The following is a 144,179-nucleotide window of genomic DNA, read 5'->3' as shown; positions in this document are numbered from 1 at the left end:
AAGATCCCTGTGGGCCGGGTACCTGGACGTCTTCCCACATGCTCACTGAGGCAGCGGGAAACTTTTAAAACAATTTGACAGTCTGACAAGCCACACATAAAAGACATCTTTTTCTATGTTCTCTTCTCTCTCTCTCTTTAAATCATTATATGGTGTTAAACAGTTTGCCACACTTATATTGCTTATATTGTATTCTATTTCTTTGGGGGCTCTTTTTTTGGGGGGGGGGGCTTCTCATTCCATGCCTGTTTTTCTGTTGGAAATTTCAAAATTTCTACTGGAGTACTAATGCTTTGTAAGAGCTCTGGATGCCATAAGATTTTATTCTTCTGTTTGGCCTCCACGTGGCCAACGTTTTTCTTGGTTTATCACGCACCAGTGGCGGTGTGTCTGTTCACAGGACAATCCCAGTGACTCTGTGCTTTGGCCTTGGTGAGGGCAGAAGTGGTCCCTCCATGGCCCAACCCCTGTGTATGGAGTCGGTGGGAGGCAGCACCCTCCCTCCTCACTCAGGGGCTGGTTCCCTGGCTGCCCAAGAAGAATGACCCCCTCCTCTCCAACCCCCAGGAGGACCCTGTCCCTCCTCTACCCTGTGCTCCCCACTAGGGCTTTTCCAGCTTTAGGAAGTAGAAACACTCTATTCTACTTCCACATTCAGGCTCCTGCCTCCTTTGAATCTTTGTTTCTCCTCTGGAGGAGACTGGGGAAAAAACATCTCTGGGCAACAGTGAGAGAATTCGGGGGAAAGGAAATATCCAGGCAAAGGACCCAGCGGAACCCTGGAGAGCACCCCGCATGATGGCTTGTCTTCACCCCACATGATGGCACCCTGCCTGATGGCTCCCAGAAAGACTTCTCAATACCCTGCGGCCAGTCAGCGAATGGAAGAGTGGGGCCTCCTTTCAGCTCTTGCCCACCAGCAAAGCAGTGTTTAAGGGTGAGATCTGGGGGGCGTCAGCTGCAGAGAAGGTGGGGGAGCCTTGGAAATAGCCAAGGCTGCAGGTGACACTGGGCTCTACAGAGCCATACCTGGCCCTGGAGCTGGAGTCCTGGGAGGAAGGGAGGTCCCACCCCCACCCCCACAGCATTTCCAGGTGCAGCCAGATGCTGGTCCTGGGCACACAAAAACTTGAAAGGGCACAGTGGCAAGTCTGGCCCCTGTGGTCAGGGGATTATCTGAAGACAGTGGGTATTGTGCATGCTGTCATCTAACCAGTCAATAATGTGGACCAGGCCAGAGGGGCCTAGACATACCCAGAGCAGGACACCTATGGGATCAAATAGCAGCAGGCTCTGGAGGTCTGTGAAGGAATCTGTGCCTGTTGTCCCTGCAGACGGCCAGTGCTCCCATAGACTCCTGCCTGTGCAGGATAATGAAGTTTCTGTCTGGGGTGCAGGCTAGGGGATGCTGGTGGTTGAGAGCTGGGGGACCCATGGGCCACGGCCTCTGACAGCAAGCTGCTCTGCAGGCCCCAGACTCACAGAAGGTGGGACAAGAGGGTAAAACCACAGAACTGTGAAGAGACTGAACTGGGGCAGGGCAAGGCACCACCAGTAGCCCCCAACCCCATCACAGCAGACTGGTGGGCAAAACCCAGCTCTGCGGCTCAGGAACTGTGCCCTGTCTCCAGCGGGCCCAGCAGGCAGGGCTGCGTTGGGGGGCAGGGGAGGGGGTGATTGAAGAGAGGGGAGAGATCGAGCCCAGGGCGTCTGAGGAAGACTGAGCACTTTTTCCACAGCACCTGCTCCCCTCTTACCTTTGAGAGCTCCCAGCATCCTTCTAGACCTGTGGTTCTCAACGGGGGAAATTTTATCCCCAGGGAACATTTGGAAACCTCTGGAGATGCTTCTGGTTGTCACAACCTGTTGGGGTAAGGGTTGCTACTGGCACCTAGTGGGAGAGGCCAAAGATACTGTTGAACTCCCTGCAATGCAGAGGAGTCCCGTGCTCACAACAAAGAATCGTCTATCAGGCCCCAAACGTCAACAGCACGGAAATCCAGAAACCCTATTCTAGACTCAGCTCGCCCATCCGTCCATTCATTCATCCAACATGTATGCACTGAGGGCCAAGTGTGTGCCAGGCTTAATGGCCCCTCTGCTGACATGCCTTCCTTACCCCAGGCACGTGTAGGCCCCGTGTCTTTCTCCTCTTCATCCCATGTCTTCATTAAGTAGTAGACAAGTCCCACACACCAGCTCTGTGCCACACTTTGCCCTGCAGAAGAGGGGCCCGTGAAATCTTCTCTAGATGCTCCTGGCCTGGCCCCACACCATCTTCTCTGCCACCATTTCTGTGAAGTAGTATTTGTTTCATCTCCCTCACCAGAGTGTCCCTTTACTCTTATTTTCTTACTGTGCGTCTGCCCCTCTGCTGACACTTTGAGAGATGTGCCATTTCCCTCTCTCTACAGATAAGGAGGCTGCCATTCAGAAAACCTGGGGCACTCTCTTAAAGTCACACAGCTAGCTGGCCAGGGGCAGAGCTGGGTTCAGACACAGGACTCTGACCACATTCTCAGTGTGCAAAGGGCTATAAGCCAACAGCCCTCATTTTTAGGTCTGCAGGACACCGAGAAAAAAAAATCCTTGAACGGGATCTTAGGTTGATCTGGGAAACCCAAGTTGTGCAAAGCCTCAAGGTCACCAGATCCTCATTTGTACCGGGCAGGAGCCCACCGCAGGCTTGTAGGCAAGGCCTGTGTCCCTGGCCCTCCCTGCTTCCTCCTGCAGAGACACACATCTCCCTTGGTCAGTGTTCCATGCTGCCCAAATCGGAGAGTACATCTGTTTTGTTTTAAAAATGGTTGTTTTTTTCTTGTTAATATCTTTATTGTAGAAAAGGTGGGAAACATAGTTAAGTAAGAAGAAAACAAAAAGCACACAAGATCTCAATAACCAACTTTTGTAACCAGTTTGTAACCTTTTTTTTTTTTCATCCAATGATGCTGTGAACATCTTGCTATGAACATCATCTTCTATTTCTTCTCCATAACTTGGATGGGAGAGTGGATGAATGGGTGGTAGATGAGTGGATAGGTAGATGATGGGTGGATGGATGGATGCCGGACGGATGGGTGGATGATGGAAGGAAGGAAGGAAGGAAGGAAGGAGGAAGGAAGGAAGGTCACTCATTCACCAGTTAGTGCCCTAGAAATGGACATTTAGTTCACACCTATTCTTAAATGTTCCAAATGGTTTCTCCTTGATAACATACTAAAGAATTTTCTGGCGGGAGTTTTTTCTTTCTTGTTTGCTTCATTTCATCTAAGCAACACCACGCACCTACAATGGACCATAGAGGAAGACTTACTTCTCTTTCCACTACATGGTTGACAGTGGTAGCTTACAGGAAAGGCAAAGTTCTTGTTCTGATTTCATTAGACCTCTGGTGATCTCATCTGGGATCCAGCTGAGTTTGTCAAGGAGAAGAGTGAGGATCAAAGACACCTTTTGCTTTACTGCTCTCTCAGCTGCACAGGGACACAGGTGCCCCTGGCCCCTTGGCTTTGCAAGGTCTCATCTGTGCCAGTGACCTACTTCCCTAAGCTTCATAAACACCATTGGTGATCCACCTTCTAAGATGGACAGCCCCCACCATCCATTGTCCAGCCAGCTGGGAGAGGGAAAGACCCCAAGCTAGGACTCAGACCCAAGCAGTGGAGGAGATGGAAGAAGGCAGGGAAGACATGAAACCCTTCCTCCTGCTTCCTCCAGACATGGCCTGGTAAGAATGACTACAGAAGCCTCCAGTTCATTTATTATTGATTCAGTACTATCAAGGACTGACTCTGTGCCCAGCCTATGTGGTCCACAGGGACCCAGCAGTGAACGACCCTGCAGGAGAGGATGACACAAGCAATAACAGCCCCTCCCAGAATGGAACCAGCCACCCTTTCCTACCCAAGCCAGTACCATTCCCAAGTCCTTGTCTCATCCTGTGAGGTCAATCAAAATTCAGATTCACTTTGCAGATGGATAAAGCAAGGCTTAGGGAGAGTCTATGCCTTGCCTGTCACACAAGGAGTTCAATGCATCCTTAGGCAAGATCTGGTGCTCTGGGCTTCCAAGTGGATCTTTTTCTTCCCATGCCTGATTTCTGCTCCCCCTACTCAAGGGAGTCAAGTTTTTATGCCAGGGTGAGGCCCCAGGAAGAACTGCCACCCATCCCTGCCTCACTGGCAACCACAATTCTCCACCAACATGCCTGCACACCACCATGGTGAGGTGTCTTCTGCTCATTGCAGTAGAGGGAGCTGACAGCATTGAGCTTATTGGAGACACAGGAAGGCCTGGAGATGGCGGGGTTCACCTTACAGTGGGAAAGGAAGGACGTGAAGGAGGTGTGATTAGAAGTACTGATCCTATGGCCCAGTGGATGGACATGCTGTCCCGTGCAGTAGTTGACCTGGGGTGGGCAAGATGACCCAGCCTCCACTAGCTGATATCCTGGAGGTCCACGTAGAAGAGGTGCTTCCGGCTAGCCATAGGGCCCTTTGAGCTGCCTCTGGCACTCCACAGTCCCCTCACCCTGGGTGGCCAGTGGTGATGTAAGAAGGAGCTATAGAGGATGTGCACCTAGCCTTGGCCGGTGCCTCACCTCCCTGCCCTTGTCCCAGCCCCCACCCTCCACCTCTGTTCTCCAGAGGGCAGTAGGTACAGGTAGGGCTTTACCTGTGACCAAGCCCTCTTGTTGCCTCTCAGATGCAGGTCCACTTCTTCCCTGCCGGGTGGCTGTGAGCAACACCAATCAAGCGTCAGACATGGTTCATGCGTTTTATCCACGTGCTGGGGTCCAAATGGGTAGGAGTTAAACAGGATGGCCCTGCAGCCACACCACCTGGATTCAAACTCTGCCTCTGGCCTTCTCGTGCCTCAGTTTCCCTCCCCTGTACAATAGTAATAACAATGACATAAACCTCAAAGGCCTGCTGAGAACATTAAAGTCATTTGACTTGGTGTGGATGAGCTTAATTCGATAACTCATTCAACCCCACAAGATCCCAAGCTGACCCCAGTTTTTGCAAAAAGAAATGAAGGTTAGAGTGGGTGAGTAGATTCACCAAGTCATCAGGCGGTAAATGGCAGAGCTAGAATTTGAACCCAGGCAGTGAAGCTTCAGAGCCCATGTTCTTAACCACTACCTCATACAGGTGGCCTCTTGGTGCCTCAGTGTCAGATGTGTAAAATGCAGAAAATGCAGACAGCACCACCTCTTGGCAGAGTTTTCCTGCTGGTACGTATGATCAAAGAGGGGGATATTGAAGGGCTTCATAAATGCACAGGCTGCCCATGGACTATGGCCGGGCCGCATCACAGGGCTGCCTGCTGATGTCAGGGCTCTGTGTCGCCCTCTGGCCGGGCCTCCCTCCTGGCCCACCAAGCCACCTTCATGTCTGATGCTTCCCCTGCCTGTCGGATGGTCCCGTGACACCCAGCACACTGTCAACAGAGCTCTCGCTCACTCAGGCTGAGCGTGGTTCATCCTCACCAGCCGGCAGGGCTGGGCAGTCCCCCCAAGGGGCTTCTTGCCCCTGTTGTTGGTGTAGGCAACCTACAAAAGGTTCCCATTCCCTTTCCTGCCCCACTCCTGGTCACTTCTTGGGCTTGCCCACATCCTTTGTGGTCAGAACCAGAAAGCTCCTGGCCAAGGCTTTTGTCTGCATCCAGGTAGTCACTGGGGGACAGCATCCAAGTGCGAGGGGCCAAACAGGTAGGGGTTCAACAGGATGGTCCTTCAGCCACACTGCCTGGGTCCAAACTCTGACTCTGGCTCTTATTAGCAGAGTAGTTTTCTTTTAATATTTAGTATTTACTGGGCACTTACTATGTGCCAGACACTTGATAGTTTATGTGCATTATCTGAAACCAATCCTCACAATAGCCTCATGAAATAGGAACCATATTTATCCCCATTTTATATATAAAGAATCTGAGACTTGTGAGACATGTAGAGACAGGTAAAAAGTCCTTAATATGTACCACTTCCCCTTAAGACAAACTGAGCGAGTAAGTCACAATTTTCTGCTTAAACAGACCCAAGTCAATGTATGTTTTGAATGGAAAGACAACTCCAATGAACATTTTATCTTTGAATATTAGCAATATAAGAGACTTGAAATTTCACGCAGCCCCACATCTGACACCCCAGATTAGGAAAGCAGAGATCAGCATCCCTGGTCACCATCATGGACTTGAATTACTGCAGCACCAAGGAGCCCTGCCTCACTGAGTAGCCTTTTGTGCTGCAGTTTCCCCATCTATATGATAGCAGTAAGAATGGTATAAGCCTCACAGTCCTGCTGAGAGCATTAACTCCTATGACGTGGTACAAATGAGCTATTTTTCTTAGCCTAAGCCAACTTTGCCATGAGCTGGGCATTCTCAGCATTCAGTGTTTTATGGGGGGAGGGGAGGAGTACTCCAAAGTGCCCCTTGATGTTCAAAACCAAGTCCATGGCAATATGATCTGGGGCTCTCCTGACTTCACTGATTCATATCCCACCTGTATGATGTGATACAAATCCAGGGCTTACTATCGACTTCAGTTTTTTCTATAAATTGCCTCATCTAGGTAACCCAAAATTTATTTTAAATGAACACTTTAAAGCACTATCATAAAGCCATTATCTTTCAATTCATGAGGACAGACTGAATACAGAATACAAACAATATTCTAGTAGCAATGAGCACATACTACTTGGTTTCTAAATAGCATTCCCCACTAAAACAGAGCCAGACTTATGAACGCTATGTAAATTTGAAATTATTTCAGAAAAAATAAAAGGTAAAAAATAGAGGGAAAGAGAGAGAGGAACAGAATTCCTCAGAGAAATGGCTATTCCAACTGAGGCAAGGAAAGTACACTATGAGCCTGAACGAGCTTCTTGTGCCAGGAGGTAAGGAAGTGGCCAAAAATGATAGGAACATGTCAAAAGGCCACAAGAGCTCACTTAAAGCAGCTCCTGGCCAAGACTGGGAATATCTGAGCATCAAAATAAATGAGGATACTAATGGATTATAATTTACTGAACAAAATAAAATTCTATGAGTTCGTTCTGCTGTAAATAAATACATAAGCAGTGACAGCTCTTCCTTCCAGTAAATGCCAATAATAAATATAGAGGGAATGGCGGAGTTAGAACATTTCTGGCAACCATTGTAGTAATCACGGACTCAGGCGAAACATTTCAATGAAGGTTGAAAATACTGGGCAAGTTTGACGAGAAACAGCCACAGAATCTCATATAATTTCTTCACAAATTACTTACTGAGCTCAAAGGGGGAACGAAAGAGTAGTGCAGAGTGGAGGAGCCCACCATCCCCAGTGGTCAAGTTGGCATGACCTACATGGGACCAGAGGCTCCTCGCACCTGCCCATGCCATGCCCTGAGGGGACACCACACCACCTCGGCTAACAATGCTTCACCTAGCCCTTACCATGAGGACCCACAGGCCCCAATGGAGAGACACCCTGCCAAGTTCAGGCTGGGACTATCATGAAGGCAGAGGAAAGACAGAACTGTAAAAATTGAAGGAAATTAAAAGGCTGGAGGACACAAGGCAGTGTGTGGTCCTAGACAGGTAGGCAGGGGGAGCTTCTGGGGACAGTGTGGGACAGCTGGCAAAATTTGAAGATAGGCTTTGTATCAGGTGACAGTATTATATCAATATGAAATTTTTGACTTTGGTAAGTGTACTGTGGATAACGGAGATATTTTCCTTTTTCTTGGGAAAAACACACTGAAATATTTAGGGGTAAAGGGGCATGATGTCTGCAATTTACTCTCAAATGTTCAGGAGCAATAGTTGTGTGTGTGTGTGTGTGTGTGTGTGTGTGTGTGTAGAGAGAGAGAGTGCACATAAGCAAATGGGGCAAAAATGTAAACCGTTGGTGAATCTGGGTCAAGGGCACATGGAAGTTTTCTGCCATTCTCATAACTTTTCAGTTAGTTGGAAGTTATTTCAAAATAGAAATATTTTAAAATTAAAGGTGTTTGTGTGCTGACCCTGATTCTCTGCTTTGGGCATCCTTGAAAGAGTGGAAATGGGGTGCGGCCAGTGGGCACCCTGCGGCCCAGCACCCATGTTCAGTCTCCAGAGACCTCCAAGCCTGACGGCACCACCTGGGACCTGGAACCATAGAAGTCTGGGCTTCAGGCTGGAGAAGGCTAGAGGAGACGCACCTGAGACAGTGCATACGGTAGCAGTGGGAGCAGTGCTTGGCACACCATTGGTACCCAGCAATGCTGCCTCCTTGCCCCCAAGCTCTTCCAACCCAGGGAGTTGAGACCCTGCCCCCTTACCATCCAGGTGCCATCAAGCACCAGCCAGTGTTAGAGGCAGATCCCCGGCTGAGGGGAGACTCCCTCGCTCCAGCTCTGGGGTCAATCTCAGGATCTCATGGCCTTATACATGAGGACATGCCAACCTGCCACAAGCTGTGCTCATACTCCCAAAAGAGGAGAGAGGCTGCCCTTGGCACCATTAAGAAATAAAACCCAGATGCCAAGAAATGCCATAGCTCTGACAACTAGGAAGCTGGCCTCCTCCTTTCTGGAGAAGTTGAAGGGCCACTGACCTGGGAATCCTTCCAAGAAACAAATCCAGAGTGAGAGGGGAGATAAAGCCTTCGTGCCTGGAAATGTCCATCAGTATTATCTGTAACAGGAGGAAATGGGAAACTGATGTTAACTATGACACATCTACATGATACACTATTATGTGACCAAAAGAATTTTTAACATGGGAAAATAATATAGTGAAAACATCAAATGAAAAACATATTTGTAAAATATAATCTGCTATAAAAGAAGAGTCACGAGAAAGAAAAAGATTGGACATGAATACATCTAGAAGTTGTTAAAGTTGCCCATGAGAAGTATGATTATGGATATTCTTACTGGTTCTTCTTTATACTTTATATAACTTCCAGAGTTCCTCCAGCGAGCATAGTTCTCCTTGTTACCTATGGAATAAAGTCCAGTCTGTTCTCATTCCAGGCCTTCTACAATTACTTCCAACCCACCACCCCACTCATGTTCCTACACAGTTTTCCCTGTCCCCTTCCTAGAATACCTTCCCTTTTCTGCATAGTAGCATCTATGCATATCTCAGGGCCAGCCCAGATGGCAGGAACTTATCCAGGGATGCTGCCTGATAGAGGACTGTGGAATGAATGAGTACAATGGCGTCTCCCACACCAGCTCCCTCAGAATCCGTGTTGCAATCCATCTGCCGCCTTTCTCTTGAGTCTCACCAGGGCGTTGGTACAGCCTGCCTCTTGATGGTTCATTGAGAGCCTGTCTCCCCTAGGATTAGGGTCTCTGAGAACAGAGTCTTTACCCTCTTTTCCCCTGAGGATGGATTAATGGCACATACAGTTGGGGCACCTGGATGACTCAGTCGCCTAAGCATCGGACCCTTGGTTTCAGCTCAGATCATGATCTCATGGTTTCTTGAGTTGGAGCCCCACATCAAGGTCTGTGCTGGTGATGCGGAGCCTGCTTGAGATCTACTCTCTCTGCCTCTCTCTCTCTTCCCTTCCCCCACTCACTCTTTCAAAATAAATAAACTTTTTTTAAAAATGGTACATACAGTCAGCACTCAATAAACATGACCAAATGAAAGAGAGGAAGTGGGGGGGTGGATAAGGAAGGAAAGGTGCATTTGGGGACTTGCTAAATTGACCCCAGAAACACAGAGCACCCACCCTGCACCTCCTGGATTCCTGCTGCTGAAGATGCCTATCTATCCTGTCTCCTTCAGTAGGAAACCGTCCATGGCTTATCTCCCCACAGGCCTCCTAGTCAACCCAAGAGTGAGAGCATTCCCTCAGAAATGGTTTCCCACCAGAAACCAGTGGGAACCCACCTGCCTCTGGGCCGACAATCTGTGAGCAACCTGAGAGCCCCAGGGAAATGTATTTGGACAGGCCGAGGCTGGTTGTCCGCTTCCAGACACACTCCCTCCAGCTCAACTGAGACCGGTACAGAGAAGCAAGCAGCCTCCCCGCCTATCACTGGTGGGCGACACCCCCCCCCCCAAAGGCCCTGCTCACACTGTGATAACTGCCGTATTGGCTTGCTCCTCTCACAGCTGTTTCTAGACCACACTCTTCTGTAAGGAAACCCTCACTGATCCCCCTCACCCAGCCATAGTGTGCTGTACAACAGGGACACCAGAAATCAGCCTGGGCCCCTTCCTCTCCATCTTATCCCTCACCCAACTACCTCACTTCAAGCTCCTGAGGAAGGGAAACACACTCAGCCTCTCAGCTCTCCCAGAGAGCCCAGCGAGGCCCTATTCACTGCAGGCAGAAAGGGCCTGTTAATGAGAAAACCAAGCGACCATAGGGATACCTTCAGTTCAGTCTTGGGGGTTCTCTTGGCTTCTCCATGCACAGTCAGCCCTCATTTATATAACCAAATCAACAAGCCCCTGGGCCCTGGGTTTCCCCCACAGCCTTCACCACTAGCCCAGACAAGGTCATGAGACCCAGCCTGGGTGTCGCAGGAGGTGGGGCTGCAGACACCACGTCCCTTCTCCATCCTCCATGCACACCCAGCTCACTTTGATGGGGTCCCATGGGTGTATGACATGGATGCTGAAGCTGTATCGGGACCACTCACTCGAGGGAGTCCATGTGTGGTTGGAGATGAAAGAACCCCTCAGAGAAATGGGGCTCTTTTGTCTTTCTTTAACTTTTCTTTTTTAACAAAGCAATATATGTATATGTTTTAAAAGTCAAACGTGACTCTAAAGCTGGTAATTAAACAAAAGCATTGTATGCCTTCATCGGGGTGGGAGTACACAGGTATACACGCTGTCCTCAACTGTTGGATCTTTACTTGCCTGTTCTTACTGCAGCAGAAAGAGGTATCAAAAGTGGAAGCTCCCTGTGCAAGGACAGAGCTGGCTGGGTGATGGTCTTCCAGGAGGGGCCCCACTATTTGCAGCCCCTCCATCCTGAAGGACATGAAGAGTGAGGTCTTTTATCTTGGTCATTCAGCTTTTCCAGAGGATTCTGCCAATTTCTTGTCTAGGGGATGAATTCTGGCCACTGGGACTCTGGGCCCAGGTTGGAGAAAGTGGCTTGGCTCTCTCCAGTTCCACAGACGTCCACCTGATTTCTATCTTGCTGACATCTCTGTACCCCCAGTCTCTGCTATGCTTGATGCCCAAAGCCCACAGGTCCTCCAGTTCATTTCTGCAGAAGGTCAATGTTCCTGCACTGCTTGGGTAGTAGAAGGGATCTGGCATTTCCTGATTTGGAGGAGATTCTTCTGCATTCAGTCTCCAGCAGGCCCTTGTGTTTCTAATTCTGAGCCTTTCTGGCCATCCTCAGCATACTGTCTTCCTCCCCCTTCAACTTTATTCTGCCGAATTACTTACCCTCCCTCATCTGTGTCGCCTTTTAAAAACAGTTTTGGGGGTGCCTGGGTGGCTTAGTTGGTTAAGCATCCAACTTCAGCTCAGATCGTGACCTCGTGGTTTGTGAGGTCAAGCCCTGCACTGGGCTTTGTGCTGACAGCTCAGAACCTGGAGCCTGCTTCAGATTCTGTGTGTGTGTGTGTGTGTGTGTGTGTGTGTGTGTGTGTGTGTCGGCCCCTCCCCTGCTCGTGCTCTGTCTCTCTCAAAAATAAACATTAAAAAAGAAGAAGAAAATACTTTTGGTATTTCTCATCTACTCTTTCCTCTTCTGTTCTCATGCCCTTGTGGGTCTACACCATGGCTTCAGGAAGGAGGGGAGAGAGCTGTGACCTCAATCACACTTTCTAACTGGATGTCTCTGGTTCATTTTCTAAGTTGTTACATTGCTTTGAAGAATGTTTCTTGACTTCTCTGGGCATGAGTAAACACCTTTGAAAGCCAAGAATGCAGACTTCCAGTCATCTTTAAGATCTCAAAGTGTTTGATGACCCAAGTGCCTGGGTGTGTTGTGTACCCAGGATTCAGCTCTGTCTTTGGAACAGCAACCTCTCCATCATCACTGAACAAGGCACTGGAAATGACAGCATGGGGAGAAGTTGCTGCACCCATTTTCAATGGTGCTGCTGAAAGAAGGCTCTAAAAAGAGGGAAAGAAACACACCCACTCTGCCCCAACACTGGGTGAATCGCTCACCTCCTGTAGCCTCAGCTTCTTCATCCTTATGTTGAGAAGAAAATCTACATACAGGCTGTAAGGACTGAGAGTGAAGGGACATTAATGAGATCGAGGTGGATGGCGGATGGTGAATGGAGGTGGACAGTGAGAGAAAATGGATGGTGGATGGTGAGTAGAGGGGGATGGTGAGTAGAGGGGGATGGTGGGTGGTGAATAGTGGTGAATGGTGGTGGTGAATGGTGGTGAATGGAGGCTCGGAAGCTCTTTCCCATCTCTGAGAGAAGGAAAAATTTTTTCACATTCCTGTAACTTTCATATCCACCTTCAAAGTATTTTTTTGCTCCAATCCATTTGAAAGAGTAGGGATTTGGGGATGGCTCTCAGAGGGAGGGCCTGGTATGAAGGAGAGGAAAGAAGACAATATCCCACTCTTGGAACAACTAATCCCCAGAACTTTGCTCTAACCTAAGTTCCAGGGATATATCTGGCTATTATCTTCCAGAATATATATAGAATAGGTGGCTCTCAAAGTGAGGTCCTCAGGCAGAAGCCTTAGCACAACCTAGGATCTGATTAGAAATGCAGATTCTGGGCCCAGCCTAAACCTACCAAATCAGGAACTCTGGTGGTGGGGCCCAGCACTCTGATTTAAGGAGCCCTCCAGGACATAGTGATACCCACTCAAGTTTCAGAACCACTGATCTGTAACATGCACACAAATCACAGAGATCTTGTTAAAATACAGGTTCTTAGGCCTGAGGTCCTGCACTTCTAACAAGCTCCCAGGTGATGCTGATGCTGTTGGCCCAAGGACTTCACTTTGACTAGTAAGGTTCTCGAAAATATCATCTGAGCCACAGATTAAATTAGACATTTTCTAGTAGCCACAGTTTTAAAATGTAAAAGGAGGCTAACTTAGTTAAATGATGTTTTCTTTACACGAATCCACAAAAACATTATTATTTCAACACATAATCCATATAAAAAGGTACTGAAATATTTTATATTATTCTTACATTATTTCCATATTTACATTCATTCTTACACTAAGTCTTTGAAATCTTTTAAGTTTGAAGCACATCTCAGCTGACACCGGCCACATCTGCCTGGTGGTTACATTTTGTAAAGTGCAGCTATAGATGGTCTCCCCACGATCCCACCCACACACCCCTCTTCCTCCTCCAAGGACGCATCCTAGGATGAAGACATGTGCCCACAACTCTATGGGTGACCTTCCTGTGGGACTGTCCCCTCATTAGAGTGTACATTTCATTTCACCAGTGATTTAATATTTAAAAAGATTCCTACCTGTATTTGGTACATTTCTATTGCTTACCAGAGATAATTACCCCTATGCTTTAACATCCCACAAAGAGACAGTAGAAAACTCATTGTGCCCACTCAAGCCAGAAAGCTGGAACTAAAACCACGCACAAAGCTGGGATTCGCAGCAGTGGGGGCGCTACAGTCAAAGGGGAACAAATAAAATCCCGCCCAGCAGCATAAAAGAGGTCAGAGTAGCTGGTAACATGCACAGGGCTCTGAAGTCAGGGGAAGACAGAGGAGTCTCCCAAGGCAAAGTGAAAACCTAAGCTTACATCACGCATGGGCTTGCAGTCCCCATGTACACAGTCAGGGAAACGTAGAAATTCCTAAACCGAAAAATGAACATGAGAATTGGTCATGACTGGGTGAGACCTCAGGCATGCTAGAGAAAACAAAGGCAAAACCAGTCCTTAGGAATAATTTCCCAGCCCAAAGATTCCTACATTCAAAACAAACAAATGAAATCCCTGCTTTGTAGAAGGTGTCAATTTAAAAATTCCAAAATACACAGGGAAATGAGACACGATGAGTAAAAATTAGCAGGGATATCAAAAAAAATGATTAGCCTCCCCTCCCCCACCAATTTTGAGTGAGGACAACATGAAAAGGTTTCTAAAGAGAGACTATTTTCTTTCTTTTTCTTTCTTTTTTTAAATTCACATCCAAGTTAGTTAGCATATAGTGCAATAACGATTTCAGGAGTAGATTCCAGTGATTCATCCCCCAGGTATAACACCCAGTGCTCATCCCAACAAGTGTTTTTCTTAATGCTCCTTACCCATTTAGCCCATCTCCCCACACACAACCCCTCCAGCAACTCTCAGTTTGCTCTCTGTATTTAAGAGTCTCATGTTTGTCCCCCTTCCTTGTTTTTATATTATTTTTGCTTCCTTTCCCTTATGTCCATCTGTTTTGTATCTTAAATTCTTCATATGAGTGAAGTAATATATTTGGCTTTCTTTGACTAACTTCACTTAGCATAATACACTCTAGTTCCATCCACATCGTTGCAAATAGCAAGATTTCATTCTTTTTGATTGCCAAGTAATACTCCATTGTACATACATACCACATCTTCTTTATCCATTCATCTGCCAACGGAAATTTGGACTCTTTCTATGCTTTGGCTATTTCCAATAGCACTGCTATAAACACTGGGGTGCATGTCTCCCTTTGAAACAGCATACCTGTATCCCTTGGATAAATACCTAGTGGTGCAATTACTGCGTTGTAGGGTAGTTCTATTTTTAATTTTTTGAGGAACCTCCATACTCTTCTCCAGAATGGCCACACCAGTTTGCATTCTCACCAACAGTGCAAAAGAGATCCTCTTTCTCCACATCCTTGCCAACATCTCTTCTTGCCTGAGTTGTTAATGTTAGCCATTCTGACTGGTGTGAGTTGGTATCTCATTGTGGTTTTGATTTGTATTTCCCTGATGATGACATCTGGACGTCTTCTTTGGAAAAGTGTCCATTCATGTCTTTTGCCCACTTATTCACCAGTTATTTGTTTTTTGGGTGTTGAGTTTGATAAGTTCTTTATAGATTTTGGATAATAACTCTATATCTGATATGTCATTTGCAAATATCTTCTCCCATTCATTCCGTCGGTTGCCTTTTAGTTTTGATGACTGTTTCCTTCACTGTGCAGAAGCTTTTTATCTTGATGAAGTAAGTCCCAATAGTTCATTTTTCCTTTTGTTTCCCTTGCCTCTGGAGACATGTTGGTAAGAAGTTGCTGCAGCAGAGGTCAAAGAGGTTGTTGCTTTATTTCTCCTCTAGGATTTTGATGGCTTCCTATCTTACATTTAGGTGTTTCATCTATTTTGAGTTTATTTTTGTGTATGGTGTAAGAAAGTGGTCCAGGTTCATTCTTCTGCATGTTGCTGTCCACTTTTCCCAGCACCATTTGTTGAAGAGACTGTCTTTATTCCACTGGATATTCTTTCCTGCTTTGTTAAAAATTAGTTGGCCATATGTTTGTGGGTCCATTTCTGGGTTCTCTATTCTGTTCCAGTGATCTGAGTGCCTGTTTTCGTGCCAGTACCATACTGTCTTGATGATTACAGGTTTGTAATACATCTTGAAGTCAGGATTGTGATGCCTTCCGCTTTGGTTTTCTTTTTCAAGATTGCTTTGGCTATTCAGGGTCTTTTCTGGTTCCATACAAATTTTAGGATTATTTGTTCTAGCTCTGTGAAGAATGCTGGTGTTATTTTGATAGGAATTGAATTGAATATATAGATTGCTTTGGGTAGTATTGACATTTTAACAATATTAGTTCTTCCAATCCATGAGCATGAAATATTTTTCCTTTTTTGTGTGTTGTCATCAATTTCTTTCATAAGCTTTGTATAGTTTACAGCGTATAGATTTGTCACTTCTTTGGTTAGGTTTATTCCTAGGTATTTTATGGTTTTTGGTATACAATTGTAAATGGGATCAATTCCTTGATTTCTCTTTCTGTCACTTCATTGTTGGGTGTATAGGAATGCATCCAATTTCTGCACATTGATTTTATATCCTGCGACTTTGCAGAATTCATGGATCAGTTCTAGCAGTTTTTGGTGGAATCTTTTGGGTTTTCCATATAGAGTATTATGTCATCTGCGAAGAGTGAAAGTTTGACCTCCTCCTTGCTGATTTGGATGCTTTTTACTCCTTTGTGTTGTCTTATTGCTGAGGCTAAGACTTCCAATACTATATTGAATAACAGTGGTGAGAGTGGACATCCCTGTCTGGTTCTTGACCTTAGGGGGAAAGCTCTCGGTTTTTCCCCATTGAGGATGATATTAGTGGTGGGTCTTTCATATATGGCTTTTATGATCTTGAGATATGATTCTTCTATCCCTACTTTCCTGATGGTTTTTATCAAGAAAGGAAGCTGTATTTTGTCAAATGCTTTCTCTGCATCTATTGAGAGGATCATGTGATTCTTGTCCTTTCTTTTATTGATGTGATGTATCACATGATTGTTTTGCAGATATTGAACATGCCCTGCATCCCAGGTATAAATTCCACTTGGTTGTGGTGAATAATTCTTTTAATGTATTGTTGGATCTGGTTTGCTATTATCTTGTTGAGGATTGTTGCATCCATGTTCATCAGAGAAACTGGTCTGTAGTTCTCCTTTTTAGTGGGCCTTTGTCTGGTTTTGGAATCAAGGTAATGCTGGCTTCATAGCAAGAATTTGGAAGTTTTCCTTCCATTTCTATTTTTTTGGAACAGCTTCAAAAGAATAGGTGTTAACTCTTCTTTAAATGTTTGGTAGAATTCCCCTGGAAAGCCATCTGGCCCTGGACTCTTGTTTGGGGGAGATTTTTGATTACTAATTCGATTTCTTTACTGGTTATGGGTCTGTTCAAATTTTCCACTTCTTAAGTTTCAGTTTTGATAGTTTACATGTCTTTAGGAATTTGTCCATTTCTTCCAGATTGCCCAACTTATTGGAGTATAATTGCTCATAATATTCTCTTATCATTGTTGGTATTTCTACAGTGTTGGTTGTGATCTCTCCTCTTTCATTCTTGATTTCATTTATTTGGGTCCTTTCCTTTTTCTTTTTGATCAAACTGGCTAGGGGTTTAGCAATTTTTTTTAATTCTTTCAGAGAACCAGCTCCTGGTTTTATTTATCTGTTCTGTTCTTTTGTTTGTTTGTTTCAATAGCACTGGTTTCTGCTCCAATCTTTATTTTCCATCATCTGCTCATTTAGGGTTTTATTTGCTGTTCCTTTTCCAGGTTAAAGAGAGACTGTTTTAAATGATTAAAGAAATTAGAGGGGCACCCGGGTGGCTCAGTCAGTTAAGCGTCCGACTTCGGCTCAGGTCATGATCTCATGATTTGTGGGTTTGAGCCCCACATCAACCTCTGCTAACAGCTCAGAGCCTGGAGCCTGCTTCAGATGCTGTGTCTTCCTCTCTCTCTGCCCCTCCCCCACTCACGTTCTGTCTGTCTGTCTCTCTCTCAAAAATGGATAAAAATTTAAAAAATTAAAAAAAAAGAAATTAGAAGTCCTGTAAGAACAAGAAACTTTGAAATATTAGCTAACAAAAAGGAAATGAAATAAAATATTTAAAGATGTAAATCACAGAAATTCAAAATGCAATAGGTTTAAGAGTGAGTTAAATGCCTGTGGGGGGAGAATGAGTGAGAGGGGCAGCTCTGAGGAAATCACCCAGCATGCATCACAATAAAAGAAAAGATGGAACTCTTTGAGGAGTTCAAGAACTATAGACTAGGATGAGTAGAACTGACACATATCAATAGGCATTCAGGAAGGAAGGCATGTGGGGAAGGGAGGAGAAGTGATCTTTGAGAGGTTGGTCACTTTAAGAAATTATTAAAAAAAAAAAAAAGTGAATCCTCAGACTGAGGAAGCAGAAACAGTCATGAGCAGGAAAAATGAAAAATGAACCCATGGCTATACCTCACTAAGAATCATTTAAAAGGCAAAAACAAAAAGAAAGTCTACAGAGCACCCAGAGAGGAAAGACCAATGACCTTGCAAGGCAATGACCATCTATCTGACTGACAGCAGGTGTCGAAAGAGCAATAGAAGAAGCCATAAGACAAGAGAAGGAAATCTTCAGCACACCGGAAGCACATACCTATTAACCTAGCATTCCATACCCTGGTGTAGAATAATAGTTCCAGAATGAGGGGAAATAAAGTAATTTTTCATTCAAGTAGAACATGCCATTACAGTCACTCATTTACTCACTCACTGTGATAACTATTTAGAAATGTACTTCTGAAGAAAAACACTGGACCTAGAAGTAAGGAGTGAGATGCTCACAGCAATAATGAACAAAGAATTGAGTGATCTGTAGGTACATCTAAGTGAGCTTAAGCTGTACAAAGTAACACTATGATCAGTGGGCATCACTGGAAACAAGACAGACCTAAAAGCAAGACAATGAGCATGCAAGTTAGGGGGAGAGATACAAAAACAGTTCAAGGTCCTGTGGCTCTTTTATTTTTCAGAAAAATTATAAAAATGCTGATTTTTTAAAAAGCATATTCAACTTTTAAAGAATAGGGATAAACTATATAACAAGTAAATAAAAGTTAAAGGGAATAACAAAAATTCGGTTAATTCATAGAGGACAGGACACAAAAAATGAAGTTGAGGATTGAAACTAAGCATGATAATAATAAATACAAAAAAAGAAGTAAATACAGATTTATTAGTAACCTCAGTTATAAACTGACTATATTTTCCCATTAAAATACAACAATTTCAGATGGGATTTTTTTTAACCCAGCTATATGCTATTTTGTAAGAGATGCAGCTAAACACTATGACACACACGAAAACAGATGAATGTAAAAAGGTGAGAAAATATAGGAGGAAAATATTATTCAAAAGAGAGCAACTGTAGCCATACTTATATTGGACAAATAGACATGACAAAAAGCATTATTAGAGTAAAAAAATCATACATGATGATAATGAGAACAATTCAGCATAAAGATATAAAAAATCCAAATTTGTACATTTCTAACAACATAGTTATAAAACAAAGAAAAAAATCAATACATTTATAAAAAGAAATTGAAAACTCCACATCATAATAGAATTTTATAACCCCCCACTCTGTAATTGATAAAGTAGAGGGAAAAAAATATTAGTAAGGACACAGAACATTTAAACAACACAGTTTACAGGTTTTATCTGACAAACATTTACAGTATACCCAACAATCAGCATCTACACAACAAAACTGACCTCAGCAAATACAAAAAAAATCAATACCATGCAGATCATGGTCTCCAACCACAGTAAAATAACATTAGAGATCAATAACAGGGGTGCCTGGGTGGCTCAGTTGGTTGAGCATCTGACTTCAGCTCAGGTCATGGTCTCATAGTTTGTGGGTTTGGGCCCTACTATTCGTGCAGAGCCTGCTTGGGATTCTTCTCTCCCTCTCTCTGCCTCTCCTCCACTCACGCTTTCCCTCTCTCTCTCTCAAAATAAATAAATCTTAAAAAAAAATCAATGACAGTCAACCTTGCAAATGTATTTGAAAATTCAACACTTTAAATAGCTTATGAGGTGAAGAAGAAATAATACTGGAAATAAGAAATTAGAACCAAACAATGATGACTATATAAGCTTAGAAACTTTAGGATCCACCTAAAGTAGCACTTAGAGGGAAATTTATAGCTTCAACTGCATGCACTAAAATACAAGGAAGATTGAAGACTCATGAAGCAAGAATCCAACTCAAAGTGTTATTAAAAGAATTAAAGCTAAAACTCCAAAAGCATAGAAAGAAGAAAATGGTTTTTAAAAACAAGTTCATTTGGGGAAATAAATGAAATTGGACCTCTACTTCACACCATGCATAAAAATTAATTCCTAGGTGCATTAAGTACTTAAATGGCAAACTAAATTTTTTTGTAAAAAATGTAAGTAAACATCTTTCTGAATTTACTGTAGGAAAAGATCTTTTAAACAGGAGATAGCAGGTACCAGCATTAAAATAAAAGTTTGATAAATTTGACTGTATCCAACTAAGAATTTATGTTTATCAATAAACACCTTAAAAAAACAGCAAAGACAAGCTAACTGGGAGAGAATATTTGTAACATGCACAGCCTACACTAGATTAGTATTAAGAATATGAAGAACTCCTACAAATCAATGAGAAGGACAAACAACCCAATAAAAATGAACAGGAGAAAGAAATGAAGAAGAAAGAAAACACATATTAGGAAATGTTCCCTATCATTTGTGAGTCAACGATCAAGGGAAATCAAATTAAGATTAGGAGATTTTATACTCATTTGATCCACAAAATCTAAGACGTCAATAGCATCAACTATTGGAAAGGATATGAGTTAATAGGATTTCTTATACTTTGCTTGAAGGGATGATTTTTGGAGCAATTCATACAATTGTATTCCTGGCTATTGTCCAGTAAAATATGTCCAAGAGACAGCCCTACTCATGTAATACCAGGAAGCATATATCAGAATATTGATAGGTACTGTATTTATAATTTTAAAAACCTGGAAATAACTGAATGCCTTTCAATAAGTGAATAAATTATTCACCAAATGGCATGTCATACAATGGTGAAAATTGAAGAAGTACAGCTACATGCAGCAACAATGGATGAGACACAGTAGTATAATATTGATAATATTGACTTTAAAAAAACAAGTCCCGGGGCACCTGGGCAGCTCAGTGGGTTAAGCGTCAGACTTTGGCTCAGGTCATGATCTTGTGGTTCGTGGGATCGAGCCCCATGTTGGGCTATCTGCTGTCAGTGACGAGCCCACTTTGGATCCTCTGTCCCTGTCTCTTTCTGCCCCTCTCCTGCTCACACTTTCTTTCTCTCAAAAATAAAAAATAAACATTAAAAAAAAAGTCCCAGAGGGGTGCCTGGGTGGCTCAGTCAGTTGAGCGTCCAACTCTTGATATTGGCTCAGGTCATGGTCTTGTGGTGCTAGGATCAAGTCCCACATCAGGCTCCCCACTGAGCGTGCAGCCTGCTTGGGATTCTCTCTCTCTCTCTCTCTCTCTCTCTGCCCTTCCCCATGTTCTCTCTCTCTCTCTCTCTCTCTCAAAATAAATAAATAAACATAAAAAATAAATCCCAGAATATCATGTACCGCAATATTCCCTTTTTATTACATTAAGAGCACCCCAAAATAAACAATGTTCTTTTAGAAATATACACAAATACGGAAGCAAGAAAATGAAAAGCACATGGTCCAGAATAGTAGTACTCAGTTGGAGGAGAAACCTGAGGGAAGGGGGGAGGAATAAATGGGTAGATGTGAACTACTGGGGTTGTCCTCTCTCTAATGTTGAGCAGTGGGCTCCAGCCTGATTTTTATTACATGCATAAACACAATAAAACAGGCCATGGCAGGATAATGATGAGCATCCTGAGCCAAGAATTCTCGCTTATCCAATTCTGAGCACCTGAGGTCCATTAGAAAGTTAATAACATAGTAATCGAAGAAATAATAGAGAGAATGACAAAACCTAAAAGCTGGTTCTTTGAAGAGACTAATAAAAGAGACAAACCTCTAGCACAATAGCGAGATTAAGGAAGGAGAAACACAAAAACAATCTCAGAAACACAAAGGACCATAATTACAGGTACAGTCAAAATTGAAATAACCATTTGAAAATCAGATGAGTTAAGTTTATGCCAATAAATTTGAAAACCTGGATAAAATGATATATTTTCTACAGAACTATAACAATAAAGTAACACAAAAGGAATGAAAATGCAGAATAGATTCGTACCTATTTAAGTAGAATCAATAGTTGAAACTCTTCACACAAATACGGACATATACAGTAAAACAGGTGGGTTCTTTCAAAATTTCTAGGAACAGATAATCTTACACATATTACTCCAAAGAGTTGAAAAAGCAAGAAAACTATCCTAACCAACATGTATTCTAAACAAGAATAGTACACAAAAGGAGAGTCATACTCTGGATTCGTTTATGAACACACATGCAACTACCCTACATAAAATAGTGGCAAATGGTACCTAACAGTATATTCAAACATAGTAGCAAAGCGGGATTTATCACAGGAATATAGTGATGGTTTCACCTTAGACACCAGAGCAGTGTGCTTCATCACATGAAAAGATCAAAGCAAGAAATAAAACCACAATCACCTCAACAGATGTAGAAAGAGGATTTGGTAATATTCAAAAACCCTTTTGTGATTACCATTCTTAGTAAAATCAGAGAAGGAAATTTCCTTAGTCTGATAAAGGCCAGCTACCAGAACCTAAAGCAAATATCATACATAATAGTGAAACCTTGAAATCATTACCTTTAAAACAAGGAATAAGAATTTTCTGCAGAGGAAAAAGCAAGAGACCCTACAGATAAAACTAATAGACCTAATCAGAGGATTCAATCACCAGCTGATAAATACATCAACAAATAATGAGAAAATGTACATTTCTAAAAGGTATTAATCCCAATAAGCAATAAAATCTATAGATACGTTTGACTAAATCTAACAAAATATGTGTATGAACTTTTATTGTTAAAAGTATAAAACTTTACAGTAGGCTATAAAAGACCTACATAAATGGAGAGCATACCATGATTAATGGACTATTCAAATCATAAATACAGCAATTCTCACTAAAATAATCTATAAATTCCATGCAATTCTAACTTAAATCCAAACAGGATTTTTCATAGAACCCAAAGAGCTGATCTTAAAATTCCAATGGGAGGAAAAAAACCAACAACATGAAAAGCCAAGTCTGTTCTAAAGATAGAGATAATAGACTTTCTACCTCACATATCAAGTCTTACCACAATGCTACAGAAATTGAAACCATGAGATGTTATATATATATATATATATATATATATATATATACACACATAATTTATATATATATATTTATATATATAATTTATATATATATATAATTTATATATATATTTATATATATAATTTATATATATATTACATATATTTATATATATTTATATATATTACATATATGTATAAATATATATATAAAATCATGTACACATATATTGTATGTGTGTGTATGTAAAACCTGTTATCTGACAGAGGTAAAATTATCAGAGGAGAAGAAATAAATAAATTATGCTGGGTCAATCAGCTATCCATATGGAAAAAGAATCAGGCTCCTGTCTCACATCATCCACAAAAACAAATTCCACACAGATTGAATACCTAAATACAAAAAAACTTTAAAACTTTAAATGAAAATACAGATGATCTGGGGCATCTGGGTTGCTCAGTCGATTAAGCATCCAACTTCTTTGGCTCAGGTCATGATCTCACAGTTCGCGAGTTTGAGCCCCACGTTAGGCTCTGCACCGGTGGTGTGGAGCCTGCTTGGGATTCTCTTTCTCTCTCCCTCTCTCTGTCTCTGCCCCTTCTCCACTTGCTCTCTCTCTCTCAAAATAAGTGAATAAACTTTAAAAAATTAAAAAAAAGAAAATACGGGGGGGGGGGGCACCTAGGTGGCTCAGTCAGTTAAGTGTCCAACTTTGGTTCAGGTCATCATCTCACACCTGGTGAGTTTGAGCCCCGTGTCGGGCTCTGTGCTGACAGCTCAGAGCCTGGAGCCTGCTTCAGATTCTGTGTCTCCCTCTCTCTCTGCTCCTCCCCGACTCACGCTTTCTCTCTTTCTCTCTCTCTCAAAAATAAGTAAACATTAAAAAAATGTAAAAATAAAATAAAATAAAATAAAATAAAATACAGATGATCTTTATGACATTGGGGAGAGGGAATGATTTAATAAACATAGGCTCAAACCCTAAATAAAAAGACTAACAGCTGAAAACTTCTCTGATAAGAGATACCTTGTACAAAGTAAAAACACAATCTACTCAGAAGCAGCTTTTGCAACATACAGATAGAAAGACTGGTGTCTAGACTATGTAAGTCAGTCCTAAAATCAGTAAGAAAAGAGTAATATAAATAAGCAAATGATATAAACAGCCAATTCACAGAAAAGGAACATGAACAGTCTCTTGAGCAAATAAAAAGATGCTCAACGTTCCTAGTAATCAGAGAAATGAAAATAAAACAATGAGATACAATTTCACTATCTATCCATTTAAAATATATTTTAGGGGCTCCTGGGTGGCTCAGTCAGTCAAGCATCAGACTCTTGTTTTTGCCTCAGGTCATGATCTCACGGTTTGTGGGATTGAACCTCACCTTAGGCTCCGTGCTGACAGCACAGAGCCTGTTTAGGATTCTCTCTCCCTTCCTTGGCTCATGCGCTCTCTCTCGCTCTCTCTCAAAAGTAAGTAAAAAATTTTTTAAAAATCACTCAGAGGGTGCCTGGGTGGCTCAGTGGGTCAAGCATCTGACTTCGGCTCAAGTCATGATCTCAGTTTCGTGGGTTAGAGCCCTGCACTGGGCTCTGTGCTGACAGCACCAGGGCCTGCTTGGGATTCTTTCTCCCTCTCTCTCTGCCCCTCTCTTACTCACATTCTCCCTCCTTCTTAAAAGAAATAACAACAAAAAAAAAAAATGAACAAAAAAATTCCATTTAGTGTATGGCTAGGCATATAGTCAATAAATAAAAATATGCCTGGAAGAACACAGGTCGATTTTAGAGGGTTAACATATGCCAACATTAGGAATCTAGTTACCTCGGAGAGAGGACGTGAAAAGGAATTGAGATGGTGGATCCCTTTGTCACATTTAGTCTAAGAAACAGATCTGAAACAAATTTTGCACAATCTTCACATTTGCAAAAGCTCGGCAAAATATTCTGCCTTCATGAAAGAACATAACTTAAAAGGTACTTCATTGAAAACTAGTAAGAATCTACTTAGAAAAAGGGGAAATGCAGGGGGTAGGGAAAGCACCATACAAATGAAGATTTATCCCCAGGAGTGAGAAGCTTGAGAGTCGGGGCTGAAATCTCTGAAGAACAGGTGAGCAGTAAGGCAGAGAGTTACCTGGGTGGAGGCAGAGAGAAGCAGCTGGAAACACTATTAAGATATCACCTTCCTGGGGCACCTGGGTGGCTCGGTCAATTAAGCCTCCAACTTCGGCTCAGGTCATGATCTTATGGTCCATCGTCCATAGGTTCGAACTCCATACTGGGCTCTATGCTGACAGCTTGGGAGCCTGCTTTGGATTCTGTGTCTCCCCTTCTCTCTGCTCCTCCTCCGCTCACGCTCTGTTTCTCTCTCTCAAAATAATAAACATTAAAATTATATATATCACATTCTTGCCTTGATATCTCAGAATGTTTGAGGTTCCAAAGTGTGGTTATTAAATGGAGGGAGACTCCTTTTTAATGCAAATCAAAATTATTCTAAAATGTGACCTATTATAATAGTTCGACAAATGAAAAAGAACTTTAAACCCACTTTGTCCTCTTAAAGGCAGAACAGCTGTTTACATCTTTCCCTGTTCCTCTGCCTTTTACCCGGATACAAACTCATCTTATATGGTGCACAATTCTGCATCCTGATTTCTTAACAGTGAAATGTGTGGTCCCACAGTTCCCAGGGTCTCTGCGGCCACTCTCCCAGGGGGACATTCTGTGCACCCCAGGTGTCACCCAGGGCACAGATTTTCCAACCCTGAGCGCCCTCGGGGCTGAGTTCCATCCACAGCACCAGCAGCCTGTACCGACTACAGCACAGCTTTACAAAGCCATTTTCCTGATATCATGGGTTTAAAAATGGAGCTTTGGTTATTGCGATTACTGGTTATGACCCACTAAAAACCAAATGGAGAGGAGGCAGAAATGTGAAAGAATGAGGAAGAAACAAATGAAAGCGGGGAGAGATGGTGTTTCAAATTTAAAGTAAAACTTTACCTTGTGAGATAAGCCAGGACGGTCTCCTGGGAGCAAGGGAAACCTGAGGCACCTCTGTCCCTTGCTGACCATCTTCTCCCACCCCTAATGTTTGTATCCAAACAAGACCCCTGCCCTGGAGGTGTCGGCCTCTCCCAAAAACTAAAGTGGACAGCCACAGTTGCAAAGGTCTAACTCCCACCCCCCCACAGCCCCGACCCCCCGCCAAGGCTGGAGAGTTAAACGCCTAGTTTTCAGAAGCCGTATCACTGTTTTCCAAATTACAGTTAGAGCCCTAAGGTCAAGGTTACCAGAGAATGTGAACCACCCTCCTCTCTGGGCCTCCTCCCTGAGGGTCCCCATGTTGAGTGGGAGTGGTCTGGTCTACCCTGTCGTGAAAAACAAAAAATGTTTGTAGATTTCTTTGTACAGTGCCTACAAGGTTGAAAGCACCAAATTCATTGCGGAAAAGAAAATGATAAATGGAGGTGGCCAATATTCAGATACACAGTTTCTCAAACCAAGATTCAAGCTAAGGTGCTGTCCTATCTTCTCCTCCAAAGAAGCAGCGTGTTCTAACAAGCAGCTTAGAAGAAGTTATTGACAGTGACAATACTAATGAGATGCATCAGTCAGATGTAAAGATGTGTTTGTCTTAAATTCAGACTCTATCCAAAGCCATAATCTAAATTGAAGCTGGTTTTCGACTTTTTTCAAATCTGAAATCCACAAAACAGGTAAAGGAAATAGGCAGAACAAAGGTTTTTAGATCTGAAATCTACAATACACAGATGCAATACATAGGTTTGGGGGCACAGGTCTCCCACACTCTTGCTGGGTTGGTCTTACCAGGGGGCAGGTGGTCGTAGAACTGCAAAGAGCCTCTTCTGTGGGGATGAACTGATTATGGTCCTGTTAGATTCTTCACCTCCCAAATTTCATTCCTATAGTTAGTGAAAAGTATTTTCCATTTACTCTCAGGTTACTTGCTTAGCAAAATGAAATTTTTATATTCCAGGGAAAACAATTTCAAAATTACATTCCAGGCATTAATTTGAGGATTAAAACATGTCCAACAGACTAAAAATGTTAGTTGTCATTCTTCTCCTGTAGATAGTTACTTAGTTTGCATTCACTTCAGACACTTGTGCCAATGGAGGTATAAAATGTCCCCTTGGTGTGACTGGATCATCAGGAGGTTACCTTCCCTTCCCTCACTGCATAAATGAAGCTCCCAGAGATTTAACAACAGAGGACACTGAATGGGAAAGTGAAATTCAACTTCTGAAAGAACCATTCCCACTTGGGCAGTAAATTAAGATTCAGATAAAAAATATGTTCTAAAATTACTCCCATGAATTAAATGTTAATACATTTAGGTTAAAGAAGTTAAATCGGAGTCATTACATGGAGACTGAATGAAATGGTAGACTGAGCATAAATATTTGACACCCCTTCCAGACAAAATATATATACACATATAAAAATAGTTATATATAGTTGTATGAGATATATAGATATATCAATAAGTGTTGGAAGATGAATAAAGGAGGGCCCACTGTGAATCAGAAATTATGAAGCATCCCTGAAGGGCAGACACAATGGGATGAGAGCAGGTGGCGGCTGCCAGTGTGGGAGTGGCTGGGTGCTGAGCCCACAGTCAGCGGTTCTGCAGGCAGCAGCAGGTCATTTTGTTAGGATGAGGCAGAGGTTGGGCTCTCTCCCCCCGACCTTCGCCCACCCCTACTGTGGCCTTGCAGGCAGGTACTTGAACAGAGGGGCTTTGCCATGCCCTCTGCTGGAAGCAGTCAGGAGAAAGGGGGCCCGCACGCACCTGAGACTTGCTTTGGAACTCCCTCCCTAGCAGCAGAGCCCGGTTCCCTCCACAGTGCTCAAGACAGGTTAGGATAAACATGAGCATCTGTAGACAGACCGACAGAGGAGCTCAGAGATATCGATGCAAACATTAACTAAGAATCAATCATCAAAGAGGAAAACCAGCACCATAAAAATTAGTACCAAAACAATGAACTGCAGCACTGGAGTTCAAGGAAAGGAACTGACTAGAGGCAATGAAAGGAGATATTAAAGATAATTAACACACTGGAGGGATAAAAGAGCCTAATGCATCCATGACAAAGGAATAGGATATTAGGAAAGAAGGACCAATGACAAATCTCAGAAATGAGCAGTATTTTGTGAAATTAGAAGACACACAGCAGGGCATAGACAGACTAACAGAATTAACATTGCTAAAGATCAATTTAATGAATGGAAGGATCAAGCAGAAACATTCACCCAAAAGGACCAAACCCAAAGAGTTTTACAAGCATTCCATCAAATGTTCATATAAATTCCCATGTTGTATGAAATCTTCTTAGAACAAGGTGAGAAGTGCCCCGATTCATTTTCCAAGAGTAATATAACCTTCATACACACACATGTGCACACACACACACATGTACACACACACAGAGCACATCAAAAAATGAGAAAAAAACCTGTAGAGCAAATTCCCTTATGAACTAAAGGGTTAAAAATCAAATGAAGTATTAGCCAACTGAAACCAGCAATATATTTAAAAGCAAACTATTATCATGACCCGATAGGGAACCCCCACCTCCAACCCAGTATTGAGAACATCCCAGGATTGATTGAATGAATTGATTCAACAAAAACTAGATCGACTATACTAATTTCTGTAGCAAATTAAGGAAAAGTCTTGTCATCACAGTAAATGCAGAAAATGCAAATGAAAAATTAAACATTCATTCTTAATAAAAATAATTTGTAAGCTAGGAATAGGAATAAAAGTTTTTAACGCATTAAAAAGTATCAACCAGAGGGGCACCTGGGTGGCTCAGTCAGTTAAGTATCCAATTCTTGATTTTGGTTCAGGTCATGATCTCACGGTTCATGGGATCAAGGCCTGTGTTGGGTTCCACGTAGCACAGAGCCTGCTTGGGATTCTCTCTTCCCCGCTCTCTCCCTCCCTCACTCGTGCTCTTTCTCAAAATAAATAAAAATAAACATTAAAAAAAAAGAAGTATCAACCAGAAACAGCACAAATACTCTTAAAATATGGGAAGTGGCCACCGTTATCACCAATCCTGGCTATCACTGGGCTTGAGAAACTAAGTAAGAAAAAAATAAGACGTAATAGTATTGAAAAGCAAGAGAAAATCCTGTCATTATTTATAGATGATATTTGAAAGACCTAGAATATATAAGAGAATCAGCTGTCAAAATCTTAGAACTATAAAGATAATTCAACAGTAACAACAACAACAACAAAATAATAACAGCTAAGCTCTTATTTTTTGTGCCAAGCACTATTGTAAACCCTTTTTACCAACATGACTAATCAGAAAATACCATAGTTTCAGCAATATAACACATAGGATCATCTAAAGGTCTTTGTAAATAAGAAACATTCTATAATGTAAAAGCTGAGCTCTTCACAAAGTAAACTGTCAGAGCCTACAAATGAAAAAGAACCTGAAGAATATAGAGTAGTGTATGCACAGTGTAAAGTGCTATTTCTGGGGGCACCTGGGGGGCCCAGTCCGTTGAGCGCCCACCTCTTGTTTCGGCTCAGGTCACAATTTCATGGTTTGAGCCCTGCGTTGGGCTCCACGCTGTCAGTGTCACTGACAGCGTGGAGCCTGCTTAGGATTCTCTCTCATTCCCTCTTTCTCTGTCTCTCCTTCACTAGCGCACTCTTAGTGAATAAATAAACTTAAAAAAAAAAAAAAAGTCCTGTTCCTGAAATCTAGAAATTTAGATTTACTACCAAAACATGGATAAGAGACAAGGGAGTCAGAGCAGGACCCCCACTTATAGCCACAATCCTCAGAAAAACAATGGGCTCTTCCTGGAACAAAGAAGCGTTTCTCTTTGAGCCTGAATTCTTACTGGGGGTTTTCCTCTCCTCATACCTCACCCCTACACCCACTCTCTGAGAATTTATAACTATAGGCTCACATGGGTTAGAGTTCAAATTTACACACTACCATGTGATCCAGGAAGCCTCAAGCCAAGAAATAAACACAAAAATTGGTCTCAGGCTGATAATATCATGGGACATCAACAAATGCAAAACCACATTGGAGAGGCATGGTTTACACCCACAGATAACCATCCCTCTGAAGAGAATTCACATCCAACGTTAGAAACCACACAAAACAATCCACTGTGGGGAAGAGCCAACAGACACAACACAGAACAGGACAAATACCAAAAACTTCAGCCCTTGCGGTAATTGGATGCAGTCTTTAAAACAACTGCATAAAATTATAACCATAAAAGAAAAATTCAAAGAGAAAGATAGTGTGAAACAAACTCAGGAAGGTTTGGGGTGGGGAGCAGCTTTAGAAATAAAAATTTTAGTTTTAAAACTACAAATGGAGTTACAAAATAAAAAACTAAAAATGCAATGGATGGCTTAAATAGAAAACTAGAAAGAAAGGGTTCCACAAGGATGGGAATAGAGAAAACTGGGAGATGCATATTCAAAGAAATAATGCCTACAGTTTTCCAGAATTATTGAAAGACACAAATCTTCAAATTCAGGAAGCACAAAATCCATATATGATCAAAATAAATCCACACAAACTAGAATGAAATGCAGAACACCAATGACAAAGAGATGATACCCACAAAGGAACAGCTTTGAAAACTTAGATAAAATGCACGATTTTGCAGAAAAAAATGTAACTTACCATATTGACTGAAAGCAATATTGAACACCTGGAAATATTTTAAGGGCTTTCACTTAAAATTCAGTGGCCTTTAGTACATTCACAATGTTGTGCAGCCACCAACTCTGTTTAGTTCCAAAACATCCTACTCACCTCCCAAAGAATACTGCGTACGTATTAAGCAGTCATTCCACATCCACTCCCCTACTCCCAGCCTCTGGTAACTTCCAGTCTACATCTAGCTCTATGGATTTGTCTATTCTGGACATTTCATATAAACAGAATCATACAGTATATAGTCTTTTCTGTCTGGCTTCTGTCACTTAGCGTAATATATTTGAGGTTCATCCATGTGGTAATATGTATCGGGCCTTCATTCTTTTTCATGGCAGAGTAATATTCCACGGCATGGGCATGCTATATTTTGTTTATCCATTCATCTGTCCTCCTTTACTCTTTTCTTTTGCATTGAATTCTTTTGTAATGTAGTATTTTAATTTCATTAATGATTTTTCACTATTTTTTTAGTTATTTTCTTAGCAGTTGCTCTAGGGTTTACCATATACCAGTTAACAGAATCTGTTAAAGATTGTTTTTCTAGTTTAATTCCAATGATGTATAGAAACATTATCCCTCTATAGCTCTATTGCCTTTTCCTCTTTTTTGCATTAGTTATACAGATTTATTAATGTTACAAACCCAACAGTACACTGTTATAATTATTATTTTGTCACCTGTCGCCATTTCATCAGCCCATTACAGCTCTGCTCCCACCCACCTCCTTTGTGTTGTTATTGGCAAAGGGTTGCACCTATACTACATTTCTGCATGTTATAGGCTCAACAATACAGTACACACATACTATTTTATACAATTGCTTTTTGAATCAGTTTAGGAAAGAAAGGAGAAAAAATATGCATTTATAGTGTCTTTTATAATGACACGATTACTTTTACTGGGGCTGTTTATGTGGACTTGCATTTCTATCTGAAATCACTTGCTTTCAGTTGGAAGAACTTCCTTTAGTATTTCTTGCTAGGCAGGACTGCTAGCAACAAACTTCCTGTTTTTATTTGGAAAAGTATGCATGCCATTTTTGAATAATATTTTTGCTGGATCTAGGATTCCTGATTGATAGTTTTATTTCTTTGAGCACTTTGAGTGTTGTCCCTGCTTTTTGACCTCTATTGTTTCTTCTGAGAAATTGGTCATCTTACTGAAGTTCCCGTGTAAATAATGCGGCATCTTTCACTTGCTACTTCTAAGATGTTCTTTGATTTCAGCATGTTTACTATGATGTGCCTGTAGGTCCCTTTGTGCTTATCCTGCTTGGAGTTCCTTGAGCTTCACGGATGTTTTTCAATAAACTTGGGAAGTTTTCAGCCATATTTCTTTGAATATTTTTTCTTTTTCTCTTCTCCTTCTGGTACTACCATTATGCACACATTGGTGTACCTAATGATATATTACATTTTCCTGAGGCTTTGTACATTTTTCATCATTCTTATTCTTCTCTGCTCTTTGGATAGCATCATCTCTATCAATCTATCTGTAAGTTGGTTGGCCCTTCTTCCCTTTCAAATCTGCTGAGCCCATCTAAATTTTTAAATGTTATTATACTTTCCAAATTTTTTTTACAATTTATTTATTTTTGAGAGACAGAGCACCAGCTGGGTAGGGGCAGAGAGAGGGAGAGACAGAATCTGAAGCAGGCTCCTGGCTCTGAGCTGTCAGCACAGAGCCCAATGCAGGGCTTGAACCATGAACTGTGAGATCATGACCTGAGCCAAAGTCGGATGCTTAACTGACTGAGCCACCCAGGCACTCCTGTTATTGTACTTTTTAACTCCATGAACTTAATCCCTGCAACTTGGAGCTGGAGGGAATGAGAAATGCTGGTCACATACTCCTCCCAGTGAGATACTGTACCCTTTGGGAACAGACGAAGGGAGCCCTGTCTTCGTGGCTAAATCCACCTGGATTACAGCATCTGTCATCACAGTGAGGTGGGAAAAGGCAGGGAAGAAATGGGTTGTGGCTCAAGAGTCACAGACTCTTGCTGTTCTTACCAAGATTTAGTTGATTTTCTTGACTGTGTCTTCATTTGCAGTATGTCCTTAGGACTATTTCCAGAAACATTAATCGATCTGGCAGGGGAGGGGGGCTCTCTTGATATTTTGTCCAGTTATAGTTGCTTTCTGGATAGCAGGTCCATGGACTCCCTAACACTGTCATTCTGGAAGTCTAAGAGATATTTTAATGCTGGAAAACTTGACTGTACTTTATGACACTAAGAGAGATATTTAAAGGAGAAAAACAGATCAGTAGATGCAGAAAAAGCATTTAATAAAATTCAGCACTGGATTTAGGACTGGAAAGGGCATTTTCTTAACCTGATAAAGACCATGTGCTAGAAAATAACAGCAACTGCATATTTAATGGTAAACTTTAGAAGTTTGTCTTTGATGTCAGGAATAAGACAAAGATGCCAATGGTTGTCACCTACATTATCAGGTTACCATATTGGAAGTATTTAAAGTATATAAGAATTGGAATGGAAGAATCACAATTGTCATTATTTGCAGTTGACACAATTGTTACACACACGACAATTTAGAGACTAATTAGTAAAATAGTTTAGCAGGGTTGCTACATACACACCACTATATGAAATCAACAGTATTCTTATCAACTAGAAAATGTCTTTCTAATGTTATTTACTGTAGCAACCAAAACTACAGGATAATTAGAAATAAATGTAAGATGTATATGATCTTATTGTAAGTGAAAGACCCGGTGGAATTAGGTCTTCATAATAAATATGTATTAAAAATGCCCTATTTAAAATATGGAACTAGGAACTAAGGCATTTTTGGAAGATGAGGGAAACCATTCTATCATATACAATAACCAATTATAAAGCTACAATGATTAAAACAGTGGGTTATTGGCAAAGTTAGATAGGTGGACCAATTTAACAGAAGCCCAGAAATATTCCCATAGTTACATGAAAATTGGATATAATCATAGCGACAGCCTCACAAATCAGGAAAGGATGAGCTATTTTTTTTAAACGTGCTAGAAAAATAACTATCCATATGGAATTTACAAGACAATTTATGAGAATGCAATAATGACATCAGGTTAGGAAAGGGATCCTCAAATAAGGAAAAATATGTAAAGACTGAATTTGACTACACTTAAATTTAAAACTTCTGTATGATAAATGGTATCATAAGGAAAGTAGATACATGAATGTTCTGATTCTCCAAATTTTTATGTAAGAAAGATCTCCAACGAAAACTAAAAATCTATATAATACCTAGGAATAAGCCTAATATGAAAAGTGGCAAGATCTTTATGAAGAAAGTTATTAAAATTTTATCCAAGAATATAAAAAACTTAATAATTAACAAAATGAGACCTATCATGATCCTAATGGGAAAATTTGTATTAATTTGAAGAAGTCTATTATCCTCAAGTCAATAAACTAATGCAATCCCAATCAAAAGAACAATACAATCTCAGTGACATTATAAACTGATTCTAAGACTCACCTGGAACAGGAAATATACAAGATGACAATGGGAGCAGAGGCAGGGAGGACTAGGAACTTGCCTATAGAAAGCAAAACATAGTACAAAATCAAATGATAGTGAAGAGTGTGGTTGGTAGAATAGACATCTAGATCCATTCTCCTTGAAAAGACAACTTAGCATATGATACACCTGGCATTTCAAATGGGTGGAGAAAAGAATGAACGGAGAAAAGAATGAACAGAGAAAAGAATGAAGAATGAAAAAGTTCAATAATAGTTGGGGCAATTGCCTCTTCATTTTTCTTTGGGGGGAGGGACCCTGAAAGATTAGTAACCAATTGTAAAACTAGACCAACATATGAACAAGCAACACTCAAGAGAATCTACAAATGGCCAAAAAACATGGAAATCTTTGGTTTTCAGGGAAATTCAAGCTCAAACAAGGTGTTTTCAAACACAAGACTTGTTAAAAACAAAACAAACATCCCAAGATTGATGCTACCTACTGTTGGCAAGGGTGTGGAGAATGGGGTCCTTTCATGGATGGAGTATAAACGGAAGGAAGCAGTTTCACTATATCCATTAAAATTAAAATCTATGTAACTTTTAAAAAAATTTTGAGAGAGAGTGTAGGTCAGGGAGAGGGGCAGAGGTAGAGAGTGAGAATCTTTTTTTTTTTTTAATATTTATTTCTTTTTCGGAGATAGAGCACAAGCAGGGGAGGGGCAGAGAGAGAGGGAGACACAGAATCTGAAGCAGGCTTCAGGCTCTGAGCTGTCAGCACAGAGCCCAATGCGGAGCTTGAACTCACGAACTGCGAGATCATGACCCAGGCCGAAGTCAGACGCCTAACTGACTGAGCCACCCAGGCGCCCCGAATCTTAAGCAGGCTCCATGCTCAGTGCAGAACCCAATCCAGAACTCAATCCCACGACCTTGGGATCACCCGACTGACTGAGCCACCCAGGCACCCTGAAAAAAATCTAAGTTTTAAACCAGCAGTTCCATGAAGGTAAAGCCATAATTGTAGGGATGAAAAGATATCTTGCATATAATGTTCAATGAAAAGCTAGCTGCAAAAAGGATGACATAATCCCATCTACATAGATCACATACCTAAAACAAAACTGGAGGCTGTAATAAACAGACTATAAAAGGCAGCGGTTAAATCAGGAATTTATTTTATTCTTAAGGAACAGGTAAAAAGAAAGCAGTTCAAGGCTGGCAGGCCAGCTTTTCCAGCCTCAACACACGACCTATGTCGATCCCATGTCACTGCTTAAGGTCCCCCGGACGTCTCGGCAAGAAGAGTGTACACCAGTCCCTTATTTAAGGGCCCGATCTGGAAGTTCTGCTCATATCCCATTGCCCAGTCACAGGGCCACACTTAACTATAAGGGAGGCCGGGAAGTCAAGTCTGCAGCTGAGTAGTCACGTACCCAGGTAAAACTCAGGAAATCTTGTCAGTAAAGGAAAAGGGGAAAACGCACATGAGAGCAGCAGTCTCTGCCATGGGTATTTATAAATGCCTGGGACACAGCCTGGAAGAATACACACGACATACAGTACTTATCTCTGGGACAGGAGCAAGAACAGCGAGGAGACAAAGTATTGCCTGAAATTTTTTACACAGTGATAGTATATTCATGTATAAATTAAGGAAGTTTTAAAATTACAGAAAATTTTATAGCTTGATACCAATATAACATGTTAAATACATTAAACCTATCTACATTGTACAAAGCCTTTAAAGTTCCAAAAAGTAGATTTTATCTAAATGAATAAGTTACTATTATTAAAATCATGACCCTTAGAGCATCGTCCTCTAAGCCTGTCCACCTGGGAGGCATGGTGACAGTGTTCACAGATGTCACACTGAGACACAGGCAGAGCAGCGACCTGCCCGAGGTCCCAGCATGCCAGTGGTAGTGCTGAGACAAGAACTGGAGTGAGGACCACCCTGCTTTGACTGCATCATCCCTTTTGATAGCATTTTCTACTTGACAAGAAGGCTGCAACTTCTCTTGCTCAGCAGAGTTCAGATCTCAGACAAGAAAGATAGAGTGAACTAAATTCAATCAAAGAACAAGGGGGAAGTAGTTTTCTTATAGGCTGATTATTACAAAATTAAATAAAAAAAAGAACTTCCCAGTTCTTCCCAGAACTTCCCAGGGAGTTTTAACTCCCTTCTGAGCCAAATTCTCAAGTTCAAGATTTATTGAGCTGTTTAAAAATCCCATCTATGACTTCTAGATAAAGACAGCAGACTAAAGAAAATAATAGCATCTTCTTCCTCTAACATATAAATCACTCTAAAAACAGAATAAGATGAATAAGACAGATTTTTTTTTAAAAAAAAGCAGAAAATCCTAGTGGGAATGACTCTCTGCCATCTCCTGTCTACGGGTAGGGATGCCTGGGCCCAGGCTATCAAACAGAACCTCAGACCAGAGAGGTAAAATGCAAATCCTCCAATCAGGGCTGTGTGGTGCCCAGCAGAGGCTCTCCCGGACCCCCAACCCAAGTCCTTTCCCTTCCCTCTGCGTCACAGGGAAGAACATACAGATATGGGCAGAGCGGCTCTCTTGCAGCAGAAGCAAGATGTAAAGAAATGGCATAGGAGGAAGGCAAGCCTGATACAGAAAAGGCAGACAGGAAATATAGCAGGCCAGAGAAAACAAATCCAAGAAACAAACTGCACTGTGACCGCTCTAGAAGAAATGCAAGCAATACAACGAACTTAAGAAAACAAGATTTCAGAGCTGAGATGATAAAACAAAGGGCAGGAAACGAGAAAATCAAGGCTAAGAAAACAGAGGATCAGAACAACACCATCACAACGGCCAGGAAACAGCTACAAAGCAAACCTCTGGAGCAGGAGAGTCACAGCAAATGCAAAGCACAAAGACAGATGAAAACCGCTGGACAGAAGATAACACACAAGGGGAACGACGGTGCCTAACACAAAGTAATCAGCATCCTCAGAAAGCAAACAACAAATAAAATAAAAAATGCTCCAAGTTACCGCTCGGCATGTGAACAGAGGGAGCAGTCCGCCAGGGTGGTCACTACACAGTAATCATGGTATATCGGCTGTGGTCTGGAATGACATTTGCGTGCACGTGTATGTTGGTGGTTTCATTTGTACTTACTTTTGGTTCTGCTTAAAGTTTTGTGTATTTTTTTAAGATAACACATTTTATATTCCTAAAAGACAGTCCCCATAGGGGGGAAGAAGATGCACTTGGCTTAAAGTAAAGCCAACATAAGCTTAGTAACACTACAACCTTCTGCAAGTATAGGTCTTATTTATTACCAAGCTATTTCATGCTTTACTAATGAAAATGCCTGCTGATTTAACAGTACCTTAAAAGGAAGACTATGAGACAGATATATTCATAAGACACCAAATCTCATTTTTTATGGGTAACAAATAAGTTTAAATGTTTAAAACCTATGCCCCCAAAATAAGTATCTGTTACCAGATATTGATGAACTAATTTATTGAACAGGTCTGAATGAATATAAGACATGTTTTTAGCACCAATAAAAGAATTCTTGAGATTTCTGGTCTACAAACATCTAAACGAGCAGTAATGTGCTCCCCGACAGCATCTTTTGGGTAGAGGAACAAATGCGATCCAAAGATTAACTATCAGGTCCCTGATTTTATAACATAATTCATAGTGCCAAAATGAAAATATCAACCCAAGTATTTTTAAAACTTTTAAGTTTTGGAGATGAATGTCTTCTTCCTTGAAATTTTAAATTATGAGGTAGATATCATTCAAAGTAAACATCAAATGCAGCCAACTTCTGTTGACAAACATGATTATTAGTTATAGGATTAATAACCAGAAATTTCCATTAGGAAAAGTCAACTGAAAGTTTAGAAAGTAATGTCAGCAGTATTCTGGCTTGAGTTTCCAAATTCCTTCACCACTAGAAGTCCTATGAAAAGTGCACAGATTTCTCAATAGTTCTCGAAAGACACAAGACTGTGAGGCTGATAACTTGCACTCGAACTCCTGCAGGATCTCCCGAGTGCTGGCCTGGCCATCAACACGGGCCTGAAAAGCAATGAAGTTTCTCATTTCCACCAGCAGATCATCGTGTTCCGTGGTGGCAGATGGCGGAGCAGATGCCTCTTGGTGCGCACTGTCACTTTCCAGTCGCTCTGGCAGAATCAGGTGGTTCCTAGCTCTCATTTTAGCCAACAGTGAAGACGAAGGGAGGGCCCCGGGTGAAGACTCTGCATCTTCCACTTTTCCACTGAAGTGCTCACAAGCATTATCCTTTCCATCCTTTCTCGTGACGCCGTCCTGGAGAAAGAAGACCACTGCAGTGATATGCCAGCTTCTAATTCACGTTCCTACTACTTCCCCCAAAACACTGAGGAGCCATAAGCAAATACTAGAGCCCAGGGTAGTGAGGCTGACAGGAAAGAATGAGATGGCATCGAACAAAAAGGGGCAGGGGGCATGTCAAGCACTGAAACCCACCCACCATTATATACCATTTTTCTAAAAACCCAATTCCCCCAAACTACACTCTTCACTCCATCCCTGTGTGGTGAGAGGACGGGGATGGGCAGGGGGCAGGGGTTGCAGCCTCCCTTCGGTGGGAAAGCCGGCTCTAGGAGGTGCGGGTTGTGCAGACTTTTCCTGTCCTTCCTCGCAAGCCCACCCTGATCCAGGCACCGTGGGCTAAGAACAATCGTAGAGCTGCACTTCCTTCTCTTCACTTTTAAATCTTTTGACTCTTTCCTACTTTACACCTCATGTGAGTTTCCCTAGAGCAACAACACAAATCTAACCTTTTTCACATCCCTATTGCTAAAAGAACAGAACATGGAAAGTCAAAGAAACGTTCTCTGTTCTACACGTGTTCATATTAATCGAAAATAGGAGTCTGAGGGGTGCCTGGGTGGCTCAGTCGGTTGAGCATCAACCCAACTTCAGTTTCAGGTCATGATCTCACAGTTTGTGAGTTCGAGCCCCGCGTCGGGCTTGGTGGTGACAGCTCAGAGCCTTGAGCCTACTTCGGATCCTGTGTCTCCCTCTCTCTCTGTGCCTCCCCCACTCATGCTGTATCTCTCTCTCAAAAATAAACATTAAAAAAAATTTTTTTTTTTTTTTTAAGTTTGAAACAGGAGTCTGAACTTGGGGAGTTTTCAACTTTTATCAGTAACATAACCCTTAACTAGCAAAGACCAAAGAGAGCACTGAATGATAGAGTCTGGTCCAGTCTTTACTCAGTGAAGCACTCAGGGCATCCGGGGGTTACAGGACAGGGAGAGATGGGCACAAGGTTCTAGTGGCTAGTAAATTACAAACAACATCCCAGGCAGTTTTCTCAACATTCACGTTAGAGGGTAGGGCTCTCCAGAACTGGTACGTCACCACCGAACGGAGCAGGCTGCAGGGGCAGCAACTCCCACATCCTCTATCCCTGTGTTAACTTTCTGAGGGCAAAACAGAGATTCTGCTGTAGATTTGGGTTAAAGACTGTCTTTTACAAAGTTGGCTGGTCCTTTCAGTTTCACATGAAAGTGCTTCATTAATCAGAGCATACAACACAGATACTGGGGGCCATTATGCCAGCGATTTTCTTCACATCTGAATCAGGTTAAATTTTCACAGCAGTTCTATTAAGACTCACACACGAAAAGCAGACAGGCTATCATATTACCTGGCATTTCTCCTTTGAAGATGTTGAAGAAGGATGCTGCAGAGAGAAGTTGGAATTCCTTTTCTGACCAAATCTACTCCTAAATAAGGAAAAGAGCCACAGTAGATGAAATGTTTGCTCCTGTGGTCTTAGAGATGAAAATGCCCTTTCAAAACTTAATCTTTTGCTGGAAAATTTTCTTCTTCATGGTTACTCTTTCATAACCATGATGCTCATCCCCTTCAGTCTTTCTACGTTGCTCTCCTGGGAAGTCACAGCTGCATCTCAAGTAAGAACCACTCAGTATCTTGTTCAACAAGTGATGGCAACTACCCACAAATTCCAGGTAGAAAGATTATTCTGAACAAATGAACCGAATAGCATAGTAGTTACTGATTGCTGAACACTGGCTAATCATCTTAAGTTTAGTTATTATTCTGTATCTCTTATTTTTAACATCTCTTGAGCAAAACAGATCATGCCGCCTTCCCTGAAAACTCAGCTTTGGAAGGCAGGAGACAGTGTGAGGAAGAACGTAAGACTATAAATGTTTTTCCCCAAGTCATGCAAATCTGATTGACCCAACCCCTCCCTGCAAGACTTTCTACCACGCCTGCCCTGGCTTTATTCCTGGCCTAGGCGGTTTGGCCACCTCACATGCATGGGAGAGCAGCAATCTCTTACTTTATTCCTGCTGGTGCACCAGAAACCCCCCGATGGCCTGTCCAGGTGGGAACACCAGACACTGCTCCCAGACACCGTTGACGAGAGAGCCTCAGCGCTTTCAGGGCATCCTGGGCCACTCGGTTGGCCTCTGCCTCCACCAGCACATAATCTGGATTGGCCCCATCTATGATGGCATCGTGTTTCATGACACTGTGCACACCAACTAACAAGAACAAAGGAAACAGTAATATGTTATTCCGGTTTGTACACAATATGTTTTCTTCTATATTGGCTAGTCTTGTTGTGGGTGGAGGAAAAACAATGAACATTTTTAGCTGCCATTTGCCAAGTTGACTATCATGACCCAGGAACTTTATAAATGCTGTTGCTAGTCACCTTCATCACCACCCTACAAGGTATGTGGGGATTACTAATGACCCTCAACATATCTGCTACCTGGAAATTTTTAAAACCGTCTATTAATTCTTTACTGAAGGGAAAGATGTAAAAATATAAGCCAGAATTATAGAGTTTCTAAAAACTAATGATCATGAAAATGCCACTTATCAGCAGAATTTAATGAAGTTTTCAGTGGTAAATTCATAGCCTTAAATATTTATGTATCAATAAAAATGAAAGAATAAAAATGAATTAATTTCTTTTTTTATTTTAAAAAAGCATTTTTCTCTTTTTGAGTTAGAGAGAGAGTACCCTTGGGCTTGTCCCCTACATGCACAGACGAGGTGGGGAGGGGCAGAGGGACAGGGAGAGAGAAAATCTTAAGCAGGCTCTAAGCCCATCACAGAGCCTGACTCAGGGCTTGATCTCACAATTGTGAGATCATGACCTGAGCCAAAATCAAGAGTCACGCACTTAACTGACTGAGCCACCCAGGCGCCCCAAATGAATTAACAAATTTCTAAGTCAGTCTTATAAAAATTAAGCCAAAAAAACTCACCAAAACGCAAAAAAAAAAAAAAAAAAAAAAGGAAGCACGGGGAAGAAAATAATAAAGATAAAAGCAAAAATTAATGAGGTAGAGAACGATAGACCTAATTAATAAATCAAAATGCTGATTTAAAAAAAAAAAATCACAAACAAACCACTAGCTTAACCTGACCGAAAAAAAAGTGTGGCAGAAATCTACAAAATTAGAAATGACAAGGGAGCAACTGTCTTGAAACAGAAGCAAGTTTCTAAAAAATTACAATAACATTTTCAATGCCTCTATGCAAATAAACTTGAAAACTAAACAAAAGAGATCATTTCCTAGGAAAACAGACCAGTAAATGGAAAAGAAATAGAAGGTAGGAGGCCCAGAGGGTTTCCTTCTGAAATGCCATACAGAAACCTGCCCTCCCGAATTGAGACCCACAAACGGTGATCTCTGGTCACTCGGGCCATCACACTGTGAACACGATGACTGCAGAGGCCTGAACAAGACAACATTCCCAGGGATGACTACGCTGTGCAGGACTGCCTGTCCTCCCTGGTCCTGAGCAACTGTGGAATCTGCTTTCCTGATTGTTCTCCCTCGATATTAGTGATCAGCTTTCCCACTTCCAGAGTGCCTGCCCATGGCCACGTCCCTGCCTCTCCCCTATGACGGTTACTTTAATCTCCTGTGCTGGAAAATGACATAAATATAGCATGTCCAGGAACTTCCTATTAGTGTTCAGGTCACACAAATCTACTTAAAGCACTGCACCCCTCCTGTATGTGGTTGTAAGTCAAGTACTGTTGTTCCCCAAAGGTTCAATTTCTTTGAGGTCTTCAGAAAAGAGAGGTGAATAAGATTTTCAAAATGTCACTATATTCCAAATCTGAATTTTAGAAGAAAAACTACTTCCAGCTGAGAGCCCATTTGGCCCTGTGAGTAAAGGCTGCTACTGCTACAAAGAGCCTACCCATCTTCTGTTCCTAGCACACCTGTGGCATATTCAGCAAAAAGATTACCTGACTTTTTGAAAAGCTTTTCCAAGACATAATCGTCATTGCTCTGCGGGCTGGCCTCATTCTCATTTTCACTGTCTTGCTTCTGGTACCGCCTTTTCTTCACTAGGTGTGGAATTCGAGTTCCTTCAAACTTGGCATCTCTGCGATGCTTAGAGTTCTTAGGCTTTTGCTTCAGCCTGCGATGGTGTGGGGTCTCTTCTTCTGGTGCACTATGTTTTGTTTTAGACTTGTGCTTATAAAAATTATTTTCCGTTTGCTTATTCTCCCGAAGAGGGTCTGTTGGAGCCTGGCAGCTTTCTCTTTTGTCAGAAAGACCTTGTTTTTCATGGATGCTTTCTTCACTAGACAGTCCATCCATTTTGCTGATTCCTGGAGAATCTGAACATTCCCCATGTCCACTAATCACTGATGACTCCTCTGGTCTAGACACTGCACTCGTCTCTTCTCCAGGCCCATCACCACCAGTCAGATCTCTAGGCGTTCGAGGGGCATCTTTCAAAGGATCAGATGTTACTTGATCAGATGTTACTGCATTTACTTCAGCTCCTGTCGCTGTAGACTTTTCTTCAGATGATGTGGCATCATTTGCAGATGCATTAGAATCAGGGCACTTTTTGCACATTGAAACATTAGGGTCTGTTCCAAAGGCTGGCAGAAGTTTTCTTTTTAAAAGGCGTTTGGGAGTCTGAACATCTGAACCAGTTCCTATAAAGGGGAAAAGCACACTCAAGTTACACTACATAATTCTGCCGTGATTTACTACTCTAAGTTAAGTTACTTTATGTAATACCTGCAAAAATAGCACTTGTTTCAGTGCTCTGGGATGCATCGGGGCTTGTCAGAGTGAACAGCTCATAAAGATCGTTGGACTTGAAAAATCGCCTTTGCTTCGGATCTTTCAGCACTCTATTTGTCAAAAACTGCTTGAAAATTTGTCTAAAAAGATAAAAATTAAACTCGTATGAAACAATGCTTAGCCGTGCCTCAAAATCCTAATTATAAAACTATGACTGATATGATAACTGCAGCTGAACAAATGTCTAAATAATACCCAAACTTCTTGCCTTGGAAAATTACAATTCAGAAAGTACATGAAACATTGGATGGTCTCCATGTTTTATAGAATCTGAAATACAAAGAATATCATATTATTTATACCCAGTGAGCTTTTTCAACCTCCAAGATTCATCACATGTCAGACAACACTTTTCTATATGTAATCATGTGATTCACAGCCTTTCTGAGCTGGAAGGAGTCAGCTTCCTGGCAGGTCCCCTGCCCTGCCCTCTTCAGGACCCTTCCATGATGGCATTCGGGAAACTCTCTTAACTGAGCTTTGTACTTGAAGCCGTCTCACCCACTTCCGCGTGCTGATTCACACTCTATGCTGAAGCTCCACACCATCATCACCCCTGCCCAGACGTCCCCACAAAGCAGTCCTGCCCCTATCACCCAGGCTACAACATGTCTCTCTAAAAGGAAGCTCTCCCTCACAGGACTCAGCTCATCTCCAGCCCTCTCAGAATAAGGACTTGAGGGGGCACCTGGGTAGCTCAGTCAGTTAAGCGTCCAACTTCAGTTCAGGTCATGATCTCACGGTTCATGAGTTCGAGCCCCACGCTGGGCTCTGTGCTGACAGCTCGGAGCCTGGAGCCTGGAGCCTGCTTCAGATTCTGTGTCTCCCTCTCTCTCTGCCCTTCCCCCAGTCACACTCTGTCTCTCTCTCTCTCTCAAAAATAAACATTAAAGGGGCGCCTGGGTGGCGCAGTCGGTTAAGCGTCCGACTTCAGCCAGGTCACGATCTCGCGGTCCGTGAGTTCGAGCCCCGCGTCGGGCTCTGGGCTGATGGCTCGGAGCCTGGAGCCTGTTTCCGATTCTGTGTCTCCCTCTCTCTCTGCCCCTCCCCCGTTCATGCTCTGTCTCTCTCTGTCCCAAAAATAAATAAAAAACGTTGAAAAAAAAAAAATAAACATTAAAAAAATTACAAAAAAAAAGAATAAGAACTTGAAGAACACACACCTATCTGGCAGTAACCCAGTGCAGGGTAGAAAGCAGGAAGCCTTGCTTTAAGAGCTGGGGTACAGTTTGAGAATAAAGTCTTCAGCAGAGGAGGGGGGAGAAGGTGGCAGTATCTCCACCCCACTGTTAAAGTGACCTTTGCCCAAACCCCTACTCGTTGTAGAGAGAGATGGAAAAAGAAACAGGTATCCTGGTCAACCTGTCTCTCAGGGGCATCTGAACCAGGCTACCCCACACTGATCACACCTGCATGTTATGTGAAAATTTCAGTATATATTTCAACTCTGTCACTTCTTAAAATTTTTGAAAAAAGATGGTACACTATAGTAGATAGGTACGTTTCTCTTAAATAAGTTAACATGAAGTTTACACATAAGCAGTCCTTGATGTTTAATAAGGTACGAAGACATTCAGGTTCAAAGACTTTTACTTTTTTTTTTTTTTAATATTAAGTAAACTCCATCCCCAATGTGGGGCTTGAACCCATGAACCCGAGATCAAGAGTCACATGCTCTACTGACAGCCACCCAGGCACCCCAAAGACATTTTCTAAAAACTCAAAATAAGCCATCTGAACTTACTTTAATAAGAAAAAATACAAAACCAAAACAACAACCAAAAAAAAACCCCCCAAACCCTCACATATCCTTTAAGTTACAGCAACTATTGCTCTAAGATGAAAAGACTTTTAAAGCAATACATGAAAAAAATTCCCAGCTCCAAGCCCTGGAGGCATACTTCTAGATCTACATCCTGCACACGCCGCAGCGGGGAGAGCAGTCTCCAGTCAAGGAGCGAGCAGCCATCTGTACTGACCGGTGGTAAATCTTTTCTTCGATGGTGCCTGCAGTCAGCAGCCTGTACACCGTCACTTGCTTCTTCTGGCCGATCCTCCAGGCTCGCTCCCGGGCCTGCAGCAGAGAGATGCATGGTAACAAGCACCCTTCCCAATGACAAGCACTTACCAAAAGAAAAGAGAGACAGCCGGTTGCTTCCTTCCCCTGCCAAAGCTAAAATTTTGGCTACTGATGCTAAAATACATATAAGGCCTATTAAGGAAGATAAATAGGCAGGTGACAAAGGCAGACGGAGCCATCTCCACCTGAAAAACAATGTGTGTAACTTTGCACTCTCTCTCTGTACCCCAGGTGTAGCGATGAATGTTACAGATAAACTGCTGGAGACTCTTCCTGTCTGTGAGGCCAGACGGTATCTTCCTCCACGCTGAAGACTGGGCAACAACCAAGATGTCAGCTCCATGCAGAAGCTGACAGGGGCGCCGAAGGACACTCCCAAGTGCTGGCCACTCACCTGTATGCCACTAATACACTCCCTTACCTGTGTGTCTGTACTTGGGTTCCAGTCGGGATCATAGATGATGACTCTGTTTGCCCCCGTCAGGTTGACTCCTATGCCACCCACCCGAGTGGTCAGAAGAAACACAAATATAGATGTGTCCTAGAGGTAAGATGTGCAACTTTTAGCATGCTCATTTAAGACTAGTTACAGCTCTTCACCTCTGTCTTTACATACTCTACACATGGAAACCTCTTCCCAATACAAAAAATGGGTTATGTCCTGGAGACCGTGGGTCAGTCAAGATCTCATCTCACAACTCCTACTTTTAGTATCAATTATATTAGAAATATCTCAGAGTTGGCTTTTCAAGAAGGAATACACATTCTTTGTTTAGACACACAAACATACACAAAATACAGAAATGCACAGAGTTTAAAGCAGTAAGTCTCTCCCTACCCACTGCCTATTCCCCATGTACGCATGGCTCAGGTGAGTGAAGCTATTCTCCTTCCTTCCTCTGCACAGAGTAGCACTACTTGGTTTTACTGTTATATACACTGGTTACCTCGTTGTATCTTGTAATCAGTGGTTGTCTTGAAGCTATTGCAGTGGTACCATCCATCTTGAGGTAAGAATACTTTTGGGCTCTAAGGAATACTTCAAGTATGTCCAACATCTGTTTGGGAGAGGGGGGAGGGGAAAAGAGTTTAAAAATCAAAAATACACTTGCAGTGAGTACTCTCACATTTCTCTAAACAGTCAAACCTTCCCCAACAGGCTTAAATTAAAAGGGGCTTCTTGCTCTGAGGCAGATAAATATAATACTTACTACAAGAGTATTTTTGGTATTTCTCTACTATTAATTCTTCTCAGTTTTGTAAAGAGCAGGACATCTATTTGAGTTCAGACCCAAACCTACCCACACCCTAGAATCACATGGTAAACCTTTTTTTTTTTTTTTTTTAATGTTTATTTTTGACAGAGAGAGACAGAGCATGAGTGGGGGAGGGGCAGAGAGAGAGGGGGAGACAGAATCTGAAGCAGGCTCCAGGCTCGGAGCTGTCAGCACAGAGCCCGACGCGGGGCTTGAACTCACGGATCGCGAGATCATGACCTGAGCCGAAGTCAGACACTCAATTGACTGAGCCACCCAGGCGCCCCTTTGGTAAACCTTTTTAAAAAGCTAACTTCTAGGCACCAATTCTAGAGAAAGATCCAAGCTCCCAAAGAGATCTGTAGGCTTTCCACCTTAGTATCAGGGGGTGAATTTGCTTTTAAAATCATTATTTTAAATTACATCTCATTTTTAAAATTACTGGTTGTTAAGTCTTAAAGAATTGTTGTTTCTTGTATGAGGTCTGTATACTCACTTGTCTTGACTGCGAAAATAGCAATACTCGTTGACCTTGTTTGTGCCATATTTTCAACAAGGACTCAACTACTATCATTTTCCCAGAACGTTTCCAGTATCCAAACTGATCTTCTTCTAGTTCATCATCTGGAATACCTCTGAGATTCTTGGGGCCTCCAGAAAAGAGATCAGGGTGGTTGCAGATTTTTCTTAGGGCTACAAGTCCAGAGAAAATCTATGGTATAAAAGAATTACGTGCATTTGATTATCCCACTTAAATAACATTCGCTTGGAAAGGGAGGGAAGGATGATATTCAGTATGTAACACAGATTAAAAAGGAATTCTTCACCAGTTTCTTAGCTTCCTCCACATCCACAGCATATTAGGAGCTGGAAGAAATCAACCTTCATTCATCTTCTATCTTGCTAAGGTAAGTAAGTTCTCTAGAAACAAAAACATCCTATTGGACTGAACATCTACTGGTCATATTTAATTTACTGATGATTTATTTTCTCTCACTAGAAAAAAAGGTATGCAGTTCACAGCATATAAAAACTGACTCATCTTTTATGTGAATAAAAACATGCCCATCTAAATGTGGAGAAATTGGGCAGGTAACTGAACAAATGCATTTAAATATTACTAAGTACACCTCACTGAAAGTTCTGCAGTTGAACATGAGTCAGAGGTTGAAGTTCCATTTACTTTTAACTTTTTTTTTTTTAATGTTTATTTAGTTTTGAGAGAGAGACACACAGAGTACGAACAGGGGAGGGGCAGAGAGAGAAGGAAACACAGAATCTGAAGCGGGGTCCAGGCTCTGAACTGTCAGCACAGAGCCTGACACAGGGCTCAAACCCACAAACCATGAGCTCATGACCTGAGCCAAAGTTTAGACGCTTAACCGACTGAGCCACCCAGGCGCCCCAAGTTCCATTTACTTTTATATTAGAATATCAGAAAACGTGTCTGCCTGGAAAATATGCAAATGGGAAAGACATGAGGGTGGTTCATTCAGCAGAAGGGCGTAAGAAGAGACCAGGAGTGCCTGCCCTCCAGGCTCCCAGCAGAAGGGCATCCTTCACAGCTTTCTCAAATCAAGCTCAGGACTCAAATCAAGCTCAGGAGTATAAAAGCTCAAGTAGAAAAAGATGAACCATAAGTGAAGTCAACAATGGTAGTTTTAACTAGCAAACAACAGTTAAACAAAATAAACAATAAAAAAATCTGAACAAATCAGGAACATTGTCAAAATTCCTCCAGTCATCTGTAACTCTCCGTCTGCCTCTAGATCTGTGCTTCCAATACAGTGGTCACAAGCCACAGAGGGCTACTATGCACACACAGTGTGGCTAGTGCAGGGGCACCTGGGTGGCTCAGTGGGTTGAGCATTCAACTCTTGGTTTCAGCTCAGGTCATGATCTTGTGGTTTCATGGGTTCAAGTCCCACATCGGGCTCTGAGCTGGCAGTGCAGAGCCTGCTTGGGATCCTCTCTCTCTTTCTGCCCCTTCCTGATTCGCACTCTCTCTCTCAAAAATAAATTAATTAAAAAAATAATAAAGCATGGTAGTCCAAATTGAGATGTGCTGCAAATGTAAAATATCCAATTTTAAAGATGTAGTTTTAAAAAAGGTAAAATATTTCATTAATAATTTAAAATGTTTGATTATGTATTAAAATGACATTTTAGATACATACATCAGGTTAAATAAAATTCATTATCAAAATTGATTTCACTTCCTTTTACCTTTTTTAATGTGACTAGGACAATTTAAAATCCCATATGCAGCTGGCATTGTGTATCTACGGGTTGGTGCTAATCTAGACCACCTACGGCTTCCCAATTCAGAGGCACACGAAGCTAAGTTAAGGGACGATTTTGGAGAGATGAATAAATGTGAATGATTGAAGAACCTCCCATAGATGCCAAAGACAGATGAAGTAAGAAACTGTGCGCTGAAAGAACTGAAATGACTTCATCTGGAAGAAACAGCACGCAGACAGTACAGGACACGGGCAGCCCGTCACCCATTCTCATCTCTTTGTCAACCTCTGTGTATAAGCAGGGAAGTGTGTTTTGGAGAGTAAGGTGCTTGCCACTCAGCTGTACCTCCCAGGAGGACAGACCAAAGACTAAGGAAGTTTTATGTGTCAAATAAACAAAACACAATTCACACTTTAGGACACTGAAGCACAATGAAATTGAACAGTTTATACGGAGCTTCAAACTAAATGCTGATTATAAGGCGACTATGCTTATTGAATAGACCTTTACCCCCATCTACTGCTGAGTACTGCCAGTAACTAAAATGTTATCACTCACACAAACATTTATAATCCTAATTCTTCCTTCATGCACCTGCTAACCCCAGCAGTCCAGGGCCACTTCCCTGCTTTCTGCAAAGGACGAGACATCCCTGCAGGACTCACCGCTACAGACCCTGTGTCTGGCACTACTCTTCTGGACCACGAGACGTGGGGCTCAAGTGTAACCGTGCTGCAATACAGGCAAAAGGAAGCATGCTCAAATGGAACTGTATGTTCTCTTACTTCTGGAAGGGCTTTGAATTAAGTGACGGTGCACACCCGAATGTTTCTAAGAGGTAACCATGAATCCTTGACTAGTCCTAGGTTCCTTTCCTCCCCTGCTTCCCTGCTCCACAATTCATTTCTCTACTTTCCATTATTTAGCTGACCTGCATATCTCCATTAAGAATTCTGTAAACTTCTTTGGAATCAATAAAATTTTGGTAGACTTTAAGTTGTTCCTCTGTAAGACGGCAAAATAGGACCTATAGGGGAGGAAAAAAAGAGAATTTTTTTTTAAAAACTGTGAAAATAATTAAAATATCAACAAAATTTTCCAATTAAAAAAGCACAACAAATACAATTTTAACAATGTACTTCTTATTTTAAAAAGCCAAAATTGTGCCACATCTCAAGGTGAACAAAAACATAAGTCACCCCTTTACATCAGCCCCTCCATTTCTGTCATCCATCCACCTCCAGATTCCCACCCACTCTCCCAACAGTCCCTGAAGACTGGCTTCCTCTCCACAACAAAGTTCAGGGACAGGTGCACAGAGCCTCCTGCATCCTAGCCTCCAAGAGTTCAGACCATGTCACCACCTGTGCCCCGCTCCCACCTTCACTTCCGTAGACCTGACCAGGGACCCTACCCTCGCCTGACTTGTTCCCTTTCCTGGAGATGGAAGCACAGGTCCGTAAGTTTACCAGACTCGCCCACCCTCCCAACCCAACTGTGCCTGTTACTCCATGCCAGAACATTCCTTGATTTTCTGCCTCTCAATCCTCCTTTTTCCACGTCCACTGCCGCCACCTCATGGCTTGACACTATTCCTTAGTCATTAAAACAAGACATTCTCCTTCAGCTACCCCTTTGCCACCCGCTATGTCTGCATTGTAAACTTTCAAATGAAGACTGACTCAACCACCTGCCTTCTCTAATCCTTTCTGGTAAAGTACTGAGCACTGCTGAAGAACACTACCCATCGGGGCAGTGTCCTGCCACTCCTGCTCCTGGTCTCCAGGGGAAGTCTCTATGCACTCCCCACTCAGCACCTTCTATAAACCTAGAACAACTGTGACAACACTCCTCATTCTCCCCAAGCCTCCCACCTACCCACCACCTTTGTTACCCACCTTTGTCTCAACCTCTACTTAAAAGCAATCAAACGGACAAAACATCAAAAATAGAAACTGAAGCTATCAGTCATGATTCCCTGACTTTCACTTCCTAAAATTCATCTACTTTATCCACCTCACCTGGTTTTCCTTTATCCTCAGAACAGCTTCCTATTTGCAATCGGGGCAACCCTTTGACCTTCACACTGGATCTGAAAACCCTCTCCTCTTCCTTACACCTAAGTGCTCCACCACCTTACACTTTCCAAAATCTGAGGGGGAAAACTGCCTGAATGGATTATGTACAATCACCATCCCCACATCCTCTCCTGGACCCAGCACAAGCCTGGAGCACATCCACCAGGAAACTGCCGTGGATGAGGTCACTAATAACTTCCTGGCAGCCGGCCACACAGGGACCCTAGACCTCATGATCCATTTCCCCTACCCTACCTCCTGCCTTTCTACGTAGGCCTCCTATCCTCCTGGCTAGTCCCTCCTGATACCCTCTCCACAACACTGCAGCTTTTCTCTTCTCGTTCCGTGCATGGGCCTCAGGCAAACTCATCCCTGCCTGTAACTTTCACCCCTTCCCTGCTCAGAGGTCACAACTACATCCCAGCCTAGAACTCTCCTCAGAACCCAAGACTCATTTATAATTGCCTTTTAAGCAGGCAGATATTTCGTGGGTGCTTCAAACGACCCGAATTAAACTCGTCAGCTGTCTCCTCCATGTTCTGTCCTTTGAAGCCTCTGGCAGCAGATCCATCCCATCAACTACACAGGAAACCCCTCCTTGGTTCAGACTCATCTTTCCCCTCAGACTCTATAAGGACCGGCTAACTCATCCCTGTGCCTCCATTTTCCTTCTCCTCCAATGCGTTCATATGCTGCCTGAGTAATCTTTCTAAAATATGAACCTGAGTATATGTAATTCCTGATTTCTTAAACTCATATTTCAGTCCTTTGAATACAAAGGCAACAGGGAAAAGCATTTCCTGTTAATTACAAAGTTAACTGAACAAATTATTCACCAGATGCTTCATGTACGCAAATCACTGTTTTAGGTGTTACGTGGCATTTTAAGATGGGTGAGACAAAGTCCCAACCTCAAGGAATTCTAGTCAAGAGCCTCGTGGGATCTTAAAACTCCTGTGTGTAGGTTTGCTGGAGTGTGGGATGGGTGGATGCAGTGGGGTGGAAAACCTCCAGGAAGAGGGAACGTCCAAGCACATGGAAAGACAAGTGGCTCATGTTTGGAAAACAAGAAGTGATTTGCTTTGGCTACTACATGGAATATAAAAAAGACACATTCTGGGACTCCACAGCGAAAATAAATTAGTGCAAATAAGCTAAATCAGGTATTCTTGATGGGAAGAGGGACATTGAAGATAACTGGCAGGAAGATGAGCCTTGGAAAAACTAATCCAGCAACACTATGCAATAATGAGGAGAGTGCCAATCAATGGTGGAAAACGAGACAGACACTGGCTGCATTAATTTAGGAGGATGTAGAGCAAAGAAGTGAAAGCATGAAAAAGGACAAATAAAACAGCACAGCAACTGGTGGATTTGGAATTAGACAAAGAACAGAGCACTGTGGCCTGAGACACTGGTGGGAAAGAGAGACCTGCAAGGGGAATGCTAAGATCAAGGGCTGAGTTTGGAAATAAGTCTGGGGGAAGGGAAGAGGCAGGGATAGAAAAGCCTTGGTGACAGATCTCCAAGATCTTTTATATTTTCAACACTGAGAAATCTACAATGTACTTACTTTCAAAAGAAGGTGTAGTCATTGGTGGAGATAACAGACCACCAGGATGGCCTTTAAAAGGATGCCCCTTTTACAACCTAAGTCAGATGACATCATTCCTTGGCTCAGTATCTCCCTGTGAACCACCTCCTCCCTCACAGTAAAATCCAGTCTTCAGCGTGACCAGCAGGCCCTGTTGATCTGGCCAGCCATCTGACTTCTCCCTCTGACCACTGTCATCCTTCTTCCTGCCCTCAGGCCACAATGCCTTCCTTGAAGGTACCAACGCCCTTCCACTTCCATCTACCTAAAATGCTCTTCTTCCAAAAACTCCATGATTCACTCCTTCACCTTCTTTAGGCCTCTGTTAAATGTCCGTTTACCAGAGAAGAGACCGCTAGCCATCCCTTACAAGAAGCCCCCTTCCCCAAATCCTCGCCCTTACTCACCCCATCCCCCTTACCCTGCTCATTTTTTCCTCCACACTACTGCTGCCTGCCATGTGACATATTTACCTATGACTATCTCCCCTCCTCAAGAATGAACGTGAGTTCCATGAGAGTGAGCGTTTGCTCTGTTCATTGCTATCTCCCAGGAATGTGACTGGCACCTACTATGATTTGTGGCAAGAATGAGTTGGGGCTTGAGGAAAATAGAGAAGTTTACAAGTGCAGCTGCAGGAATATGTGTGTTAATAAGCAAAAGAGCAAAGCCTGTGGACAGAGGAAGAGTCCTGCCGAGGGCAGATGACACAGCAGGCTCACCTGTCACATACAGATGTATACAAACGTAAAGCAGCAGCCCGGCAGCACCAGCGACCACACCTGTTAGCCTCGCCAACTTTGTGCATGAAAAGTAAACAGAGAGGTACACCCACGCTTCAGAAATGTTTTGGTAACTCCTCGATTTACAGACCTGTTCATTTTTATCTGGCAAAGAAAGGCTCATTTTGACATCTGACTTCATTCTCCGCAGTAGGTATGGATTTATGGTATCTCGTAAGACACATGCACATTTATAAGCAGTTTTAACCTTCAATAAGAGAAAAAGGTTAACAATTACTTATGTTTAAGAAATACATTTGTTCTTACCTCTCAACTGATTCCCATGTTTAAAACAAAATTTTTTAATGACCTCTGGTTGTACAAAAGTGGCTGGAAATGGCTGGAAAACGGTTTGGAAAAATTAGGATAAGCTCCATATATTCCATTAGGTGACAGATTTCATAAGATCTCATCAGTAAAAAAAAACTGACTAATCAAATTTACAAAAAAGAACTGGTAATTCTGTGCCCTATTTCTCCTCCATACTTTGCTTTAATTATTATTATATAGTTAGACCTTAAAGTAGAGATTGGTTTCGTTCTCGACTACCCTCTAGGGAAAAAACAGCTTTCAAATGAATCTCTGTTTATAATCTTGCATTCTCCAAAAGCAACAAAGAAACTGCTGCCCTGCAAGACTGAAGATCAAAAGCTAACTCTGGGGGAAAGCTGCAGCAATGGGAGCAACCAGATAATAAGCTGAGATTACTGCCCACTGGGGACTTAGGAGAGTAAGTTCAAGAAAAGCCCTATGATCCCAGAAATAAAAGGTCACTCTAGCCTAAGACAGAGCATATGGTTCTGTAATGGAGCATAGCCACATGAGATGGGTATTAACTGTATGTAGAAAAACAAAGACCCACAGCTCGGGAAACACTCCCTCTGCAATTCACTTAAAGGCAAACAACGAATTCAATAAATTATTGATACCTGGAAAAATCTAAATAGGCTTAACAACCTAGTAGGGAGGACTATTTAATGAAACAAGAAAAATTCCAAACAAAGTTTAAATTTAACAGAGTTAGCTGCAAAATGAAGGGCAATAAAAAGAGTATGACTGTGTAATACATACAGAAAAACTCATGTTAAAAAGTAACATGTAAAAAACATTTTAAAAGACCCTAAGAACACCTTACTCAAGTCTGTAGACATGTTACGTGCATGTATGTGTGCGTATCTTGTGTGTATGGGCATATATAAATATAAAAACAGGATTTACTTGGAATAGTAGACAATAAACAAACAAGTTCAATAAACAACTTTTAATTACAGGTAACCTCATAAATGTATCATTCAGACACTGATAAAAATTACCCTGAAGATGATGATCAGGAACATATTATTGTTTGTAATACAGAGATGATAAATTTCAAAATTTAACATGACATTATAGTCCCACCAAGGAAGCAAGTGCACGGTTTAAATTCTTCCTAAAAACATATACATTATGTTAAGGAAACTGTCCCCACATCCCCACCTCTACCCACATTTCTGATCTCCAGAAGCATGGGTGAGTAGATGATGATTCAGGAAAACCAGGGCTGGGCTGGTGGATCGCCTGGCTACTCATTCCCACTCTTTCTTCTGTCTGTCCACCCCTCTGGAGAGTTCTCCTTCCCCCACCCCTCCCTGCTCCTGGCCTACTGTGGTGAACTCACAGGGGTCAGACCTCAGAGTGGCTGGGGATGGGTCTGTTTTTCATACCCAACTCTCTTCAAAGAAAGATCTAAAGCTCTGGAATGGGGTGGAGATAGGAGAGCAAGGAACACCAAGAAACCCAATTTTAGCCTGGATGTCAAGCCATGTTCTCAGTGCAACTTTCCTAGGCTATCCTGTGCTTCATGCAATAAAGCTGATTCTATATTTACTCCCCCTCTGCCTCTCTGTCTCTCTGTGAATAAACATACATGGTGGGGATCCAACTGTATTTCTCTTAACTATCCCTCCCAGCTCTCTAGTACCATGGAAAATGGAGACCTAGCTGAGCACGCCCGTGCTTCCTTCCTACTCCTGTCAAGGTGGAGTGATCATCACTCCCCAGTTCTGCCTGTTCCAGAGCTGAGTGACCTTAGGCCAGTCACCAAACCACCGAGTCTCAATAACCTTGAGCAAGAAATGAGGAGGTTCTTTTCAGTTCTAAAATCCCTGCACAAGCTTATTAACATGCAAATCCAAGAAGCAGTCCATATTCTTGGCAGTTAATGTTCTTCTCCCTCACCTTCCTCAGCCTAGCATAATCCTCTCTCTCCCAGGGAGCCTTTCTTGACTCCCACAAGCTCTGATATTGCATTATCTCCCCTGATCACAGTCCTCATTACCCTGTACTACGATCATCTGTTTATCACGTTCCCACTGTGCACCCACCACTGGAGTGGATACTATTCAAGGTAAGGTTCTGGTTGCCAGCCACTTCTCATCATTTTAGCCCCAGCCTGACACAATAAATTATCTGCTGACAGACTATCTTCTTGGGATTCAGTAATTGATGGCAACCATGGACGTATAAAAGCAAATGTAAAAACAACACCTCTGCTCCCAAGGACCTCATAACCAAAAAAGAGAAAAAAAGAGAAGTACACAAACTTCTGAAACAAGGCCTTCAAAGAAGAAACAAGACCATGTTTACAGGTCTCAAAGTCTCTCCCCATAAGTGATTTATTAATTCCGAAGGAAGTGGTTAACTTCAAAGAGTTTAGAGATCTGGTAAATACCACCTTACCCAAGTAATCAGACCACCACCACCAACTACAACCACCACCAATGAAGGAACAGACCAACAGCATGAGCCTCCAGATGTGAAGAACTGAGAAACGCAAGTCACAGAGAATGTGAGACAAACCCAAAGTGAGGCACTTTCTACAAAACAACAGGCCTATAGTCTTTAAAATTATCAAAGTCATGAAAGGCACAACAAAAACAGAGGAACTGTTGCAGATTAAAGGAGGACTAAGCAGGGAAAGTACTGGAACAACTGGCAACATGTGAATGACTACACCTCAGAATTATACCAGTGTTGAATTTCCTTCTGATTTTGAAGTTTTTACTGTGGCTATGTTCTTAGGAAATACACCCTGAAGGATCTGGAGGAAAAGGGCATAATGTCTGCAACTTGCTCTCAGATGATTCACACAAATCAGTATAAATTTGCATGCACATGTACAGAGATGGGGAAGAGAGAGAGAAGGAAAGACCTAACAAAGGTGGCAAAATGTCAGCAAATGCTAACAAGTGGTGAATCTAGTGAAGAGTATAACAGTTCTTTTTACAATTCTTGCAACTTTCTGTTAAGTTTGAAATTATGTCAAAGTAAAAATTTGTTAAGAGAATGGTATAAATGATGGACAACAAGAACTCAGTGGAGGAAGAAGGCTCTTATAAAAGTTAGTTATAAGTCATTCCATCTCAAAATGTAAAAGGTATTAAAATGGTTTTAACAATCCTCTAATTTTAAAGGGCTAAAATTCTTTCTCTAAATATTTTAAAACACGTAAATGTCTCTTTTGGTGGATGGCTTTATTTCTGGGTCAGTCATGACCTGGCAGGTACAAGTCCCGCAGGAGGTCTGTGCAGAGACCCTCCTCCTCACCGAGGCCGAAGCCTGCCTCCAAGTGCCACAAACTGCCCTCAGGTCAGCCTCCTGACATTCCTCTCGGAGCAACTCCCTTTTCCCAGTCACCCAGACCTAAAACCTCAGGGTCTGCTGCAGCAAGCTCACCACGTCCGCTCCATTTCCTTTATCTTGTCGGCCCCCACATCTTGTTTCTTCTGCCTACAAAGATGCCACTTAGAGCTTTTGCTCTTCACCTTCCTCCTAAGAACCACCGCCCAAGTCCAGACCCAGGTCCTCATCACCCTCACTCCTAACGATTCCTGAGGGTCCCTCAAAGCCAGCCTCCCTCCCACAACCATCTGCAGCCTGGGTGACTCTCCGAGAGCAACCTCCTTTCAGCCTCCTACTTGGATACCTTCTGTGGCTCTTTGCTGCCTGAGCACCTCTGCCTGCATCCCTTTCAAGGCCCCCATTTCTGGCATCCACACCTTCCCTGTGATATATCTCACAAGCATCTCCAGTGCAATCAGGCATGTCTCTTCACTGCCCGTGGCCATATAACGTGGCTGCATTCATATTGCTGCCCTAATCTAGAATGCCCTCGCTCTTCTTAGAGGGAGGCAAACCATACGAAACTCTTAAATACAGAGAACAAACTGAGGGTTGATTGGCAGCGGGGGGAGCAGGGGAGAGGGGAAAATGGGTGATGGGCACTGACGAGGGCACTTATTGGGATGAGCACTGGTTGTTGTATGTAAGTGATAAACACAGGAATCTACCCCCAAAACCAAGAGCACACTGTATACACTCTATGTTAGCCAACTTGACAATAAGTTATATTAAATAAATAAATAAATAAATAAATAAATAAATAAATAAATAGAATGCCCTTAAGTAAATAAATAAATAAATAAATAAATAAATAAATAAATAAATAAATAGAATGCCCTCACTTTTCTTAGGCTGTTTTCCCAGAATCAGGTTAAGGGTCACTTGAGTGTTGCATTAAGTCCTCTCTGAACAACTCAATCCTCCCTGGCTTCCCCTTTTCTAAGCTTTTACACTACCTTGTAAATATACTAAATTATATACTGTCCAGAACTGATTCATCCTTGTTTCATAATTCTGACTGCTCCTGAAAACTTTACATGAGTTTTTAAAACTCATCTGGAAAAATATATGCTATCAAGCACAAATGATTTTGTGATTTTTGGCAGATACTGGTTTATAAGCTTGGCCATTTCCCTTATATTATGAATGACTTGGCTACAAAGTATAGTACTTAGTAGGCACATTTAAATATTAAAATGCCTGAAGTGTTACCTGCCCAATACATTACCTGTACTGGGGAGGCATTTGAATATCCCCCCATGGTGATAGGAACCGAGAACTGCTCCATGAACACAGGCAACGTGCCTAACTTTCCTGGGAAGATGAAGTCAAAGAGCGACCACAGCTCCCGGAGGTTATTTTGCATCGGTGAGCCAGACAAGATGATGCGATGAGGGGTGCGGAACTATTTCGGGAAAGAAAACACTTTTTTATTAAATTCACTTTCCAAGGGATGACTACCATCCCAACCCCAAAATACTCCCATGCAATCCTGTTAAATTTTAACACTTTTACATATCATTTTAGTCATCTCCAAAACATGGACACTTTATGCAATTTTAATTCTTCAATTACATGTAAATAAATAGGGAAGAATTTTTCTTATTGTTCAAGCTGAATACTACAGATCAGAGTCAGGTTTGGTTACATCTTAACAAATGACCCCTACAAGAGACATTTAGTAATGCGAACAATTAGAATTTTTAAAAACATGATAATGGGCAAGAATAAAGAATTTTCTGCATTAAAGCAAAATGTGTATTTCAAATCCCTTATGCAAAGCCCCTAAGTGTGTTACTCTCAATTAAACACTATTTTTCACCTGGAAATCCCCCAGTTATAAAAGGTCATACCTGTTTGCAAGCAAGGGTGACAGCAGCATTTGGATTTCGAATTTTGTGCCCCTCATCCAATATCACATAGTGCCAGTCATGCCTGCTAATGTCATCTTGCATCAGCCGAATGTAGGAGTAAGAAGTGATCAAAATGCCATGACAATGAGCAATATCTCGAATTAGTTTCTCCTAAAATATAAAATGGAAAAGCCAGTTTTAAATAAGCTCATTTAAATAAGCTAAATGAGTGTTACTCTTTGAGTGGCAACCTTTCAATCATGATATAATCTAATGCACTTTTAAAATATGTATACAAACATAATATACACAATTATGCATTATTAGCACTGGAAGTTTACTTTATGTTTCATTAATCTGTAAGTGGTAAACACAGACTGCCATATCTACTATTAAGCAGGGGAGCCTCAAAAGAAGACTAGAAAAAGTTATAATATGTAAACACTTACCCAATTTTTATTTTTCTAAAATATCCTTCCGTGTCAATCCTTGTTAAATTTAAATCAACAAGGAGGATGGGAAGTGATTATTTTAAAACCAGAAAAAGAAAATGAGAGAAAAACCAAGGAGACAAGACAAATCCAGGAGCTCTACCAGTATAAAACATGAAATCCGAGAGAAGAGAGTAGAAAAGGACATAAAAGCAATGATTTTTTTTTTTTTTAAGGTAGCAAAGGGACAATCTTTCCATAATTGTAGGGGGAAGGCTTTGACCCTGGAATTCTGCATTGATCCAGACTAGCAGTCATGCCTGAGAGAAACAATAAATTCACCTTCAGACAGGCAAAAACAGAAAACAAACTAGAGACAGATTAGGTAGGGTATGTTATATATCCAGCCAGTGAGAGGTGACTGCACCAAAGAACATGGTACCTTTCCAAGGGCAGAAGAAACACACAGCACTCTGCAGAGTGGCGACAGCAGAGCCTAGAACACACAGCACTCTGCAGAACGGCGACAGCAGAGCTCCCTGAACCGAAATGCTCATCACACACAGAGCACTTGCAGCAACTCTATGAAAAAGGACAGAGGTCCTATTACTAACCCGTTTTACAGATTTTGAGGAAACCAGTAACAGACCAGGTCACACAGGTGGTAAGTGGAGGAGTCACGATTTGAAAGTATAAAGGCAGCCAACTCCAAAGCTAGTATTAACTAAATATTAGGCAATGCTGCCTCATACTTAACTGTAAAAGAAAAAAAAATTTAAGGGAAAATTACATGTAATATATATATACCAGTTCTCAATATAAATAACAGGTATCCTCTGCTTCAAACTAGCCACTTCACTTTTAGGAAAGACCTATATTAGTATCTGTTTTTGCCAACCAAAAGAAATCCAAAGAGGATTTCGCTTTTATGAAAACAGGTGAAAAGCAAAATTAGTGTTCAGTGTTTGTTTAGCAGGGAGCCATTCTAGAAGCATTATGCACCCCAGCAACTAGAGTGGCGCCACCAGGCTCCTTCTCCAGGAACTACACTCAGCATCTTGGCAGTAAGCTGCCGTGCGCGGAAGCGGGTCCATATGCGTTTGGTGACTTGTTTCGTGCATGTTAGCAAGATGTGTCGTAAAGTATCAGAAAAGCCTTAGAGAGGTTATTTTTGCGGTCTGGGGATGCTCAAGAGTTTTTCCATATAAATTAATGGCAAGGGCTTCTTCACTTCATGCCACTTCAGTGTATGAAAGGTTTTATGGGAACGCTCTACTTTTGCGTAGTGGGGAAACCTATATTAAAACAGTAGGTGAATATGAAAGCATTGTTTTAAATGCTAATGAAACTGTTCAGAATAAATCTAAAACACAAAAAGGGATATATTTTTAAGCGTCACTGTAATTCCTGTTTGGTTTAACAAAACCTAGAGTGTGTACCGGAGAAAATAAAAGTGTACTAAAAGTGCCACCCTAAGGACAGAAAGGGGCACAGGTGACACACACTGTGTGGTTCTTAATTGTGAAAGAAAAATAGGTTGGATTTACATTTGTAAAAAACAAGCCCACCTACTGATCCACAGTTGCTACTTCAACTGTGTACAAATACAAGAAAAGAAACAGACTGCAGAATTATCAAGGGGGAAAAGTAAGAGAATATAGGGGAAAAAAGTCAGGAAAATAGAACACAAAAAATACAATAGCTGGTTTCAGACTAAATGTACCAGGGGTCTCCACAACGATAGCAGGTCACTAGCAGCGAGACTTTCCAATGGGTGGGTACACACTGCCAAACCCTTAGACCCAAACTAGACTGGCACTGAAAGTTGGAAATATGGGAATTACCCAAGAAATGCAAACAGAAACAGGGCAGATCTAGAAATACAAATATCAGACAAAAGGAACTGACCAGACAAAAAGAGAGGCATTTGATATTTTAAAGGAGACAACACACCAAGGAAGAGGAGCCAGGCATGGCCAGGCACCTGTCTACCAAAAAGCCCTACAACAACCCACGAGCACAAGCACTCAGAGCTGCACTGACAAAACAGTACATCCACAGCCTGCAGGGCAACCGACCACAGCCTCCCAGAGTTTTTGACAGGTCAGAAGAGAGAAAGTAAGATTAAAGAAAACAAAAGGTCAAAAATTAAGATACAAATGTTCTGATGTGCACTCTCCATGAGCTCCTTGTAATAGCTATCGGCAGAGCTTTCGACCACACAGAGAATACTCGTTCTTTACATGCCACTGAGGCAGAAATCAAACTAAGCGGTCAATGCAATCTGCTAAAAAAGGAAAATGAGAGAACACGATAAAAACAACAATTAGTGGACATTAAAAAAAAACAAAAAACAAAAAACCCTGGTAGAACTAAAAAAGTAAAAATCAAAACAGCTCACTGAAAAGACCAGACAAACCTCTGTAAACTCAGCCCAGAAAGCAGACTCAGATGCACAGCATGAGAAATGTCAAAGGAACACAACCCAGATGTAGACAATACACAAATACGTATTCTCACCAACACCACTGGTGAGCTAATGCCAAAACCCTGAACACTTTGACAGAAGATGACTATTAAAAAAATAAAGTACCAAAATGGACCCAAGAAAAATGAGACAAACCGATCAGACCAATTACTGAAAAACCTGAAAAAGATGGTATGCTCTTCTCACCAAAAGTCAACCAGACCCAAAGGGTTTCATGAGTAAAGTAAGAATCCATCCTGTTGTTTAAACTGTTCCAAAAAGCAGGAAAAGACAGGACACATTTCAATTCATTACTGTAAGACTAGTAAAACCTTGTTTTCAAAACTAATAGACACAACACACACATGTGTGCACTCCCTACTAGAGATCCATTACTTTATAAATAAAATCTAGTAGTATATTAACCTAATAAGGCTCATCGCAGGAATACAAGAGCGAAATATTAGGAAACCTGATGTAATAATTCATGTAATCACAATCATACCAATTTTGTAAAACTCAACATCTTCAAAAATGACTTTAATATTACGTTAATAAACTAGGATTGGAATATTTTTCAATTCAATAGAGTATAAAAGGGTACAATAGGAGCCAAAGAATTTTGAAAGAGAAATATAAAGTGGGAGAAATGACCTCCTCATGTCATAACACACTCAAAACTTCCAAGTTAATAAAACTGCCTTAGAGGATAATTAGGATATCTGGTATGTTAAAGGTTCAACGGGGAGATCTGTATTATCATTATCATTATTATCATTACTATTATTATTATTATGACTACTACTCTGCCATCCCCCTATTCCCAATTTTCAATGCCTGCACAGTACTACACTGAAGACCACACCTGATTAACCATTTCCCAACTTTGTACCTTATGATGAATGTACAGTAAAAACCTCAGGGCTCACAGCTTTACAAACACACATATAGGTTCTCCTGGGACTCACCTCCCTCCATTTTGCCCTTGCAACACTGCTATTCCAATGCCACTGGCCCCACCACAGCTACCAGTAGCGCCCATGAAGAAAAGCAGGCTGTCCAAAGAAGCACTACTCTACCTCAAACACCTCATCCCGTCAGTCCTGCGATTTTCTGAAGCCAGAGTAGATGTTAATAATTCCTCTGCATCTAAATTTTCCCCTGAGACTGTGGACAGGCAGCTACCACAACTCTACCCCCATTTTCCCCTCCAGGAGAGCAGTGGCTGCTCAAAGTCATGAAGCAGGTAGGACCCAAGAAGATAGCAAACTGAAATACAGAACGTGAGTGCTTAATTTCTCCTCTAGACCTGGAGCTCTGTGTATACATAGAAGAGGCGGGTGAAAACAAGTACAAATGTTTGGGGCTTCAAAAACAGCACAAGTCAAATTACCACTCACGTTTATAAAACATCCACTGCATTGTAGCCAAACCCTGCAAATGTAGGCCTACTTGCGCATAACCCTGAAACTCCTAACTGTTAGATTCAGGATGGTCATTCCATTAACCCCCCAGGAATACTGCTCCAAACTGGATTCTGGACATCACTTCAACCGAGTTAAACAAATGAGATGCCAAGCCCCTCAAATACACACCAGTGGAACCATGTTCAGCTTCTTTTGCAGGTATAAGGATCAAAGTTTATTTGGAAAATTCTGTAATGTTAAGCTATAGAAATACAGAATTTCTACCATATTCAGAAGATATATGACAGTGATTAAGAATCAAAAGGACACTTTTATAAAAAGAGTAAGAATCTTTTTAAAAAAATATCCCTATTGAAAATATAACCTCCACTTAACAGCCACTGGGTAAAAACACCATCTAAGATTATTTGTTTTCACCTGATTCAATCTCAGAATTCTATAACTGCCTAGACTGGAGTTTCAATAATGGTGAATTGTTGAATATTATGGACGTCTCTATCCAAACACTTAAGACAAATCATCTCGGGCGGTTTCAAATTAAAAGCTTGTAAAATATGTAACCTCTCCTAGTTTTTGCAATTAATAGGGTACATCTGCAATTAGCCTGACTTACTGAATGCAGTGCTGTTGTCATTAAAAGATGTCTGTGGAAGTGCTGCTGTTATTATGGAGGCTCAGGAGACCAATCCCTCCTAGAGGGCAAACAGTGGACTGGTAGAAAACAACAGCCATAAATCACACTGTCAGGCAGCGGGGAGAGCGGAGTGGAGCACAGGCACATGAAGGCCATTCACGATAAACACAGCACGGCAGCTTCCCGGGCAGGATTTACTGCACCTGTAATTAATTAAAATTTCCTTCAAGCTAAATCTTTAATAAACAAGGATTTGTGCTGACAATGAAGAAAAAAGGGCTCCAGCAACATAATTTTACAATATACTTCACAGAACAAGCATAGCATCTATCATTTCTTGTATCAGGTGTATACACTGTCTCCAAAGTTAATAGGAATTACATCACTTTGTGTTATAATTTGTGTACTTGGAATGGGTCTGAAATATTTAGGATGTTTGAGGGACCATGTGGTCCTTTTCTACTTTTATCTGTTATATCTCTACTTGACTCCCTTCCAGCTCGTTAAAAAGCCAAGTCTTTTGACTCCTAACATTCCAGAAAACAGGCCTTTTTAAAAACACGTGATGGCAGTTTCATCAAACAGCCACGTTTTCCTGTGGTTTGTTCTTTAATCGTACCTTGCATTTTGCAAAAAGAATTTCAACATGCTATTTCATTGTTTCCATTTGGGGCCAAACGTACCTGGATGTGAGAAAAAAAGGTCTAGAAGTGAATGCCCACGAACGTGATTGATAAAGCAAGTGTGAACCTTCTATCTAGAATGTATTTATACTCAATCAGTCAGAAACATCAGAGCATCTTTTCTTGACTACTGAGAAGAAGGAGTCTACAACATTCTTTGTTTCTAACAGTAAGAATTGTAACTGAGTTACATGCCAAGGACAACACTAAGCTTTTGTGTACATCTGTTACCCCAATAACTCTTCACAAAATTACCAAAAAATACTCATTTTTCAGGACATCAAACTAGGCTCAGAGAAGTTAAATGACTTGCCCAAGGTCACAAAGCTATCAAACGGCAAATCCAAGATTGGAACCCTAGTCTGGTAATGACAAAATTTATGCTTTGGAGCCTTTAAGTTATTGTTGCATTTCCCACTCTTCTGCCTCTAAGTGCCACAAATTTGTCACAGTGAGATTAAACTCTTTGAATTATCGAAAATATTCCACATAATTACTATATCCTGCATAGCAGGAAAAGGTAGGAGAGACAAAGTGACAACTGTTTCAGAATATAAGCATGAAATTTCTCATTATGTATCTTCCAACAAATTGAAAAAAGGGTCCTTAATAATTAAACTTCATAACAGTGCTAAAGACGCCACCACCCACTGTGAATTATGTGAGAAGTATCACAAAACTGCCTTCTTTTATTATCTTTTCATATATTTTCTTTCCCCAAGAAAATGGTTAGCTTTTCAAGGTCAGTTAAAAACATCACATCCATTTTTTAGAGCCCTAACAGCATCAAATACGTACAATATCATGTTTATAGTTATTCAACAAATGTATGCTAATTGACTCATATCAAGTTTCTCTATGTTAGAAAAAAGGGATCATGAAACATAATGAGAAATGGAAAATCTTAGATTCCTATTAGATGAGATTTCAATTGACCATTAAAGATGATTCAGAAGACTGAAAATGTCTTTATCTGATTTGATTGTTTGGCTGAAATATTAGCCACATATATTTTTGCATGGCTCCTGGGTTTGCACTTGATAATTCTAAATTATGCTGTCAATCAAATACAATATTAACAAAGACAATATAGGGTCACATGGTGAGAGAGGTGGGAAGCTACAAGGCAATGTAAGGAAGAAGAATGATAGATGCGTTCCATTCAGAAATGGTTTGATCATTTGATGTCTATTCTCTAAATGAAATTTTTTTCTAGTTTTTAAATTTTTACGCCATATCAGCTACAACAAATCATTAGGAAAATCAAGACAATCTACTTGAATAAGTAGAACAATTCTTGAGTTATTACTTTTAAGTTTTCTAAAGAGAATTTCTCTTCTGTATTTTCTCTATCACTGAATGTCCCTATGCCAGAGCACCATTATCACATTTAGATAGGACAGCTACTGGACACAGAAAGCCCCACCATGGAGAAAAAGAATCTCAGCTGATAAGGACAGAAAGTAAGTTAGGCATTACATGCTGGGTTAGACGCCAGACTAGCAATGACAGAATATTTGAAATACGATTAAAAAACATAAACTGTACTGCAATGTAACACATTATCTGTAAGCCAACAGGAATGCATGGGGTGGTGACAAAGATCTTCACACATAAATATAAAAGGAAGGGGCAAAGGTATCAAATGTCACTTTGGTGTTTGAATCCAACAGCTGGAGTTCTGATCTCAGGAAGTGTTAGTAACAAGGTCTGTGCAAAGGATTTAAAGTATTTTCAATGTGTCCTCATCACAAATAACAAACTGATACTAACAATAATGAGTAATAAACTGATTGTGTTTCTAAGTCAAGACTAGTCTGTAAGATGCAAAAAAAGATTTTATCTTTTGCATAACAACTTACATCTTTAGAGATCTGGAATACTTCATAATGGAAAAGAAATGGTAGAGTTAATTAAGGGTCAGAGGAAAAACACAAGTCTACAGCTTTTCCTCAAAAGTTAAATAAGAAACTTCAGGTTAAGGTCCTTGGTAAATGGTAAAGCACTGAAAAAATTATGAACATTCATATGTATGCAGGTGTCTGTGTGTGCAAAACGACCTCAGAAGATGAAACCACTGTAAACAAAAGTGAAATATCTATTCTTTAAAGTTCTGCCCTCCAAACAAGGAAGCAAGTCGCACCAACAGAGACCTTACACTTACATGAAGACAGTTCTTCAGTTTAAAATAAAAGAGGAAATGCAGGTAAGCCACGATATGCGGTGAAAGTGAATAAATGCCCTTCAGTATCCCAAAAGAAAAGAAAAGGTTAAAGAGGAACATATGAAAAGTGTACCTCTTAAAGAGAAGCATCAACTAATGAATCCTGCTGCAAGAGTTTGCAACATAAAACATTAAGAAACATCAATAGACAAACAAGTGAAAAAAGGCATCAAAAATGTTTTACAGGGTTGACGAAAAGATAGCTACAATTTAGTTTGACCAGAAAAAAAAAATCTAAACTGTTATTTTCATGCTGTTAAAAATCACTGGATTTTTTTTTTGTTTTGTTTTGATCACAGCATTAACCCTACTTCATTAATTATTTTAATTCAGTTTGTTACCATCACTTAAAATTCAGGGCAAAGTCGACTGATTTTAACAGCAGCTACTATAAGCAAGATTCCATCTCATCAACCTTGAGCTACCAAATTATAAACAGTCCTTACTTACTTTTATCAAAAGTTCCACTTACTCACGATCATGAACAAAATGGGACTCTGGGAGGAAAGGGGTACTGGGTGAACCCACGGAAAGTGGAGTTTAGTGGCTCACATGCATCCACCTCAGTGAAGCAAACACTCAGCAGCTCTTTCAGGTACGCTGCTCTTGTGGGGGGAACACAAGAGCTCACTCAAGAGCCCCAAAGACTTGGGAAAGAAAGAACTCATAACAAACTGCCACTTCCCGTCAATAGTGTAACCTGCAAACCCACAGCAAAGAAGGGTAATTATTCATTTAGGCAGAGTCTGGATGGTCAGAGATGAGAATTTAGAAGTATAATACAACCTCTCTATGCTACCCATTGGAGCACAGGTAAACTTCCTTTTTAATGTGACTAAAACTACAAATAAGTGAAGAAATTCAACTTTCAAAATACAGTGGTTATGCTTACATGATGACCAAGAATTCAGAGACCAAAAAAGCAATTTAACTAAAAAGCAACAATACAAATTAGGAAATTCGCAAAAAGGAAGATTGTTCTTTCGTCACTAAGAATATATTTAAAAGCACGTTAAATGCATTTACCAATGAGGTGTTCTATTACACTTTCCTTAAACTGTGTAAGGCCACTAATGCCCCAAATCCAGCTGGCTGACTGTTAATGTAAGCCCCGATGTATGGTCCCACTCATGCTAGTAGGCTTGTGGTGTGCCCTGTGACCAGTTGTATTTTGCTGGACAACAAACATGTCTCAACACCACTATGAACTGTTAGAATGATAAAGCCTACATTCCTAATTGTTTTGAAAATACAGAGATCTAAATTAAATCAGTGACAATAAGATTAATGCAGAAAAGAAATAGGAACATACATGTGAGAAATATAGGCATCAGAGGGAAAACAAATATGTAAAATGGAAGACTTTAAAACCAAGCAAACTATAATTTACTGAAGTATTATAGTGTTACCTTTTTGTGAGTGTAGGAGCCAGTTTCATGCAGAATTGCCACTCTGAACGGAGGCCACCACGTGTGAAATTCCTTCACCCACTGATGCATCACTGTCGTTGGACAGACAATTATAGTCGGACCCAACCCCTTGAACCTGCACCCAAAACATCCAAGAAGAAAACACAACCATGAATGACAGCATATGGGTGATTAAGCGCTAAAAAACAAAAAAGGAAACAAATAGAAGGCTAACAGTTTAAAAAAGAAGAGCCTAGCTATGGAAATTTATTTTTTCTTTAAAGAAAAAGCTATTGAGGTTAAAACCCAGTAAGTGAAATCTAGAGTAAAGTAAATGGAAACTGAACAAAAATTACATAACAAAAATACTTTCCTTTCCTCTTCTCCAGATTAGGGAAAATATTATAGGTTTCTTCAAACCAAAGAGAATCTTCTGTTTGAAGCTTTACAGCCTATGAAGAGTTTTCACTCACACAATTTCAATCAACTGCACAGCCCTAGAAAGTAAGCAGGACAGGAATGCTGCAGTGTTCCGGGGCTCTGGAGGCCGGCACGCCTGAGGCAACATGGTTACCAGCAGACGCGGCAAGGCCTAGAGCCAGTCTTTACCCACCACAGCCTGCCTTCACTGCGTGGTGCTGCTCCCTCCTCTGGAGGGCACCACAGTGACCGCTTCCACTGGAAAGCCCATGCCACGAGCACAGCTGTACTGTTCTCACAGAGAGCAACAGAGCACTACGTGGCAAGAGGCTTAATGACAGTCACCCACTGACCCAGCAATCCTGAAGAAACATTTATGTACCAGGATACGCACCGTAGCATATTTACATTGTGGAAAAAGTGAGTGCTACCGAAACGTCCATAAAGACAACGACTGAACAAACCATCCCATTTCTTTAATTCAGCACAAGCCAGTGGGTCTGGACTCCAGCTCTGCACACATATGTGTGCTCTTGCACACATAAAGTGCAAGATCCTGGGCACAACAACTTAACCTCTTTCAACCTCAGCTTTCACATCTTAAAATGGGAATAATAATAGTACTAATCATATAGGGTTATATAAAGATTAAATCAGTTAACACCTGTAAAATGCTCACAACAGGGCCAGATAGCAAATATTACAAGCTTGTTAAATAAGATTGAATATTATATAACCATTAAAATCATTTTTGAAGAATATTTAAAAACCTGGGATAATATTCATAAGAAGTCTTTTAAAAAAACAAATTATGGAATCATCCCATCTCACTTACACACGGAGAGCTGGTAGATTGGTCCTGGTGGCCACTATCTCAACATCCATCTCTCCTCTCTCCTTCCTAACAGAACCACCATTTTGTTAGGTATCCTCTCTTCCTTCCCACACATGTACTTGATGGGACTGATGACTGCCTGGCTGAGGCAAGAGGGGAAAAGCAGGAACCCTGGTTCACGCACAGCAGTCAGCACACAGTACCCCCTGGCGATGCTCACTCTTCCACTCAGGGCCTGGCAAGTCTGGTTCACTCAGGGTAAGGATGGACTTCCATTCTAGGCTGGGGCAGAGTTTGCTCTTTTGGGTGCTCCTACCAATGGCTGATGGCCAGTTGGGTTACAGTGCAAGGAGACCTGATGACTAATAAGAACTGGCCATAGGAGAAAACTGAAGTCCCTGGGTCCCTGATCACATCACTGAGCTGCTGATCATACTGTGTCTACTGCCCACCTCCTCCATAGGTTCTTAGGTATACTACACGTATTGTGAACATCGGACTCAACATAAGGTTTCCCTTACTGGCAGTAAAAATAACCTGATACATTGCACACCGCAGGTAACTCACTGCATGTGTACCATCCTGCCCTTTCCCCCTGTTACAGTGGAAAAAGTATCCCTTTTTTGTCTGACCAATCCCTTTGCCTGTCCTTACCTCTCACTCATTCTGGGGCAGAGTCACTGCCACTCTCCCCCTCCCCCACCTTTTTCTGCCCCAAAAGGATGCTGAATATCTGATGCTAGATGCACACTGCATATGCTTTCCCCAAGCTACCTCATTAATCCCCATAGTTGTAATCTCTCCCTTTACACTGATGCCCTCAAATCTAGGTCCCCACCCCAGATCTCTTTCCTGAACTGCAAAGTACCATACTCTTGAATGTCTAATTGCTGGCTGACTTAGATGTCCCCACAGCACCACACATCATTCTTCTCTACCTCGCCCTCCTCCCATGTTTGCAAACCCAATGGAAAGGAACTGTCACCCACTGTCCAGGTATTCGAATTAGAAATGCATGCTTCCTCACTGATCTGTCCCTCTTGTTCTCTACCATACCCAACCTATGCTGACTTCATGCCATGTCTACCTCCTAAATCCCTCTGAAAGGCACCCTTCTCTCCATCTACACTGTTAATGCTCCAGTTCTGGCCACTATCACCTCTTACCTAGGTTACTACACTTTTTAGCACAGTCATTTCAGAAAGGCAAAATCTGAATGTCTCATCCCTTTGCTTGAAAGCCTTTAATGTTTGCCCACTGAGCTTGAATAATCTACACACCTTGAGCTGGCCTATGAGACCACAAGGATCTGACCTCTGCTCACCTCTTCAGCCTCGACTCTCTCACTGCCCCCATCCCAACATCTGCCTCTGTGGTTCAGCACTCCACCTGCCAGTGCTGTCTTCAGTTTCTACGAAGTACATACTCCTCTGATCTCTCAACCTTCCCCTTGTCCCCTCTTACCCTCTTAACTGCCATCTATTTGTGCTTTAGCTCTTGAGCTTCTCCAGGGTCTTCCTCTTTCCCTCCAGATAGGTTAAGGATCCTTCTGTGGTATATCCACACTAGACAGGACCCCATACTAACCCTACCGTGACACATATCACTCTTATTGTAAATGTGTATTAGATCTTTCCTAAGCTCCTTGAGGGTAGGAATGGCCTCTTCTTCAAATGATCTCAATGCCCAGACCACAGGAGATAATGTATATTGGCCTTTTAAAATGAAAACATTTTCTTAAATGTTGTTAGAAAATATACTGAAATGTTAAAAGAGATGATTTCTGAGTTAGGGAATCATGTAATTTTTATTTTCTTGCTACAGCTCAGTAAGTAATTCCTGACCTTAAAAAAATTTTTTGTAGGTTACTCAGAATAAATCACACAGTGCTTGATGTATTAAAAATAATCTTCTGCACAACTCAAAAATACCTAATAGAAAACAAGCCATAACCGAAATGAGGCTTACCCTTATATTCCAATGTGACAAAATGCCTCCACCCACTTCTAAATCCTCTCACCCTTCAGCTACAGTCACTGTCTCTGCCCCTCTGCTCCATATTAAGGTCTCAAGAAGTCAGAGGCTACAACTGACTGACACTTCTCACTGAATTCCCAAGCGAGAATCTGCTCCTCACTAAGGGCAGGTCCCATGCAGGACCTCAAGCTCCCTGGGGAGGGCATGACTTTGCTCTGGCCTCTTCCATGGCTACATTCCTTTCTAAAAGGATTAAATGCACCAGCTTCTTTACATCCTCCAAGGGGAACAAGAGTTATCATCAATATGCACTTAGCAGGGATTAGGAAACAACCAACCAAAACCTCTTTAAAATATTCACAAACTCACTTTCAAGTAAGCATGAATATACATACACACTGTATTCAGTTATACAGCATTTTTTCTTTTTATCACATGCTTTCTGCAAACGGCTACATTGATGACTCACACTTTGTCATTTAAGGCCAATATTTTATTCTAGCTAATCATCTATCTGGCATTACTATACCCTTTAATTTCTGCCATTTTCCCTCTATTAGAAGACTATGAAGATTTTCACACTGAGTGGAAATCTAGGAACAGACCTAGATTGTTCCTGAACCACAGAAGGGTCAATCAAATCCATTAACAGTCACATCAACTGAATCACCCTTTTCCAATCCTCAATACCAGTGAGATGAGCATAAGAAAAGGCTAAATGTACTAGAATGATTAGCATCAATTACCAAACTGGCTAAAATTTCTTTCATCTTTGATTATCATTGATTATCTAATGAGTTTAGGACAAGGCAATAGCTCCAACAGTCAAATACTTCAACCTGCAGGATGGAAATCTGCTATACATTGGTTAGAACTTACCAGGAATTACAAAGTAAAATATTTACCTTTGGAAGTTCATTAATTTTTTCAGACCACTTATTGGTAACCAGAAAATTACTAAATGATATCCAAGACTCTATTAACTGAAGTTTGAAAGGTAAGTAAGTTATTTTCTCTCCATCATGAAATTCAGGGGGCCTATCATTATAACAGGAACAGCCCCGGGAAGAGAAGGTAGTACGTATACATGATGATCTGGGATAGATTTTTACAGCTGCATGTAATAAGCTACTCCCTCTTTTAAAACCAAACACACATGCAAAATACATTAAAAAACAAAACCAAAAGAACTTCTTTACCATCAAACTTCTTCTTGGCATCCCAGAGATTTACACTGTTTTAATGATCATGGACCATAAAATTGCAACACGAAGACCATCTCAGGTCAGGGCCCCAAGTCTACAGCTTGCAGGGGTTCAGAGAAAATGTAAATAGCCAAGGAAGCAATGTCAGCTCATGCAGAACTTCATGTGACCATTTGTCTATTTTTCTTTAGGACATAAGCACAAAGAAGAACTCCAAGTTCATCTAGTTACAAAGGTGGACATGTTATAAACTTGTCAGGAAAATGTGATACAATTTGGTCTGGCACATGGAAGTGGAGGGGACCGAGCTCCCCAGTACACCTCTATTCATAAAGGGCCCGGTGGTTTGGGTGATACACAACTGCATCCTGGGAAGCCACTTCTACCAATGCTATTTTAATAAAGACAATCTGGGCTACAGTCCAGCATGCCACACTATTTCATTATGAAACAGAGGATATGGGCATTGATGGTTAAGTGATTACAGCTGCTGCTCACTGTTAACCCTGATTTCCCTCCTCGTCGGACTGCCACCACTCCAGAGAGCAAGTTTTAATTTTTAGATCAAAACTACACTGCAGGGATGACCTGAGTTTTCCTAGGCCCAGCATATCAGACTCTACACAAGTTTCATGATAATAGAAAGGAAAGGAAAGATAAGAGATGGGAAATAAGAAAACCCCAGATATCATTTAAGGAGAGAAGGACAGTCTTAGAAACCATCGGGGGCAGCTTGGAGCATTCCAGTTATCCAAAAAGAAAGAAACAAACAAACAAAAAAACACCCATGTAGACATGCAGAGCCAAGCCAATCAAAGCGCTTATTTAGAACACAGAAAGCACTTTTTAAAATGCTAAACTGACACTCACAGAGAAGAAAACACACTAACTGTTCATTTTCAACTATGATTTTTCCCTCGGGCTGGAATCTTTTCACCTTTCCAAGCAAAATATGTAATAGAATTCTAATATTTGAAGCAAAACCTCTGCTTCGGTATAACCTCCATGTAATAACAAAATATTTAGTATTTTTAAATCTCCAAATGTTTTTTCCCTTTCTTATGTCATATAAATATTCCTAAAATATTCTAAAACTTTAAGTAACACTCATGAGAAGGCTGATCTGTTAAATTAATGGAAGAGTAACGAAGAAAAATAAAGCACTACTGAAGATTAAAAAAAAAAAAAAAAAAAAGTTCTTTACTCAATAGTGTATGGTTTGCATTTGGCTCCCTACTAAACATTTCTCTGGGGATAAACCAGAGTGCAGGACAGTAACTTTCTGCAGTTGCTGACTTCAAGCACATTGACACTATGTTAAAGGTATCTCCAAACCCTATTTAGTAAATGTCTGAGGTTTCTACAACATAACCATTTGGTAGATATCTTGCTATTGTTACCCATTAGATAAACCTATTCAAATACAAGGAGCTCTCAGATTATTTGGGTTCAAGAATAAATACCCCACATGATTTATCTACTATTAGTTTTACCAATACTGATTTACATAGAGCCAGTTTATAGCTTCAATACGGAAATAAATGCTCACTGTATTTCAAGATAAAATACTTCAATCCCAACACACTGAACTGATAGTTTAAATGCTTATTCTTTCAGAATACCAAAGCTTTAATAGTTCATTTCAATTCCTAAAGAAAATAAAGATTGCAATCTAAACATAATTTTCTATCATTTTAGGCAGTCATTTAGGCTTTGGCTTTAGAATTGATATAAAAATCTTGAAGATTAGGAGAGGGAGAAGAAAGCAGAGTGAGCAGACAAGTAATTTCATGTAAAAAAAAAAAAAAAAAAAGCACTATCTATAAATGCTATCGAGCATACTGATTATAAAAGAAATTCGGGAGAATGGCTTCTCCAAAGCTCCAACCTTCCCCATGAATAGACTTTGCACTTACTGTAATGCTCACCTGGTCTCCTGCCAGAACAAAATATTTTAATGTAAAATTTAATAAATGGAACTAAAGGTATTATGCCCAATTTAAAATTCCATATTGTGTAAACTATCGATATTAACATAATTGAGTTTGTAAACAATCCATTTGTAGAAGCTAACCTTAGACACTGTATTGACCCAAAATATCTAGTGGGGCTCATCTGCAAAATGAAGCATCAATGCCTGGAATTCATTAAAAGTGTTACATGTTTAATTTCTCCTGCCCTACAGCTCCATTGTCTCGTAAAAAATTTCCTTTGATGTCCCCCACTAAAAGAATTAAAGGAATATTGTAATTGAAATGTCATCAATAATTCACAAGACCCTCCTCCACAGCAATACATCTGATGAAATATTAATTGAGCTCCACAGACTGACAGTCTGCAGAGGAGCACTTGCCTGTAATTTGAACCACGAGTCCTGATCTTGCTGTAGCTCAGACCTGCCAAGAAGGCAATTATCTGGATGGTCTTGCCCAATCCCATTTCATCTCCCAGAATTCCTCCTGCCTGCTGGCAGTGCAATTCCCACAGCCACCTAACACCTGTCTGCTGGTACCTACAACAACAAACACCAACAAGAAAGAGAAAATGGCAAATGGTGGATAATACAGATCATAACAGAAAGTACTCATGAATTAATCATTTGACTAGGTTCTAGTACCAGTCAGAGAAACATGCCGGATGTGTGTTTTACATGAGTATTATATTTATAAGGTCATACATTTTTGATTACCTAGGCATAAAATCACAAATTTTTCTTTATAGAACACATTAACACATTTCTAATTAAACTGATAGATGAGGTAATTAGGGACTATTTCATTTCTTTTTCAACATTAGAAATAGCTTAGTAAACAAGCAAAAATTTATTGTCTTTTATTCAATATCTTTCTGGAAAAAAATCTCACATATCTTTAGTTATATAAAGTTCCAATAATTTGTCTATGAAAAAGAGGCATTAACATTTACGTTTTCTCTCTCAGCAGCATCAAAAAGCAAGACAGAACACCACAATTTACAGCATATACTGTTGAAAAGTCACTTGACAATTACATTATCTTTTTATAGGAAAATTTTAATTGAATTTTGAGGCCATAAACAAGTCTGAATAAAAGGGCTGCTCACAAAATTAGTACATGACAGATGATTCTGTCATATTATTAGCAGATGCAAAAAAAGAACAGTTTAAAGACAATACAAAAAATCTTTTTAATATTTTAAAGCAGAATTTGATTCAGGGAGTTTATCATAAATACAAAAAGATCAGAGCTATTAAAATTTTAATTTTTTTAATGTTTGTTTATTTTTGAGAGAGAAAGAGTGTGAGTGGGGGAGGAGCAGAGAGAGGGAGACACAGAATCCAAAGCAGGGTCCAGACTCTGAGCTGTCAGCACAGAGCCTGACGCGGGGCTCAAACCCACGACCGCGAGATCATGACCTGAGCCGAAGTCAGATGCTTAACCGACTGAGCTGCCCAGGCGCCCCCAGAGCTATTAAAATTTTAAATAAGGAGTACAAAACAAAAAGAAATAATATGTTCCCCTCTAAAAAAAAAAAAAAAAAAAAAAAAAAGTTGGTATTTTCCTTTCTCCACTAAAGGCATAATTTATAATCTAAAAATGAAGCTTAAAAAAAGGAATAATGCAAGAGGCATTTTTGAGAGTGAAGGAAAGACAATATCATGGAATGGTATGAAAATTACCAAGTTTAAAAAAAAAAAATCTAAGGCAAAAAACACATACAGGACAATAAAATCTACAGTTTTTTCTTTTTTTTCCCCAAAGAAAATACCAAGGCTTATGAGTGCTCCACCCCATCACAGTTTGGGGGCAGCTGGGTGGCCACTGGTTAAGCGTCTGATTCTTGATTTTGGTTCAGGTCATGATCTCCCAGTGGTTGGTGAGATCAATCCCCATGTCAGGCTCTGCACTGTCAGCAAAGAGCCTGCTTAGGATTCTCTGTCCTTCTCTCTCTGCCCCTCCCATGCTTTTGCGCACATGCACATGCTCTCTCGCTCTCTCTCTCTCAAAATAAATAAACTTAAGAAAGAAACAATACAGGTGGTTTTCTTGTTGGTTTACTGGGTCAATATTTAGTCTAGTATGTGATCTGTCTACCTAGAACCTCTCTGTGAACTCCAGTCCTTGCTGAACCACTCTTATCTAATCTCTTCTTAATTATATGTTATAATTTCCCCCAATAGTTTGCAAATCAATTCCAAAAGTGTAACTCTAGCTGTTGCCGTTACTATCATATTAGGAAAACTTTGAATAAGAATGCTGCTGCTCATTAAGTTTGCTAATATATACACTGATTATGTCCCCTGAAGAAGAGGATTAAAAATCAAAACAGTAAAGTCTAGTATGGATAAAAGAACTTTAGATCCAGGAAGAAGGACAAGTTCTATTAACACACGGTATGTACAGAGAATGATGGCTACCAACTCCTTTAGAAGCCAACTGCTGGGGAGGCAGCTGGCCAGGTGGTTTGGATATAGCCCCACAACCATCCTGCATAAAGATGATCAACCCATTTTATAGTTAGGAAATGAAAGCACAGAGGTTAAATAACTTGCCAAAAGTCACACCGCTTGGAAAAAAAAAATGAGCAAGCCAGAATTGAAATCCAGAACCTCTCCTTCCAAAGTGACTCCACTTAGGAGATAATCTTGACCAGCAGTTCTCAATGGGGAGTTATTTGGTTACCTAGGGGACATTTGGTAATCCCTGGAGTCATTTTTGGCTGTTAAAATTAGTAAAGCATAATTGTCATCTAGTGGGTTGAGTCCAAAGACGCTGTTCAACATCCTACAATGCACAGAATAATTCTTACAACAAAGAATTATTCTGCCCCAAATGCTCAGGATGAGAAACACTGATCTAGGCTAAAAGCTGCTGTGAACCAGTTACACTGGACCAATTTCAGCTGTGGATAAAGATGTGGTTCAGGGGTGCTGGGGTGCCTCAGTTGGTTAAGCTTCCAACTCTTCATTTCAGCTCAGGTCATGATCTCATGGATGCAGGGTCAAGCCCCATGTCGGGCTCTGTGCTGAGCAGGGAGCCTGCTTGGTCTTCTCTCTCTCCCCTTCTCTGCTCTCTCTCTCTCAAAATAGAAAAAAAAAAAAAGATGTAGTTCAAAAAACTCCCCCAAAAAACTGATGTACGATTGGAATCACTAAATACTAACAAACCTCCTTTTTCTGAGGTGCAGAACAACTATGAGACCAGCTCCTCCAGGCAGAGCAGGGACCTCAATCTCCCAATGATCATTCTAGTGTTTCACTTTTAAACTACACGGCCTCCCTCCAATAAGGGTGCAACACCTCTCTTCGTTTGGGGCCAATCAACTTAAGGCAGGAAAAATCTAGAGGAGCACTTGAGAAGTCATCAAAGGAATAAAAAGTGGCAACCGGCATGGTATCCCAAGGGGAGTTTGGGAGGGCATTAAGACAGCTGCATCCTATGTGACCCAGGAGAGGCAGCAATAGCGTGCCCGGTGGTTCCTCACCTCCAAATGTAATCTCCAATGGTACCTGAATAGCATATGATTATGTGTTTATAAAATGAATAACACTAAAGAAATGGTTTAAGGAAAAGTCTCCATTAGGCGGCCCTGTAAGTCGTATCAAGACTTTCTACAAAGGCTCTCAGACTGCACCCGCATATGCTGGCTGAGGCGTCAGGGGCCCTGGGTTCTGGTTTCAGCAGCACCACTGACAGACTAAGGTTCTGTTGCTTTCATTTCCTAATAAAAACTGTAAACAATTACACACTTCAAATGAAAGCAAGTTAACAGAATTCCGTTTTCAGAACCTTTAAAAAGCATATAAAAATTACTCCTTCAGAAAAAGTTAAAGATTTTTTACAGGCTATTATAAAATAGTAAAAAATGACTATACTGTGCTTCCCCCATGAGACTGAAGTATCACCAAATAACCACAAATAATTGGTTTTTCTTGGCACTGTCACACTAACCCAAGACTGCATTTGCTAGTGTGGCTAAAAGTCAGGTCAGAAGACTGAAGTTTGTCATTTGATTGCTACATTATACAGATGAATGCATTTGCTGGGCAAATTTTCAAAACAGAATTTTAAAAGTTAAACACGATCTTGCAGAAAATAGCACTTAAATAGATAATTGTACCTTCTGACTCCCTTGTGTACAACTATACCCTGTTAATTTAATTCCACAGAGGGCAGTAAATACAGCAAAAATATATCTACAGCTTAAAATTAAACTGGCCTGGCTAAAACTTAATCATCAAAGAAAAATGGAGACACATCAATCCTATTAATTTTTCTCATACAGCAGAAGAAAAGGAACAGAAGTTTAATAACACTTATGAAATATTTAAAAACCTGTTTTTGAGAAATGAACACAAAATACTTTCCAGAAATGTGCAATTAAGACTAATTAAAACAGGGGTGTCTGGGTGGCTCAGTCAGTTAAGCGCCCGACTCTTGGTTTCGGCTCAGGTCATGATCTCACGGTTCGTGAGATCAAGCCCCACATCAGGCTCTGCGCTAACGGTGCAGAGCCTGCTTGGGGTTCTCTCTCTCTCCAATCTCTCTGCCCCTACCCCACTTGCTCTGTCAAAAATAAACAAACATAAACAATTTTTTTTCTTAAAAAGACTAAAACAAACAAGCAAACGTACTTACATTAACTACTATAGGGTTAATAGTCAATACCCTGAATCCTATATGCTCCTAGTAATCAAAGTTTGGTTCGACTGTGAAATTTCCTTAACAGAAAATCTCACACTTTCACAAAAATGCACTCAACTTGACTCTTGAGCATATTTGCCAACTCACTTACTACATGTGTAGAAGCATCCTTCTTTGTTAAATCAATTTAATTTATAATCTGGGTATTCCTTTTGCTTGTACAACACTGATACTATTTGGCCTGTTCCTTAAGAAGCAATCACTTTAGAGCCGACAAAAAGAGAGTTGTCAATAAATGCTGTCTTTATGAACCCTTCCATAGTTAATTTTCATGTGGGAGAAGCAATAAACAAAGAAGCCACCTCTCTGGGCTATAAAATGATTCATCTGCAAAAATTACCAGGGAGATTCCGGACTAAATTTCCACATAGGTCTTCTTCTGTCCAGTTAGGACAACCCAACCAAGACACTTCACATTTTCAGGATTTCAGCTTTCCTATACATTAGTGGGATAAAGTAATTACTCCCAACTCCTTCTGCCCACCCTCTCCTCATAGAGATAAAAACTGAAACTATAATATAAGACCTCTGAGAGAAAAGATAAAAAGCATGTTATTTTTCAATAGAGATCTTGCACAAGTTTTCAATAGAGATTGTCTATTTTCAATAGAGATCTTGCACGGTTGACAGGTGAATCTATGAAGGAGATTAAACATAACTGTCTCAAAGAAATTAAGTTCACATCCTGCACCCAACTACCAAGTGATGCTACTAGACAGAAAGCTATTTAATGGTTTAACTTCCTCTATGCATTGAAGAAGCCTTCCTAAATTATCTTGTTAAGTAAATCCCAGGAGTGATGAGACTGAAAATGTGCCTCAGTATTTACATTCATCATAAGAGACTGGCCCAGGCCAGGTAGGCTACAGGCACACATCTATCACACAGCTCCCAGTTATCTGGAACACTTGGCCACTTCACACATGAAACATAGTCTCACATAGCAACTTAATGCTAAAGGTATTTGCCTATACCTTCTCTTTTGACATTAGAACAACATCTGCATAAAATATTTAGATGCACATTTGGTCAGCTCAGAAGTATTCTACCCTTAGGTACAATATAAAACACTTAGATACTACTCTCAATAGTTTTTTATTTCTACACAGAAGTAAAAAAACAAAAACAAAAAAAAAACACACCCCAATATTGATTTTAATATACATCTCTTCTTACTTAATCTGACTTAAGAAATTAGAGATTTGGTCCCTTAAATTTACTAAGAGCAAAAAAATAATCTAATGGAGATGGCTTTTAAATGTGTTGCTTCTAGGCTGCAGAGACAGGTCCACATAGACTCAGCAGCTTACAAACATGCCCAATGTGAACATTAGTCAATTTATTATCATCTACTTTTAATGAGCAGCACGTGGCTAAAATTTCATTTGATGGTATCCGTATCTGCAATACATTGTTGCAAGTACCTTAAGGGTCCACAAGTAACTACTGTGTAATTCCTGAAATATTAATTTGTACACAATGGCTTGATGACAGACATAAAGGAAAGAACACACAGCACATACTTAAAAAGCTTTTTGAACAGAAAACCCGGGATTTTAAAATTGTCAAACTCGGCATCGCTCTCCTCAGAATCGCCTTCAAGCTTCAGGCACTTCTCTTTGTCCCGCAGCCTCAGCTTATTCCATCTCCTACCATGAAAATAAAAATCATATTTCCATTATTTTGGTTGCATGATTAGAATATAGTTCTAGATAATGCACAAGAAAAAGAAGAAAATTAGAATGGTCTTTTAGCTTTCTACTACCATCATTAGCCAAAACACTGACACTCAAAAAAAAAAAAAAAAAAAATTCTCTTTTCCTTCTTTCTCAATTCAATTCTTATTTGAATTATTACAGCTGCTTTAGAAATATTTCTGGAAGGTCCCATTTCATTATCAAAACTACTTGTTCCTCTCCTGGCATACCCTAAAGGGAAATTTCTATGCTAGTTCCTAAGATATATGAACTTAATTCTAGAAAAGACTCAGTGAAAATTTCAATATAACTATCTCCAAAATGACAGTATAACAAAAAATAGATTTTGTTTATAATCACTATTTCTGTGCCAAAGGTATGATAGCCATAGCATAAAACAGCATAGTATCTTGAACATAAAGCAAATTTTTGGTCAAAACTGCTATATATCAGATTAACATATGAGGGGGCATCAGAAGTATCAAAGGACTGACAGTTAACTTAGAAAAAATGTTTCCACTAAATAAAATCTAAGTTATAAATTTAGTAATAAGATGCTTTTAAGATATAAAATAAGATGAATTGTTACTCAAAAACTAAAAATAGAACTACCCTACGACCCAGCAATTGCACTACTAGGCATTTATCCAAGGGATACAGGTGTGCTGTTTCAAAGGGACACATGCACCCCCATGTTAATAGCAGCACTATCCACAATAGCCAAAGTATGGAAAGAGCCCAAATGTCCATCGATGGATGAATGGATGAAGAAGATGTGGTATATATACACAATGGAGTATTACTCGGCAATCAAAAAGAATGAAATCTTGCCATTTGCAACTACGTGGGTGGAACTGGAGGGTATGATGCTAACTGAAATTAGCCAGTCAGAGAAAGACAAATATCATATGACTTCACTCATATGAGGACTTTAAGAGACAAAACAGATAAACATAAGGGAAGGGAGACAAAAATAATATAAAACCAGGGAGAGGAACAAATAGAAGAGACTCATAAATACGGAGAACAAACTGAAGGTTGCTGGAGGGGTTGTGGGAGGGGGGATGGGCTAAGTGGGTAAGGGGCATTAAGGAATCTACTCCTGAAATCATTGTTTCACTATGTGTTAACTAATTTGGATGTAAATTCTAAAAAATAATAAAATTAAAAAAATAAGATGAGTATTTGTATTTCAGAAGGGTGATGCCATGTATGTATAACGAAAAAATGTCAAAAGATCTGAAAGTCTTTTTTTTAAGTGTTTATTTTGAGAGAGGGAGAGAGAGAACACACGCACACGCAGGGCAGGGACAGAGAGAAAATCCAAGCAGGCTCCACACTGTCAGCGCAGAGCCCAACGCTCAGCTCGATCTCATGCTTCATGAGATCACAACCTAAGCTGAAATCAAGAGTTGGATGCTTAGGGGCGCCTGGGTGGCTCAGTAGGTTGAGCAGCTGACTTCGGTTCAGGTCATTATCTCACGTCTCATGGGTTCAAGTTCCACATGGGGCTCTGTGCTGACAGCTCAGAGTCTGGAGCCTGCTTCAGGTTCTGTGTTTGTCCCTCTCTCAAAAATAAACATTAGAAAAATTAAAAAAAAAAAAAAAAAAAAAGAGTTGGATGTTCAACCAACTGAGCCACCCAGGCGCCCCTAAAGATCTGAAAGTCTTAACATCAAGACTATTGAGAAAGTGCAGCCATTTAACCAGACTAATTCTGTATCCAAATAACTATGATGAATATTGGTGTCATGAATTAAAAAATATACATACAAACGTCAAAAGCCTCACACTCTATTCACTCTCAAAATAAAAGGATGACCTTGCTCAGCATGCATGCAGCTCACAATGTGAATTTCACAAAATGGTGGGAATAGGATAAAGCAATATAGATAAATGCCTTCAAAGTCAAAAGCTCACAGGAAGGGAATGAGAACAGTAACATATATAAGAAGACATTTATCCGCCATCGATTATGGAAGAATACTAAGAGAATACGTGAGGAAATGTAAATGAGAAAGTGGAAATAATATCACACATACTGTCCACTTAAATCAATGTTGTGTTCCGTATTAATTAGCACAGGAGGCCAAATACATGAGTGACAGGCAATCCCATCCAGGTAGCTGCTGGAGGACCTTCAAGTACATCCTCTGATAAATTCTTGCTTTGTTGAGGATGTTAACTCTTCAAGTAACAAAGGGGCTACCTGAGGTTTAACTGTGATCAATAAGGAAGAACTAGCTGATGATCTGAAACTCCTTCAGGGCACTACGAGTACCAACAAATAAGCACTGTTGGTAATTTCCAGAGAAGAACAGCAAATTTAAGAGGCAGCTTATAGCCAAGCCTAATAATGGTCACATAGCCATGAAGTTTAATGTAATATACTCTTTTTATACAAAAATTGTAATGACCTTTTTGTGCTCTAACTTCTAAAGGCAATCTTTTCCTCTCTTTTTTTCTTCCTTAAAAATTATCTCCATGCAACTGACGAAATGAAGTGCCCCTTAGTGGCTATAATCGGCTTTGATCTTCTTCTGAGTTTCCTAGTATCTACAAATTTAGTTAAGTGCAATGGTATACAGCACTGGATCTCAACCAGGGGCAATCTGGCCATCCTCCCCCCTACCCCAAGTTAATTTGACAATGTCTAGAGACATATCTGGTCATTACAACTGCTGTGAGGAGTGAGATATACTACTAGCATCTGGCAGGTAGAGGCCAGGTGCGCTACTAAACATTCTGCAATGTACAAGACAGTCCTCCATAACAAAATGTGACCTGTCAAATGTCAATAGTGCCAAGTCTAAATAAAAAACCCTGGTAGATCAGTATACCCACTATTGGAACTTAGAAACCAAAATGAGGGGTGGTGCCTGGGTGGCTCAGTCAGTTGAGCATCCAACTCTTGGTTTCAGGTTGGGTCATGATCTCACAGTTTATGAGTTCGAGCTCAGCATCAGGCTCTGTATTGACAGTGTGGAACCTGCTTGGGATTCCCGCTCTCCTTCTCTCTCTCTCTCTCTCTCTCTCTCTCTGCTCCTCCCCGACTTGCGCAAGTGCACATGCACACCCTCTCCCTCTCTCAAAATAAAGAAATAAACTTTAAAAAAAAAAGAAATCAAAATAATGTACATACATTTCCCTGTGTATATATTTGGATTCTTGCTACCTACTATGTGAAATTTAGCAAGCAAGCAATTTCACATGAGATATTCCTCAGTATCCAAATTCCTTACTATCAGAACTCAAAAACAAACATCTGCAAAACAAAAGATACTTCTATTTAGTAAACTTATGAATAATACAAAACTCATAAGAATCACAGAAATTACCATACTCACTTAAAAGTACTCCATTTTGCAATTACACAAAGATAACTCATAAGAATCACAAAAATTATATCCACTTAAAAATACTCTACTTTGCAATTACACAAAGATAATTTTACAGGAAGAAAAAGAAAAACACCAGAAGATACTGGTTTCACAAGTTTGGCATAAGGTCACTGAATATTTTACATACAAGAGTATCACATATTTAACTCCACTGATAGATAACAGCTATTTCCTTCAACTCAGCCAGTAAATCTTTGGGGCTGTTAAGCTTCCCACTGCATCACTCTGTGTCAACAGGGTTCAGCTTCCTCCTTCTCCTCCCTCCTAAAATGTACAGGCATCATGTCTCCACAGCACACAGCACCTAGGAAACCACATTAGCCACTACAGAAATTATTGCATTCTAGTACCTTCCGCTTCATAAAGATGAGAAGAGCCAAACATTTATTCAGTTTGGCTAAAGGATGACTAAAGATGGTAGGGAAAAATCATTATTGCCTACAAGTATTTGTACCATTGTGAAGACAAATCGCCCCAGCAGAGTCATCCACACATATTAAAGACAGAAAATACCAGAGTTATAAAACCACATGCATATGTGGCTCAGTCTAAGCGATCCTTCTGTTATATAAAGCAGTAATTCCTCATGGGGCTTGGAGCCAGAACAGACCTCTGACCATCTAACCAGTGCCCACTGAAACAGTGCAGCACCTAGTGCTGATGGACAAGAAGGACCACATGGCAGACTGGGGAGGGGGGTGGTGGAGGAGTATCACATTCACCTGATGCCTTTCCCATCCTAGATGCTATCAAGAGTCTTAAAGTTGCTCTCAACCTGCTTGTCCTGCAACCTGGCAGGCCGGGTGACCTGTCTGGTCAGCAGGTGTAAAGGGATCTCTGTGTTATGAATAAACTGGGTTTAACACACAGAATAACCACAGGCCAAAACACAGAAGTCTGCACCCGGATGGTCTAGAATCAAATCCTGACTGCTATTTATTAGTTCTTTAACCCTCAGCAAGTAACTTCACTTCTTCAGCACCTAAGTCTCCTCAAGTAGGAGATGGGGAGAACAATGGCATCTACTTCCCTAGATTTAGGGAGGATTAAATGAGGCGTCACATGTAAAGCACTTAGCATGAGCCTAGAATGTAAGTGCTTAACAAATGACTACACTATTACACGTAATCATATCTGCTTACTGAAATCCTCACACAAACTCACAATCCTCAGAGCTGTTACTATGTTCACGTACAGAGGAGGAAGTGGAGGCAATATATAACCCAATATAATCCATCTGTGATAAGGTAATGCACCACCAGTGTTTATTAACAGAATTCAACAAGTATGTGTGAACAAAAACCATGTTTATTAATCAAATGGATGCTCAGAAATTATGAGTACCATGCTCAACATGAGTAAACACACTTACCCATCAGAAGATACCTGCTGGAATACTTCAATTTAAAAATTCTGTAACAGATTTGTAAACAGTAAACTGTCATGAAGTATGGCTGCCTTTTATATGACAGTAACAAAAAAACTGATACAGAAGGACTTAAATTGGTTGGGGATGGGTCAAGATTAAGATCTGGGCTCCAGTGATTTAAAATCTTAAAAATCAGATATGGTCCCAAAACGTCTAAATTCTGTGTTTCAATAAGTAAGGCAGATAATGGATTTTAAAAGTGGAAGGGGGCAGTAAATAGTCCAATATTTACATTTTTGGAAAAGAAATAACTTTACCATGTTTTTTATCCTCGCATTTAAAAACACTCCGCACATGTAATAGTCACAGCTGCAGCCACATAAAAGCAAGTGGGCCTGGTGTTCCCTGGCAGGGTTTCTAACTCTTTGCGGGACTGCCACAGTCAGCCTGCTAGCGACTCCACTGGCAGCCACTTAGAAAAGAACCCAGTAATAAACATAAACTTACAATTCCAATCAGATGCAGGCAGAGAAAATGCTCCCTGGCTTTGCTACATTCATGCAAGAATGAGAACCTGGCCCAGGCTGTGGGGCCTGGGGCTGATACCACAATAATGATCTGTCAGAAGCAATTCGGACCCAGGGCCAGGCTCCTGGCAACAAGGCACAGCTAACCAGTTGAACTATACCAGGAACAACACTTCCTCCAGTTGCTAGGGCACCTTGTCAACAGAACCCTAAGAATACACCTGAGAGCTAGTTGCCACCATTTAAGGTTATTTATTTTCAAAGAATTTCCCGAACACCAAGAATGTTTAAAATATATAAGTGGAAAAACACAGCTAACTGCCATTATGCCATACCTTGCAGTTTCTTCATATCTGTGCTATCTGCATTCCTGTACTGTCCCCAAGCTCCCCCCAAACACATATATCCCCACCCCAGATGGACCATTGAGACCTCTGCCCAAGCCGTGCCTCCAGAGACGCCTTCTTCGATCAGAGTTAGGTGTCCTGTCCTCCAGGTGCCTTCTCAACCCCATAGCACCTTGGACACACCTGGTGTTTCTACTAGAGTACTCACCAAGTGTTCAGCACCACTTGAAAATCGTATCTAATCTTCCCCATTAGACTGGGAGACACCTGAGGCCACAGACTGTTTTAGTCATACTCCTAGAGACCAGTGTAATGCCCACCTAAACACAAATACTCAGTAAATGCTGAATGAATGAATGAATGAATGAGGTTCAGAATTGGGCTGGAAATAAGGAAGACATCACAGACAGAAGCATGGCCTGAAAATGGTCAAAGTGGGTCATTCAAAAATGAGTTCAAGAATTGTCCTATTCTGGGTGCCTGGGTGGCTCTGTCGGTTAAGCATCCGACTTGGCTCAGGTCATGATCTCACAATTCATGAGTTCAAGTCCTGCATCAGGTGAGCTCAAGCCCCGCTTTGGGTAAACACGAACTCCGCTTCGGGTGAGCCCTGCTGCTCTCTCTGCCCTTCATGGGATTCTCTTTTCCTCCCTCTCTCTGCCCCTTACTCATTTTGTGCCCTCTTTCTGTGTCTCAGAAAAAAAAAAAAAAAAAAAGTCCTGTTCTTTTTAAATTTTTTTAATGTTTATTTGGGGGGGGAGAGGGAGAGAGAGGGAGAGAGAGAGAGAGAGAGAGAGAGAGAGAGAAAGAGAGAGAGAGAGAGCAGGGGAGGGGCAGAGAGAGAGGGAGACATAGAATCTGAAGCTGGCAGCACAGACCCGATGTGGGGCTTGAACTCACAAACATGAGGTCATGACCTGAGCCAAAGTCAGACACTTAACTAATGGAGCCACCCAAGCACTCTAGGAATTGTCCTGTTCTATCTCATTTACAGCCTACCTCCTGCTGCATGCCTGCTCTTTCTACATGTATGATGTTAAAGAACTACTCCTAGATACATCCACTAGGTAAACATGAGTAAGGTCCACTACAAAGAATGAGGCATGACAAGGACAAAGTCAGAGAAATTCTTGATTGTATAAGGAGGAAAAAAAAAAAAAAGGACAGGAAAGGAAAGGAAACTCCTTTATTAATAAAAATTTTGTAAGTTATTTTCAAGTCCTGAATTGTGTTTTGGGTTTTCCAGTGGATTCACTTTGTAACAACACTGGTTTCTGCACACCAGATCTTGGGAAGAATCAGAAGCCTCAAGTTGGCATCCAAGCTTCCCTATAGGACCAGGTGGAAAAGGGTGGGCAAAAGATTCAACTTTTTAATGAAAGAATTCATCTTCTGAGAAAGGAAAACAAAAAATTTAACTAGCCCTAAACTACAATGACAATACTAGAAAGGAAATAATGTTTTTGATGGTCCCACCATCTTTTTCTTTAATCTACATATGTAATAATCACAGCTGCAACCAAATAAAATGAAGTACGTTATTCACTGGGGAGGTTTTCTAACTCCTACAGTTCCTCAGACTTCGGTGGCAGCCCCTAACGGAGAACCCAGTAAAAAACACAGATTTAAGATACCCACTGAGAAGTGAAAACCAGATGTGGGCAGAGAGCTGCATTTCAGGTCTCTAACTGGCAAGGAGAGGTGTGAACTTTAGAAGCATCATTTAACACCACTGCATTTGTCTCCTCTGCCACAAAATGAATCAAATAAAAGTTTCACACAGCACTAAATGGTAACATATGTACTACACCCTTGGGAAACTACTTTTTTTATATACTACATGCATATCAGATGCTATCTTGCAATTAATTATTGGTAGATTACACACAAAAAAAGTAAAACTGAGAAATTTTTGTTAATTGCAGGTTATATATGAATACAAAATAACTGTTAAAACACCTACTGTAATCTTGGGCAGGCAGGAATTAGGTGTAGCTCCTTAGTCTAGAAGGCCATCACGCTATTCCACCCATACCATCAGCAAAGATTAAGATTATCACAGTCCACTTAGGGAACAATGTCCTGCATATCTAGCACAGCAAGGAGTGTGGAAATCAAGCCTTACAAGGCACAAAAGAATGATCTGGAACACGGACCTTAGAACAGAGAAACCTGTGAGGAAGCAAAGTGTAATCCTCACCTATCCACACTCAGAAGCAAGGAGCAGGCTGTGAAGTTTGAAGAATGACCCCTGGGCAGAGGTCTAGTGCCCCCTAGTGCATTCAAAGGAGAAATATTTTTTGATTTCTCCCAAAACAACTACTGACAATGTGCTTATATTTGTACAACTTTTTTATCACTAAGTGGACCTTATCATATTAATAAAAAATGTATGAAAGGGAAAAAAAGCCTAATATCAACAAAACTAAGTATATAATAGCTAATGACCTGGCTATGCATACTAATACCAATTGTTAAACTGCCTTTTACTTTAGAAAGAGGACACCTTTTCATAGATATCATTATTTATAGGCTCTTCATGATTCTCACAGACTTCTTACCAACTTGATGAAATCTTTGTAGTAAATGTTTTACCTGGTGGGCATGCAAATAAGAGCAGCTAATATTTATTGACTGCCTGACATAAGCCTAATATCTTAGACATATTATCTTTTGTAATCCTCATACCATCTGTGAACAAAGTACTGCTATGATCCTCATTTTACAGATGAAAAGGTGTACAGAATCTCATGGTTACTAGGTGAGACTCTGGCACTGGACTCCATGGCCTGTGATTTCTAACCCCTATGTCACATATCACCTCCTTGAGTAACAACGACTAGCTCTGGACCAGTTGTGTTTTCAAACTACACATACAAACATCCATATTATGTATACATTTTTTTAAACTCAGAGTCAGAAAACAAATACTAAGGAATGACAACAACTAATAGTTACTGATGCTCACCGTGTGCCGGGCACTGTTTTAAGCAATTTACCTGTATTAATTTATTTACTCCTTGCAAACCCTATGAGGCAGATACTATATTTAATCTTTTTCACAGTTAAAGAAAAATAGGGACAGATTAAGTAGCCTGGCCAAGATCACCAACATGAAGATTCAAACTCAGATAATTAACCTCTAGAGTCTACTCCTGTTACATAATCTTGTCTCTCAAATGTATTTTCCAAACTCCCTAAAACCACCTCTTTTCTCATAGTGCAAGCCAAAGAGTCAATAATCGCTTCTTTAATGGCTACACAATGAAAACAACTGTACAAGAGCAAACCAAGTTCTAAAAGTCCAATTCACAGATGTCTCAAAAGATGTCCTTCCCTACCTCAATATTGCACAAAGTGAGTCAAAACTCCCTCTTCACTGCACAGTTGCCAACTTTTTCAACAGTAAAATCAGCTTAGCAATTCTTTTGACTACAAATAATCTAGACTGAGCAAACACATAAGACATATTTAATAAACAGACAAACCAATGAACTGCCTATACCAACCCACAAAAAAGGCAAAATATACCTATCAATAGGAATTGTCAAACATTAGTAGCTTCAGACCGTATAGTAAGAAAATGAACATGCCTGCTCCAAAACTCCAAGGAAGTCATATATTGAGCTGCTTGAAATTCACAAGGGACCTAACTGCTCTGCCTTCATTTTTACACTGCAAGAGCCACCAAGCCTGGAGCACTTCAGACCTGCACTGTGAGGGAAAAGTCACACACCATATTGTTAAATCATTCTCAATACAGGGTGAAATTTCAATCTCTGACTCATTCTGCACTTACTGCAATATCCATGAAAGAAATCTACAACAGAAGCACAATGAGTACAATTTGATTTTTAAAAATATATTCAAGGCACCAAGCTGGGTATTTAATATAGTTTGCATTTCTGTAGTGCAATAGGTTTTCTATTTCAGACAGCTAAGAATCCCTTACAGATTAGTCTAATTTGCTAAATTGAGATACTCAGTGTTTTACTTTTCTTATCTGCCTTTTTATGGTCTATCTGGGTGGACTTAATTGGCACATCTGAGCAGATGAAATACCCTCAGTTAGGAGTCCAGATCTCACCGAGTAAATTAAGACTGATGCAGACAATTATGCACTGAAACTGGGAATGAGAGGTGTGTGCAGAGCACGAAGCAGAATTAGTCTTCATTTGTGTCTTAGCTTTGTCATTTCAAAGAAGCCAAGATTCTAAGAAAACTCTTTAAGGGAGTAACTTTTCCTTCTGTCTAAAATATAGAATCCTGGGGGGGGGGGGGGGGGGGGGGGGGAGAACACAGGTTTATTTCTTGAGACATTAACTCCTAGAAACTGATGGTAGTAAGAACAATCTTCAAATCATTATGTTTAGGTTTCTTGAATAAATCTAGATTAAACTTAAAAATTCAGATCTTAGACATCAAATAATTTGGAGATCAAATGCTTTTTACAAAAAGTTATAAGCTCTACAATGTAATTTGGCCTTTCCTACATGTGACCTTCCTGAAAGTGCTAAATCATCATCCAGTGCAAACAAAGATCCAATTGAAGAATAAATGAGAAAATCCCAGTGCAAAGGGAGCCAGCTCTAGGCAAAACAAGACACAGAGGCTCTGTAGGGATAATAAAATGGAGACAGAGCAGCTAGGAGAGGGTTCTAGGAGGCACAGCCTTCAGCAGCATTCAGGCATGGAATGGGACCCGCAAACAGTGTGGAATTGGTCCCCATCAAGTGAAGGCAGAAACCTGTTGCTGAGGCAACGCTCCTCCCAGTCCATCACACCAACCAAGCTGATAGATCACTCCCACCTGACCCAATCCTCCTCGGATCCCTTTCTCTTCTCCAGCCTTCTCCATTTACTGCTGTCTTGGACAAATTATATCAGCTTTCTGGGCTCAGGTTCCTATCTCCTAGGGTTTGTGAGGATTAAACCAAAGAACCCATCTGACACAAAGCACTGCCTAAGTAGTAAGCGTTAGGTGATGCTACCTATAGTTCTCATAGAACCTTTCTTCCAACCCCCACATGCCACCCTTGCTCAAGCCATCAAGGCCTCCAAATTTCCAAATCCAAGAGACTTCTCCAACATTTATCCTACTTGGCTTGACCCCTCTAAGCACCTGAAAATGCTGACAGCCTTTCTCCTCTAGAACTATGCAAGTATACAGCCAAACCCTCCAAACCAGGATCCAAATCGCCTCTGGCCCCAGTAGCTCCAGTGCTTAAGGGGAAGGACAACAGAGATACTGTTTACCCAGATGATTAAGCCTCGCAGTGTTAGAAGGTAATCTGTAAGATTTACATAATATATGGAGTCATTAGCCTTTTCTAACTCAAAGTTAGTCATACAAAACAAAGTAAAAAAAATGGGGCAGAAAAGAAAAATCTTTAAGGTTTAAAGATTTAAATAAATATATTTATTTAAATAAATATTTGTATTTATTAAAAGCCAGTTACAGGGGTGCCTGGGTGGCTCAGTTGTTTAAGCGCCCGACTTCAGCTCAGTTCATGATCTCACGGTTCACGAGTTCAAGCCCCGTGTTGGGCTCTGTGTTGACTCAGAGCCTGGGGCCTACTTCGGATTCTGTCTCCCTCTCTCTCTGCCCCTCCCCCACTTGCACTGTCTCTGTCTGTCTCTCTCTTTCTCTCAAAAATAAAATAAACATTAAAAAAAAAGTTACATCAACAGGCATGACTACAGATGCAGGTTACACAAGACCATGAGGCAAATTCTATCCCCATCCACACCATACCTGTCAAGTCTTCTAGACTCCCTACAATCACCCCAAGTCCCCATCCAACTGGTTGAAGTTTTTGGTTTGGTTTCCATTACAGGAAGGGGGAAGCAGCTAAGTGCTGATTCTTAGTGCCACCCTGTGGTCACATCTAGATATTACACATTCCACCAATTCACAAATGCAAGGAAAATGACATTTACAAAACCCTCTCCTGGCTTCAAATCCCAGCTCTACCTCTTAACAGATCATATTGGCAAGTCGATCAATTTGAACAAGGCATGATCAAGTGTTTGAATAGCCTACTATAACTGTAATAAATGAAAGGTACGTATACATAAGATCAAAGCCTAGAATGTAGACAAATGACATAAAAAAGAGGTGTAAGTAGTTGGTTTTTTTTTTTTCCATCTTAATACTGTCATAATTTCATTATTTAAAAAAACAAGGAATCATCCAAAGTTCAAGGTGGGGGGTGTGGAAAGCCTTCAAACCATTTGCAGGTAGCCGCTCAAATCAGTTTCAGGCTGTGATCTCAGCAGCTTAGCCCAGAGTACCACTAGATGATATATGAGGAGACTCAGGGACCACCTACTGAAAAGTCTGTTACCTTGTTTCACTTACTGAGGTGGAGGTAGAATGGGGGCGGGGTAGGGGGGAGATTTATTGCAGTGGTAATACCAAGCTGACATTGGGCTAGAGTAGAGAAAAAAGCATTACATTTTCAAACCCCAATGTCCTTAACCAACAATTCTCTCCAACTGCATCAAGGGTTTCCTAAATGGGAACATAGTAAGGGCCTGTAATACTGAGGAACGCCACCAACCTCGCCTCAGAATTAGTGGGAGCCCAAAGTACGAGCGCCGCACCCAGCTCCTTCCGCCCCTGACCTGCTGCCTCAGACACTGCAAGCTGAGTCCTGAAGATGCTTTCCAGGTGATTCTGAAGCATATGTTCTGATAAGAAGCAGATGATCTATTTTACACAGCACTTAGCTGAATGAACCGACCTCAAAGTTCCTCTCCAAGCCCTTTCCTATATAAACACAACCCACTTGTGCAGGGTACATAAAAGAGGATTTTAAAGTAACATATACACCTCAGCACTTTCGACAATAGCCAAATCATGGAAAGAGCCTAAATGTCCATCAACTGATGAATGGATAAAGAAGATGTGGTTTATGTACACAATGGAATACTACTTGGCAATGAGAAAGAATGAAATCTGGCCATTTGCAGCAACGTGGATGGAACTGGAAGGTATTACGCTAAGTGAAATAAGTCAGTCAGAGGACAGATATCATATGTTTTCACTCATATGTGGATCTTGAGAAACTTAACAGAAGTCCATGAGGGAAGAGAAGGGGAAAAAAATAGTTACAAACAGAGAGGGAGGGAGGCAAACCACAAGAGACTCTTAAATACAGAGGGTGGATAGAGGGGTGGGGGAGAGGGGAAAATGGGTGATGGGCATTGAGGAGGGCACCTGTTGGGATGAGCACTGGGTGTTGTATGTAAGCCAGTTTGACAACAAATTATATTTTTTTAAAAGTAACGTATAAAAACTGAATCTGCCAAAAGCTACCACCTCAAAAAGGAAGAGTATATAAAACCTACTTATACACATTAAGTAATTCCCAAAGTTGACAGTGCATCAGAACGATCTGGAGAAGCTTTTTAAAAATTACGACCTGAAGCCCCAAGCTAGATTTCTTGAATCAGCACCTCCAATGGCAGGGCACCCAGGTGATTCTGCAAAATCAGCCTGTAGGCTGGGAACCTCTGCTTCAGTCTATGCTCACTGACAAGAAAATAAAGCCTGTTACTATTATATACTGTCTGGCACACAGAAATAGAAAGAAGAGCTTCAGGGTATGGGTTTAAGTCAAATTATAAATGCTAGCCCTAGTTGTGTCAACAGGAAACAAAACTTACTTGGAAGGACATCCTCTCACTTAGGATACAACCTGACCTACAACCCAAGTCTGACCCAAGCAGTGCTCACTGCAGCTGGAGAAGGAAGCCAGAGTTGGTGACATTTTTTGTCTGTGCTATCTCTCAAGTTGGCATATAACTGGTATGAATGCTGCTGCTTCCCTCTGAGGCCCCCGTGTCCATGGTAGACATCACTAACGGACTGTAGCACTCTTTCCTAGAGAGTCCAAACAGGGCCTCAGTCTCCCCCCTGAACAGAATGCCACTGCCTAAAATGGGAGCTGTCTGGTAAGGTGAGGGCTTGTGCCCTACCTTCCTACAGTGACTGCTTAGAAACCAGACATCTCTGCAGACCACAGCCACTATCCAAGGCAATCCAAATGAGAAATAATGTGTCTCCAAAGCAAAGCAAGCATGTATTTTCCTTTTCAATAACCTGCACCTTAGGGTCTTTTTCAACATATCTGAACTACTCAACAGACCAGGCCTTGCGCTGGGATGAATCTCCTCCACAAAGTCTTCCCCAAATACCTGTCTGAATTCATTCTGTGCCCATGTCCCCTAAAAGACAAATTCCTCTCCGGAAACCCTAGCACCAGTCCTAGAGCGCACACACACATTCATGCAGTGAGAGCAAAGATGACACAATGAGAGCTGCCTCGTATCTCATCTGGAAATCAATCAGAAACACCGAGGTAACGAGGGCTGCTGATCTTTGATCACCTCAAGGGGAAAGGTGCACATATGAAATGTCTGGTCTTGTAGGCCACCCGTGACCCATTCCGGCTGTACAGACTGGGTAAGTAACACCTAAGTGTTCACCAGAGACACCTATCACTCAAACACTGCATGTGTGTCAATCCTATTAAGTCTTTATTTGGCTCCTGGAGCTCCCAGGCCCTAGCTTTCTACAACAGTGATGTATTTTAAGAAAAGCTAAACCTCACAACTAAGAGCAATAGCCTAATAGAAACTCTGCTGCTACAAAATTAAAATGAAAAAATAACGATGTTTTCTAGGATCTGCATACCAATGACATGAGTAGGAACCGACGGAATATTTACTTCAAAGAACTGGCTCATCCTTCCTGGTATATCCAGAAGTATGAAAATCAGGGAACACCACTGAGGAGGCAGCCTCAAAATGCAACTTAGTACAGAGACAGAAGCAGGATACAAATGTGAGACAGGCAAAAAACACCTGAGCAGTTTAAAAAATGGTAACACTTCCAAGACTGATCTGAGGTCTTGGGGCCAAGTCAGAGAAAAGAAGGATCCTAACAGTTATTATCCTGTTCCAGAAAAGGTTATGTTGTAGAAATGTCTTGATAGCAAACTTGCACTTAGCAACAGCTAAACACAAAGTTACCAGGTTGGGACTGAACTAGAGCTAAGGGAAGACCTCAGACAGATGCTCCCTCCAGCTCAGAGAAGAAAGGGGATGAGATGTCTAGGAGTGACCCACTTTCACTTCTAAGTTTAAATGAGCATTACAATGAACAGGGTTATAACCAGTACAAGTTCAAAAAAGGCACCTAGCTTAGGTACACATTTCTAAACTCTAACCATTAAGAAAAACTCATTTTCTGTGTTGCAAACTCTATGGGGCTTTACTCTGATTATCCATCCTCAAACCACTGCTAAGATACAGAAGCCTAAAGTCTTTTTTTTTCACTCAAGGGAATACCATTACAATTTCAATCTGTCTACAAAGATCAGCAACAAGAAGTAACAAAATATAAAAAGCAACTGGCAGTTCTAAACTGTTCTTAATAACGCTTCTCAGTCCAAAGCATTTTCTTTTAACATCCCCCAATCCAAAGAGTATCAAAGGAGACGCAAAACAAACATTTCAATGTGGTATCTGCAGTTTAACAGCCGTAATAACTGTGGCCATAAAATTTTAAGAGCTATAGTATTTTGGTGGCAATTAGAGTTATTGATATTTCTGAAATTCATCTGAGATTTTACTGTAACTTTAGCAAAAAACTGGCTTTGGTATGGCTTTGGAAATAATTGTTCTACAATCTTAACATTATTAAGAAAAACGCATTGCAATGAATTTAAACTAAACCCATATTTAAAATTCAATCAAAATAAACTGCTTCTCATCATGATACTAATACATTTAAAAATTAATTTAATATTGAATGGGAAGAAAATATTGCTTCATTTACAATCAATACGTTGAGATTAACACTTTTATTAATTCTCTACAGTAGTTAGAAAGAGACTGACACCACTCAGCATTCAAGAGCATCCAGTGATATCCTTCAAATACCTCTACAGATATTAAATGTGCAAAGTAAAGTTAAAGTTGCAATGAGAAGTAACAAATGTAAGCCACTCCTCAAGGATGCTACTTAAGGTCTACCACAGTAAGTGTAACAGCTCTAAGAACTGGATTTAGGTCACAGGTCCTCAAACTGTGTGAAAAAAACTATGCCACCTCTGCTTTTAAAAGGTTAGGCAGGGGCACGTGTGTGGCTCAGTTTGTTAAGCATCCTTCTCTTGGTTTTGGCTCAGGACATGATCTCATGGTTCAGGAGTTCGAGCCCCAAGTCCTGGCTCTGTGCTGATGGCATGAGGCCTGTTTGGGATCCTCCCCTCTCTTTCCCTCTCACCCTCTCTGCCTCTCTCCTCCCACCCCCGCCCTTCCCCCATGCACACTCTCTCAAAATAAATAAAAACAAAGTTTAAAATAAATAAACGGGGCGCCTGGGTCACTCAGTCAGTTGAGCGTCTGACTTTGGGTCAGGTCATGATCTCGCTGTCCACAAGTTCAAGCCCCACGTCAGGCTCTGTGCTGACAGCTCGGAGCCTGGAGGCTGCTACAGATTCTCTGCCCCCCCCCCCCCCCCCACTCATGCTGTCTCTCTCTGTCAAAGATAAACATTACAAAAATTTTTTTAATATAAATAAACAAATAGATACATAGACAGATAAAAGGGTTAGGGAGTGTATGAGACAATCTGGATGTGGGTCATCAGTTCTAAGTAACAGAAGAAAAAATATCAGGACAATCTGCATTCATAAAGGCCCGTGGAAAGCTACAAGAAACAATAAACTAGACCTCCCTACATAGAAAAGAAGAAAAAACTGTGGAAGACTGGGAAAAAGCCATCCCAGGAGCAAACACTTAAAAAGTAATCTGCTGGGGCGCCTGGGTGGCTCAGTTGGTTGAGCGTCCAACTTCTGGTCAGGTCATGATCTCACAGCTCAAGCCCCGCATCGGGCTCTGTGCTGACAGCTCAGAGCCTGGATCCTGCTTTAGATTCTGTGTCTTCCTCTCTCTCTGCCCCTCCCTACTCTGGATCTTTCTCTCTCAAAAATAAACATTAAAAAAATTTTAATAAATAAATAAATAAATGAATAAATAAATAAGGGGATCTTTTTATCTTATTTACCTGTTTTATTTATCTTTCAAACAGATCCCCTTTCCCTTGGACCTTGTTCGTGCTTAGTAAGCTTATGTGGGAGACCTGAGGCATGGCATGGTCATGCTCAGTGGGACACACTGGTATCTGCAGCATACAGACCATTTTCCGGGGCTCAGAAAAAATATATGGCAGCTGACTTCCTGAATGAACACATTCACCTTCCCTTTTATCTTATTTGCATCTTATACTGAGAGAGCCATGGAAAAAAGCCAAAGTCAATCTCCAGCATAAAAATGACCTTGAAAAGGAAGGGTATGCAATGAGCATGAAATACACTTCTGGCAGCATGACGGGTTTATAATTCTGTAGGTGACTACTTTCTCAAGATAAGGAAGGAGGGATTTAAGAAAACAAGCTTATTCTTTCATACACCAAAGCTTAAATTTCAGCTTCTTTTTGGGACAAAGTCCTCCACAATCACTTCCCTGCTTCAAAAGAAAACAAAAACCACCACTATACAAGCCAGTCTTATCCTGACCCCTGCTACAGGTGACCTCTCTGAGTATAAAGGCATACATCTCACACTTCAGTCCTCTGCATGCATCTTGCCCTGGCCCTCCCCCAAGCCTTTCTTCTGAGACTCGTCCCAAATCTGAACGAAGATACAGAAATTAGAAGCATTCCGTATCAGCTCCTCTGGGGACTTGGGGGTTCTGCTGGTTTAGGAGGTTAAGGATGCAGGAAGTCCAACCTTTGGATAAACGGGGGTCTAATACATTAACCTGAATCTAGAATCCTTGTTTAATAAACCTGCTGCCTAAGACAAAGCAAGCAGTACAATCTCTACAATCTCTGCAGACTGACCTTAGCCGCTGCTTATAATAATCTTCATCTCCATCATCTCGGCATCTCACTACTTTCCGACCTCCTCCTCCACAGGTGGCTTCTGCTTCTTCCCCAGAACTTGGAAAAAAGTCATCCCCCATCTCCTGCACCGTGACTTTTTTCTGCCGCTTCCGGTGCTTGAGCACGGGTTTCAGCACGGAGTCAGGGCCTTCTCCGGTCAGCTCAGCCCCCTCTGCCTCCTCCTGCTCCTCCTCCGTGGGGAAGTATTCGGACTCTTCGCTCTCAGAGGTGCCCTCTGCCTTCGGCCTCACGTCAGACTCCAAAGGCTTCTTTCCTTTCGGCAAGCCCACTTTCCCTTGGAAATGAAGAGCCCTTTTCTGCAGCTTCTTGATGTGCTTTCTCAAGCGCTTATCTGCTTTCGAGAGAACTTTGCTTCGCTCACTTGGTTTGTTTGCACTGAGTGTTGCGCTCAGCTCAGAGGTGCCCGAGGCCGCAGTTTTCCTAGCTGCTCTTTTATTACAAGCTTGCTTCTTCCTTTCAAAAGACAATTTTGCTTGATCTGCCAAATACTTTTCAAAGCCTGATGCTTCATCGAGCATTAGTTTTCTAGGCTTTTTCTCCTGTTTCTGAGGGATCTGGGTTCCAAAAGGTGTCATCTGGCCAGTGCGGATGAGCTCTTCCCAAGCAGCCTCCTGGACAGGCATGAGCATGCTGCCGAGACAGGATGGCCCCGGTTCTGAAAGAGGGACGACAATGCACTGGGCACTAGTGTGAACCTTTCCAAGAGTACGACACAAGGACTCACTTATTCAATAAACAGCACCTACAAACAACTCACATTTAAAAAACATACCGTGGATGTACTAAAGCATATTGTATATAAAAGAACAGAATAAAATTTATTATAGCATTCATCATACCACGTTCAATACACTCCTATTCAAAAAGGTGTTGTATGGAAACCAATCTGACAATAAATTTCATATTTTTAAAAAAAAGGTGGTTTCTCAATAACTTTTTCTAAAATAATGCATTATAAATACACTCTCTGTGTATCTAAAGACAGAGCTACTCATATACAACATACACATTTCTCTGTGTTTCCTCATCAATTAAAGAGTAGCCCCCAAGGAAGCAATCTCCCAAGTTTCCATGTCACTTCAAATACCAACATTCACATGGACTTAAATTCAAGAGATAGTAAAACAGAAAACATAAAGAATCAGCATGCACCTACATAGATAAAACATAAACATTCACTCTGCACTGCCCAATATAATAGTCACCATGTGGTTATTTAAGTTGAAAATTCAGTTCCTCAGATGCACTTGCCGTATTTCAAGTGCTCAATGAGTCATATGTGGCTAATGGCTACCATAATGGACAACACAGACAGCATTTCCAGCATTGCAAACAGGTCTACTGGACAGCACTGTGTTAAATGTGCAAAGTTAACTAACAGAAAAGAGAAACTAAAATTGGAAGTTCTGCCTAGCAATATAAAGTCACCCAGATATCATCCCTCTTTCGTTAGTTGAACTTAATCTCTGGCAAAATTATTTCACCCACAGCCAAAATACAAACGTAAGTAAGGCTGAACAGGAAGAATCCATATTCTAAAAATCTGCATTTCTTGTAACCAGTGTTTCACTAAACTTGCAGTAAAGAACAATACATATCAGAAAGGGCACAAATACTAAATGTACAGCTTAGTGAATTTTCAGAAAAAAAACATACCCATACACCGACATCCAGATCAAGAAACAGAAATCACTACTACCCCCAGATGCACCACCCTTCATGGCACCCTCCAGTCTCCACCCCCCCTAAAATAATAACTGACCATACCATTAACGCTATAAACAAGCTGTACCTAGCTTTGAACTTTATGTAAATGGAAATGTTTGTACTCTTACGTCTGGCTTTTTTGCTATAAACATTATGCTTGTGAGAGTCATCCTTATTGTTGAATATCGTTGCAGTCTGTTAATTCTCATGGCTGTTAGTATTATATTATATAAGTATACTATAATTTTTCCATTCCACTGTTAATGGACATTTGGGTGGTTTCCAGGTTTTAGCTACTATGAATTATGTTGCTATGAATATTCCAGCACACCTCCTTCAGAAATACATTTATACATAATTCTTTGGGTATGTTAAGCTCTAGCAGACACTGCCAAATGGTTTTCCAAAGTGGTCCTATTAATTTTAAGTTCTACCAACAGTGTTTGAGAGTTTCAATTCTTACCATTTTAGCTATTCTGGTAGTTGTGTAATGGTACCACTTTGTGGTTGTAATTTGTGTCTCCCTACTAACTAATAAACTAGGGCACCTCTTCATAGGTTTACTGACCTTCTGAATAGCTTCTTTTGAAGACAATGTTCAAGTCTTTAGCCCTTTCCTAAGAGTTCTTTAATACACTCTGGATTTGTGTGCTTCAATTATACATGTATTGCAAATATCTTCTCCCACTCTGCAGCTTGTCTTTTCCCTCTCTTAATGCTATCTTTTGATGCACAGTTTAGTTGTGATATAGGTCACTTATCAAATCTTTTTCTTTACAAAAAGCATTTTTGTGTCTCGTTAAGTCTTTGCCCCAAAATCATGAAAATACTTTCCTACGCTATACTCTAAAAGCTTTGTGTTACCACTCACATTTATATTTTTATAATCCTTTCAGAATTTATCTTTCTACATAGAGTAGCAGGCCAAGACTCATTTTACCTTCATGTGAACCACTTACCGAAAAGACGACACTTCCCCATAGCACTGTACTGCCACATGCATCATAAACCACACATGGGTGGGTTTGTCTGCTGGACCCTATATTCTGTCCCACTGATCTATTTGTCTTTCCTTGTGCAAATACCCACTGTCTTACTTACTGCACCTTAATCAAGGGCCTTGATATTCTGTTCCCCTTCAAGACACACTCTTCTCGGGATGCCTGTGTGGCTTAGTCGGTTGAGCATCTGACTCCTGATTTCAGCTCAGGTCATGATCTCTCAGTTCGTAAGATAGAGCCCCCACATTGGGCTCTGTGCTGACGGTGCAGAGCCTACATGGGATTCTTTCTTCCCTCTCTCTCTGTCCCTCCCAGGTTCATGCGCTCTCTCCAAATAAATAAATAACCTTTAAAAAAAGAACGGGGGGAAGGCTGCCTGGGTGGCTCAGTTGGTTGAGTGTCCGACTTCAGCTCAGGTCATGATCTCGTGGTTCAGTTCATGAGTTCGAGCCCCACATCAAGCTCTGTGCTGACAGCTCAGAGCCTGGAGCCTGTTTCAGATTCTGTGTCTCCCTCTCTCTCTCTGCCCCTTCCCTGTTCATGCTCTGTCTCTCAAAAATAAACATCAAAAAAAATTTTTTTTTAAATCGACTTTTCTTGGCCCAATACATTTTTATATCAATTTTAGAATTAACTTGTTAATGCCCCCACCCTCACCCTATACTTCCCACCCCACACCCTCTCTCTAAAACAAAAACAAAACAAACAAAAAAAACCACTATGGAAATGGTCAGAGGGCCAAAAGGAAAACCAGTAGAGACTGGGATCCTGGAAGGCACAGAAGTATCAGCTGCTACAGACAGGCCAGGTGGAACAAGAATGAAAAGGGGCTTTTGGAATTGGGGAAGTCTATTAATCCTGGATAGTTTTACCAAAGAAGCAAGAGAAGGTACAATGCAGTGGCAGGTTTTAGGCAGCCGGACAGGAACAACGAGAACATGGAACCTCAGCAGGAGAAAGCCTTGGTTACAAGCCCAACGAATTCAGAGACTGAAGTTTTAAAAGTCCATGTCTCTAATTTTTTTTTTCAATGTTTATTTATTTGTTGAGAGAGAGAGAGCGCGTGCACACTAGCACAAGAGGGGCAGAGAGGGAAAGAGAGAATCCCAAGCAGGCTCCACACTGTCAACTCAGAGCCCAACACAGGGCTTGATCTCATGAACCATGAGATCATGACTTAGGCTGAAACCAAGAGTCGGGACACTTAACCAACTGAGCCACCCAGGTGTCCCAGTCTCGTATTTTTTTCTACTGCCCTAACTCTTCATAAAAATTCCCCTGTCTTATTGAATAAGTTTCTGGAGCTGGTAGAAGACATTTGCTTGGAATGCTTAAATGCTAAGAAGCTTTAATCTATATTTCAAGTATTAAATGACTGAGCCACTACCAACAATTTCTAAACACACACCCACACATACACACAGACCACAAAGATATTTCATTTCAGAGCTTACGCATTTTCCCAAAAGGCTTTCCAAAAGACATTCATCCTACGCGGTAATTAAAACAAAATTACAGCCATAGTATAACCTGAATGAAGATGCCTTTTCATTAACGAGAAGTGATGCTTGGAAAGCCTGCCAAACATGTCCCAAAAAGATATGTAAAAGCAATTCTATGAATGTTGACTGATGATGTTGGGCTTAAAAATGTAATTTGATCAAGATGTTAGCTGTCTCTACAAAATTAACTACACAAGAAGGCTAAGCTCCCTAATTTATTAAACATAATAAATTATGTGCACCAGCAGCCTCTAGTAGATGCAGTTAAACATTTACTTTCATTCTTTAAAAACCCCACATGACTTAAAACAGATTTGGTTCTGCAGAAGTAGAGAATAAAATTTTCCTAATTCTGTTTCAACACTAAGGCAAAGAAACACATTTTTGGGGAACCCTGGCCATGACTGAGGAGATACCCTCCACCAACTTCAGGCATCAGGCACCAATTCAAGAACAAGGAGACACTGTTCCTCACCTGTATCCTCTTCCTCCAGACCAGCATGATCTATTTCAACTTGCACCTCTGCTCCTCCAAGGATGGCCTGGAGACGTTTTTGTTTTGCCGTGATCTTCTTTAACTGTTGTTCCTTAAATGGTAAATATTGAATACAGAAAACAGAAATGATTTATTGCTAAATACCAAAGATAAATGTAAAAACCTTAATCAAGAGCAAAATAAAACAGAAATTCCGTATGTTACTATTATTAGATAGAACCTCATTTGAGCTACTGCCACTTTTCTAGCAGGAAGCAGGCCTCTAAGCATTTCCATCAGGCAGGCATCCCTGTCTGTACTCCCTCTCTTGGCTGGGCAGCACAGCTGTCTATGTTCACATGCACTGGCTCTCCACTGACTTGGGAGGTGGAGCTGCTCTACTTGGTTTTCCCCCATTACACACAGGGCAAATTATTAAACTTTTGTTTCTGACCTTACCAACTAACGGGCTATGAGGTCAATAATATTCTCTGGAATAAGAAACATAAACACAAACGTTCAAACACTTGAAACAGTCAGCCCCCTTTGATAATCTACCATATTTATGATTGTCCTTTATAGTATTCTACCCAATCACAAGATTTTAAAAGGAATATAGGGACGCCTGGGTGGCTCAGTCAGTTGAGCCTCTGACTTTTGATTTTGGCCTGAGTCATGATCTTGCGGTTCATGGGATCAAGCCCCATGTCAGTCTCTGCACAGACAGCTCAGAGACTGCTTGGGATTCTCTCTCTCTGCCCCTCCCCCACTCATGCACGTACTCTCTCTCTCAAAATAAACATTTAAAAAAAAAAAGGAATATACATTGTGATATACCCTTTTACCCTCCCACCCATGACCCCTCTTTGTCTTTTCTCCCTCTACACCACCAGAACTCAGCTATGCAGCCATTCTTAGGGCCTCTCCAATTAATTAGGCCTAAGGTACCTGGTTCCTCTCAAGGTCAATGTTTAAACACCAAATATGAGTATAGGACAAGGAGAAATACTGAATATAAATGCCACATTATACTAAACTGCATTTCATTTTCTTTTAGTCTTTCCCTCATTTAATCTCATTTAAACAGATTTTAGGTTAAATCTCATTTAAAAATGAGAACATCTCATTTCTCAGGGTACCTGGCTTGCCCAGTCAGTTGAGTGTCCAACTCTTGATTTTGGCTCAGGTCATGATCCCAGGGTCATGGGACAGAGCCTCGCGTTGGGCTCCATGTGAGCGTGGAGCCTGCCTAAGATTCTCCCTCTCCCTCTCTCTCTCCCTCTGCCCATCTCCCCAGCTCTCTCTCTCTACACACACACACACACACACACACACACACACACACACAAAAGATAGCCATTCTCAAAAAACAAAACAAAACAAAACAAACAGCCTTTCTCTGAATAGTCTAACCATCAAAGGACTACTTTAGAAAGATGGGAATATACAATTGAGTTACACTAGTACCTAAAATGGCCCAACATTTGGTCCTCCTGCTCCTTGACACCTCAGCTCACCAGAAGCCCAAGATTAGAGGTCTCTGCACATTAATTTGCATATTCCAACAAGAGGCCAGATGTCCCCAAAGCAGAGACCCTGGCTACCTGAAACCACTGCGAGCTCTGACCTTTGGGCTGCTATTCTGGTGAGAGAAGATGGGGTGGTGAAGATAACGGACTGGTGAGCAGAAAGCAGGAGGAACCGAGTCTATATGTGTCCACTAGTGGAGCTTAAATAAGATATGTAAGAACTTTACTCACTGCAGTGGGTCAACTGCAAGCACAAAAATATCTGCTAGTCATTTTGGATGACATTTTGGATCAAATGATCAAAACTAGTCATTCCTATCTACTCCAATATATTTTCTTAAAACACAAGTAAATACTAAAAGCTGTTTCAAACCTCATAAAAACAATGTCATAATCTCAGATCTTCCCTAGCCTGAAGTTGTACAACCCTCAATGCAGACCCATCAGTGTGGCTGGGTGATGACTGCAATACCTAATGCTGGCCTCTCAGAACAGTAAGCATGAGTGTGAGGGGGGTATGGCTATACCAACAGGAAACACAGCATACACAATCAGGACAAGCAGGAGCTAAGCAGAAGAAAAAAAGGAAATTCACACCACACAAGGAGACTGGATGAGAGGCCAGCATGCCAAGCAGGAGCCTAAGCTGGGTAAAAGAAAGTGGCAAAGCAAGGAAGACCATAATCCTAAACATGAATAAGGCAGCACGCAACGCCAAGAAGGGAACACTTTCTCAAACGTGTGAATGTGTGTGTATGTTTAAAAATATTTTTTTAATGTTTATTTATTTATTTTGAGAGAGAAAAAAAAAGAGAGATCATGCAGGAGGGGCAGAGAGAGAATCCCAAGCAAGCTCCAAGCTCTCAGTGCAGAGCCCAACACGGGGCTCAATCCCGCAAGCCATGAGATCATGACCTGAGCCCAAATCAAGAGTCGGACACTTAACCAGCTTAAGCCACCCAGGTGCCCCTAAAAAATACTCTTTAACAGGAGATATTAAAGGGAAACAGCTGAAAAATTAAACATACAAAAGGAATTCAAAATTTTTTATTATAGACACATGCTTCACATATTTTAACTACTTTTCGAATACTTCCTAAATATTAACTGAACAGAAATGATTACTTTTTCAAAAATGCAATACTTAAATGTGTTATTTGGATTCACCTTATTATACTTCTGTCGTTTTACAGAATCTAGTTTCCTGTTGACGTCTCTGTTGGTGGCAGCTTGAGGGCTAAGTTGTTCAATAATTTTATTGATTTGCCTTAGGGATGTCCTACATGACCTGAAAAATAAGATACAGTGTCTATTTTCCACTCTGGTAACATTTTTTTTTAATAGTGTAAGATGACAGAAATGCTAAAACAATGTCCTTTTACTTATTAACTAAAAGATAAAAGAAACTAAACCAGATTCCATATTCTTTTTGGCCACATATTGAATTTGAAGGGCTGTTAGAAGGTAAGATAACTGCTAAGGCGTTTTCTTTGATCTGGCTGATTTAAACTAGCACATTCCCATCTGTAAGCTGTTTCATTCATTCTACAAGCATTTTAAGGGTCTACTCTATTCAAGAGACTGTGCTAAAACAGTGTGCAGTAAGTTACCTTTTAGACGAAAAAATGCGTATACATGGTTTGTTTTTTTTTTTTTAAGATTTTATTTTTTTTAGAACACTTTTAGGTTCACAGCAAAACTGAAAGGAAGGTACAGAGACTCCCATATACTTCTTGCCCCAAACACGCACACCCTCTCCCATTATCAACAAGCCATACATGGGTTTTTAAAGTCCCATTATGGAAGTCACCCAAAGTTTGGGAAAGAACTAGAAATGCTTATACATTTTCTTATACAAGTCAGATATCTGTGACAATTATTTTTCTTTCACAATACTGGAAGACTTACTTGCTGTAGCATTACATTTTACAGTGTGAAGGGGGAAAAAAATCAACCTATGTTACGCTGCTCCTAAAACACACACCATAGAATGGTAAACTCCCAATTTTCAAAACACAAATTCAATCCTGACACTTAGGTAATTTGCTGTTTGTAACCTTTGTGGATTTCAGGATAAAAGATGTTATCAATGCAAGTTACTGGCAGTCTAACCACGTGTCACCATCGCTCTGTTAACCTGTGTTGTAATTCTGCAGCACTCCGCCGTCACCCATGCAAGCAGCAGGTCAAATGTAAAGGTGTGTTCATTATAAGGAGTCGAGCTCCTCACACCTGGAGGTCAGAGTACAAGTAATCCAGAATGCCTGCTACTCAAGAGGCCAAAAGAACACACCAAGAAGCTGCTGGCAGAAAACATGTCCTTTAAGTTCCCACAGCATCTGTACCTCAGCCTCCCCCACGGAGGGCAGACAACAGTCCCACCTCTCCCCTCCCCAGCCACCCACATCCAAAACTGCACCATCCCTCCACCCATTCCTCTCCTCCTTCCTGCTTGCCTGACACAGCCTAGAAAACTGGTCATGACAGGGCAAACTGGCAATGGGGTGGAAGTTCAATCTTCCACCTGCCCCACCTTTTAGCCCAGGTCCAGGGCCTGTTTCTCCTCTAAAACACAAATGAAGTCTCCACAGGACATCATCTTTCCTACAGAGTCACAAGTAGGACAGAAGAAAGGAAAAAACAAGGAGTTGTTTCTCATTATTTCTAGAAATACAAATCTGAAAAATTACCAAAAGACTGTCCCTTGGTTTAGACACAGGAAACTGGAAAGAAACTATAGGACAAGAGAAAAATGCGAGGGGGAGGTGGGTGTGTTCCTGGTATCTTGAGTAGGACACATCACACCTTTAGGTACACTTCTCCTGAGAACCATTTTGTGCACATGCTTGTGAGTTTTGGGGCACTTGGAACAGTACTTCTCTCTAGGACGTTATGCATACACAGGCTATTGTTGGCTGGACTGGGACCCTAACTACCATGTTCAGTGCTGCTGCTGAGGGAAAGGGCTAGGGTTCACACACAAGGCCAAAGACTGCCCTAATTGACCTCATCTTTCAAATTAGAGGTTCTATCAATTTCCTAAATTTCTGGAATACTACAGCTATCATCTGAATTTCTCTGTCACATGTAAACACAAATTCTGCAATCAGAGAAGACGGTCCACACTCACGTGAGGTCATCCAGGACTGAGCGATACTCTTTCTCTGCATCAGCAAGTTGGGCCACACGGCTGGCCTCATGAATGGCGCTGTCCACCTGCCGAAGCACACCCTGTTCCAGCACGTCCTGGTCATACACATCCACACCCAACCCCTGCAGTTCAAGAGCCTGCGCACTCAGCTCCACCGTCTGTATCTGATGTCTGTCGATGTGCAGCAGGGCTGGCCCTCTCCTCAGAACTTCTGATGAACAGCCCTCGGCAGAAGTGGATGGTCCGCTGGCAGAGGAACAAGAGGGGAGGCTTTCCTCCACCTCTGCATTGCCGTCATTTTCTCGTTTGATTGTCATTTCTTGTTTATCACTGACACACTGACTTTGTAAACAGTCTTGCTCCTGAGCTTGGCTTGAGTGGGGGATTCTTGCATTTTGCATCCTCTACAGACTATCTAAAAGGAAAAAAAAAAAAAAAGGTACGTAATAAGCTTTTTGGTTATAAAGAGTTGATATTTATATAGTTTCTTAAAAATCTTATAATTAAAGGGGGCGCCTGGGTGGCTCAGTTGGTTGAGTGTCCGACTTCGGCTCAGCTCATGATCTCACGGTTTGTGGGTTCGAGTCCCATGTCGCGATCTGTGCTAACAGCTCAGAGCCTGAAGCCTGCTTCGGATTCTGTGTCTCCCTCTATCTGCCCCTCCCCTGCTCACACTCTGTCTCTCTCTCAAAAATAAACATTTAAAAGGAAAATTTTAAAAAAAAATTATAATTAAAGAAGCCTGATTTCTCAAAAGAGCAAATAATAATCCTCCAATTAGATAAATTCAAGCTTCCAAATACTACTTTTCTTAAAAGGGTACAAGCTATACATATTCTTGAGATTTGATAATAAATAAGAAAAAATTAACCAAAAAAGAAGAAGAAGAAGACAACAATGACGACAACGGCGACAAACCAGTAGGAAGAAATGCAGTAGCAGCAACAAAAAACATTTGGAGAACCAGCCAATAAAGCTGGCAACCAAAATCTTGACTGACGCCCTGCGTGTCTTCTCCAAATCAACTGAAATCATTGACTGCTGCTTTCCAAGTTAGCATTTTCACTGCATTATGGCACAAAAGATTCCCAATACAGTGGCATGATTAACTGTGATATGCAAATTTAGTGAAGTAAGGAACAAGCTTCTCTATGACTCTGACATTAGAAATTTTTAGGCTAAACATTTACTCTAATAAACACAAACTACAAACAAGACATAAGAGCACCACTCAAATCTGAATCTGAGAAAGATTAAATACTCTCAAAAATAACCCCATTTCAATGTGCAATACAATTTGCTGCAAATCAGGCTGGCGAAAACAGTTTGGGCCTGATAATAATCCAGTACAGACAAGGAAGATCCACCCTCACACAATGCTGGTAGGGATATACTAAAGCTCTTCTGGAAACCAATTTAATGGTATCTATCAAGATTTAAAATGCACATGACCAGGTATTTATTCCAGAGAAGTACTCACATGTATATAAGAATGTGTATTGTAGCATGTCAATAATTTAATACAAGCATTAAGTATTTTCAGTGACAAGGATATAAAAGTCTTGTAAAGTGAAAAAAAATTCCCCTAGTACGAACACATTTATGTTGGTTAAAAAAATGTATATCTGTATGTGTGTGTATGGAATGCATCCAAAGTGATCTGGAGATACATATTAAACTATTGGGGAAGGGGAAGCAGAAGGAATAGGGAGGAATAAAAGAAGCTTTTATATTTTACTCCACATACTCAGGAACTCCTTGAATGAAAATGTATTCACCATATTGACTGCATAACTATCTAATAACTACATCAAAAAACAATCCAATAACCAACAGCCTTGCTTTTAACTGTGAATAAAGGAAGGTATCTTTCACCACTGAAACTTTATTCATATGAAATGACCAGATCTCCCAGTAAGCCCCACTGATTTCTCATTAAATAAAACCATTCCAGTGGCCAAACACTAGGATACAAAGATGCCAGGAACTTAGCACCATCCCCTCCAGAGTAGCTCACTTTCTAGGGGAGGAGAAACATGTCAACAACATGGGCAGGTCTGCAGAAGAGCCACCAACAAGAGGCCACCTGGATACAGAGGAAGGGACAATCCATTGGGTCTGGAACTAAAAAAAAAAAACAAAAACAAAAACAAACAAACAAAAAACCAAACATATACAAGCTAAAATTTGAACACCTGGCCCAAAGTTTGATACACAGAACATACTCCATATGTGCTGAATGGAAGTAAGGTTCAGAGAAGAGTCTAAAATAACAGGTCCAATGTGACAACTGAGTCACTGGTGAATTCAGTCATAAAAATAAGAATCTCAGAAAGAAAGCAGATGAGAAGCAGGAGGAAGGGCTGGTAGAGAGCTTATAAGCCACAAGTAACATGTCCAGCACGGTCAGAAATGCAAATCTTGGCTCAAGAGAAAGGTCTGAAGGAGATGTGGATGTATCAGCGGAGCAAACAGCCCAAAGAATCCTAAGACTATGACAGGTACCAGAAATCCTTTCAGAGGGTAAGGCGCTAAAACTGCAAAGGTTAAAAGTGAACAGCAGAGTAACAAGTTCTTCCTTTTTTATGCCTTCTGATTATTTTCAGAAGAAAGGATCAACTTGGTGCTCTATCATTAGCTAGCCTGCATTTTCAACACAGAGGGCAGGATCCTGGCTCAGGGCCTTCATACTGGCTGGAATTAATAATTCCGTTGTCACTGTTCTTATTTGTACATATACAAACATTCCTTTTTTAGTTTAAAAAAAAGACATTAATTCAATCACAAATCTTAATAATACTGTAGTACAAAAACAAAATTAAAATTACGATGTTTGGAAAAAACTTCTAATAATAGAAAAGAAGGGATGGTTAAAAATGGGAAACGATATGGCAAGTTCATGTAAGGCAGCCAGAAGGGATTTGGAAATTAGGTCACTAATTATCTTAGTAAAATAAGTTTCAGTGGAGCAATGGGGACGAAAACCAGAATGCAGTGAGTTAGGTGAGTAGATCAAGAAATGGAGGCCACAAGTGGGTAATCTACCCCCCCTAAGGAACCTGGCTGTGGAAGGGAGACAGCTGGAATGACAAAGTAATAATGGGTTGGGGGAGGGAAATTAAGTCAAGAAAAACTATAGAATGCAATAGGGGCAAGGCGCTGTATAGGGAGATAACCTACAGTGAAGGTTGTACAGGAGACAGTAGCAGGGAAAGACCAAGTATAGATGTAAACAGAAGAAACATCTTTCTCCAACTCTGGCAGAAGAATGATCTTAATGTATCTAAATCCGTAAGTGCAGAAGAGGAAAGCTGAGGTGGACCACAGAGAAAATATCCTGCAAGGCAGGAAGTTTGGGCATCTCCTGAGCCAAAGGACAAAGTTGGGATGCAGGCTGGAGAAGAATAAAAATCTGGAATAAATGTCCTATAGAAGAGAAAAGCTGATGGGGAACAAACACTGGTGATGGGTGTGGAGGGCCCCCAAAACAATCCCCAAGGCTGTACAATTTCCTCCTTCAGTAATTAACGTAACAGTCCCAGGGGAAATGTCACTGTTGGGGGTTTTCTGAGCAGAAGTAGCAGAGGACAAAAGGGCATGGATGCAGATGCTGAGGAGGAGACTAATTCAAGTAACTGAACTTGGGGTCCAAGCTGGGGGTGGGGGGGGAGGCCGGAAGGGACTGGAATAGGAAGACAGGGAAGGAGAGAGGGAGACATCAAGAAGCCACTTGAAGAATGACTGTGGACCAAAGGGCAAGCTGGGAATGAGAGCTGAACCCAGGAGGTTCTCATCAGAAGATAAAGGGTTTCAGAAGTGAAATAAATCATCCATTCAACAATTTCAATTATGCCAGGCAACATACTAGGTTAACTAGTTTCTGTCCCCATACACTTTAGAGTCTCTTGGGGAAAACATACATTTTAAGAATTATACACACGTATACATATTTGCACATACAAAATCTATGCTCATATATAAATTATATACACAAATGTAGTTATAGTAACTGTTATAAACAAACAGGATTTTTCAGGACAAAATAACAGAGGAACCTAACTGACAGGGCAGAGGTAGGTGAGAAGGGAGGCTGATAAAGTGATACTCGGGCCAGTATCTGAAGGATGAACAGGATTAATCAGGCCAAAAGTGGAGTGAACATCTTGCAAAGAAATGTGTAATTTCTAAGGCTGATGAGCTGGGGCATTTGGGAAAATGAAAGAAAGGTGGAACACAGTGAAACTTTTTTACTTTATCCTACACGAGTAACTGAGTTAAAGTTGCTGATAAGGACTCCATTCATTGTGTAAATCTTACAGAATATCTTCTAACACTCTGCAACCCTTAATCATCTTGGAATAACGGTATCTTCATTATCCTCCCCTTTGAGCACTGGGGCTTCTGTGAGAAGAGCTGAATTGTGGTATGCATATTTTATTGTAACCATGCCTAGCTGGGGATGGAGTGGGGCATAAGCGAAGATGGAGGAGTTGGCTGGGTCACAAAGGACCTGGGAAAACATTAACTTGGATTTTATTCCAAGAGCAATGGAATGATTTTTAAGGGTTTTAAACAGGGTGATGATGGTTATGACCTATTTCACGTTTGTAAGAGACCACCTGGGCTACTGTATGGATAATGGATTAGAACAAACAGTACAAGGAGATGATGGGAGACACACAGGTGAAAAGTGACGGCAGCTTGGAAAAGGATGACAACTATGACGATGGATGCTACGTGGGAAACCAATGTAACAGTATTTATATGTGGACGGCTCAATCCTCCTCCACATACTCCCACTTGACTATGTCAATGCCCAAAGCGCCTGACTTGAATTTACCCCGATCCTCTCTTTCAAGTAACAAACTCCAAACAGGGCCGCGCTGACCCTACGCGCCGGAGCCCACACAAAGCTCAGAAGTGATGTTCCGTGGCTGGCCGGCTAGCCTGCGGCCCCAAGGTTGCTACCTCCCGCCGCCCCAGGTGGGCGCGCGCTACTTCGTCAGTTCCGGCCGCAGGTGCGCCGGCACGGAAGGCGCGCGTCAGGCCCGAGGGCCAGCTCCCGCCGCCCCCGCGGATGGGATCCTTCAAGGCGGCCAGATGGCCGAGGCGAGGCCGTGGGTGCCTGGGAGTCCGAGCGGGGCCCAAACATCCCCTGCCCGACATTTAGCCCGGCCATCCGAACACTCACCCCAGGGCCGCGCGGCCACCCGTACGGAAACGTAGACGCCGCCACCGCCACCAGCCGTGGAAACTAGACTGGGACCAACTGCGGCGCATGCGTCTTCAGCCCGCCGTAAGCACCGCCCCCAAGCGTGACCCGACGAGCGTGCGTGGGTGGGGCCTACTGTGCATGCGCCAGGCTCCCTGGAGCAGCGGGCGAGGTCACGTGATTTGAGGGTGCGGTATAGCCTTCACTTTTTACTTGGAGTTGTTCTTGAGTGTCGTCTGGGCAAATAGTCGGCTGTGTGTTTTGGGCCCGGGCTTCACTCGTGGTCAAAAAAATACCGCTCTAGGAAGGCGATTATAAGAAATACAAGACATGTTTCCATAGAGAGAAAGAGAAAGGTGCACGTGTGCCACAAGAATGTAAATGCTTGCAATTAACCGTGAAGTCCAAAGAAAGTAAGCTTGGGAAGGGAGCTGGCTTGAGTGTAACTTTTCAATAGCCACGCGCGGTAGACGTTGTGATCCCTGTTAGTCATCTGGCACGGCTGTTAGCACGCCAAAAATAGGGAGAGGGCTTGTGTATCTCTGTTGCCCCTCCACCTGCCACACACATACTTGGGTTGGGATGGTGTACAGTGGGCTTACAAGAATGTCTTCATTGCATTAATGAGTCAATCGTTTAATAATCTGTCCTGATATCAAAGCGGTAAAAAGAATTTTGAGCCAAAATGAGAAGTTTTGTTTGGAGCGTTTGGAGAAACAAAATGTCCACACCTAGGTTCAGAAGGAAGGAAGGAAACCGATCTTTACCTAAGGAATAGCCCAGGATGTAGCCCGGCCGCAGTGGTAACGATACCAAACAAGGCAGCATCTCAGCCCAGGGATCCCAGTGCTGGGAGAGGGTACCAAAGCCAGAAAGTCCTCTGGGAGTAAGAATCTTTGTGTGGTTTTTTTTGTGTGTTTTGTTTTGTTGTTTTGTTTTAGGGAAGGATCTTTGGTTCCTGGGTAGGGAAGTGCCTTCTTCGTTTTGAAGCCTGAAGTCGGGCTATAGAAAAAGGGGGCTAGGAAGCTACTTGGTAATGGTCAGTAATACCCCCATATCTGTCCCGTTAGCAAGGTTAATTTACATATACTTCAAGTCGTCCCACATGAAAATGTACCTGTTTTTTAAAAAAAAAAAAAAGGAATAAAGAATTCTAGTGATCTCCTGAATACAATAATTGAGAATAGAAAGGCATTCGTAAGATATTAGTTTTAATGCTTGAGTATGAAAGTTGTTTCTCCCAGATGTATAGTGGTTCCCAACCATTTTGAGAATGAGATCCTCTTTTCAATGGGCATTATTTTGCTGAGCCCATACGTATCAATCAGAATTTGGACAGGAAGCAGATGGTACACTCAAACTGGATAGTTGAGAATTAATAACTTTTACAAAGGTGTGGACAGGGTTAGGAAAACAACTCAAGATTGCACAAAACCCTGGGGCCAGCAAGACCTCAGGAACTATTCCTATATGTTATGAGCTGGACTGCATCCATCCAAATTCCACAGAAATCCTAACCCCAGTAGCTCAAATGTGACTGTATTTGGAGAAAGTTTCTCTAAAAACCCTAAAAAACTTTTATTAAGCTAAAATGAGGTTATTAGGGTAGGCTCTAATCCAATGTAACTGGTGTCCTTATAAGAGGAGATTGGGGCATGGACATGCACAGAGGAAAGACCATGTGAAGACACAGGGAAATGACAGCCATCTACAAGTCAAGAAGAAAGGCCTCAGAGGAGACCAACCCTGCCAACCCTCTATCTCGGACTTTCAGCCTCCAGACTGTGAGAAAATGAATTTCTCTTGTTTAAGTCCCCGAGTCTGTGGTACTATTTTTTGGCAGAACTAACAAGTGAATACATCATCCCTAGGCATGAAAAGCGTAATGGGAAGACATAGGTTCAGAAGAGAATGGTTGAATGGAGAAAAACCAGTTGACGAGAGAAATGCACCAACCCGTGGTCACTAGGTGCGGGGGGAACAAGGGAAATAAATAGGCTAAACTCACTACTCTTCCATTATTTCATCTGCTGCTGCCTCCCATTGGTCAAAGCCGGAGGGCAACAGAGTCTGTTGATGCCACTCTGTATAGATCAGCTTCTTAGAGCCCAGGGCAGGGGAGAGAGAGACGGAGAGAAGGTTTGGAGCATCAAACTGAAATATGCGTCATACTCCACACAATTGTAATTATCCCTTTAGTATCCCTTTAATTTGGAGAAGGTGTAATGAAACAGAGCTACTATTAATTCAGTAAAGCTTTTTAGATGAATTTGTGTTTAGTTAATGAAAGGATCTATGCGCTTTCTCTAAGCCAAGTTTCTCCTGACCTCTGTGGCCTGAGAGTAGTAATAAGGTCACATTAGCAGCAACAACTCAGATTTTGGTGACTCCTGTGCCCACCTGAATACTCAGGATTGCTCTTTTCACTCATGGCCTCATGAATGGAATTTAGCACCTTTATAAAAGAGGCCCCAGAGAGATCCTTCACCCCCTCTGCCATGCGAGGACACATCAAAAAAAAAAGAATGTCCGTGAACCAGGAAGTCAGCTCTCACCAGACGCTGAATCTGTCAGCATCTTGATCTCAGACTTCCCAGCCTCCAGAACGGTGAGAAATAAATTTCTGTTGTTTATAAGCCACCCATTCTGTGGTAATTTGTTAGCAGCTTGAATGGGCTAGGCAGAAGAATACAAGAAGTGAGGGTTTTAGTAACTTACTTATAATACTCATTTATGAGCTTAGGTGCTTGAATGGTTTTGTCAACCAAAACCTCTCTCCTCTCCCCCCATATCCACTCAGTCTCCAAGTTCCATTGCTTTTGCCTCCCGCTTAGATTAGGCACCTATACCGTCTTCTCCATCCCCTCTGTTCAATCTTGACTGCTGCTACCGGTTTCCTACCTCCAGTCTTGTTCCCTACCCATACACTTGCATGCCAATACCAGAGGGATTTCAGACACTTCTGATCACGTCTCTCCTCTGCCTCAGATTCACCCCCATGGGATAAAACCCAAGCTGTTTAACATGTTGTCCAAGCCGTTTCATTATCCTGCCCAATCTAATTTTTCTGTCCTTTTCTCTCTGGATGCCTACGCTCAAGATTTAAGGAAGTATTTACTACTCTAATTGTGATGTGCTGCAGTCGGCTGGACTGGCTAGACAGCCGTTTGTGTGCACCTCTTCCCAGCTGTCTTAGTCTGCTCAGGCTGCCATAACAAAATACCATGCACCAGGGGGCTTACACAACAGATACTGATTTTCACACGATTCTAGAGGCTGGGAAGTGCAATTCAATTCTGGTGAGGACTCTCTTCTGGGCTTGCAGACAGCTACCTTCTCACTGTCCCCACATGGTGGACAGAGTTCTGGTGTCTCTTCCTTTTCTTATAAGGGCACCAGCTCCATCAGATTAGAACCCACCCCACTCTTAAGACTTTATTTACCTTAAGTACCTTCTAAAGGCTCTATCTTCTAAATACAGTCACATTAGGGGTTAGGGCCTCAACGTGTGAATCAGTGGCCTCACATTGGAAACTCCAACTTGGCCACGTAGGAGTATTTACACTACAGAAATAGCCAAAATCTGTGAACCAGGGGCTTTGGTAGGAGGAGGACAGTTTATTTTTTCCCAGCCTACCCTAACTTGTTATTTTCAGGTCGATGTGACTTTGCACATGGGTCTCTTTTCCTGGAATTCTCTCACCCATTCCAAACTCAGCCCAAAGTTTCTTTTTTCTGAAGCTTTCCCTGACCCTCTAAACAGAAATAGGCCTTTGTAGCAGCTCCGCACCCTGAACCGGTATTTTCAATATTTCTACTGTAGCACTTAATACTTTGGATTTTAACACATTTTATGTTACAAGCACTTTTACAGCCCTGACTATGGGCCAGATTGTCCTGAATGCTTTACAAATATTAACTCATTTAAATATGACCAGAATTTTGATTGTGCCTTTACTTTCTATCTAGTGTTCAGTGTAAGAAACTCTCTCCCTATGCTTACAAAGCAGAAGGACTAAGTTGACTCCCATTTTTCAAAACTTCAGGGTAGTGTCAATGCCCCAATTTTGTTCCCCATCCCCCATAAACATGGAAAAACTGATGAAAACAACAATAGAAATATACTGGAAGTGCATTGAACACTGTGCAAAATTGATAAATCTAAAAATAGCAGTAAAAGCATATTATTTAGAATTATGTTAGCAAACACTACAAAAAATAATGTTAAATATATGTTGAATAAATGAACAAGTCATTTTAAAGGTGAATAATATATAACAATGAACAATGGTTCTATGATTCCATTGAAATATATATGTATATATGTGTGTTTATATGCATGTGTATGTACGGTGGGGGAGTACAGAGTGGAGATGAGGAACAGTTTCCCTGCTTTTTTGGTCACACCTCCACCATGGCATTCTGTGTCATTATCTCTCTTAGTCTCACTGTTCCATATGTTCTGTCCAACTTCATCTTTGCCCTGACTTTTCCTCAAATCCCTCCCTGATTAATTTTGGGCACTGCTTTTTTCCTAACCTTTTAGGGCCATTTCAGTAGCCTTCAGCAAGCACCTTACTCTCCAGAGCTGATCTATAAAAGAAAAGAGTAAGAAATCTTGTCATTTGCAACAACACGGATGGACCTGGAGGGTGTTACGCTAAATGAAATAAGTTAAACAGAGAAAGGCAAGTACCATATTACTTCACTTGTATGTGGAACCTAAAAAACAAGACAAGCAAAACAAACAAGTAAAAAACCAGAAATAGACTCATAAATACAGAGAACAAACTGGTGGTTGCTAGAAGGGAGGGAGCTGACAGCTCAGAGCCTGGAGCCTGCTTCAAATTCTGTGTCTCCCCCTCTGTCTGCTCTTTCCCCACCTGTGCTCTGTCTCTCTCTCAAAATAAATATTTAAAAAAAATTTTTTTTAACTATAAACTTCCAGTTAAAAAATAAGTCACACAGGGGGCACCTGGGTGGCTCAGTTGGTTAAGTGTCCAACTTCAGCTCTGGTCATGATTTCACAGTTTGTGGGTTTGGGCCCTCTCTCTCTGCTGGCTCGCTCTCTCTCAAAAATAAATAAACAGTTAAAAAAATAAAATAAAATAAGTCACACAGATGCAAAGTACAATATAGAGAATGCAATCAACAATGTTGTAATAACTTTGTATAGTGACAGATGGTAATTACACTTAAAGTAGTGAGCATTTCATAATGTATATAATTGTCGAATCACTATGTGGTATGCGTGAAACTAACATATCAACAATGCTTCAATTAAATATTAAAAACAAAAATGATAAAATTAATGAAAAATAAATAGGAAAGAAGAAGAAAAGAACAGATATGTATGAACAACGCTCTGCTCAAACTTTAGGAAAAGGTACAGGTTAATTTCAGCGTGCCCTGATTTTAACGGACTCCACTAGCTCCGTGTAATTTTTATTAGCAGTAACCAGCATTGTAACTAAGGTCTGCAGTTGAACGTTAAGGAGATTCTGACGGGAATCATGATGACTCTGAACACATGAGAATAAAAGTTATTGCTGACCTAGTCTTCCTAAGAGTGGAAACTAATTGAGAGTATAACGCAAAAAAGAATTTGGCAATAGTAAGAATAACCTGAGGATGTGGACATGTCTACAGGATATCTAATTCCAGATAAAATCTGTCGGAAGAAAGAAGAATCGCATGATCTTAGTATGCTGAATACTGTGGGGCAGTGCACTTGTTCATTCGTTATGTGTGAAGCTCCCTTTGAGCAGCCAACTCGCAGAGAGAGCTATTCAACAAATGGCCACTAGGGAAAGCAGAGCACCAACTAATGGGTTAGAGTAATGTCATTTCTAAGAGATGCATCTTATCGAGCGGCTTCTCTGAGCCAGGTGTTCTGTTATTGTGGGGTACACAGAGGTGAACAAGGCAGACAAGGGCCGTGCTCTCCTGAGACTTCCATTCTACCAGAGAGGGGAAAAAAAACAATAAATTTATTAAGCAGATAAAAATACAAAGTAGTAAATGCTATTAAGGAAAATAAAATAGGATTATGTGTGAGAGAGTGGCTGGAATACCTCTTTAGTGGGTATAGTTTCTGAATAGGAGACATTTTGGCTGCAATCTGAATGACAAAACAAACATCACTACCTGAGTATTAGGTAGAAGAGGATTCTTCACAGGAAGCATTAGTGCAAAGAGGCTAAGACAGGCACAAACCTAGCAAATTTAAAGAGTAGAATTTCAATTTTATTCAAATCAAATCCATTGAAGGGTTTTAAGTAAAGAAGTGACATTATAAACTTACATTTTAAAAGTATTATTTTGGCATAAGGACAGTCATATAGATTAATGGAATAGAATCAGGAATCCGGAAGTAAACCCACATATCTGCTGTCAATTGATTTTCAGTACATGTGCCCAGACCATTCAATAGGGAAAGAATAGTCTCTTCAACAAATGGTTCTGAGAAACTAGATACTGACATGCAAAAGAATGACATTGGAATCTACCTCACCCCATGTACAGAAGTTGACTCAAATGAAGTAAAGGCCTAAAGGTAAGAGCTAAAATTATAAATTCTTAGAAGAAAGCTTAGACCTTGGATTTGGTAATGGATTCTTAGATATGACACCAAAAACACTGCGACAAAAGAAAAACTAGATCAATTGCTCTTCATCAAAATTTGAAACTTGTGTGCATCAAAGAACACTCACTGTCTAGAAAATAAAAAGACAACCCACAGAATAGGAGAAAATATGTGCACATCATATCTGATAAAGCACTAGAATCCAGAATATATAAAGAACTCTTCCAACACAACAACAACAAAATAATTAAAAACGGGCAAAGCATCTGAATCCACATTTCTCAAAAAATGTATGCATAAATGGCCAAGAAGCACATGAAAAGATGCCCAACATCGTTAGTCCTTTCAGAAAGGCAAATCAAAACCACTATTTTTTTTTACATGGTTATTTATTTTTGAGAGGGGGGAAAGGGGACAGAGGGAGAGAGAGAGAGAGAGAGAGAGAGAATCTGAAGTAGGCTCCACGCTGACAGTGCAGAGCCTGATGTGGGGCTCGAACACATGAATCATGGGATCGTGACCCAAAGTCGGGTGCTTAACCAGCTGAGCCACCGAGGTGCCCCCAAAACCATTTTAATTAGTAGTTGCCAAGGCCTGGGGGAAAGGGGAGCTGGAGAGTGATTGCTAGAGTACAGGTTTCTTCTGGGGGTGATGAAAATGTTCTGAAATTAGTGGTAATGGTAATGTTTGCACAATTTTGTGCTTCTTAGGGCTCACCATAGCAGAGAGGACCTGTCATTTACACAAAGGCAAAGGCAGCCCGCAGGTCACTGCACTGTTACCTATAGAGCAAGCATACCCACAGGGACTCCAAAGGCTGCACAGATCGCTGACATTCTAAGGGGATGCAGGCATGAGCAAAAAATAAGAGAACCACTCCTCCCCTACTGAGAGCAGGTAGTCCTTAAGGGGGGCCCTTCCATGCACAGGCATATGCCTGTGCCGTGCCTGGTGGGCGCAGACACCTGGGGCCGGGAGGGGAGGCCGGGAGGGAGGGATGCCACGTGCTTTCCTCTGCCAGCAGCACGCTGCTTCTGAAGACCTGGGCAGAGAATCCTAACACCCAAATAACCTGCATATTTACCCGAAAGGACGCAACGGTTTTAACGCCACATTAGAATACGGGCCAGATGTGACCTGGGTAATACTGTCTGGCAAGAGACCACCTTCTCTTTCTCTCCACTTTCAGGAACAGCAAAAGAACCTGAAAATGCAAAGTTGATAGTAATGGTGATCAGAGGGGGAGCAAAAATCACGTTTGTACCTTGCTAAGTTAAAACTGCACAATTCAGCCTATTACCTTCTGTCACTCATTTTTCTCTCCCTAGTATGTGGTGCTAGCCATGTGCCTGGCCCTTGGAAAGCAGAGGAATAAATGTCTGAGTCTTTGCTCATGTCCTTCTCCTCTGTGGTGATGGATATTCTATGAGTCCTCCATGATTTAGCTCAATTCAGCCCTTTCATAAAGCTCTCCTGATGCCCAACTTCAATCTGCAGGAAATTCTCCCTGTTCTTTGTCCTCAACTTCAGCACAGCGCCGCCCCGCGCCCCCGCCCCCCCAAGATAGCTTTGTAATTGGCTGGGTCACCATCCGTTTCCCAAGATCTCCATCTCAGCTGCTCCTGCAACTTTGACCCTTTCCCTCCAGGGACACAGATGCCACTCCCAGCTTTGTCCTCTCTCTCTGAGCCACAAGGACCGTCAGGTGCTACAGATAAAGAGACGTGGCCGCTGACCCTCAATGCAGCAGCCCCTTGGGGACCACAGATCCCAGAGCCAACAGCTGTTCTCAGGTCGTCGGAAGTGGTGAAGCTTCAAAAACACGCTTCCTCCCGCCTGGCAGAGCCCCTACCCACAACCCATCTCATTTCTGTGAGGTCTGTGTTTAGAGACCCACAGATTCCTCAAGATGCTTTTTAAGACTTCCTGCTCTTGGCTGGCAAATTGTTAATCAGTTTGTGGCAGCATAAATAAAATTAGAGGGTTTAATTAAAACTAATGAATGAGTGAGCGGAGACCAGCCTGGCCGCGTTGCTCTCTGAGCCTCGGAGCAGTAAATAATGAAAGTGTCACACAGCGAGTGAGATGTTTTAGCAGAAGTGTAGGGCCAGCAGAAACGAGGCCACAGAGAGCTCCTCCACCCAAGGTGCAATTTGCAAGTTGGTGGAAACCCCATTTTAGTGTGTCTTATTAATTAATTCTGCAGAAACTGCTCCAGTTTTCTGGCCTTTCAAAAAAAGAAAGAAAGAAAGAAAGAAAGAACAGAGTAACACACAGGATGCGCATTCTCTGTGTGTCCTTGGCACGTGCTTTCACAGGGCACTCCTTAATGTCCTGGTCCTTGTGGAGGGGAGCAGGGGGCACGACAGGCATTTCAGGGGCAGGGATCTGGAATTCTGACATTCTCAGCATGTGGGACATAAAAGGGAGAATTGTCCTACATCCCACTTGAGTTTCTTTTTTTTTAATTTTTTCTCACCTTTATTTTTCAGAGACAGAGAGGACAGAGTGTGAGTGGGGGGAGGGCAGACACACACACACACACACACACACACACACACACACACATACACACAATCCAAAGCAGGCTATAGGCTCTGAGCTGTCAGCACAGAGTGTGACATGGGGCTCGAACTCACAAATAGTGAGATCATGACCTGAGCTGAAGCCAGATGCTTAACTGACTGAGCCACGCAGGCGCCCCATCCCACTTGACTTTCGAATACACTCCCAAAGATTTGTGTAGGTTAAAAAAAAAGCTATTTATAATTATCTGGGCTTCTACCTGAGCTCCATGTAAACATAAAGTCCTTTTTTGCACAATTTTACTGAGGACATGCTACCACCATGTGAGTGAGGTAAGCTAGGACTTTGCTTGGCAGCATTTTAAAAGTCACATCCCCAGTGGCAACAGCCCTCTTAATTTCTATATTTCAAGTATAACACCTACATGAGTTCTCCTGTAGCCTGTCACTTTTAAGGCAATTCCACACACAGGTATAAGCATGTTACTATTCGTTTGTGTCCAGGTGTAGGCCTGCCGGGGTATTTCCATGTTGAAATGAATATTAACTTATTATGAATTACTTCCCTTGTATTTTACCCAGCTCGGGCATTATACCAATTTTTTAAACACTGTGTGTAGGAGGTGTGAAGAAATATTTGTTACAGAAATGGGTGCATTGGGGGTGCCTAGGTGGCTCAGTTGGTTAAGCGTCTGACTCATCATTTCAGCTCAGGGCATGATCTCACAGTTCATAGGTTGGACCCCCAAGTCTGGCTCTGTGCTGACCGTGCAGAGCCTGCTTGGGATTCTTTCTCTCCTCCTGTCTCTGCCCCTCCCCAACTCATGCTTGCTCGAGCACTGTCTCTCTCTCTCTTTCTCTCTCTCCTCTCTCTCTCTCTCTCTCGAAAATAAATGAATACACATTAGAAAAAAGAAATGGGTGTTTCAGATCAGATGAGTTTGAGATTTTGAGAACCACTGCTCTTGCCAACATGTGAGTGTGAAGATGGTTGAGAGAATTTTGGAGAGTGTCTCTCCCACTGCTCCTTCTGTTCCCTGTCCCCACCACCTCATCAGAGCTGATTCAAGTTTGAGGACACTTCCTGAAGTCATTTCCAAGGCCCTGGAGCAGCTCGTCAGCCTGGCAAGTAGTGCCAACTCTAAACCCTCTATCCAGCTGGCTGCCACGCTCAGTTCTTTCCCCAGCGCTCTCCCCACATGCCCTACACCCAATCCAGCTCCCATGACTCTTGAAGAAGCCCAAGAATGTTCTTTACTTGGTTTTCCTTATTTTTCCACTCACTATTATGTCCAGAAGTTTGGGGTTATAGAGGTATGAGTCCCAGACTGAGCCTGGACACCAGGACAATGTGACAGGATAGGATTCCAAGATGACCCCCATGATTCCCCCAACACACTGCTGGATATGCCCTGCATAGTCCCCGGGGCTGTGAGTATACTGGATTTTACCCATGCGAGCAGGTTATGTTATACAGCACAGCTGACATTATGATAGATTTTCTATATGGGCCTGATATAATCACCTGAACCCTTTAAAAGCAGTGTTTTCTTTGGTTGGTGGCAGAAGGGGAAATCAGAGATTCCCAACCTGCCACTACTGTATCCAACATGTGGACGAGTCCACATGTTGAGGAATGCAGGTGGTGTTTAGGAACTGGGAGCTACCTACAGCTGACTTCCAGCATGGAAACAGGGACTGTAGTCCTACAACCACAAGGAACTGAATTCTGCCAAGAATAAGAATGTTCATAGAAGTGGATGTTTGCCCCAGCACCTCCAGACAAGAACTCCATCCCACTGACACCTTGATTTTCAGCCCATGATGCTCTGCACAGTCATGCTCTCTTGGTCGTGCTGTGCCAGACTTCTGACCTACAGAAGTGGCTGATAGTTGATGATGTTTAAGCTGCTAGAAATCCAGTAATTTTTTGTGCAGCGATAGGAAATTAATGCAGACAGGCACTATTTTCCTGACAACAACAGAGCGAGATATTTGAAGAAGGATTTGAAAAGTAGTGCCTGTGAGGCGTTCAAGTCAGCACCTGGCGGAGGCAGAAACCAGAGGCCAGGAAGATGGAAGGTCCAAGTTGTGGTGGAGGTGGGGGGGAACCAGCCAATGTATACCACACTGACAGGGTACAAGCAGGGGTCAGTTCTCTTGCAAGTGTTTCCTTTTAGGGACGCCTGGGTGGCTCAGTGCATTGAGCGCTTGACTCTTGGTTACTGCTCAGGTCATGATCACAAGGTTTGTAAGATCCAGCCCGAGTTGGGCTCCATGCTGATAATGTGGAGCCTGCTTGGAATGCTCTCTTCCTCCCTCTCTCTCTGCCCCTCCCCTACTTTCTCTGTCTCTCAAAATAAATGAACTTAATAAAATAAAATAAAATGTTTCCTTTATTATGGAAAAGTCACCACCAAAAAGTAGTAAGAAAAACCCAGAAACCCTAACCCTGACAGACAACCATTGTCAACTTTCGCTTACACCCTTCGGGTACCTATGCAATATGAAAGTAAACAATCTGACACAATAATTACAATTAATTTTAGTTGTAGGCTTGCCATGGGTCAGTACTATGCAAAACGCTTTACACATGTTAACATTTAATCCTTACCACGCTTAGGAGTACTTACGTATTCATATGTACCGATGAGAAGTATAGCTCTTATCCCCATTTTACAGCACATTCACTGAGACCCAGAGAAACTGCATAATTTTCCCGTGGTCACTCGGCTGCAAGTCTGGATTGGAACTCAGGCAGTTGGACTCCAGAAGCGGAGTCTTAACTGGTACCTCTCTACTGCCTCGCATAAACGGGATTTTACAATGGGTACAATTATACAAACTGCTTTTCTCGGTAAAAGGTCATGGGCGGTATCCTAAGTTGGGTCCTGCAGGAAATAGGTGCTAAAGCAGAGATTGTGCGTTGGAGACTTACAGAGAATGAAGGAAACCAGACTGGGCAGAGGGAAAAACTGGACCACAGTGCAGTGTCAACATGGGCCTTGGCTTATTCTACATGGAGCTTTGGGGTTGGCATAGCCCTCCAGATTGAGGCCCTGGGATGCTACCTTTTGCCTCTTCCCTCAGGGGACAACACTGTTTTTGATTTACTGTCCTGCCTGGAGGTGGGAGGGCAGCGGTTCCAGAAACCCCTAGTTGGCCTTCCCTTTTGCAAGAGCTCTTAGTACTCGATAAGCCAAGGAACCACTGTGGGAATTTCATCAACCATCAAGTATATGCTTCCCAGATATGCATTTGGGGATTAGGGGAATAACCGCCAGGTGGGTCTGTGAGTCCTTCCACAAAAATAGTCCGCTTAGCTGACAGGAGCTACTTTGTCCAACGTCTAATGACTGACTCATACAGGTGCACAGAAAGCCTCTATGCCACAGTTCAAAATACCTGCAAAGGGCCAGCCCACCTCCAGAACTCTGAAGGGATTAGTGCTGCCTTTCTTGCAAATGCATTTCCAGCTGAACTGCCTCCCTCTGACTGCTTCCCTCACTTCCATACTGCGGGGTTACCAAGAGTACTTTCCAATAAACTTCCTCTGCCTGAGAGTCTGGTTCCCAGGGATCATGACCTAAAACAGTCAGGTTCAGGAGTTGTTCAAGGAAGCAGACTTGAAAACGGGATCTTAGGACAATGAGGACCCCATAACTGGGTCAGGAGGATTAGACAATCCCTAGCGTGCTCACTCAGTGCAATTTTTAAATTTCACCAGTCCTGCACTGGAATGGGACAGTGGGAAAAGGATATGACAGGTGCAATGTCTCGGGATTCTGAGAAGTTCAAAAGAAGTAGTGATCATAAAGACAAGGAAATTGGTTGGCTCTTACTAGGTGCTCAGATCACATGCTGACTTGGTGGCCCATGGTTAAGTGTTCAGTCTCTGCTAAGACCCAGTAACAGGCCAAGAGCTTTCTCTCAAGAAGAGAGTAGTTGTCTGTGGAGGATGGCAGGGCTTTGCCCCCAAATCCCAAGGGCTTGCATTTCAGTTCACCCATTGGGACCTGCCAAACGCTCCAAACCATATCCCTGTCTGCCACTCACACTTCAAGTATTTGGAAGTCTGGATTTTAAGAAACAGAGGAGATAAGCATGGCACTTGTTTTTTCTCTTGATTAATAGTTGTTTCCATGATCCATAAATAATACTTTAAAAATACAGCATGATGGCTTTATTAGTGTGGGCATGGATCACACAGTGTTATAAGGCCTGCAAATGTGTTCCTTTCTTACTCAGCCTGAAGGCAGGGACAAAAAGAACCCATTGTACCTCCACATCCTCCCTGCCTAATAACGCCTCAGATGTGGTTCTGTTTAGTGTTCATGAGATGGATGGATGTGAAGCTGGCATGTGGGGGTCCCAAAGGGGTCTGTCTGCCAGGGTTTCCTTCTACCTCCTGAGTCTAGCACACTCTTTTAGCTTGGAAGAGTGGTTCCCAAAATGTAGCGTGAGGCACACTTGCATCAGCATCGTGGATGTGGTTGTTAAAGGCCGATTCCCAGGCTCCCTTCAGGCCACCGGAACTGGAATCCCCAGGAGTGGGCTGGGAACAGGCTTGTCTCCCAGCTCCTTGGCTCCTGTGGCTCCTGGCACGTGCTGAGTGGTGGCTTCCAGAGCTCCAGACCAGAGGAGCCATTTCTGAACCCTCCACCCTCAGGGAAATTCCTCTCCTCCTTCATTCTCATCCTCACTGAGACCTTCCCATGTTCGGCTGTTTTCTTTCCTCACATTTTCCCCCACCTCTGGGTTATCTCCCTCCTATCACACCAAACTATTGTGAAGTCCAGTGGTAATATGGTTCACAAAGTTACACTGTGTCACATTTCCCACTCAAGAGATGTAGTGTTTTATTTGTAGCTGGCTGTTCCCGCCTGAGTCAGTACAGAACTGATACAGGTAGGGATCCAGGGAACAAAGGTACAGAAATTAGCAAAGGTCCCAGGGTAAATCCCAAATTTAACAAAATAACATTCAAGAAAAGAATGCAAAACCCTCTCAAACAATTAATGCCTTGGGATCACAGCTTTAATTTATAATTTTTAAATCCTTACTGGGGATGGGAGTTGGGAATCACAGCCAGAGTGGTATGGGTATTGGTTTTTTTTGTTTTCTTTTTGTTTTTTTCTGACTGATAGAGGCATTGAGGCCTTTGGTCCAGGGGAGAAAATGCCAGGCTCAGCAAGATTCCAAAATGGAAGCAATTTGGAAATGGTTTGGAGATCAATTCCCTGCCCAAATGGTCTAAACAAACCCAAACCAGAGCTTTTAACACAAATGATTAGAAATGAAAGCAAAAATTTCGTCAAAGCAAAGGTGTGTGTGCAACATATTGGCCCCTTGGTGTCATTTGAAGGAAATTAATGTGGGGGCCAAAGAGATGGAGTCTGCAATATGCAATGCTCCAGAGGCCTGCCTGTGATTTTGTTCCTAGTGTAGCAGAAATAAATGCTCCCGGCAAACCTTCAGGGAGAACTAAGACATGTGCATAAGTAAGATTAATCAGTAAAGCTAGCATCGACCTAATGAGTCATCTTTGACATCATAAAACTTGAAAAATACAAGGTTGTAGCTTGTCAGATCTGTGCATGCTCGGAAGAAGCAAAATGGGGGCTGCCCAAGTGCACGGTGGTGGGCAGCTCTTGGGTATATTTGGCCTAGCACAGCAGAAGAAATAGAAAAAGGGCTGCATTGGGGCTGCATAGGTCTGTTTCTATGGAGACTTGGGGTTGGGTGCTGGGGTGGAGAAAATCGAAGATGTGGGGGTTCATGCACCTTTTACCCTCAGGGATCCCTTTCCTTCTATTCACACGGAGCTCCCAGGGAGACAGTGTTTCCATCCAAACACATCATCCCCCGGGATTTCCTGCGATGCAGCATCAGCTGGGAGACTGGGGAGAGGAGGGTCACAGAGCGTGGCCAGGACAGGATCTCCATGAGGCAGGACCTTCAGAAGTTTCCAGCCCCCAGAGAAAAGGGTTTGTCACAGCCTTGTGTCTAACTAACCGAGCTGCCGATTCTCCACTCCCATTTGTCATCAGATCCTGTGGGCAGCCTCCACCTAGAATTAGCCCTTCCTCTCTGTTGTGCACCCACACCTGCTCACACACAGCCTTGCTTCCCTTGAGCCCGAAAATCTCTTCACATCTCTCCCTTTGCAGTCTGATTATCCCCAGACTCGATAAGGAAGAAGCTGAGGGCCATGTGCTGTCTGGAAATCGCAGGCTGTTTTGGAAGGTAGACTGTGCCACAGGTATCGTTCGCCTGCCACCCTTAGCCATCAAGATACCAAACCTCCTCCTCAGGGAATCATGATTGCATGGCAAGCCAGACCATGGCCTCTTGACCATACACTCCCCAGGTACTTCCTGGTTTGGAAAGCTTCTTTGCTTTCCAAACTTCCCGGTTTGAAAAGCTGAAATCCACCTTTTCTCTGTTGACGGATTCCATGCTGATGGTGGACCGCGCACTCCCATCAGTCCTAGAAAGTCCCTCCATGGTGAAAGCCTCCTGAAAGAACAGCCAGGCCCCTCTACTATGCACAGCTAGGTTCTGTGGGAACAGTGTCCTCCCTGCAGGGACCACACCACGTCACTCCAGGGCTGGCATCTGAACCGGTACCTTGACCTCTCCAGTCCTCTGCACACACTGCCAGCCATGCTGTGTGTGGCTAGATGCCTAGCTTATTCCGCAAGACTCAGCTGCCGCACACAGCGTTCTGGGCACACACCACCACCCCACCTCCAGTGGCCGATCCCAGAATCCTTAGCAAGGACATCAGATCTGGTCCACTTTCCTGGGCATGTGCACACTCCCTGTCCATTCATGCAACTAGTGGAGGGGTTTCTGGGACGCTTCCTCATGACAGTCATTGATATATAAAAAGGCACAGACTTTGAGGCCATATGACAACACGACTGGCCTGATGTCCTGACTCAGTCACTGATGTGTGCCCTGGGAAAAGAGTTAATATCTTGGAACCTTGATTTCCTCATCTTTTATTCATTCAATGACTATTTACCATGCCTACTGTGCACCTGCTGTGTTCTAGGCGCTGAGGAGACAGCAGCAAGTAACAAAGATACAATCTCTGCTTCCCTGGAGGTGAGAAAAGAGGTCTGAAATAGAAAGAAACTTAAATTTGGAAGTCTTCAAGTGGTGGATGGAAAGTGAAGCCATGAGATCCAACACGAGGGTGCTAAAGCAATATATAAATAGAAAAGATGGATCAGAGTGCCTGCCTGGGTGGCTCAATCCATTGAGCATCCAGCTTCAGCTCAGGTCACGATCTCACGGCTCGTGAGTTCAAGACCTGCATCAGGCTCTGTGTTGACAGCTCAGAGCCTGGAGCCTACTTCGGATTCTGTGTCTCCTCTCTCTCTGCCCCTCCCCTGTTTTCACTCGTGCTCTCTCTCTCTCTCTCCCAAAAATAATAAACCATAAAAAATTTAAGAAAAAAAAAGATGGCTCAAGCTCTAGAGCCTCCAACATTTACAGGTCAAGCATGACAAACGAGCGAAGGAGACTGAGAAACTGGGGTAGGAGAAAAAATGGGAAGGAGAAAATGTCACAAAAGCCAGGAAAGAAAGTATCTCAAGAATTAGGGACTGGTCCATTGTTTTTATAGCACCCACTTCATAGTACTGCTTCAAGAACTGAATGGTGTCTGCAAAAGCCCCTATGGGCCATGCCCCAAATGTCCACCTTTTACTATTAAAAGGCCCTATGTTGTCTGCCTCTCATGAGGTTCCTGTTGTGTCCCTGTGGGCCACTCTGTCCCAAATTGCCAGTGATTTTATGCAAGGAAGGACAATCACAGTACTGTTTCCCTCAGGACTATGAGAAATTGTAGTGATCATCGGATAACAAGAAACTTTCAGTGGAATGACCCAGAAGGTTTAAATGAGAGAGGAGAATGGAAAGAGGAATGAATTTATAAACATCATGCCTGAAACCATAAGAGATCCTTAAATACTGAGAACAAACTGAAGGTTGATGGGGGGTGGGGGAGATGGGAAAGTGGGTGAAGGGCATTGAGGAGGGCGCCTGTTGGGATGAGCACTGGGTGTTGTATGGAAACCAGTTTGACAATAAATCATATTTAATATAAAAAAATAAAAACAGAAATACATAAAAATTCAAAGATCATGCCTGAGAACCGGAATTTTCCCCAAGGATGCAGAAAACAAATTTTGCCAAAGAAAGAGTAAAGGATCATTCTAAGCCTCATTAAGACACTGAGACCGGGGCGCCTGGGTGGCTTGGTCGGTTGGGCGTCCGACTTCGGCTCAGGTCATGATCTCATGGTCCGTGGGTTCGAGCCCCGTGTCGGGCTCTGCGCTGGCGGCTCAGAGCCTGGAGCCTATTTCGGATTCTGTGTCTCCCTCTCTCTCTGCTCCTCCCCAGTTCATGCTCTGTCTCTCTCTGTCTCAAAAATAAATAAAAGTTAAAAAAAAAATTAAAAAAAAAAAAGACACTGAGACTAAACATTAGTCCTGATTGCACATTGATTGATAAAATAGGCTGTCTATAAAGTAGTTGGGTTGACCGAGATGTCAGTAACTTTTGGACATTTTGTAAAAAAGCATGCAATCTGAAACCATTATTTCAACAGGTAAAATAGCCCAGTCATTTCCAAACATCTCTATTGTTCCTCCATGTCTTGAACAAACCACAAGAAAACAAGAACACTTGAGCTTTAACAACACATGTTGTTCACAACAACACCCATGAGCTTTAAGTACTCGACTCGCATGTGTGGTGTGAGTGTCTCTGTGTGTGTGTGTGTGTGTGTGTGTGTGTGTGTGTGTGGGTGTGTGTGTACAGGAGAGGGGAGGAAATTCACAAAAGAGAGTCATGTTGGGGGATAAATTAATCTTTTGAAAATCTATTTCTGTGTGAAATACTGTGTAAGATGTTTCTGCTTAAATCTTTTACCCCTCTCTCCCTCTCTCTCTCCTTCTCAAAGTACAATGGCTTTTAAAATTTGACATTACAGATACAACTCCTTCTGGCTAAACAAGGTCCTACATCATATTCCCTATACTAAGTAAAAAAGAAAACACAAATAAATTGCTATTTTTTAAAGCCTTTCATTCAATTTTTTTTAAGTTTATGTGTTTATTTTGAGAGAGAGAGAGAGTGAGAGCAAGGGAGGGGCAGAGAGAGAGGAGAGAGAGAATCTGAAGCAGGCTCAGCACTGTCAGTGCAGAGCCCAATGCAGGGCTTGATCCCATGAACGGTGAGATCATGACATGAGCCAAAGTCAAGAGTCAGATGCTTAACCGACTGAACCACCCAGGTGCCCCTAAGTCGTTATTTTTTTTTAAATAATGCAGATTATTTTGCATTCTCATAGACCCCAAGCTAGCCCCAGTATACAATCTGTTTAAAAGAGCCAAGGCCATGGGCACCTGGCTGGCTCAGTTGGAAGAGCCTATGACTCTTGATCTCAGGGTCATAAGTTCGAGCCCCATGTTGGGTGTAGAGATTACTAAAAAAATAAATAAAACTTAAAAAATAAAATATAATAAATAAAAGAACCATGGCCAAAGATGAGAATTAGTAGCTGGTTTATACCTCTTGCTGATGCTAAACTGACTATCACCTTGAGAGGGAGCACAGAGGTGTCTGTGGAACAGTCCCATCACATCAGAACTTCACACAGACTTTACACTCTCATGGTCTTGCTCCTTTGCCTTGCTCCTTTGTTAAATACCACAGAGCTACCTGGCTAGTTTTCATGTCCATGCCAGCTCTTTGACTGGGTCTGAGTGGGCTTTTTCTCTGACATTACACTGGACTCTATTGACTGTCCAGTGGTCTCTAGCCTCTTCCCAGTCTTTGGTTCTCAGCTTTGTCACCCTGTGCTGGTCCTGGCAGCTCAATTGGACCATGTTCTGCTTTTAGTCAACCAATTATTCACTAACCTATACACAACACAACATCCATCCACCCACCTGTCCATCCAGTGAGCATTTATTGATCACTTTCTCAGTTCCAGATCCTATACTTGATGCTAAGAAGTCAGAAATAATGAGAAAATCAGAATATAACAAAACTAGATTTTGAGAGGGAGTAATAAGGACCATATTCACCCTCTCAAATGGAACAGCCAAAACTCCAGTCAAAATAACAAGAAACAATGAATTTTAATACGTTGGACACCAGGCAATGAAATATAGAAATTCTTAAGAAGTGGCAAACAATCAAGATGAGCCCTAAACTTGCCTCAGCTTTCCACCTTGAGGGCATTTCCAGCCTGTAATACAAAGAGAAGGGGTCCAAACAGAACCAGAAGACTCTCTGATTTGACAACAGGGAGCTGAGAATCTGGGACAACAACAGCAGCTAAAATTTAGAGGGCAGAGTACCAGAAAAGGATGAGAACTACAGAGACTTACAGACTTACAGGCTCCTTTGAGTATTTAGCAGAGTGTTGACCAGCATGTTTGTGTAAGTAAATTACCCAGGTCTGAGGAAAAAGCCATCCAAAAAGATTGGAGGAAATAATGCCTATGCTTATACAGTGGCTGGAATAGCGCCTGTTCCTACCAGGCAGACTGGAAAACCTCATAATTCACGATAGAAGTACTGAGAATAGTCTTGTCTCATAATGCCAAATAGTTAATCTGAGACTGGGTACTGCTCCAGATCCACCAAACAAATCATAAATCAAAACTTAAAGTATCAAACTGTCTCCAAGTAAATCATATTGCATCCCAGGACAAAGCTCAGGAAGATTTATAATAATAAAACACATTCAGCACCCAAGGAGGCAAACTCATAATGTCTGACATTCAAAGATTACCAGACATTCAAAGAAGCAGGAAAACATGATCCGTAATGAGGATAAGGAAGTTATAAAGAGACCCAAGTTAAATTTCTGAGAGGAAAACTGCAATGTGTAAAATGAAAAATACAATGGGTAGGATTAATGGAAGAATATAAATTATAAAGAAAAGAGATTAGTGAACTTGTAAACAATAAAAGCTACCCAAAATAAAACAGAGAAAAATGAACTTTAAAAATGAAAAGAGCATCATTGACTTACAGGAAAATTTAAAAAAAATTTTTTTAATGTTTATTTATTTTTGAGAGAGAGAGAGAGACAGAGTGCAAGCAGGGGAGGGGCAGAAAGAGAGGGAGACACAGAATGAGAAGAAAGGTCCAGGCTCTGCACTGTCAACACAGAGCCCAGCGTGGGACTCAAACTTAGGAACTGCAAGATCATGACCTGAACTGAACTTAGATGCTTAACCGACTGAGCTACCCAGGTGCCCTGAGTTATTGGACAACTTTAAGCAACCTAATCTGTGTGTTACTGGAGTCACTGAAAGAGTGGGGGAGCAGAAAAATTTGAAAAATAATGGCTGATAAGTTTCCAAACTTTATGAAAACAATGAACCCACAGATCCATGAAGCCTGACAAACCCAAGCACAAGAAATATGAAGAAAACTACACCAAGACATATTATAATCAAATTGTTCAAAAAAGTAAAAAAAAAAAAAAAAAAAAAAAAAAAAAAAGAGAGAGAGAGAATCTCAAATGCAGTCAGAAAACAAAAACATGTTATGTACAGAGACACAACAATAAAGGTAACCGAAGATTTACCTTTGGAAACGATGCAAACAGGAGCATGGTGGAGAACATCTTTAAAGTACTGATAGAAAAAAACATCAATCTAGATTTTTATACCCAACACAAGAATCCTTCAAAAACCAAAGTGAAATAAAGCCTTTTTCTGACATAGGAAGGCTTAAAGAATGTATCATGAGTAGACCTGCAATATAGGAAATGTTAAAGGGAATCCTTCAAACGGAAGTAAAATAATACCAGATAGAAATCTGGATCTATACAGAGAAACAAATAATGTCATAAAAGGTAACTATATGGCTATGTGTGTAATGCTTTTTTTTCTATTATTTAAGTTGATTTAAAAGATAACATAGTTTAAACAAAAATGATGATAATGTATTATAATAATCATAACATATGTAAAGTATATGACAATAGCACAAAGACTAGGGAAGACAGTAAAAACACTGTTATGAGGTTCTTTATGCTATCTGTCAGAGTTTCTCAATCATACCAATATTGACATTTTGGACCAGGGAATTTTTCATTGTGAGGTACTTTCCTGTGCATTGAAGGATTTTTAGCATCCGGTCTTCTACCTTCTAGACATTGCCAACTGTTCTCTGGAGCACAAAATGGCCTCTCATTCAAAACCACTGCTCTATGTGAAATAGTTTAGTATCGCTTGAAGGTACTGTTGATTTAAAAATGTATATTACAAATCCTAGAGCAACTACTAATGTCACAAAACAAAGAACTAATAGGCCAACAGAGAAGATAAAATTGAATGTTAGAAAACATTCAATCCAAAGAAAACATGAAAAGAGTTAAAATGGAACAAAGAATACTTAGAAAACAAATCATAAGATGATACACTTGAACTTAACCACATAAAAAAAATCACATGAAATGTACATGGTTTACACTTCCAATTAGAAGACAGAAATTGTCAGACTGGGTAAAAAGCAATACCAAAACTACATGCTAAGAGAAATGCATTTTAAATATAAAGACAGAAATAGATTAAAGATCAAGGTGAGAAAAAACATATGCCAAGATAACACTAGATGAAAGAGAGCTTCAGTTGGCTATATCGATATCAAACAAAGAAGACTTCAGAGCAAATAATGTCAGGGGTGGAGAAGGTCATTTCATAAATACAAAGAAGTCAATTTACCAAGAGACCAAAACAATCATAAACATTCATGATCCTAATAAGAGAGCTTCAAAATATGTGGAGTAAAACCAATAGAACCTTATTGAGAAATAGATAAATCCACATTCTACTCAGTAATTTCAATACTTCTCCTTCAATAATTGATAAACCGAGCAGACAGAAAATGAGCAAAGATACAGTAAACTTGAACATTTTCAACCAACTTGGCCTAGTTGACATGTATAGAATGCTCCATAGCAAAGTATTCATTCTTCTCAAGTGCTCATGGAACTATTTACCAAAACATTCTGGGCTATAAAATAAGTCCCAGTAGTCCATTTCATTACGGTGCAACAATCATATTTCTGAAGATATCTAATTTATTTTTTAAGTTTATTTATCTATTTTCGAGAGAGGGGGAGAGAGAGGCAGACAGAAACGGAGACAGAGGATCTGAAGTGGGCTCTGTGCTGACAGCAGAGAGCCCGATGTGGGGCTCAAACCCACAAACCATGAGATCATGACCTGAACCAAAGGCAGACTCTTAACTGACTGAGCCACCCAGGCGCCCCTGAAGTCATCCAATTTAAAACTACCTTCTACTTTAGGCCCTACCTGTCCCAGACTAAGAACTTAAAGGAAGCCTGGAAGATGAGGTTCACATACAGAAGAACATAATCATCTTCAATATTTCATAGTTTTGCATCCACTACCACCAATGGCTGGACTATGTTGAACCAAAAAGGAGAGATAATTAACAGAAGGTACAAAATGCCTGGTCATCTAGTAAAAGTGACCCCTGAATACACTAGATGTGTAATTGCTAATGTGTTCTCTCATTGGAGGATTGTGTAGGTTCATGGGCAGTCCCCTTTTGGGAAGAACCATCCTCTTAAGAGCCCAACAGGGGTGTGGAGAATAATGGCAAAAAAAAAAAAAAGAGAGGGGGGGGGGAGAGAGAGACTGGGGCCTTGGAATCAGAGGAAGCATCGCTCTTCTACCTTCCCACAGACTGTAACCCAGATGGGACAGGGACCCAGCTTCAATTATGAAACTAGGGCATTCATTCTCAAAGTGGCCCCAGACCAGCAGCTTCTGCATCACCAGAGAATTTGTTAGAAAATAAATTTTGGAGTGCATAACAGACAGAACTAGAAACTTAAGAGTGCAGACCAAGTCTCAACTCATGGAAACCATCCATGATTCTCTCACACCGCAGTAGCTGCCCCTTCTGTGGTACTCAAAGAACAACTTGCTCTCTCCGCATCTGAGCACCTATGCCACAGCTTCTGAGTGGCATGGCCAGGATCTGGACCACAGTTGATTCAAAGTGAGACCAAGGGCTCTCGGTTCATAAGTAACAGTGCTTCCCGTCGCACTTCCAAGGACCCATGGAGAGGAGGGGTTAGCACCTTCCACCACAGCCATTCTGCTTACCAACAGCCCAGCTCAGCAGCTTACAGCATAAAGCATTTATTTCTCCCTCCAGGTGGTGGGCATCTGTGACTTATCTGGGATTGGGTATGGTTGGCTCCAGACTAGGACAAATGTCACTGGGGCACAATTTTCTCAAGGAAGAAGACAGAAGCACAAGATTCTCAACTACATCATGCAAGCACATGAAAGCCTCTGATCACAGTTCCATCAGCCAAACCTCACCTCAGAGTGGGCAGAGAAATACAGTCTACCAGCGAGCCATGACAAGAATGGATGGGGGAAGACAGATCATAAATAGTACCATGAAACACAGAATTCAACAAAGAGCTAGCCTTACCAACCCCACTAAATGGTGGGACTGTGTGAAGAGATATACACATCACACACTTTTATTGACCTTCACCCTCGCCCCCAGCACCTAACTCAGTGCTCTGCTCATGGTGTGTTTATGAAAGTAAAAGATACTTTCAGACAAAGACAAATAAAGTCCTGCTTCCTTATTTGGGAAGATTCACTCCTCATGGACCATCAAACACATCTGTCCTTTGAAGCCCAACCTCTGACCATCTCCCATAGTGTGAGATCCTCCCTAGAGCCCCATGGTGTGAGCTGGGGATGATCTATGAATGGTCATGGATCAAACTGGAAACCTCAGAACACAGAAAGGTCCCAGAGCAACAATCCCCAAGTCATTTTTTTTTAACACACCAACACTTATCCAACATTTAATCCCTTAAAATGATCCTCAAGAAAAGTAGAAAGGCTTAGCGATCAAATAAGTTTAGAAAACACTAGATTAGGGGCACTCGGATGGCTTAGTTGGTTGAGCATCCAACTCTTGATTTTGGCTCAGGTCATGATCCCAGGGTTGTGGGATCGAGCCCCATGGCAGACTCTGTGTCAAGCGTGGAGTCTGCTTGAGATTCTCTCTCTCTCTCTCTCTCTCTCTCTCTCTCTCTCTCTCTCCCTCTGACTTTCTCTCCCACTGGTGCACTTGCTCTCTCTCTGTCTCTCTCTCTCAAAAAAAAGAAGACAGTAGATTAGTTCATTAAGGTTTCCAAGAAGTTCTGCAGTAAAATACGTCACAACAATAAGAGTAAGGCTTCCAAATCCAAGTTTAAATTTGTTTAATGTAGCACAGGACCCTGTTCCTCATTCTCAATCTGAAATATCTTCATAAAATGATGCACCCACTGACAGAAGTTGAAGAACTTAGGGAATTAGAAATTAGGCAAGCAAAAGTCAAATTTCAATCACGAAATAGTTGGGCATTTAGTGTCAGCATTTCCCCAAGCCTAAATAAAATAATATGGTCCTTGCTCTGAGAGGCCTGGGAAAATGCCTTGGTTGGGGCTGAGCACAGCTGGGAAGTGATCCTCCCGCTCATGGGGATAGATGGACAGTAGAGTGTCCTTTGTCCTTCATCAAAGCACACCTACCAAGACCTCTGTGATTTCTGAAAGAAAAATGGTCTATGAATCTGGTCTGAGGGAGGAGGACACCTATTTCTGTTTCAGGTAGATGTTTGAAAGCTCCTTTCTTTAAAAACCCTGCTTGTTTTGTTTAAAGACCAGTTTGAATGTGTTACATATAATAAAGACATACATAATCCATTTTTAAAAACATGCTTGTTTACTCTTTTGATATATGTCTTAAATAAATTAGGGAAAGAACTTGTTTCTTTATGGTCCTAATAGAACTAAGATGTCTCATAGCTGTCTCTGTGGACCTACAATTCTGCCCCAGAGAAGGTGATGTTGGTCAGAACAATCCCCACTTTTTGCTGAAACAGCTGCTTAGAGGGACTTGACTAGGGCTACAGGAAAACCCAATGAGTCCCTCCACCCCAGCCCATTGCCAAGCAACCCCCCGACCAGTTCTGCAGACCAGAGCCACGTGTGTGGATTGTCTCTGAATCTGAGCTGTCCCTGGAGATAATGCCTGGATGTTACATGGTACTATGTATGTCTGGGCATGCAAGAGTGACAACTTCAGACTACACTTGGTCTCCAGGTGATACGCTGTTCCCATTTCTGGGAGAACAAAGCATCAGAACAGAGCCCAGCCCAGGCAGGGACAGACACAGCCCAGGCCTTGGCAGATCCTAAAACACCTACAATGTGCCAAGGGCTTGACAGACCTCATCTTACTAAATCCTCAGGAAATGGAATATCAATAAGTCACCCAAAATCACACCAGCAAACAGCAGATCCTAAATTCAAAACTAGGTCTTCCAACTGTGATGATTTCAGATTTCCTGAGTCATCTCAGAAAGAGGTCATTTTATAATTCTGAAATTACCCAGACAAAGCAGAACATTTTGACCCTGCCCATTTAATTTTTGCCACATTTTTTTAAGCTATTTATTTTTGAGACAGAGAGAGAGCGTGCACAAGTGGGAGAGGGAGAGAGAGAGAGAGAGAGAGAGAGAGAGAGAGAGACATAGAATCCGAAGCAGGCTCCAGGCTCCAAGCTGTCAGCACAGAGCCTGACGTGGGGCTCAAACTCACAAACTGTGAGATCATAACCTGAGCTGAATCCAGACACTTAATTAACCGCCTGAGCCACCCAAGTGCCCCTAACTTCAGCCACATTTTGACCAAATTTCTGGCGGGGGTGGGGGGGGGAGGGATAAATTTGTGAAAAATAGTCAACACAAAATACAATTGGTAAAACAACATAGATAAAAATTTTAATTGATTAAAGAATTGATTAATCCTCCCCTAAAGAAAATTCACAGAGGTAGAAGTCATACTGGTGAAATTTGATACGGATTATTAAAGCCCAGTGGGTAAATAAAATCTTGGGACACCTGGGTGGCTCAGTCAGTTAAGCATCTAAATTCAGCTCAGGTCATGATCTCACGGTTCATGGGTTCGAGCCCCATGACAGGCTCTCTGATGACAGCTTGGAGCCTGGACCTGCTTCGGTTTCTCTGTCTCCCTTTCTCTCTGCCCCTCCCCTGCTTGCTCGCTCTCTCTCTCCCTCTCTCAAAAATAAATAAAAACATTTAAAAATTTTTGTAAAAAATAAATAAAATCACCAAGGAATTTTCAAGAAAATAATTCATCCCAGTGAAGATACTTTCAATGAAATAAACATTAAAACCAAGAGCTAGTGAATGGATGCATAGTTGGCACGTGAGAGAAAGAGTGTGCCATTCTCAAGAGTCACCAGGCGGTGGCAGCAAAGACCAGTAATGGAATCAAAGTACGGTCTCAGAACCAGCAGCCTGTTCAGGAACGGTCTAAGATAATTTCAGGCAAGGGCAAACAAAGCTGGGAATTTGTTAAAAATACAGATTCCCAAACCCACTCAGAAACTGGTGGGGCCTAGTATTCTGCATTCTAACAAGCCCTCCTGGTAACTCTGATGCCCACTCAGGAAACTGCAACCAAACACGAGTCAGTTTTCCCCCTTTTCATGTGTCCTCCGGGGGCATCTATTCCAGGGAGGGGAGACAGATAGTAGACAAAATCTGTAAACTATGCATATGAGGATTCACACTGGAAGAGAATAAAAGCAACCAAGGGGGATAATAAGTGCTGGGTGCAATTTTAAGCAAGGTGGTCTGGGAAGGCTTTGTTAACAAATGCAGATCACAAGGTGAGGAAATGAAATGTGCAGATGGATTACTTGCCAAGCAGAGGGGTGAGCACATGAAAAGGACCCAAGGTGGGTGGAGCAGCCATGCAGAGGACCTGCAGAGGTAAGGCTGGGATCTAGACCATAGGGCCTGGAGGCCACTGGAAGGACATGGTCCTGATGTCTAATCATCAGAGGGCAATAATTAAACAGATGACATCATTCCCCTATTAGATTGTTAGGGTTTCTTTTTAATTTTATTTATTTTTATTTTTGACAGAGAAAGAAAGATTGAAAGGAAGCGGGGGAGAGGAGCAGAGAGAGGGAGGAAGAGACTCTCAAATAGGCTCCACACTCAGCCCGGAGCCCAATGCAGGGCTTGATCCCACAACTGTGAGATCTTGCCCTGAGCCGAAATCAAGAGTTGGACGCTCAACTGACTGAGCCATCTAGGTGCCCCAGATCGTTGGTTTTTTAAGGTAATAACTCTGGGTGCAGTTGGGGGGAAAAGAGTCACCTCATGGTTAATGGGAACGGAATGTGACATCATACTTGTAGAAAGCCATCTGGCTTTATGTGCTATGAGATGTAAAAATGCCCTACTGATTGGAAGAGTCATTTCATATCTGGGACTGTACCCTTAAAAAAAACAACAAATACTGTATAGGGATTCTTATATTGTTCCTTTCAACTCGCCACAGAAAGCTAGTTGGCTCCCAGAGGTTTGGCACACAGCCCCTCTAGTCCCAGGGCTTTGCACGCCAACATCTCATCCCCTCCCCATTCCCACACATGACCTCCCACCTGAGGCACCTTCCTCCAGATGTGGTCTCCATCTTCTACCTGGACAGCACTGCTCAGGGTGTGCCTCTATCCCCTGACCTCTGGCCTTGGACAGCCCACTCATGCTCCACCCCTGCTCAGGAATGAGTTCTCTTCCTCTCTCTTTCCAAAATGCCCGGAACTGATCTTGTAACAGGTGCATCTCTCCATCCCTCCTGCAAGGGTCTGAAGTTGGGCCTGTTGGACAGGGGCAGAGGGGACAACTTGGGCATCTCTCACTCTCACCACAAATAGAGGATCTTATCTAGTGGTCTCCTGTGTGGGGTATAGCCTGGACCCTTCGTGAGCCCCTTGGGAGTGCTCATTGAGTCCCAGGGCTCACTAGGGATGGCTGAGGAGGGCTATTCACAGAAACGCCTGGGCCTGCTATTCTCTTTCTGGCCACTAGAGGAAGAACAGAGGCTTCCTGAGCCCATCAACCCTGCAGACTAACTCACAAAGGAGGCTGGAGTTTGCTCAATACCTGGGGTCAGACAAGAGGTACATTCATTCAATCTGCTATCAGATGGCATCTGAGAAGTTCAAGTGAGGAAATGGTACCTGTCCTCCTGTCTCTTGTCCATTTACAAACCCACAGACTGTCTACTCTTTGTTAGCATGCAGCCTGCTGATGACCAAACACTGCTCAGGCCTCACAGGACACAAGACACGGGCATAGTCCTTATAAGGGATGTGTGCATTTCTCATCAAGAATTAGTTTGAGGGGCGCCTGGGTGGCTGAGTCAGTTGGGCATCTGACTTTGGCTCAGGTTTAATCTCAAGGTTCGTGGGTTCAAGTCCCGGATGGGGCTCTGTGCTAACAATTCAGAGCCTGGAGCCTGCTTCACATTCCGTGTCTCCCTCTCTCTCTGCCCCTCCCCCATTCATTCTCTGTCTGTTTCAAAAATAAAATACAATTTAAAAAATTCCTTTAACTAAAAATTAAATTAAGAAACTAGCATCTTACTGCCTAAGAAAACAATGCTCTGGTTAGTCTTCCTGACACTCAGAGTTGATCATGTTTTCAACTGAATCTGAGTGCCTCGCTGTCCTCCCCACAGCTGCCACTCCTGGCTGCCTAGTCCCCACACACCTGTGAAGAGAAGGAGACCACATCTGCACCTACAAAGTCCCTGTGTCCCTGCCCACGTCACCACCTGGAGCTCCAGTACTAGTCAGGAGATCCCCTCTCCCTCTCACACAACCCTGAGTCAGGCCTCACTATGGAATTGGACTCATGTGGCCAGTATGGTTAGAGTTAGGGTCAGTCAGAGGTGTCCCTTGCCACCTGCCCACACCTCATGGGGCCAGTTCTTTCCATTGCAATATAGTTTTTTTTTTTTTAGCTCCAGAACCTGCCACGACATCACCGGGAGTTTGAGGGATGGGATTCCCAACTTCCCAGCCCAGACTTGCTCTCTCACAGAGACCTCCTTCTGGGGCCTCATCTTGGCACTGGGCCACAGAGCAGGCCTCGGAGGCTCTTCAGATGTGTTTTAACATCTTTGTCCCTCAACAAGAAGGGGTCAGAACTCTGGTCACTCTCCTCCCTGTGAACACCTCCAGAAAGAGTCACTTTTTATTCATTTGTTCCACGTGTGCAGACATGGTGCCCGCTGCTGGGGACACGGTGGTGGCAGACCTGAGGGGGTTATTAATGCTCATGTATATGAAGCATTAGCCATCATCAACCCTCCCTGGCATCCATGCTCTCTACCTGATCCCTAGGCTCACTCCCGGAGCATGGACCACAGAGGAGGAGAGAATCCTGATGCCCCTCACTCGGGCACAAGCTAACTTCCCTCTCACTCCTGGAAGTGCAGGACCAATGTTCTGGACAGAGTCACCCCGGAGCTATAGCTCAACCCTAGAGGGGAGGTGATGCTCTAGCTCTTACGTTCCTGTTGGTCACTTCCCAAGGGTGTGTAGGGAGCTGGAACTCACTCCTGCAGTGGGCTCTGCGTGGCTTCCTATCCACCATGTTTGCCCAGCCCCTGGAGCCCTGATCCATCAGCAAAGCTACATTCGTGCAAGTTGAGAGCATGGGCTCTTAGGGCCGCCTGCCTGGGTTCTAAGCCTGGCTCTTGCTTCCTAGCTGTGTGAGGTGTCTCTCTTTCATCAAATATGAAATGGAAGAAAATAATAGTACCAGCACGATAAGGTTGTTGTGAGGAATACGTGAGCCAGCGTAAGCTTTCCAAGCCACAAGTCACCAACCATTTGCTGGTTATAAAACCAAGTTAGTGGGTTGTGACCAGCACTTAACATAACTATAGTAGAAACAAGAGTATGCCTCACTTTGGGTAGTAGGTCAGTATACACATCTATATGTGTGTGTGGCAGAAACTATTCCCAGATGCTTTTCTTCCTGTGAGGCCCCATGGTGGACTTGGGAGATGTTAGATGGATTGAATATAGGCCAAGGTGGGGAGAAGACATGCAATCAAGCCCTACAATCCCTCTTGCCAATGCAAGGGTAAAGGTATGTGTACATGGGCCAGGATGTCCCCCACGGTTAGTAACCCATTCTGCTGGGAAAGTGAACATGGACAACAGTGGGACTGGGCATGGCAAGATGCAGGTGTCCTGGGCAGGCCACCATGTGCATGTGGCAGGGAGTGCTAGTAGAAGCAGCGTGAGGAGGAGCTGGGGACATACACTTAGGGCCCTGAAAGCCATGGTTAGCTTGTGAACTTGGCCATAGGCAATGGGAATTTAAAGCAAGAGGATGGCCAGTTTAACAAATATCTATTAAGTGCCTACTGTGGGGAAGATTTATGTTTTAAAAACTTGACTGTGAGAGCAGTTAAGGGGGTCAGGAGCTTGAAGTAACACCAGAGGCAGGGAGAATCTACCAAGAGCCTACTGCAATAGTCCTAGCAAGAAATAATAAGGACAGAGGTAAGAATGTCTCAGGAAGGAGGAAACAGATATAGCCTCTGTGCCTGGAGCTAGATGGTCCCCAATACCCAGAGGAGGATAGTAGTCATGACCCTGCACACAGGATTTGTGGGAGAGCAGTGCTTTGAAGACCACAGAGAAATTCCACAGGTCTCCAGAGAATGGAAGCCACATAGCCAAATGGATAAACCCATGGACATGAACCAGACGGCCGGGTGACCTTGGCACATTAGTCAACTCCCTACACTGCCAACTTATAAAATGGGGCCCAGAAGAGGACTTAGCTCATAGGAGTTTTATGATATTGAAAGCTAATAATGGTAAAAGCCTTTTGCAGTGTCTGGTACAAGGCCAGGGCTCGCACTGGGGCTGTTTGCTGACCTCTCTCTTACGTCACAGACACGCCTGGAAAAGGCCCTGGCAAGCAGCCTGGGAAAGAACAAATTTCTGGCCACTCAGACACAAGTCAGAGAGACTGGGCTGACTTTGTAGCGTCCCTGCCCCTTCCAGGCCCATGTCGAAACTCAGACCCATCCATCTGCAATGACGTGGAGACTCGGGCTGGCAAGCGGTAGGCAGGCCCTGAAGGGCCAGCGGTCTTACCATAATGGGCCTC

General features: G+C 41.8%; 1 protein-coding gene across 2 annotated transcripts; it reads right to left on the bottom strand.

Annotated features, from left to right (window-relative positions):
* Positions 1-35,143: 35,143 nt before the first annotated feature.
* On the bottom strand, positions 35,144-113,124 carry ERCC6 (ERCC excision repair 6, chromatin remodeling factor). Of its 2 annotated transcripts, none has more exons than XM_060642189.3 (21): positions 112,944-113,122; positions 107,732-108,167; positions 105,769-105,889; positions 103,073-103,184; positions 98,325-99,042; positions 80,593-80,718; positions 74,740-74,898; positions 67,950-68,085; positions 58,675-58,845; positions 58,050-58,226; positions 53,253-53,369; positions 49,639-49,734; positions 46,960-47,175; positions 46,155-46,265; positions 45,629-45,748; positions 45,107-45,201; positions 43,062-43,207; positions 42,272-42,976; positions 40,334-40,538; positions 39,671-39,749; positions 35,144-38,301 (listed from the first exon to the last, which is right to left on the bottom strand). In XM_060642189.3, exons 2-21 carry the CDS (start codon positions 108,151-108,153, stop codon positions 37,882-37,884), a joined length of 4,452 nt encoding a protein of 1,483 aa, XP_060498172.3. In that variant the 5' UTR covers positions 108,154-108,167; positions 112,944-113,122; the 3' UTR covers positions 35,144-37,881. The 2 variants fall into 2 exon arrangements, 1 of the variants encoding a protein (XP_060498172.3); XR_009612981.3 differs by having other exon boundaries at positions 38,260-38,301; positions 39,671-40,009; positions 112,944-113,124.
* Between the last annotated feature and the right edge of the window lie 31,055 nt (positions 113,125-144,179).

This window comes from Panthera onca, chromosome D2, assembly GCF_046562875.1.
Source record: "Panthera onca isolate mPanOnc1 chromosome D2, mPanOnc1 haplotype 2, whole genome shotgun sequence".
In the NCBI taxonomy this organism is placed as follows: Eukaryota; Metazoa; Chordata; class Mammalia; order Carnivora; family Felidae; genus Panthera; species Panthera onca.
Note: the sequence above shows the minus strand (reverse complement) of the source record. Positions and strands in the feature narration are given on the sequence as shown.

Excerpts from the sequence above, each read along its gene's own strand:
- ERCC6 (XM_060642189.3), bottom strand. The coding sequence starts at position 108,153 with ATGCAAAATGCAAGAATCCCCCACTCAAGCCAAGCTCAGGAGCAAGAC. Across the intron at positions 42,977-43,061 it reads AACAAGTGCTATTTTTGCAG|GAACTGGTTCAGATGTTCAG; the intron begins GTATTACATAAA and ends TCCCCTTTATAG. Across the intron at positions 39,750-40,333 it reads GGTGCACCAGCAGGAATAAA|GAGTAGATTTGGTCAGAAAA; the intron begins GTAAGAGATTGC and ends TTCCTTATTTAG.